At 40.9% G+C, this 142,864-nt stretch overlaps 9 protein-coding genes across 11 annotated transcripts; 5 read left to right on the forward strand and 4 right to left on the reverse strand.

Annotated features, from left to right (window-relative positions):
* The first annotated feature begins 8,585 nt into the window (after window positions 1-8,585).
* Window positions 8,586-11,229, forward strand: LOC118816004 (adhesion G-protein coupled receptor G5-like). Its single transcript, XM_036582481.1, has 2 exons — window positions 8,586-8,698; window positions 10,534-11,229. The coding sequence occupies exons 1-2, from the start codon at window positions 8,590-8,592 to the stop codon at window positions 10,665-10,667; spliced, it is 243 nt and encodes an 80-aa protein (XP_036438374.1). The 5' UTR covers window positions 8,586-8,589; the 3' UTR covers window positions 10,668-11,229.
* Window positions 11,230-15,344: 4,115 nt separating this feature from the next.
* On the forward strand, window positions 15,345-46,917 carry LOC118816333 (adhesion G-protein coupled receptor G2-like). Its single transcript, XM_036582855.1, has 24 exons — window positions 15,345-15,413; window positions 19,816-19,927; window positions 20,341-20,451; window positions 20,550-20,606; window positions 20,753-20,782; window positions 21,422-21,454; window positions 21,730-21,774; window positions 24,014-24,073; window positions 24,156-24,206; window positions 24,314-24,364; window positions 26,913-27,062; window positions 28,179-28,226; window positions 28,432-28,500; window positions 31,692-31,824; window positions 31,945-32,107; window positions 33,562-33,696; window positions 33,926-34,036; window positions 35,677-35,719; window positions 37,811-37,914; window positions 39,023-39,144; window positions 40,355-40,620; window positions 41,365-41,455; window positions 42,004-42,311; window positions 46,787-46,917. The coding sequence occupies exons 2-24, from the start codon at window positions 19,846-19,848 to the stop codon at window positions 46,915-46,917; spliced, it is 2,394 nt and encodes a 797-aa protein (XP_036438748.1). The 5' UTR covers window positions 15,345-15,413; window positions 19,816-19,845.
* Window positions 46,918-50,412: 3,495 nt separating this feature from the next.
* Window positions 50,413-59,651, forward strand: rad51 (RAD51 recombinase). Its single transcript, XM_036582482.1, has 9 exons — window positions 50,413-50,455; window positions 51,599-51,698; window positions 52,895-53,032; window positions 54,345-54,462; window positions 54,640-54,826; window positions 55,785-55,898; window positions 56,028-56,157; window positions 56,458-56,579; window positions 57,431-59,651. Exons 2-9 carry the CDS (start codon window positions 51,609-51,611, stop codon window positions 57,552-57,554), a joined length of 1,023 nt encoding a protein of 340 aa, XP_036438375.1. The 5' UTR covers window positions 50,413-50,455; window positions 51,599-51,608; the 3' UTR covers window positions 57,555-59,651.
* A 1,356-nt stretch (window positions 59,652-61,007) lies between these two features.
* Window positions 61,008-77,500, reverse strand: rmdn3 (regulator of microtubule dynamics 3). The gene is made up of 12 exons (XM_036582483.1): window positions 76,868-77,500; window positions 73,463-73,631; window positions 72,463-72,603; window positions 71,311-71,638; window positions 69,359-69,461; window positions 68,173-68,233; window positions 67,563-67,638; window positions 66,278-66,355; window positions 65,825-65,923; window positions 64,929-64,982; window positions 64,559-64,639; window positions 61,008-62,941 (listed from the first exon to the last, which is right to left on the reverse strand). Exons 1-12 carry the CDS (start codon window positions 77,052-77,054, stop codon window positions 62,876-62,878), a joined length of 1,443 nt encoding a protein of 480 aa, XP_036438376.1. The 5' UTR covers window positions 77,055-77,500; the 3' UTR covers window positions 61,008-62,875.
* A 1,828-nt stretch (window positions 77,501-79,328) lies between these two features.
* zc3h14 (zinc finger CCCH-type containing 14) lies at window positions 79,329-97,394 on the forward strand. 2 transcript variants are annotated; one of them, XM_036582484.1, is made up of 17 exons: window positions 79,329-79,500; window positions 82,875-82,917; window positions 83,641-83,755; window positions 84,622-84,662; window positions 85,675-85,834; window positions 86,982-87,306; window positions 87,408-87,571; window positions 87,846-87,946; window positions 89,578-89,715; window positions 91,312-91,389; window positions 92,643-92,802; window positions 93,174-93,376; window positions 93,651-93,798; window positions 94,481-94,617; window positions 95,303-95,379; window positions 95,540-95,646; window positions 97,162-97,394. In XM_036582484.1, exons 1-17 carry the CDS (start codon window positions 79,465-79,467, stop codon window positions 97,163-97,165), a joined length of 2,037 nt encoding a protein of 678 aa, XP_036438377.1. In that variant the 5' UTR covers window positions 79,329-79,464; the 3' UTR covers window positions 97,166-97,394. The 2 variants fall into 2 exon arrangements, with proteins under 2 accessions (XP_036438377.1, XP_036438378.1); XM_036582485.1 differs by having other exon boundaries at window positions 86,982-87,297.
* A 3,274-nt stretch (window positions 97,395-100,668) lies between these two features.
* On the reverse strand, window positions 100,669-110,622 carry eif2b2 (eukaryotic translation initiation factor 2B, subunit 2 beta). The gene is made up of 8 exons (XM_036582486.1): window positions 109,902-110,622; window positions 107,076-107,196; window positions 105,560-105,711; window positions 104,968-105,131; window positions 104,148-104,243; window positions 103,344-103,481; window positions 102,083-102,149; window positions 100,669-100,854 (listed from the first exon to the last, which is right to left on the reverse strand). Exons 1-8 carry the CDS (start codon window positions 110,053-110,055, stop codon window positions 100,697-100,699), a joined length of 1,050 nt encoding a protein of 349 aa, XP_036438379.1. The 5' UTR covers window positions 110,056-110,622; the 3' UTR covers window positions 100,669-100,696.
* A 1,583-nt stretch (window positions 110,623-112,205) lies between these two features.
* On the reverse strand, window positions 112,206-119,506 carry tmed10 (transmembrane p24 trafficking protein 10). Its single transcript, XM_036582487.1, has 5 exons — window positions 119,292-119,506; window positions 117,865-117,985; window positions 115,916-115,989; window positions 114,969-115,095; window positions 112,206-114,567 (listed from the first exon to the last, which is right to left on the reverse strand). The coding sequence occupies exons 1-5, from the start codon at window positions 119,466-119,468 to the stop codon at window positions 114,446-114,448; spliced, it is 621 nt and encodes a 206-aa protein (XP_036438380.1). The 5' UTR covers window positions 119,469-119,506; the 3' UTR covers window positions 112,206-114,445.
* A 9,915-nt stretch (window positions 119,507-129,421) lies between these two features.
* On the reverse strand, window positions 129,422-131,687 carry fosab (v-fos FBJ murine osteosarcoma viral oncogene homolog Ab). Its single transcript, XM_036582488.1, has 4 exons — window positions 131,452-131,687; window positions 131,024-131,248; window positions 130,809-130,916; window positions 129,422-130,702 (listed from the first exon to the last, which is right to left on the reverse strand). The coding sequence occupies exons 1-4, from the start codon at window positions 131,536-131,538 to the stop codon at window positions 130,064-130,066; spliced, it is 1,059 nt and encodes a 352-aa protein (XP_036438381.1). The 5' UTR covers window positions 131,539-131,687; the 3' UTR covers window positions 129,422-130,063.
* A 347-nt stretch (window positions 131,688-132,034) lies between these two features.
* si:ch211-153j24.3 (proto-oncogene c-Fos) lies at window positions 132,035-142,149 on the forward strand. Of its 2 annotated transcripts, none has more exons than XM_036582490.1 (4): window positions 132,035-132,172; window positions 137,433-137,669; window positions 138,412-138,519; window positions 138,874-142,149. In XM_036582490.1, the coding sequence occupies exons 2-4, from the start codon at window positions 137,517-137,519 to the stop codon at window positions 139,552-139,554; spliced, it is 942 nt and encodes a 313-aa protein (XP_036438383.1). In that variant the 5' UTR covers window positions 132,035-132,172; window positions 137,433-137,516; the 3' UTR covers window positions 139,555-142,149. The 2 variants fall into 2 exon arrangements, with proteins under 2 accessions (XP_036438383.1, XP_036438382.1); XM_036582489.1 differs by lacking the exon at window positions 132,035-132,172 and adding an exon at window positions 136,884-137,205.
* Window positions 142,150-142,864: the final 715 nt, after the last annotated feature.

Raw genomic sequence — 142,864 nt, forward strand, 5'->3', positions numbered from 1 at the left:
CTTATGAAAAGCCTTCCCAGAAGAGTGGAGGTGGTAACATTACACAGACTAACAGAAAACAGGCAAAACAAGACATCTGATTGGCCATTTTGTTTAGTAGCTGGCAGTGTTTGCGACTTTAAAATTGAAGAAAAAATATGGAACGATCGACCACGAAAAAATGAAGTATGGAAGAGCGAGTTTACACTCAAGTTCAAGCCTGGGATCGACCAACTTAAAAACAAAAACAAGATAACAAGACTTGCTCTCTCACACCTATTACTGTTCAGCCAAGTCACTATTTCAAGTTCAGTTAACTCAATATTTTAAGGCAGCCTGGTTACTTTTGTAGTAATACCAGAGTCTGTCAGTGTTAAAGTAGCCCATGTCCACTCAGTACATTTTCAAATCAGTTAACAGTCAGTAAACACGTCATTATGATACACGCTGTTTTTCTTTAACAAGAGACCATCTAAACCCTAATCTCTCATTATATCCTTTTCATACACGACCAACTAAAGTTCTACAGTAGTTTTTTAATTAGTTTACAAAAAATATCTTTTGAGACATACGCTTTTACATCAGTTGGCTCAAAGGAAACACTTTTACTATTGATGAATATGGACAGACACTATTACATGCTATAATCTAACATGATGTTTCTTTCAATCTTCTCTGCAGAAAGATGCCACTCTTCACTGTCACTCTTGGGATGGAAATGGTTATTACTTTTTCTAAACGTTGTATATTAATCATTTTTCTTACATAGCAGATTTTTTTTTCTTGTTTTCTAGATTGCATAAAAGTGGTTTATTAGAATTGTGCTACTATTAAGACCAGGGTCTGTATTCACAAACATCGTTTAAGAAAGTGTCCTCTTATCAGGAGATCACGAGTTCGATCCCTAGTGATGCTACAGCCATCTGTGGTTCAAAAGAGCACAATTGGTTGTGTTGCACCATGGGGCCTGAATAATGACATTTCGTTGATGTATATTTGAAGTTATATTTGAAAAACTACCATAAAGATCACCTGACTTGACTAATCGGCTGTAAGCCCAAAACATAATGGTTTTTACTGAAGGTTTTTACTGATGGTTTTGGCTGGTCAGAGCCCAGATTTAAACCCTACAGAGAAAATTTGGTCTAACATTAAACACAAACTTGCTCAGTAATGTTTTTCAGCTGTTTGAAGCAGTCAGTGTTGAGTGGATCAATACTGACTCTTCTTTCTTGTAATTTCTTCTTATTTGACCATTAAGACCATTAAATGCTTAATGTTTTGCCATTTTGGGCTAATTTGCTCATGTACTGTGGCTAAACCCAGATTATAAAATGCAGTTCAAGGAAAAGTTAAAATAAGTAAATTAATTTTCACTCACATCTTCTGCCATGTTGTCCAGAAAGCTGTTAAACTCTGACAAAGTGGGCCTCAGACCAAAAAAAGTTTGAGAACCGCATTAGACAAAAAAATGTGATTCTGGACATTAAGGCTACCAAACCTTTTAATGTTTTTCTTCTTCCAATTTATACTCCAAATAAACAGAGATGCTAAAAGACTAAACTATTTCAATCTCACTTTGTTAACACTTGATAATGAGTGACCTGCATTTGTCTCAGGTCAGTGTCTTCTACATTACATTACCTATGCATTGAACAAAACAGATTAAAATTATTTGCTATCATTTCACAATGATCAAACATGTTCTACATGGTGTGAAGACATATTTTCTGGTTGGCTACTGCTGTCATGCATCACTGAGTGCATTTTACATACAGTTAATAATCCAATAACTGCAAAAAATCTGATTTTGTCAATGCGTTTTCATGCTCTTGAGTAATCAGATAATGGGGAAACTCCAGGTCTACATGAGTCAGACAGTAATCAGATTTCTGCTTTATAACCAGCCAATAAACTCACAGAATAAGACATGACGTAAACGTAACGTAAAACTCAAACTTCATGCCATGGCTTTTTTTTTTTTTCTAACATCAAACCACTTTACCTGAAAATATGAACATACATCATCTAGAAAATGAAGAATATTTCAATTCTTCTTTTCAACGAGCATGTAGTCAGTTTCAGTGTCGCTCCAAATTGTTTCATTGCCATCTCGCAGGTGCTGTGTTAAATGCTGCTCGCTTATTTCCGGTACTGGTGTCTTTTTACGCACATGCATAGTCTAAGACGTCAGAAAGAAATCAGAGTAAGAGCTTACATACGCTGAGAAATCGCTGCACTGATTACTGAGCTATTATCAGATTTTTAGACCTTATTCTGATCTAAGTAATCGGAGTGTGCTGTTTACGTGACCATTTAAACAATCAGATAACTGCAGAAATCCGATTATGATCAGATTATTAAGTGCATGTAAACACACTCATGGTTCATTTGCTTGAACTTAAGTTGAGCTCAGATTCAATCTCTTACCGATATTGGGTTGCCAACCGTCACAGCGACTACTGGTGACGCAACGTGAGCAATACCCCTCATTGGAACTGAATAGCTTCTGGCTGCCTCAACACTATTGTCGTCAGTTGTGCTCACAGGGCAATATGACATCAATAAGCTATATGACAAGTAACTTACAGCTTACAGAAGAAAATACCTAAGACTTACATAAAATATCTGAGAATGTCTTACATTTTCTTTTGTTCTTTTATTTGTTCAATTTATTTTATTGAATCTGGCTCCAGGATACTCAAATCTGATCTGTTTCTGCAAAAAACTTTGTTCTCAAATGTAATGTAGGCTTACAGTAAAAACTGACCCCTTACTCTGCTGCCACCAGGGTCCCAGCCAAAATGGATCACTGATGGATGCAACACCACTGAAACTGGTGACACTGTAACCTGTGAATGTGTACACTTGACCTTCTTCGCTGTGCTGATGGCGGTGAGATTCTCTTTTGACCATCTACATCAGTAATCAATAGAGAGGGCACGATAACACATTTTATCTACCGATATTGACATTGAAACCCTGAGTATCGCCTGATACCACACCAATATTTTTTCTTTCAAATTTTTCTCTTTTTTACAGTTGTAAAATAAAATAAGCTATTTTTAATTGAAGCACTTGATTTCACAGCATTTAAATTGACTTTTGTACTTCTTTCCTGAACAGTTAAAGGCAGGGATCTCAAACTATAAACAGAGATCGTTTCATACAGCTTGTAATATTTTAAAAGTTATCCCTAAACCATCAGGATGATTATTTTGTGCATCGAACCCTAAAAATAAAAACATTTAATAGCTGCAACTCTACAGATTTTAGTGTGATAGTGTTTGTTATGGCTCCTTTAAAAGGGAATTCTAGCTATTTTCACAATTTGTACATAATTCAATCACTGAGAGGCAAGCAAATTCATTCAGAGTAGTTCAGTGTCTTATGGTTGATTGTAGAGACTCAGATTTCTTTACAGTGGTGGTGATAGGAACCAGGGGTCGCCATGACTACGACACAAATATAGACATAGAAATATAGAACCACCAGTGAACCTACACGAGTCTTTTGAGTTTATATGGAATGTTGATGATGGAAAAATGCTGGAAGATCTGAAATAATATGTTTTCTTTGAGGACTACTTTGCCTCACAATGCACAATGTCCTGCGTTTACCCTGCCACCATTAAAATACTATTGTAAAGCAATTTCTCATCATTCATAACCATTTTGTGTAACAACATTCTTGTGAAGTAGCTTTTAATGATGCTAAACTCTTCAGACGTCTGGTTCCTATCACCAAAACTGTGAACAATTCTGACTCAGTAACTTTCTCCAGAATGGATCGTTTCACACCAAACCACTCTGAATGGCTTTGTTCACATCATGATGTTTTAACTACACAGAAACTTGAAAAATCTGTGGAGTTCCACTTCAAGGCTTCAAACCCTTTTAGATAAATGTAAGGCTTTTAGGAGTGTTTTATGCTCCTGCAGATACCATCTACACCAATCAGGCATAACATTATGACCACCTCCTTGTTTCTACGCTCATTGTCCATTTTATCAGCTCCACTTACTATATAGGTGCACTTTGTAGTTTGTAGTGTCACTGCTGGACTGAGAATAGTCCACCAACCAAAAATATCCAGCCAACAGCATCCTGTGACCACTGATGAAGGACTAGATGATGACCAACACAAACTGTGCAGCAGCAGATGAGCTATCGTCTCTGACTTTACATCTACAAGGTGGACTGACAAGGTACGAGTGTCTAATAGAGTGGACAGTGAGTGGACACAGTGTTTAAAAACTCCAGCAGCACTGCTGTGTCTGATCCACTCAGACCAGCGCAACACACACTAACACACCACCACCACGTCAGTGTTACTGCAGTGCTGAGAGTGATCCCCCACCCAAATAGTACCTGCTCTGTGAGGGTCCATGGGGGTCCTGAACACTGAAGAACAGGGTAAAAGGGGGCTAACAAAGTATCAGAGAAACAGATGGACTACAGTCTGTAACTGTAGAACTACAAAGTGCACCTATATAGTAAGTGGAGCTGATAAAATGGACAATGAGTGTAGAAACAAGGAGGTGGTCAGAATGTTTTGCCTGATCGGTGTTTATGACACTTAGTGTGCTAAAACATATGTGGTGTTTTCACAGCCCAACCCAACTGACAACATATCCAGCACTGACCTAAGCAACCTCACCTACATCACCTCCATCGGCTGCGGACTCTCAATCTTCTTCCTGGGTGTGGCCCTCTTCATGCACTTCCTGTTAAGGTACAGTGTAAAAAAATGCCACGTCGTGCATTTTTACACATTATCATCGCAGGATCAAAAAGAAGGTCCGGCTCAATGTTTAGGTCTCAACTGATCTCAAAATCAACATTATACTGATGAAGATATGATGACAGTAGTAGATAATTCACTCACGTCCTCTGAAGAAGGCATGGCTCGATGTTTAGGTCTACTTTACCAAGTTTAGACTGGGTTCTCTTCGGATTCTCTTTCAATCATCAGATTCATCCTCTTGGGGAAGGGGGCAGGCACATTTCCACCAGAGAGGTTTCCAAATCCCCAAAACTTAGTGTATGTAACGCTGGGTTGATGAACCAGACCCTCGCGGATGTAAAATAAACCATAAGGTTTAAGAAGAACACGATACAAGGGAGAAGACAAAAAAACGAAGTAGGGAAACAAGCGAGGGTTGAAACCAAAGAGCCAGTTAACAGGTGGTCTTGGCCAAAGGGGTAAATTCAAGAATCAACAATGACAAAACAAACCAAGGTCATGAACAGTACATCCAGCAAGACAAAAGAACGGCTCGGTACACCCTCACAAAACAGGCAATACTTCACAAAGACAGAGTGAAACAGACAGGCAAACAGGTGATAATCAGTATCCAGGTGATTGAGATCTGCTGGTGGGCAGGTGATTGGTTGGTGGAATAATATGACAAACTGAGGGATGTTGGGAATTGGACTTTGTAGTGCAGTGTGAGTCGGACTGGGAACCAGGAAGTGTGACAGTGTAGCTTTAAGTTCAGGTAAAGCACCAAAATAAGCCGGGCAGGAACAGGCTTAAAAACTCTGGATTAGTCTGTGTGGAGGGTAGACGATGAGGCATGCAGCACAGCGACTGTCTAGAAAAACTGGAATCATGATTCACTTCTCCACCGTTTCTCCACAGGAGAGCGAGACAGAGCGATTCAGTGCACATCCTCATAAACCTGTTTGTGGCGCTGGTCCTGCTGAATCTGACCTTCCTGACCAACGAGTACGTGGCGAACACGGGGAACCTAATAGGCTGTAAGCTGATGGCGGGCTTCATGCACTACTGCCTGCTGACCAGCTTCACGTGGTTCGGTCTGGAGGCTCTCCACCTCTGTCTGCAGCTGGGCAGAAACTCCACACCTATCAAACACTACCTCACCAAGATCTGCATCGCCGGCTGGGGTGAGTTCACACAGAATTTTCTAGGGGTTTGTTTTTTTCTCTGAGCTCCACTTATGAATGTGTCTGTTGTTATACACCTTTTTATGTTGTGATTGGCTGTGCCCTCATTCTAAAGCAGTCGAGTCTGAAAACACTCTTTATAACTTCAGCATGAGTGGACTGGGCTAACCTGCTGTAGGCTAAATAGGTAGATACATGTCAATACACTGGGTTTGTGACTTCACAACAACACTGAATTCAAAACAGACTGTTTTTGCAGTTTAGTTTCCTCATATGGATTGGAGAGAAAGCATACTACAGAACGGGTTCTTTGCATACCCATAGAGAAAACATTTTTGGTTCCCTAAAGAACCTTTAAATGGATGGTTCTTTAGATTTAAATTTGTAAATGAGATGCGAGAGCGGGAAGCTAAAATAATCTCCACATAATGTAAAGATCCTAGGAAGAACCTTTAACTTGGTAAAGCACTTTTACATTATGTAAGGGTTCTCTGTACCTTTAAAAGGTTCTTCACTGTCCCTCATCTCATCCACAAACATGGTGTCATGCTATGGGCCTTTTAAAGTCAAATGTGAACTGGGTTTGATTTGATCTGATAATGTAAAAGATTATTTTCTCTTTTCAGCTCCTCCTGCAGTTGTTGTCACCGTCGTCTTCTGTTTGCAAAAATACAACCAACTAGTCATTCATGCTGACGACGGAAAGGATGTGAAAATGTGAGTCCTTCACTCCCTCATCCCTCACCTACAGCTCCTTTAGCTTAGCACTCAACCTTCCGTTACATACAAGTACACTACATAGACAAAAGTATTGGGACTCCCCTCCTAATTATCGAGTTCAGGTGTTTCAGCCACACTCATTGCTAACAGGTGGATAAAATTAAGCACTTAGCCTTGCAGTCTCAATAGACAAACACTGGCAGTAGAGGGTCGAACTGATGAGCTCAGTGATTTTAAACGTGGTCATAGGATGCCCCCTCTGACACAAGTCAGTTTGTGAGATTTTTGTCCTGCTAGATCTACCCCAGCCAACTGTAAGTCCTATTGTTGGATAGGACCTTGGAGCAACAACAGCTCAGCCACGAAGTGACAGACCACGCAAACTCACAGAGTGGGGCACCGAGTGCTGAAGAGCACAGTGTCTATCCTCTGTTGAATCACTCACTGAAGAGTTCCAAACTGCCTCTGGAAGCAACATCAGCAAAAGAACTGCACATTAGGAGCTTCACAAAATGGGTTTCCGTGGCTGAGCAGCTGCACACAGGCCTAAGATCAAAAAGCACAAAGCCAAGTGTCGTATGGACTGGTGTAAAGCGCCGCCACTGGACTCTGCAGCAGTGGAAACGTGTTCTGTGAAGTGATGAATCAGCTTCTCTATCGGTCAGTCTGATGCACGAGTCTGGGTTTGGTGAATGCCAGGAGAACGTTACCTGCCTGACTGCACTGTGCCAGCTGTAAAGTTTGGTGGAGGAGGGATGATGATATGGGGCTGTTTTTCAGGGGTTGGTCTAGAACCCTTAGTTCCAGGGAAGGGAAATCTTAATGCTTCAGCACCAAGACATTTTGGACAACTGTACACTTCCAACTTTGTGGGAACAGTTTGGGGAAGAACCTTTCCTGTTCCAGCATGACTGAGCCCCAGAGCACAAAACAGCTCCATAAAGTCAGACTGAGTGAGTCTGGTGTGGAAGAACTTGACTGACCCTCACAGAGCCCTGACCTCAACCCCATCACACACCTTTGGGATGAACTAGAACGGAGATTGTGAGCCAGGCCCTCTCGTCCAACATCAGTGTCTGACCTTACAAATGCTCTTCTGGATGAATGGACACAAATTCCCACAGACTCTCCAACATCTTGTAGAAGCTTCCCAGAAGAGTGGAAGCTGTTAGAGCTGCAAAGGGGACCAACTCCATATTAATGCCTATGGATATGAATTTAGAATGGGATTCATAAAAGCTCCTATAGGTGTAAGGCATAGGTGTCCCAATACTTTTGTCCATATAGGGTACACTTACTTAGTTCCATGTACATGTGTACAGTTTTAATGGATTTGTACTTCCATTATTTGATTTGAGTTTTTTCAAATAACATTTCTATATCTAGTCAAATTTATTAGTGAGTAAAGCTCCATTTTAAGTTGTTACAGTTTAGTTTCAGTTTTATTCTGTTGTGTTGGTTTAGATTCTGAGCCGCTTTACTGCTGATCTCACTTCTCTGTTTGGAGCTTTAGCATCTTATTTCAGACCAAAAGAATCCAAAAAGAGAAGAATAGAGCCTTTAGTTCCCTTATAACTCCTTATCCACCAGCTTTTCATTAAAATTTTCGATTCCACCCTAAGTGGTGCAGCTGTTACATTCTCTGTAAGTTTCACCAAACCACTCTGAATGACTCTGTTTACATCTTAACCATTTAATTATGCAGAAATGTTGAAAAATTTGCAGGTTGATACGCTGCTCCCCTGATCTTACACAGCATTCTCTACTGCTTGTGTTCTGAAGGTGCTGGATCACAGACTCTGCCGTCCATTACGTGGTGAACATCGGCTACTACTCCATAATCTTTGCCTTCACCTTCACTACCTTTGTCGTCATGCTGCGATGGATCTTCCTACTCAAAGGCACCGCCGCGAATCGCCATAAACCACTCGCCGGTTCTGCTAAGCGCAAAGGGACGGGCACCTCTGACGCCCTGACCGTAATGGGCCTGTGCTGCACTCTCGGACTCACCTGGGGCTTCACCTTCTTCGCCTACGGAGCCCTGCGCCTCCCGTCCTACTACATCTTCACCATCCTCAACTCCTTCCAAGGTGGGTCAGAGAAGAAAGAGGAAGGGTTAGTTCTTCCAGAATCAATGCTGTTCTTAGTTCTGAAATAAGACAGTATAAACATAAAGTAATACAACACAGCAGCGCCGGTTCTACATCATAAGCGACATGAGCAGCTGCTCAGGGTGCTACAGCCGCCAGTACTGTTCAAACACAGACGCAGTTAACTCGTTTTACAACGGCGGTTAACAACTTTCTCTGTTTATCCAGGTTTACATGCTCAGGCTGTGATTAATCCACATGCATGTGCACTTGAAAGTTTAAGTTCATTTATGACGAACAGCCAAGCTTGTGGTGGTTGTTGTCATTAGTTTGCCTTTAATTTTGCTCAGCTAGCAAGAATAGCCCCCCCAAAAACATCCTGTTTAGGGCCCCCAACAGGCTAGAACCAGCACTGCATCACAGCACTGCTGGAGCGACACTCGTCACCATGTACTGCGAGAAACATAACACATACTGTTCACCCTTTCAGTTCTCAAACGAAAACAGAACATTCTAGTACACTGTCCTCATTTCAACAGCTAACTAACGAACACTAGCTTGTTAACTAATTTAATTACTACTGTAATCATGCTACATTCTGCCAATATTTTAAGGTAATCAATACTGTAGCTGCATGCCTATTTTAGTAATGTCTCTAATGTCTCTAGTTCACATATAACACATTTACAAGAAGTCTCTTTCAATGACTGCAGTTTTCTGCTCTGAGCAGAACAAAAAACAGTAGCTGTAGTTCTGAAACCTGCCTGGTCAGCCACGTTGGACAGCCATGGTAAAATACGCAATGTGAGCGCTTCACAACCAACGGACTGTTATGCTGCTTGGCGATATGAGAAATATCCTGTTCTGTTTTAAACTGATGGGCTGACACCTTATTTTCTTAACTCGAGAAACAAGGCAGATCATCTAGCAAACATGCTTCATATATCATTTTACTGAAAAACTGCAACATAAAAAGTAAAGAATATGCCACTTGCACGTTTCAGATGTTTTATTCAGATCTGTCCTTACTAGCATTAAACAACTAAAGGCAGGCTGAATCTCAAAGTACTGGAGTATTTTAATTCCCACATAGTGCACTATGTAGGGAGCAGGGAGCCGTTTGTGATTCAACCCCAGTGTGGGAAAACGGATATACAACACCTTAAGCTTGGAGCTACATAAAACAGGAAATTGTATAGAAGCGTTAATGGAAACTAGCATTGGGGGCACTTAAGTTTGCGAGACGTGATTTACAAGTGAAAAAAGCTAAACTTGCAGTGAAAGTAAAAAGAGTATATACCTGAAGCACTTATATTAGATTAATGTGCTTTTCAACGCAAACAAGGAAAAAGTGGGACTGCAGTCTCTGGAATGCTGTGCTTTCTTTTTCCGCATGGTGGGTGTATCTATGAACGAGCACCCGAACAGAGTGAAGCCGTATTCACTAGTTCACTAGTATACACCCTTTTCTACAAGCAATAAGCCACTTAAGGCTGTGTGTTATAGTAATTAAGTCACAGTTAAAGTGGTTTTACTCTGCTACTATGTTAAGCATAGTAACACTCTTAAAAGTGATAAAATCACTGTAACGTACTCACACATAGCATTCATTTTTCTTTTTGATACATAAAATGTTCATAAGTGGTCATCAGGGGAGAATGTAAAATGCAAGAAAAATGTAGGATATGGACCCTTTAAGTCAATCCACATTAGTAAGGAGGGACATTAGTTCCCATAGTGGGAAATACTGAGTGGACATTACCTGCAGGTCACAACAAAGCCCAACAAAGCCCAATCGGCAGATTCAGTGTGGATCTGTTTGTGTCTCTCCTCAGGATTCTTCCTGTTCATTTACTATTACAAGACTAGCAAGTTTGTGGGGGACCAGTTGACCTCAGAGAAGACCACCAGCACCACCATGGAGGCCACCAGCGTGGAGAACCCGTACGAGAAGCCGAAAACATTTTAAAGTACAGATCACTGGATAAAAGAGGAGCAGCCATCGGGAAGTGATGCCACCTGGACTATATTCTCTGTTTGAGGACGACTGAAATATGGATAACTCTAGGAGGCCTGTGCGAGTGTGCAGATCTTCAGAAGCTTTATGGGCTGAGTGGGACTTTTAATTTATAATTCTACTGAAGGCGCCTATGAATAGCAGTGATAGAAGAATAGCAAATTCCTTTACATTTCCATGAAAGCAGTCTCAGTTCCAGACATCTACACACTCAAATAAGGCAGCTCCAACTGGGATGCGATCTGATTGGTTTAGACCACAGCTTTTATGTTTCCCGCCAACAGTGCTGTAAGTACAACCTGTGGAGTTCATAAACACACATTGATCTGTTTTAAATTTTTCTTTATAATTTAACATATATGACTGATTTCATTTAGATTTTTTAATTTATTCATCTTCTGTTAATGTGTTTATTATGTATTTATTTCTGCTAACTCAAATATAGTCACATGCGAATGTTTTGGCATGTGTTTTACTAATTTCTGAAAATAAGTTAACACACCCTCTATAGAGAGCACTCTTAAACGCACAATTTCTATTTATTTGCAGAGCATAATGTTGAAAAAGGAAAATAAATAAACAGGCCTCATTTTATGTTTTATCCCCCCCCCCATATGTTAAATGCAGTAAATTAACAGTGATTGTGTATTAAAATGTGCAGTAGTGTGTCTCTGTAGAGGATGTGTAACTTATTTACATTTCAAATCAACAACATGGAATTTGGCCAGGGGTGCACAAACTTTTGCTCACGACTGAATCCACAGATTCTGTCTGGCAGTAGACAAATATAAATTCTACACCGATAGCAAGTTTTGGATCTAATGGTTAATCACTTGTTTTTGCCTATTTTGCCAGTGAATTTATCATATGACTTTTCATATTTCAGCTGTTGGGTTCTGTGGTGTTAATGTTTAGTAGAAAAACATTAGGTAACACTTTACTGTAGGGTGCTGGTCATAAGGCTTTATGACACCTACATAAGCTTGTCATGACAACTGACATAACCATACATAAATGTTTATTAATGCTAATTCCAATAGGCGTTATTCGCTATAAAGGCTACATTTGGTAGTTTCAAAATCTGCTAAAGTAGTCTTTATGACAGATGACACCTATTGAAATAAGCATTTATAGGCATTTATGTAGGGTTATGTCAGTTGTCATGACTAGCTTATGTAGGTGTCATGTAGCCTTATAAACAGCACCCTACAGTAAAGTGTTACCAAACATTATTATGAAATTATATTGTTGTAATGAAGTATTGTAATATTTGTCTTAAATATACTGTTAAAAGGAAATTTCACTGCTTCAAAATGTATGCATAATTAAACAGTTATGGTTCAGAGTGGTTTGGTGTGAAATGTTCTGTTCTAGATACATTTACCGAGTCAGAACTGTTCACAGTGGTGGTGATAGGAACCAGACGTCCACCTCTAAAGGCTCCCTCACAGAAAGTTACTACATGAAATGGTTATGAATTCACTGCCTGATGACTGAGACACTGTTTTATGATCGTTTAGAGAACTTAAACTCCATTCATGGTGGAGGGATACATGCAGGGCGCTGTGAGACAAAATAGTCCCTGAAGAAAACTAATTATTTTGTCACACCTCCTACCGAGGACGCCTACCCTTCTCTCCTGCATACTCAATGCAAATAGCAGTTTCAGACACTATAGCCTCAGCAATTAGTAACCAAGGGTAGATGCTGGGGCAACACCACACTTTACCTGAAGAGCTGTCTCAGTCTATGGCTCTGCTAACAACAACAAAGCCAGCAGCAGATTCAAATTCAGATTCAAATTAAGAGCGGATCGCCTCAAGGACTTGACCACTCAGTTACAACCTGCTAATCGTCTTCCTGTTCCTGCACCCTACTACAGCGTTAGTACGCTGGATAAATATAACGGCTCCATGGATGCATGCAAGTGCTTTTTACTGCAGTGTTGTTAGTATTTCAGTAGTCTGCGCTCCTGTTCTGATCACACCCGGATCTCGTTTTTTGGTCTCTTGTTTAACAAGCAAAGCGTCAGAATGGGGCGCTGTTTGGCCCGACGTTAAGGGCTTATGATATGATCAGTTTGAGAAGGACTTTAAATCTGTCTTCAATCTCCCTCAAGAGGGAACTTGCTAAGATACGTTAAGGCAATAAGTCTGTAACGTGCTGGAATTCCACTCTTGCAGCTGGGAGTGGTTGGAATGAAACAGCCTTGTTAGTTACTTTCCGCAACAGACTTAATAAGGATATTCTGTAGAACTTGCATGTACAGATCCAGTGAGAGATCCGAACCACAAAGTCCTGCCGAGCCTAGCCTGAAAGAACCCAGCAGGACCTGAGATCCATGCAATGTGATTCTTCTCGTCTGATCCAAGAGGAGAAGCTTCGCTGACTTGACAGAGGTTTATGCTTGTACTGTGGCGCAGCTGGCCACGTTTTACGTGACTGTCGGGGTAGTAAGATTCTGGCGCCGACCCCTGGAAAGCTAATGTGGCGAGTATTCAGACGTTGGTATCGAAGTCCTTCCTCCTCCCAGTTACTTTACGCTACCCTCAGTCCACTTTTATTTCTGTGTTTTTAGCCCTGATTAATTCAAGAGGCCGAGGGGAACTTCATACATGCTAGAGTGGTGGAACTGCTGAAGATTCCTGTTGAACCCTTAACGATGCCCCTCATGTTCTCATCCCTAGATAGGGATCCAAAAGGCACTGGAGTGGTTTCTAAAGTAACCATCCCCATTACTCTCACCATCAGTGCCCTGCACACCAAGGAAACTGTGTTTGTGATAGATTCATCTGTCATATTAGGTTTGCCTTGGCTAAAGAAACATGACCTGCTAATTTCATGAGCAGAACAAGAGCTGCTCTCATTTTCACCTGTTTCGAGCAGTGTCTCACAAGACCCCAATTATCCCTCTAATCCACTTCCACTGAAAGTCCCAATAGTGAGACAAAGGTAGACATTTCCCCTGAATATGCAGACCTCAAGGAGGTCTTTAGTCAGACCAAAGACACCAAACTATCTCCACACTGCCCAGAGGACTGCACCATAGAACTCCTAGAAGCAGCAACAATAAGATATACATACTTGTGGAATTCAGGGATCATTTAATCACCTAGGCTCACTCGTCCCTCACATCTGGTCACTCAAGAGAGACATGCAGCCAACATTTATTAAGTCATTGGCACTGGAGGGACAATATGTTGCCAGATATTCTTCACTTTGTTGCATCTCTCAATATAAAACTCCTAAAACTTTACCCGCTGGTAAATTAGTCCCTTTGCCTGTGCATCCCTGGTCCCACATAGCAATGGCTTTTCTAACTGATTTACCTCTGTCCCAAAAATTCACTACTATTTTAAAAGTAGTAGATTTTCATGGGCAGTCAGATTAATCCTGTTCACGAAACTTCCCACGGCCTTTGAAACTGCTTAAGCCCTGTTTAACCACGTGTTTAGATTCTTTGGAACTCAAGGGGACATTTTATCTAACTGTGGTTCCCAGTTTACATCTCACATTTGGTCAGCATTCTTTAAGCATATTGGTGTCAATGTCAGCTTGACCTCTGGATATCACCCCAAGTCTAATGGTCAATGTGAAAGAGTACATCAAGAACTAGGCAGGAATCAGTCCAACCCGGCTGAATTAGGATATAAGCCCCCTCTCATGCCCTGGACCACCGCAACTACGAAAGTTCCAGCTGTGGATGACTAGATGAAGAGTACCACCCGGTATATCGTGTGTGGCTGTCGACTCAAGACTGCCTAAGTATACTGGTCTTTTTAAAGTCCTTGAAAAAGTTAAGGAAGCTACTTATAAGCTTGATTTACCCAGTCAATACTGCTCTTTTCATGTCTCCCTCCTTAAGCCTGAGGTTCCGGGTACGTTGAACGAGGTTATAACCAACGAGGTGCGACTACCGCTGTTCACAGTTCGCTGTACTCCGCTGGACCTCTGAGATGAGTCTAAATTTGTAACTGGGATTACTTGGATCATAAGAAGCAACAAGACTTCTTTGAGAACCTGAAAGTGAGTCTCCTGAAAAGAATGGAAGCTGGAATAAAGGGAAAGAGTGGATACACTAAACACTCAAACAGCTGAGAGTAGATTTAGTCATTGATATAAGGCATGAAATCCAGGTGTTCCTGAAACCACTGTTCATTTTAAAGGTGCATAATGTTTGTTTGGGGTTATTATGTCATCTTGGACAAAAGTGTCCTGTGAATGAAGTCTTAGGCTGTAGTTTTGTGCCGGGCGTCTTGTCCTAAGTGCTGGTGTGGTCAGCCTTTGCGTTTTGACCACTGTTCCTCTTTGTTTCCTTCCATTAATAATGAAATTATTTCACACTCACAGTTCTGACACTGACTGTTTGGCTTGTATCTCTGTGCTCTCACTGCTAACTGGCATTACAAATAAAGCCACGTAATAAAGCCAGCAGGTTTTCAGGAAAGGTAAACACTAATTTCCTGTTAAATCCTCTGAGCCAATGAAACAACAGTTCCTCTGCATGAAAATTTGCATCTGAGACATCATAGACAAATGATGCCTGAGAGAACGAGCTTGTTGGCTATGGATGAAATGCCACATCATGCAAATTATGTACTAAGTCACCTCAAACAGTATATCACAGACAGCATCTGTTACAGCAGATACAATCGAAAACTACTCACATCACTGAGAAGACCAACTTCATCTGATCAGGTAAGAGATGTATTTAAATATTTTTCAGCTCAGTTAACAGGAGTAACTCAAAAAAATTTATTACTTAAATCTTACAAACATGCACTATAAGTATCCAGACAGTCCTTCTAATGAGTGAATTCAGGTGCTTTAAGGTCCATAGAAAAGTACTGACTAATAGAATGGAACGCTCTGGAGCAGCCTCACATTAGCCTATGGTCACCATGTCCAATGCCAAGCGTGGGCTAGAGGGGTGTAAAGCCCCCCAGGATTGGGCTGTGGAGCAGTGGAACTGTGTTCTCTGGAGTGATGGAGCTCCATCCAATACCTTTGGGATGAGCTGGAGTGACCCAGAACTGACCGTCCAACATCAGTACCTGACCTCATTAATGCTCAATCAAATCCTCACAGCAATGTTCCAACATCTAGAAGCCTTTCCAGAAGAGTAGAGGCTGTTACTGCAGCACAAACTCACTATTAACACCTTCATTTCAGAAGAAACACTGAGTCTACAGACTGTCAGACATGGAGTGAAGATAATCAAGTGCAGTATTTTTTTAGGTGTGTTGTATTTGGGTTATAGGACTAATACCAGATATAAATACAGTTCATAGTCTAATCTAACACCTTAATTAACTGACAAATAAATAATAGTACAAATATTTATTAAGTATTTATTCATAAATTCTACATGTATTATTTTTTAAACATTTAATCGTGTAGGGTCATACGTAGGCATTACTTTGAAACAAAGAGTCTCTATGCTTTTATCAGTAAGGGACTTTCGGAATATAATTTACATAAACACAGCAGTCACCACCCAGAAAAACATTATAATAAACTGTGACTGAATGTACCTATGCAAATATTTCTGTTTCTTATAAATGGGTTCTGTGTGCTTTTTACTAATCATAAGGATGAAGATAATTGTGTTAAATAAACCTGTAGTTGTGCTACTGTTTGAATAAAGAGTATCCTCCAGAATTGTTGGCACCCTTAGTAACAATGAGCAAAAACCAAATAGCAAAATCTCAATAACCCAAGTGCCACAGTTACTGGCATCGCTGCATTTACTCCTTTGTGCACCCTACCTTGAGTGTGCAGTAAACGCAGGGTGCCTATAATTGTGGCACGTGGTTTTTTTTTGTTGGTTTTTTTTATACAGAGTTTTCTCTTAATACTTTGACCTCAGTGAAAGCTTCAGTTTATCTGGTTGTGAGATCTCAGTGTGATCACTGAGATCATAAGGCTTTTTATCCACAAACGATTTCGCTCATCTTCACTAAGAGTGCCAATAATTCTGCAGGGCTCTTTATTCATACAGTTTTCTGGTAAATAAAATTTGATGTAAAGAAATGAACATAAAAAGTCTAAAATAATGTATCACAAAACACAGACATGAATAACAAACAAAGAGAGTTTGTATGAATCACATTGTGGGTTATCAGTGTATGAACACTATTTTGTAGGGGTTTTAGGAGAGGGCGGGGGGGTGCGGGGGGGGTGCAGGGGGGCAGAATGAGGCATGAAAATTTCACTTTTTCAGAGCTGGAAAACTGTAATGTTACTGAAATACATACAAACAGTAATGAGGAGGGTCGTCTTAGAACTGGTTACCTGCCATGAAATGCAGGGCTGCGTAAGAACGGAAATGGATGTAGGGTAACCACGGAAATTGCAGGGTAATTTTGGAGGTGGGTGTAACGTCACCACAGAAATCGTTGTAGTGTAACCTTTAAAATTAGTGCATTATAACCTTGGAAACTGGTGTAGCGCAACCATGGAAACGGATTTAATGTAGCCATGAAACAAGTGTAGCATAACCACTGAAATGCATGTGGAGTAATCTTGGAGAGAGGTGTAATGTAACCATGGAAACCAGTGTAGTGTAACCTTTGAAATGAGTATAATGTGCAATGAAATGAGTGTGGCGTAACCATGGAAACGGCTATAGTTCTACCTCAGATGGATGTTTATGAATCAGGCCAGTCAGCCCTTCAGTATCTTTAGTCGTTCCTTGTAGATTCTCTTCTTCATCTCAATTCAAAGGTTTACATCAGTTCTTCTGACAAATATTCATTTTATACAGATTAAAAAAATACTTCACTGAAAGGTTCAGATTCTCTCCTATTTTCAGAGTAAAGTAAAGCTGATGTACGACAAATACATTTTAAATAGCTTTTTTCCCCTCATCCTCCCCAAGAGTGTCAATAATTCTGGACGGCACTGTATTTTTGCCAGAATGAACACATTTTTCCAAGTAAGCTGCTCAGCATCAAAGAGATTCTCCCTGTTGAAGTAAATATCCGCTAACTCTTATTTACATAGACACGTGTTTACTGTATATGAGAGTTTGCATAGAAGCTAGTTATAATAAATAACAGCAATATATAAACAGGTTTTTCTGTTTACTTGCGTGTTTTGTTAAACTGAATTCCTCCTGGTTATGTTCTGTGTGTCTCGGCGCAGCTAAGAACATCAGGTTCTTCATTTTTACATAAGGCCGCAGATGCTCCACAGCTGTCCAGGCAAATCCAATGCAAATGTCTGTGAAAATCAGCAGCTGTGAAACAAACAAACACGTTTGTCAGTATTATATTGCATATTATTAAAGAGAGACTTAATTTTAAGAAAGATTATTACAATATATTATTATTACAAATATTTGCACAAAATTTCTGTGATCATGTTAAAAACAAAAGCAGTTTTACAGTGACGTTCAGAGTGATGTGGGAGAATTAAGGCTGAGGGGTTCTAGATAGGGGTTCTTTTTTCACACGTTCACGAACTAGAGGTGACTCGATACCACATTTTTTTTTCTGATACCGATATTCAAACGTTAATTACTGGCAGTCACCAATACAGATCCAGTATTTTTCCCAATAAGCTTTAAAATGCGCTTGTATTTGAAACACTTCACTCAAGATGAGCATCTAAACCATGATGCAGAAACTACTCAACCACTCCAAACTCCACAGGGAGAACTACACAGCGAACAACATTAAGTTCTTCATTTTTCAGCATCTGGAAAAAACAGAAAACATATTTAACAGAAAATTATACAGAAGGCTCAGCTGTGTGAGTCAGTGAGTCACTCTTTACCTTTATCACAGCTTTCATTCTTTTCAGGAGACTCACTTTCAGTTCCTCAAAGAATCTGCAGACACACCCCCAAGTTCAGTCTTAGAAGTTGGTATAGTTTTTCTTGGTGTAGCTTTACAGGCAGTATGATGGTCTACCAGGTCTTCCCGGTGGTTGATAGGAGGCCCATTTTCTCTGTAGCTTTTAATACATTTTTGAACTCTAGTTTTGGAAGCTCGTGTTTTCCTTTCCTTTCTCCAACATAATGCAAGCAGATTACTTTATATCTAATCTCCTCATACGTATCTCTTGTAAAATAAAGAACTTGTACTTAATGAGTAATTAAACTGGAAAGTAAATAAATAATGGACGACTGCCACACCACCACAATGGACAGAAGTCAGGTGCAGGTTTAGTATTCCAAAATTAAGATCATAAAGACGAAGGGTCAAAACCGGAGAATCAGGTAGGCTAAACAAACAACTAGTCTAGAAACACAAAGCAATACTCAGACACCAGAAACACAGGCAGAAGGTCTTAACCAGAGGATCCAAACACAGAACAGAACGCTCAGAACTGCTGGACATCGCCGAAACAAGACTTCGCAATCAACGGACTAAACTCTGGGTCTTACATACACAAAATGGCAAAAAACAGGAAACAGGAAGTAAAACATGTCCAAAACTCTGGTGAGAGTGACTTCTGTGACAGTGTACCGCTATTTGTCACGTGCAGCTGAAGTTAAATAGAGATGCACCGATACCACTTTTTCCCTTCCGATACCTGATCCTTTAGTATCGGCCGATACTAAGGACCGATACTGATACTAACTCCATCTAACCTGACTCACATATGAGTCCTGATATTTATACAGTTCCATTTTTAAAATATTTTATTTTGGTAAACTCTACGTTTTACATCACAAATAAAACACACTCAGCTTGGCGAGATGGCATTTACTTGTTGGATTATGTTTATTAAAAAGCAGCACTGTTGTGTCTGATCCACTTGTACCAGCACAACACACACTAACACACCACCACCACGTCAGTGTTACTGCAGTGCTAAGAATGACCCACCACCTAAATAGTACCTGCTCTGTGAGGGTCCATGGGGGTCCTGACCACTGAAGAACAGGGTAAAAGGGGGCTAAGAAAGTATCAGAGAAACAGATGGACTACAGTCTGTAACTGTAGAACTACAAAGTGCACCTATATAGTAAGTGGAGCTGATAAAATGGACAATGAGTGTAGAAACAAGGAGGTGGTCAGAATGTTATGCCTGATCAGTGTATAACTTACAACATTAATTAAAATGATTGATCACTGCGCTGTTCTTTCAGCTGTATTAAGTGAAATTCAGTGAACTGAAGATGAAGTGGACGGCTGGTGTGAAGTTTGGGCCGTCCAGATCAGTCGTGGTTCTGGCTGTGATTTTGGGATTGCCTACACTGAGTGAGTCGTTTTGGTCACTATAAAGTAAAACACATCCCTGTACCCTGTAGCCTATTTTTACAGCCCTATACAGTTTATTATCCTCATAGTGGGGCATTCCTAGCTCCCCTAGCTCTGCTGGGAAACCTACTCATAACTCAAAAACTAAAATGCCATTTTTCTTAATGTACCAACATCAAACAATCCTGCCATTTTTCTGTTGCACTGTTATTTTACGCTGTTGCTAAATTATTTTGTTTCACTGTGTTACATTTTAGAGGCTAAATGACTGAATTTGTAGATATTAAAGTATAATCAAACTTTAACGTTCCAGAAATGATGGTAACATCTATAGCTACAGAAATGCCTGACGTATTATTTAGGTAATAGTCCTCACTAAAATACTTGTGGAGAAATGTATATTCTCTTCGTAGGTCTTTGTAAAAGCTGTGAACTTAGCAAAACATGCACAAGTATTGTCGTGATTGATGGTGACTACACCGGACCAATGGAGATGCCAAACAGCACTTGTCCAAATAACTCTGGTAAGTGGTGTTAGAGCTTACGTCGATTAAAGGTAACTTACAGCAATGTAGTGACCAGTAGGAGTGAAAAGACATTTCTGGTTTCTTTCTTTTAACAGGGTCATCATTCAGTGACACAGTCTGTTTTTTTTCATTTAACACATTAGGAGACCTACGTAAGTTTGGCCTAATGTCATCCAATCAGACAGTGAACTGCTGTTACCTCTGATCTTTTCTTTAGTTAAAGTTAAAGAGCAGTAAGAGGCCGTAAGAGGCATGTTTACACCACTTTCCTCTCTTGTGTTCTCTCTGTCTCCTTTAGGACAAGAGCTTGCTGAGGCACTGAAAAACAGTAAGTTGCTGTCTTTACTGGAGGCAGTATCCAATCCTCATTAAGTGAACATCTAGCATCCACAAACCCATTTAAGCCAAATGTTTTGACCTAAAATCCTTTTAAATGCTGTAAATACTTTTATTTAAAAAACCTCGAAGCCTGTAACAATGAGGAAGATGAAGTATCCTGTTTAGTGATTTGAACAGTAATGATTTATCCTGAACATTTATGTAAAATATTGATGAATAAAGAATATTCACTACAAACTACACACGGTAAAGTGCCACTGAGGCACACTCACGTTTTACTGCAAGCACCAATTCCCTGAGCTTGAATCTAAAGCTGCACATTAGGGACGTGCATATCCATCACCGAGTGTGTTTACATGCACTCAATAATCTGATAACTGCAGAAAATAGATTTTGTCAGTAATCCGATCAACATGTTTACATGCACTTGAGTAATCAGATAATGGGGGGAACTCTGGGTCTACATGAGTCAGAGAGTAATCAGATTTCTGCTTAAAGGTGCTCAGCGTTAATGAACAAAACAGCCAACGTGTTCTCCGTTGCTGTCGTGTTCTTCTGTTGAGGAATTATTTCTAGAGGATTCAGACTAAAAACCCAATGTCTCTCTTTCCTTCTAAACTTCTTCCAGGTTCCACATCCTACACAACACCTACACTAACAGGTATGTACATCATTTTAAGCCAGCATACAAAACGTTAAATTTACTTACAGTCTTCTTTGACCCCGGTGAGAAGGTAATGAATGAAACAGGCCAAATTTATTTAGGTCTAAAATTCTACATCTCAGCAAAATAAAGAAAGGGGTTTTATAGCTAATGACATGGAGAATGAATATCACTGGCTCACAACAGCATGTCAGTGCAATACACAATACAACATAAATTTTCAGTCCTATAATCCAACATTTCAGTAGCTTTAAACCTTTTTATATTCACAGTTTCCACGGCCAAGACAACAACAAAAAATGGAAACCAAGGAAAAGGTATGTACATGTATCTCAAACAACCAACCAATCCTACAATAAAAATGAAGCGCAGAAGTAACACCGACTCACATACAAACTGAGATGTCAGTAAATATTCCATCACATTCTGTGGAAAAGGAGTTTTTGTATTCTAATTTATTCTATGTGGCCCAAATTAAGCTGGTATGTATTGTCCTACCTCAACTCCTTACAATAAAACATGAAAAAGGGCAAAAAACTTTTATGATTTTATGCAGAGATGTTGACTGTTGGTTGTAAGTTCTAATGCTGATGACGCACTGCGCTCACTTCAGACAGCTAAGTAGATGGATGTAACATTTGGACTTGTTTTCTACTTGTCAGCAGCAGAATAGACTGCGTAAGGAACCTTTTGGAATGAAAGCAGCGCATAAATCGAGCAGCCACTCCCATCTCTGTAACTCATATCAAAATTTCTTATCCTGTCTGAATTGGTCATAAACATTGCAGAAGTCCTGTGATAAATTTAAATGACCCCACCTCCCCATTTAAAAAAAAAAAGTAGTCTTCTCTTAACTGTACCTAAGAATGGGCCACTCACTGGAAGATCTCATCTGGTGCATTAGTAACAGGAGTGGAAAGTAAGTAAAAGTACTGTTACTTTAGTAATGATTTACTGGAGTACAAATAAATCAACATGAATGAAGAAAACAGTGAACACAGCAGCTGTTTAGCTAGAATTAGATAGCTAGGCAAGTTGTGGAAAGCAGAGATCTCGTCAGATTTCATGTTTAGCAGCTGATAATAACGTTGTTTTAGTTCATTTGAAATTACCTGATCATTTAGATCAGGGGTTCTCAAGCTTTTCTACCCCAAGGCCCACCTGTTTATAACTATAAAGCATAGCAGTACAGTGCTGACATGCTGTTAGGCTCTACTGATTAATTCCCTCATTTCGTCATAAAATGCGTCCCACCAGCAGTGAACTGAACAGGGTTCGGTTGAAAGCAGACCCAGGTTTTTTTTTGGTGGATCAGTTCAGCTGTTTGACGCTGTTTGAATATGGGTGGACTGTTCACACACGCAAAAACGAGCGAACTAAAGAAAAGGTTTGACAGGTCTGCACCAAACAAGGTGGGAGAAACACCCTGAGAAACCTCTCCATAACTGGTTCGCTGTCTGCATTGTGTGATGGATGCTGCGTCGTCTCAAACTGATGAGGTTTAATTAGTTATGACGGATTCACTCTTATTGAAGTGGAGAACGCAGAACGCTTTCCGCTCAGGGGTCTCATCTCCTCTCAGACTGAAGGGAGCCATCTTCCACTGACAGTCAGAAACTCTATGACCCCCTCTTTCAATTGGTGTGTGATTGGTTCCTAGGAGCCTCATGGTTGGAACAATATGGTGCTTTGAAATCGGATTAATCTTTTTGAATCACACTGTATTTTGGAAATGTTTGATTCTTCGACGTTTAGTTATTAGACCTAAGCTAATGTTTTTTTCCACTAAAGTTTTTATGACTTAAAGAGCCGTTACCGGCCCATTACGAACTACTGCCTCCCCCTGAGTACAGGCCCACAGGCCACTAGGGAGTGCTTCACGGCCCATTGGTGATCTGTGGCCCACAGGTTGAGAAACCCTGGTTTAGATCAAGTGTGTTCCTTGTGTGTGCTGGTAATGTTCCCTTATTTCTTTCAGAGCTAAGTCTTTAAAGTCAATGTAAAGCAGTAACACATGTTTTCAGAGTCTGTCACACCTCAGAAAATGTGTAATTAACCACCCAGACAACTTCACATTCTCCAGAATGTAACTGCTGCACCATTTAAGGTAAAATGGGAAAATTCCAACAAGAGAGTAAATGTAATTCGTCACTTTCCATCTCTGATTAGTAAACAGTAAGCTATACTCTCAGTAGCCTTGATTTTCTTACACAGGAAAACTGACTTGACTGACACGGGGGAACGAACAGCATTTTTCAAATACAAATTATTTAGATAGTCATGGCCAGGCCTGCAACAAAACAGTCAGGGCGACTATACCAAATGTTGACTGCAGGTCTCATGATGTGAGACTAGTGGCCCTGAATTATCCTTTGATAATCAATAAAAATCAAGAACCTTCATAAAAAGTCTTACAGACAACTGGAGCAACACTAACTTTTATGAGCCCAGTGATATTTTCAAAGTAACATCAACAAGAACACATAAAATGAAAGGTTACATTTATTCAGTTAACTATTCAAAACTAAAACTTTGGGTTCACTCTTTCCTTCACAGGAGGGAATTGGTGGTCTCAGATTTGGTCTTGGTTGTGGAGATCAGGATCCCAGAATAATTGTGAGTATTTAGTGCTTCCCCTCCTAAATAGTATTTATTTCACCCGTCCTTCATACGTCCTGTTTCTCTCTCTCTCTTATAGCCCCTCAAACATTAGTCCTGGATGGGTCCAACACAACTGACGAGTACTCAGGTATCCACTGCTCTCCTTCCTCAGGCACATCTTCCCTGGAAGCGCCACGACGTATTTCTAAATCAAAACTGATTCAATGAAGTCATTTCTGTCTCCTTCTTTCACAGCTCGCATAATTAAGATCCTGGAAGAGATTAACAGTGCAGACAAAGTAAACAGTAAGCACTCAGTGTCCTTCCATCCTCATACACAGCTGCATTAGTGTGTCACTTTGGGGTCTTAGGGACCTGTGTCATGTGCGAGGGAACACTGGAATTGTTCAAAGGAAGGACTATTGAACCAAGAGCTCTCTTGTATTTGGTCAACATTTCGAGTACCCACATCAGGATCAAACCAGCTTCACTATGTTTCAGTTCCTCATGGGAAACCCACATATAAGGTAACCAAGTCCAGTTATAAGGTTGTGTCAACACCTTTAAGGACTTGCCCTGATTAACAGTACTACTCGGATTCCTTATGTCAGGGGTGTCAAACTCAACCAGTAAAAGGGCCACATTAACAAATCTCATCAAACCCATGGGCCAGAGAAAAAAATGTTTATTTAATTTTTAATTAATGTTGTGCTGTAACCCAAGCTGGCCATTGTTTATTCAAAATATGCAAAAACTTCAGCAGTAAAATACAGACATTTGTAGTAGAGCTTGGAATATTACATGGACACTTGAAATATTAAATATTTAAATGTCCCCAGGTGCTCGGTCTTTTAAACCTACCTACGTGCTACATCTAGACACTTGCCACCTTTTTTTTGCTACAAGTTCTTTATGAGTGCCTACACACCAGTCAACACAGAGTGGCAGACGCAGACGCATGCAGATCTTGTCCGTCTAGAAGGCTTGTACACAGCTGGAGCGGGGCGGAGTTTGCAGTTCGAAAACATTTGGACCAGAAACAAAGAAATACAGGCCATCAAAAGGAAATTTTGGCGATTATAAGGATAGATGACGGTTGGAACGCTGCCTACTTACACAGCTGCCTATGTAGACAGCGTCTACTAAGAGATCTCACTAGATCACAACCATTGTGTCAGGTCCCGTGGGAGTGCAGACCCCTAATACAGAGCCAATCATACAACAGCCACGAAGGCAAAGAGGTCATATAGAACAGTTAAAGAGTACATAGCATCGCTACCGTCCTCCATCTTGGATTGTCATCTGTCTTCTGCCTGCACGTTTCTATTGGTTGACGTGCCTCCACGTCAAGTTGAAATGGTTTGAACTACAGACTGACGCAGGGTCCTCACTGAAATACACTGGAGGGCTGCATTTCTGACGCTGCGTCAGCCTCTAGTGTGTAGGCATCCTAAGACTTGGGCTCAATTTTAGAGCTGAGCTGAAATTAAGTGTTTGGTTGACCTGCAGCTGAAATGCATTTTGGTGATGTGACTGGTGTGGAACTGCGCAGAATTGGGTAGAATTGAGGTTTAACTGCTGTTTCATAGATTGTTGTTGGGGTAGGAGAGTCAGAGCACATATCGTTGCAGTGCATGCTGGGAACTGCAGTGCAGCACACTGCAAAACGGGCTAATATTAATAGAAAACTAAAATACCTTTGCGTGGCGGGCCTGATCTGGTCCGCAGGCCTTGTGTTTGACACATGGGCCTTATGTAATGGATACGCCTCCAAATCTTCATATTAGTGGGTAGCACTGTCGCCTCACAGCAAGAAGGGCCTGGGTTCGATTCCCCGGCCGGGCGACCAGGGTCCTTTCTGGGTGGAGTTTGCATGATGTCTCCCTGTGTCTGCGTGAGTTTCCTCCCTCAGTCCAAAGACATGCAGTCAGGCTGACTGGACACGCTAAATTGCCCCTTGGTGTGAGTGTGAGTCAGTGTATACGTCTGTCTGTCTGCCCTGTGATGGACTAGCGACCTGTCCAGGGTGTTTCCTGCCTCCGGCCCAATGACCGCTGGGATAGGCTCCTGCTCTCCGCGCCACACAGAAGGATAAGTGGGCTTAGATTATGCTATATTATGACATCTTTATACATATATACATCTACAAACACATCCACACAAGTGTACAATATAACAGCGTAGCGTGAACTTGTTCAAATCTGTTACACAGGTTGTGCCCCGCCTTCTCCTAATCACACACACTTGTATTGTTAGATTGCAACCTTTCTTTGAAACTCTCTTTCACCCTTCACCCTGCCTCATATGCACAGAATACATCACAAAAAACTACTTACTTTTAAAACTACTTACATTTAAAACTACTTACATTTGCATTTATTGCTAAAAGAGACGACTGATCAAACTTTCCATATTTTTGCATGTCTTGTTGTCTTTATATTACGTTTTAGAATATCGCTGTTGTCAGCACAAAACCTTGTATCTCCAAAATGGTAACTTTACAGGAGAAGGGAAAAACATACTTTACATTTAATGTAAGTCAATGGAACCAGACTTTTTACTGCCACTTTTGGCCATTTTTTTTGGTTCATTCATCATGAAATTTACAAACAATGTAAGGAACAACAGGTATTTTCAAATTATGTCAAAAACTGTAAAATGGCAAAAATGGAGATACGAGGTTTTGATCCGACCGCAGTGATATACATGTTCTTCAAAACAGTGCCCTGTCAATCAAATACAATTTTATTTAATAATTAAATGTTACTTTTAATCATTGTTTATTCTATTGTGTCTTGTAATCTTGATAATCTTTAGCCAATAACTAACCAATTTGTCATTTCCTCCCCTTTAGACTGTACATATGAAGACATTGGTATGTGGTTATTAAAGATAAACAGCACATACCATCTTAGAATAACCAGAGATGAAGAAATCAGACCCAAGGCACAAATTTGCTTCGTGAAGGGGAAATGTAACAACACCTGGCAACAGAGGATAGGAAGTAAGAATAATTTGGCATTCCCAATAGTTTTAAGCAGACATACCCAATTATTACTGGCACTTTCACTCATTTATCCCCTTAAACTCTAACCTTATTATTTAGTTATTAATCCTTAAATTCAGTTTCCACTATCTGCTATGAATTATTAAGTAATTAATATGAATTATTTAGTCTCTACTATAAATTATTCAGTTTCTACTATGGATTATTCAGTATCTACTATGAACTATTCAATATCTACTATGAATTATTCAGTATCTACGAATTATTCAGTAACTACTATGAGTTATTCAGTATCTACTATGAATTATTCAGTGTCTACTATGAATTATTCAGTAACTACTATGCATTATTCAGTATCTACTATGAATTATTCAGTATCCACTATGAATTATTCAGTGTCTACTATGAATTATTCAGTAACTACTATGCATTATTCAGTATCTACTATGAATTATTCAGTATCCACTATGAATTATTCAGTATCCACTATGAATTATTCAGTGTCTACTATGAATTATTCAGTAACTACTATGAATTATTCAGTATCTACTATGAATTATTCAGTAATATTATGAATTATACAGTATCTACTATGAATTATTCATAGTTGAGCTTGGGCTTCCAGATATAGACAGCTGTGGGATCGCTGGGATTCAAACTCACAATCTCCTGATGCTGGGGTGAACTGTTAGACCACTGCACCACATGTTGCTGCAAATAAAGTGGAAACAACAAATAGATTTTTACAGTGTATTAAAACATTTAAGGACGCAGAAATCTGAGTAATTTCAGGAGCCTGCAAATGATGCAACAGACTTAGCATTCATTGTGTTGGGCGCCATTTACTCCCATTCATTGAGCCCTCTGCTGTTTTGCGGTCCTGTTTTTGATACAACAGGGGAAATAGGAAGTGGCCAGGCTCCTCATACACCAGCTCTGCTAATAGCATAAGTCAGCTATTCTGTATGTTGGTTCTTTTTTATTCTCCACAGTAAACCAAAAACTATTTTACTGCCTTTTTGATTTTGGTGAGGACAATACAAAGAAAGAAAAAGTCAAAGAAATATTATCATAACCACAGACTGATAAGAGGATGTTCTGCTTTTTTTGCAGAAAAGTTTATACAATGTGTGGGACCTAATAAAACCTGTCAAACGGGAGGTACGGAACACTCAACAAATACTGTAATATCAACATTTCAATAGTGAATATACTGATATATGAAGTGTGACAGTAACATTTGTTTCAGGACAAAAGGATCCCTATAAAAAGCATATTGTTATTATGTTGATTTGAATTTACTTGTAAACTGAGTTATGGGTGCACATCCACACATCCGCCCATAACTGTTTGGTATTTGTTTCAGGCTGTAATGTTACCTGCCTGGATCCCACCACATTTTGCAACAACGCTGAATACACTACCAACTGTGAAAGTAAGACGTTTTTACATATTTTATTTACTTTTATTTATGAACATTTAATGTATGTTTCTGCTTGACAGAGACAATTATTAGTTTTATAGACTGTCTGACAATTAGCTAGAATCCATCTGTCTTGGGAAACATATAAATACAGACTTTTTGGTTTGTTTTTATTTATTTCCTGTTATGCAGGTCACACTGAGTTTTGATCTGTGAGAAACAATTTAAAATCTCTTACTTTATAGATCCACAACACAGAACACACCACAGAAACTCTCGCATGTGCATCCGTCACTCGTCAGTTACCTTTCCTCTGCTATCTTGATTTAGGTCCTGCTAACCAGACCTAAACACAGCCTTTCTGATCTCCAAAATAATCCCATAGTTCCACACCAAACAGACCTAAACACAGCTTTATTAATCTGCAAAATAATCCCATAGCTCCACATCAACCAGACCTAAACACAGCCATATTAATCTCAAAAATAATCCCATAGTTCTACATCAACCAGACCTAAACACAGCCATATTAATCTCCAAAATAATCCCATAGTTCTACATCAACCAGACCTAAACACAGCTATATTAATCTGCAAAATAATCCCATAGCTCCACATCAACCAGACCTAAACACAGCCATATTAATCTCAAAAATAATCCCATAGCTCCACATCAACCAGACCTAAACACAGCCATATTAATCTCAAAAATAATCCCATAGCTCCACATCAACCAGACCTAAACACAGCCATATTAATCTCAAAAATAATCCCATAGCTCCACATCAACCAGACCTAAACACAGCCATATTAATCTCAAAAATAATCCCATAGCTCCACATCAACCAGACCTAAACACAGCCATATTAATCACCAAATTAATCCCATAGTTCCACACCAACCAGACCTAAACACAGCTTTATTAATTTCCAAAATAATCCCATAGTTCCGCACCAACCACATCTAAACACAGCCTTACTGATCTTCATAGCAGCCTTTCTTTCATTATCTTACTCTTGTACGACCACATGAATTAATACATACATAACAAATTTTTAAACACTTCTACTGTAAACCACCCCCACCTTTGGTTGACGTCATGCCTGCTTCCACTTCAGATCAGAGTGAGGATATTTTTGAGCAATCAACAGATACAGAAACAGAACAGGGCTGTTCCTTCACAGCCCTAAGGCTTTCTTCACATGATGAAACATCTATAGAATTTTAGTTGCTTGAAACCTACATGAAACTAAACTGCACTCAAGTAGCATAATAGCAAAGGATTGTGCAACTTGCTTGCAACAGTCTTAACTGCACAGAACAAGTTTCATGAAACAATCAAAACAGTAATAATGCAGCACATGGTTTTGTCAGCTTCTTGAGCCATTACAAAAAACAAGAGCTAACGTTTCTGTAACCAACTGTGTTAACCAGCTAACGGTAACAGCTGTTTGAAGAGGAATTCAATCACAGTGGTGATGGTACGAACCAGGAGTTGAGACGTCTGCATCACAAATATAGCTGTTTTATTTAACATCCAAAACAACCAGTGAGTTTTAAGAAAGTTCACACCAAACCTCACTGAATGGCTTTGTTTATATCTAGAAAATCAGTGAGATTCCCCTTTGAAATGCTGCTTGATCTACTCATTGTTGACCAGCTGTTACTGTGATCTACATGGCTAGGTTCACTGTCTCCTCTCTTTACACCCTGTAACTTGCAATCGTTCTAGGAAAGAAAGAGCAATACATCAAATAGGCTAAAATGGTTCCCACTTACTGCTACGTTGCTTAGTGGTTGCTATGGTATCCAAGGTGATTGCTGAGCCGTTGCTAGATGGCTGCTATGGTGTTGCTAGACACTTGGTATTGTATTCTAGGTGGTTGACAGGTGGTTGCTATGGTATCTGAGGTGGTTGCTACGGTGTTGCTAGGTGGTTGTTATGGTATGCCAGGCTGTTGCTAAGGTGTTGCTAGGCGGTTGCTATGGTATCCCATGCGGCTGCTAAATTGCTGCTAGGTAGTTGCCATGGTGCATGAGGTGTTTTTTTTAAGTTGTTCATAAGAGGTTGCTAAGTGGTGGCTATGTGTTGTTGAAAATGAATGGGAGTCTATGAGAGGAAGAAGGGATGACATAATGACACACGGAGGAGTGCGGGTCAGTATGGCTGTGGTTTAGAGCTCGGGGACCTGCCCTGAGTACATGTACTTTGGTGGCTGTCGGGAAAAAGACAGATTAGGCCTTTGTTGGGGCGAAAATGAATGGGACTCTAAGGGAGGAACAAGGGATAAAAAAAACGACACACAGCGGAGTGCGGGTCAGTACGGCTGTGGATTAGAGCTTGGGGATCTGCCCTGAGTGACTACATGTACCTTGGTGGCTTTTGGGCAAAGAAGTAATAAAATTTGTTCGGTGGCGAAAACGAATGGGAGTCTATGGGAGAAACAAGGGATGGAAAAAAAGGACAAACGGATGAGTGCGGATCAAAGCAACATTGAATTTGTGTTTGGGGGCCTGCCCTGAGATAGTATATGTGAAACACTGTCCTTCAGTCAAGCAGAAGTACAGCAGGTTGTCATGCAATTTTTCAACCCATTCATTCCTAAGAGGAAAAATCCATTAAAATTCCATGGCTACATGAAATCCGTGCATCCGATCAAAAAGCTGTATACAAGCCCGAATCACACAATCTGACTAGACAGTCTGGAGTTGGAATGATGTTGATCTCTCGAAAACTGCGGGATGAGTTACGCTGCAAAAATCCGGCAGAAAAATTAGAATAACAAAAAGAAGAAGAAGAATATAAATCAGATAACGATATTTACAATGCACGACTATAATACGCCTGGAATTTAAAGGGCTTAGCATTAATTTTCAAAGGCTTAATATATACACAACAGATAAAAACTGAAATATGTAGTAAAGAACTTAATAAACATAAACAGATAAAATATAAATATAGAGTAAAATCAAAAATATGAACTGTTAATTTTGTTAACTAATAAAGTAATAAAATGTGTTGTGTACAACTGTTTTTAGTCGCTTCATGTAACTGTGAAGTTGCTTCAGAATTGTTGCAGGCAACTCACATGAAACTTTCATTGTGTAAAGTCAACACAGTTTAAGCCATCTTAAAACAGACAGCTAGTTTATAGGCTAGTTAATTCCACTGTCATATATTTATGTTGTAAGTTCTCATTGCAGGTTGCACTGCAAATGATGACATCATTGATTTTAAAGATACAGCACCAGTTTGTTCAAAAATTGGGACACCTGTGCGACAACCAGATCTACAGTTAGAGATGAATAGTACAGCCATCCCCACAGGAACAGCGTCGTAAGAAAACGGAATATGAACCTCATCTTAAAATTAACTTATCTGTATTTACAACAGTGGCCTTTTCTCCATCACACTCTCCCACTTTCCTTCTCCCTCTACCTTCTCTCATTTATTCAGTGAAGCGATCAAGAGTATAACCTCCGGCGTTCTGAAAATGATGGGAGACAAGACCACCGCGTCTGTGACCGTGGGAGACGCGCAGGGTGTTTTTGTGAAGCCTAAAGATCGGACTAAGTTGGAAGCCGTCTCGTTCATCTACTCTGAAGAAACAAACCTCAGCGTAAGTAAATGTGGCTTTCACAAAGCTAAATGTCAACTCAGTGGATGAGTCTTTTTTCTCTGTGCAAAACAGGCGACCTAAATGATCTACAATGCGGAAAGATAGTTGATGCTAAGCATGCCAGTTCTAGAATTTCTGCTGCCCTAAGTCGGTTGCGTCAGCTGTTCAGACGTAGGCTAATTGTAACGTAAGTGTTCAGGTTTACACGCAACTAAATCAGATCAGGATGCACCACTTAAGCAGTAGAACACAGAGGGAGTGTGTTATCGCAAAATAAAATCACGGCTGTGATTTGGTCGCCGTAGATCATCACAGCCGTGATGTTACTGGTGATAACACACTCCTCGAGTGTTCTGTTGCTTTTATACAACAGTTAAATAAATAAAGTAATAAATTAATAAACTGGGCCGTGAACGCGGCGTTTAATATGTTTTAATGTTCGCAGTTCCTTCAGCCAAATTATAGTTCCTTAACGAGCAGCTTGTTGCTACGTCAGAGTAACGAGCTCCACCCACTCGCTGCAAGGCCGGCAGTTCGTTTTCCAGCTCCTCACACTAAATTCCCAAACTGTCATCACCACTGAGCAGCTTTTCAGTTGGCAGCTGTGACAGAAGAACAGCTAAACAACCTGGAATCAGCCAGAAATGAACCCAACACCATTCGCCAAACGTGTAGTCTGATCTTCAGAGTCTGACCAAATCAGACTGAGCCATAAAACTGCCGCAATATCAAGTTTAGCTCAGTTTTGTCATTTTTTGCCAGATCAATATTAATTTTGTTTTGTTTCAGCCAGTCTGTAAAGCATCTTACAGCCTGTTTTGTTTGGTGAATGGTATTTTAGGTGCTCATGCTATAACCCAGGTTTAGATGCTCATGCTATAACCCAGGTTTAGATGATCATGCTATAACCTAGGTTTAGAGTGATGGGGGGAGGGGGGTCCATCCTACCCACCCAGAGAGAGCAAGGCCAACTGTGCTCTCTTGGACTCCCGGCTGCAGATGGCTGTAGCAACACCAGTGACCGAACCCGCAATCTCATACTGGTTGGTGATTATAGGGCCAATGCTGATGATAACCATGAAACCATGATATATTTTGATTGGGTTTTCATACCAGGAAAATGTCAAACCACAAGCCTTCAAACCACAACCCTCCTCATACTAGCCATTTTTAGTTCCTTTAAAAAACAAACTTTTCCCAGGACAGCTTAAATAATCCGCTACCTGCTTAAATCAAGTAATGATGGTATTTTTTTGCATACACACATTACACTCAATTAGAATACACAGTTTTTATATGTAAAACGCATGTACTGATATTAGGGGGTGTTTTGAAAATGTAAAAAAATTGTCATGATGAAATGCTCGCTGACATACATTTCATTCACCACAATGTGATCAATTTTTTTTTACTCCAGTAAAGATTCAGCGGTTTAAGTTTGTCCACATTTGCAGATCATCGAAGATACGAGTCAAACTGAAAAGTATCCCACGGTGATCTCGATACCGAAGGAGGCTTTCGAAAAAGCAGCCAACATAGACAACATCACACTGTTCACATCTGTGTTCAGATTCCCCAACTTCACAAAGGTACAGAGGATCACCACCCAGTGTTTTACTAGGATTGTTAAATGATGAGGGATAGTAAGGTATGATAGATAGTGTAGTGTGAAGTTCAAGAGTTTCTTTTGTGGTCTAATTATGAAATACAACTCTCTCTCTCTCCCTCTCTCTCTCTCTCCCCTCTCTCTCTCTCTCTCTCTCTCTCTCTCCTCTCTGTCTCTCTCTCCCTCTCTCTCTCTCTGTTTTTGTCTGTAAGGATGTGAAAAACAGCACAGTTCTGAATAATGAAGTCTATTCTATTGATATGGGAACAGAAATCGTCAACCTGATTAACACAATTAACCTCATCTTCAGGAGTGTGAAAAAGGTAATTCAAACTCCACTCTAATAATAAACCCGAGGGAACAACACGGTGTAAAAAATGGTGTTTTAACTTGAGAGTAAGTAACTGCCTTAAAAAGCTGAGTTCACTGAACTTCAAAAATAACAAGTTAACAGATTATAGGTTGTCATTGTGTACCAAACATCTGGAAAACATCTACTATCATTCCTGTGCCCAAAAAAACACATGTCTCTGAACTAAATCGTTACTGGCCAATTGTACTAGCTTCAGTAATTATGACATGCCTGGAAAACTGGTGCTGAACCTTTATTCTTCCAGCTGTTAGCTCCCATCTAACACAATGGTGCACAGACAACCATCTGCAGTTGAACATCTCAAAGACAAAGATGATAATCGATCAACTCCCACTGCACTGTTCATAGCCCAATCACAATCAAGGGGGAAGACGTGGAGATGGTAGACTGTTTTAAGTACATTGGACTCAATCTGGACAATAAAATCAGCTTTTGACTTCATGTAGCACCTTCATTGCTCTTGTTCCTCTATAATAGCATAATTGAGGCTATTATGCTGTACTGTTCAACCTGTTTCTTCACAATGTTAAGTGTCAAATATTAACAAACTGTTCCGCATTACACATATCGCCTCAAAGTTCATAGGACTTTCCACACACAACCTGTCAAATCGGAACAATACGGATATTTGAAGAAGGGCCATCACAACAGTCATCACCTTCAGCCATATCAGCCCTTAACATGCTACCTGGCTGAAACAGATGTTCTAAAGCCTGCTAATTGATATATATATATATGTGTGTATGTGTGTGTGTGTGTGTGTGTGTGTGTATACATATGTGTAGGCCTCATGTGTTTAAATGTGTGTTATGGGCACTCTCCAGACACTCTCCAAAATCTTCCCAGAAGAGTGGAAGCTGTTACAGCTGCAAAGGGGGACCAACTCCATATTAAAGCCCATGGTTTTGGAATGGGACATCCAACAAGCTTATCTAGGTGTGATGGTCAGGGGTCCACATACTTTTGCCCATATATGTAGACAGGCTGTGTTTCATACCAGATTCAATTTCTGTGCTAACACAGTTTTCAGAAAATTGAGCATGCCAATACCACTGCAAGAATGTAAGAGCGGGTCTTCACTCAGTTTCGAGCCAGGGATCGATCAAAACAAAAACAAAAACAAATAATGAGACTCACTATCTCACACCTATTGTTGTAAAGTTAACTTACTGTTTGAAGTTCAGTTAACTGAGTATTTTAAGCCAGTCTGGGTACTTCTTTAATTAACAAATCTTTTTTACAGTATAGTAATTTGCAAGATTGCAAATCTCGCTCACAGTACATTCCCAAATCAAAACACAAGCCTTTACGATACATGGACTGTTTTAACGAGAGACTATTCATCCCCCAGTCTCTAATAATATCCTTAGGCTAGCATAAGGAAGGTTTGATATAACACAAAACATTTTTCATACATGACAGAAGAGGGCAGTGCAGTAATTATTTGGTTTATTTAAAAAAAACAACTTTTGAGACTTTTTTATACTTTTATATCACTTGCCTCAATTCAAACACTTTTACTGTAGATCACTATAAACAGACAACATTACACAACATTATCTAACCTGTTTTTTCTTTAATTTTTCTCAGCAGAAAGATGTCACTCCTCACTGTCACTCTTGGGATGGAAATGGTTGTTATATTTTAAATGTTGTATATTAATTATTGTTCTTTTTTTCTGTTTTCTAGAATCCATAAATATTTTAAGACATATCTTATTAAAAGTGCCTTAACACTTTTCTTAACTTATCTATTAAAAACAATTCTAAGAACAAATGGCATTCATGCAAAAAAAAAAAAACCTTAAATATTTTCTTAACCTTACGATAGCTTCACACTTACACCAATCAGGCATGAGCACCTCCTTGTTTCTACGCTCATTGTCCATTTTATCAGCTCCACTTACTATATAGGTGCACTTTGTAGTTCTACAGTTACAGTTCTTAGCCCCCTTTTACCCTGTTCTTCAGTTGTCAAGACCCCCATGGACCCTCACAGAGCAGGTACTATTTGGGTGGTGGATCATTCTCAGCACTGCTGTAACACTGACGTGGTGGTGGTGTGTTAGTGTGTGTTGTGCTGGTCTGAGGATCAGACACAGCAGTGCTGCTGGAGTTTTTAAACACTGTGTCCACTCACTGTCCACCCAATTAGACGCTCCTACCTTGTCGGTCCACCTTGTAGATGTAAAGTCAGAGACGATAGCTCATCTGCTGCTGCACAGTTTGTGTTGGTCATCCTCTAGTCCTTCATCAGTGGTCACAGGACGCTGCCCACAGGACGCTGTTGGCTGGATATTTTTGGTTGGTGGACTATTCTCAGTCCAGCAGTGACACTGAGGTGTTTAAAAACTCCAGCAGCACTGCTGTGTCTGATCCACTCAGACCAGCACAACACACTCTAACACACCACCACCACGTCAGTGTTACTGCAGTGCTGAGAATGATCCACCACCCAAATAGTACCTGCTCCGTGAGGGTCCATGGGGGTTCTGACCACTGAAGAACAGGGTAACAAAGTATGCAGAGAAACAGATGGACTACAGTCTGTAACTGTAGAACTACAAAGTGCACCTATATAGTAAGTGGAGCTGATAAAATGGACAATGAGCGCAGAAACAAGGAGGTGGTCATAATGTTATGCCTGATCGGTGTATATGCTGTATGCTGCATTCACATTTGTGTTGGAAAAAATGGTCGTTACGCACCTCAGTGCTAAGTGACCGACGGCGGCATGAAGCCATGAAAACATTAGTAAAGTCACTGCGGTGCCGGCAAAAATAGATGATTATCAGCGAGGAGCTCTGGCAGTATAGACGGTTGATTTCTGTATTCTTTCAGTTTGAGTTGTGTAATATTGGGTTCCTCTGGAACTCAACAACAAGACTTTTTACATCCATACATTCCAAAAAAATGACATCCAGTTTATTTCACTGCTGTAGTTGATGGTGAAAGATGACAACTGAACTCCTGAGGAATGTTTCGCTTAGTGCTGGCAGAGTTTCAGACAGAGTCCCATTAAAAAACAATGGAACATCTGGTTTGCTATCGTCCTGCTGCAAACATAATTAAAACAACTAGCCGGCCTTTACACCGTGTAACCACGTTACCATTTTGGACAGATTTAAAGTTTTTGTTCCAACAGCTATAATATTCTGCATTTCATTATCTATGCATTGAACAAACCAGTTAGCCCACAGCTTGGTTTACAATGCGTCTATGCTATCATTATACAAGGCTCAAACATATTCTACATGGTGTGAAAACACCATCACAGTTGGTCGTTGCAGCCCTGCGTCACTGTTCAGCAGCCTAAATTTGAGATCAGCTCAACTTCGCTATGTTACTCACATCGCTTAACAGTTACTATTCTACTCGCCACTGAGTGTCTCTGCCTCTGATACTGAATCACCTTTGGTTTGTTTTTTTGGGAATGTGATATCAATATGCTACAAGTCACTTACAGTCTACAGAAAGAAATTGTTAAGACTTCCATAATATTTCAGAACATCATTCCCTGACATATTTCTAAGAACTGAAGCCCATTCTTAAGAACTTCTCAGTTTTTGTATTAAGACTAGTCATTTTTGGGTTTGACTGAACCCTTTTTTATTAAATCCAGCCCCAAAATTCTCAATTCTGATTTGTTTCTGCAAAAAAAAACTTTGTTCTCAAATTGAATGTAGGCTTACAGTAAAAACTGACCCCTTACTCTGCTGCCCCAGGGTCCCTGCCAAACTGGATCACTGATGGATGCAGCACCACTGAAACTGGTGACACTGTAACCTGTGAATGTGTACACTTGACCTTCTTCGCCGTGCTGATGGCGGTGAGATTCTCTTTTGATAACCGCTATCAGTAATCAATACAGACGGCAAAGTACCTCCTCCGAGTATCAGCTGATACCGATACAATATTTTTATTTTCAAAAATATTAAGCATTAAATTGAGTATTTTTATTTTTTTAATATTTGCACTTAATTTAACATGAACATCTAACTGTGTTTTTGAGAATAAATTATTGTACAATTAAAAACAAGTAGGAAAATCTCCTGTCCTAAACAGCTAAAGGCAGAGATCTCAAACTACCAGAGACTGTTTGATATGGATCGTCACATATTTACAGTCTATCCTTAAATTATCAGGATGATTTTTAGTGCTCAGACCCCTAATAATCATAGTAATAACGCAACCAGCAATACAAACATAGATTGTTTTCTAATTGGTTATTAAAGTGAAACGTCTTTTCTTAATTTTCTTAAGTTTCAGCTCTACAGATTTTAGTGTGATAGTGTTCATTATAGCTCCTTTCAAGGGGAATTCCAGATTTTAACAATTTCTACATAATTCAGTCATTGAGAGGCAAACAAAGTCACTCTGAGGAGTTTAGTGTCTTATTGTTGGTAGAGACTCAGATTTCTTTACGGTGGTGGTGATGGGAACCAGGGGTCGCCATGACTACAACACAAATATAGACATTTTATTTACTATCCAGAACCACCAGTGAACCTACACGAGTCTTCTGAGTTTATATGGAATGTTGATGATGGAAAATAGTGAAAAATCTGAAATAATACATTTTCCTTGGGGACTCAGAGATCAGGAAGTGTATTCATTTTTTGTGTAATAACATTCTTGTGAAGTAGCTTTTAACAGCATTAATCTCTCGAGACGTCTGGTTCCTATCATCACCACTGTGAACAATTCTGACTCTGTAAGTTTCTCTAGAACAGAGCTTTTCACACCAAACCACTCTGAATGGCTTTGTTTACATCATGATGATTTAACTATGCAGAAACTTTGAAAAATGGGTGGAATTCCCCTTTAAGGCCTCAAACCCATTCAGTTCAATGTAAGGCTTATAAGAGTGTTGATGCTTCTGCAGATACCATCTATATGAAACTTAGTGTGCTAAAACGTATGTGGTGTTTCCACAGCCCGACCCAACTGAAACCATATCCAGCACAGACCTAAGCAACCTCACCTACATCACCTCCATCGGCTGCGGACTGTCCATCTTCTTCCTGGGCGTGGCCCTCTTCATGCACTTCCTGTTAAGGTACAGTGTAAAAAATGTCTGAGTTTTCTTTAGAGCGCTGTGTTCACCGCTTTAATACAACTGGCTCAAGTGATCAACAAAGTTTTAGGTCCTCCATGAGATAAAATCAGATCTGTCAGCTGTACAGACTGCAATTTTAATTTTTACTAGTAGACAAATTATTCAGAAATTACAGGAAAAAAAGTGTCCATCAATGAAAAGTTCAACCCCATTTCCAAAAAAGTTGGGACACTGAGCAAAATGTAAATAAAAATAGGATGCAATGATGTGCAAAACATGTAAACCATATTTTTAAAGGAAAATACTACAAAGACAACATATCAAATGTTGATAAAATGAAAAATTATCTTTATTTGAAAAATATATGTCCATTTTCAATTTGATGCCAACAACACGTTCCAAAAAAGTTGGGACGGTGGCATGTTTACCACTGTGTTTCATCACCTCTTCTTTTAACAACACTCTGTAAGCGTTTGGGAACTGAGGAGACACTGCTGTAGTTTTGAAAGTGAAATGTTTTCTCATTCTTGTTTGATGTAGGATTTCAGCTGCTCATCAGTTCAGGGTCTCCTTTGTCTTATTTTTCATTTCATAATGTGCCAAATGTTTTCAGTGGTGACAGGTCTGGACTGCAGCCAGGTCAGTTTAGCACCCGGACTCTTTTAATACAGAGCAATGCTGCTGTAATACATGCAGAATGTGGTTTGTTATTGTCTTGCTGAAATAAGCAAGGCCTTCCCTGAAAAAGACGTCATCTGGACGGCAGCATATGTTGCTAAAACATGTATATATCATTCAGCATTAATGGTGCCTTCACAGATGTGCCGGTCACCCATACCATGTGCACTAATGCCCCCTATACCATCATGAATTCTGGCTTTTGAACTGTGCACTGATAACAAGCTGAGTGGTCTTTAGCTTGGAGGACACAGTGTCCATGATTTCCAAAAGGAATTTCAAATGTTGATTCGTCGGACCACAGGACACTTTTCCACTTCCCTTCAGTCAATTTTAAATGAGCTCCAGCCCAGAGAAGGTGGCAGCGTTTCTGGATCCTGTTTATGTACAGTTTCTTCTTTGCGTTTTAGAGTTTTAACTTGCATTTGTGGATGCAGTGATGAACTGTTTTCATAGACAGTGGTTTTCAGAAGTGTTTCTGAGCCCATGCAGTACCATTTTTGTAGTGTATTTCTCCACCGTTTCTCCACAGGAGATCGAGACAGAGCGATTCAGTGCACATCCTCATAAACCTGTTTGTGGCGCTGGTCCTGCTGAATCTGACCTTCCTGACCAACGAGTACGTGGCGAACACGGGGAACCTAATAGGCTGTAAGCTGATGGCGGGCTTCATGCACTACTGCCTGCTGACCAGCTTCACGTGGTTCGGTCTGGAGGCTCTCCACCTCTGTCTGCAGCTGGGCAGAAACTCCACACCTATCAAACACTACCTCACCAAGATCTGCATCGCCGGCTGGGGTGAGTTCAGACAGAGTCGCTGAGAAACGGCCCGGGGCCGACATTCTTCTAGGGGTTTGTTTTTCCCCTGTGCTCCACGTATAACATATGTCTGATTTTATGCACCAAAATCCATTTTTAAAAAACATTTTCTGAGCTCTCTTTATCCCTTAAAATTAAACCGGCTGTTTTTGTTGCTGTGCCTTTAAGATTTATGTATGTAAATGAGCTCTGTTCTGATTGGCTGTGGCCTCATTCTAAAGCAGTCCAGGAAGACACACTCTTAATGACTTCAGCATGAGTGGGCTGGGTTAAACTGCTGTAGGCTAAATAGGTAGATGTCAATGTCATTACACTGGTGTTTGTGACATCACAAAAACATTGGATTCAAAACGGACTGTTTTTACAGTTTAGTTTCTACACTGGGGAGAAAGCATACTACACAACGGGTTTCTCGTATACCCATAGAGAAAACTTTATTTAAAGAACAGATAAACGGGTGGTTCTTTAAAGAACGATTTTTGTAAATGAGATGCGAGAGCGGGAAGCTAAAATAATCTCCACACAATGTAAAGATCCTAGGAAGAACCTTTAACTTGGTAAAGCACTTTTACATTATGTAAGGGTTCTCTGTACCTTTAAAAGGTTCTTCACTGTCCCACATCTCATTCACAAACATGGTGTCATGCTATGGGCCTTTTAAAGTCAAATGTGAACTGGGTTTGATTTGATCTGATAATGTAAAAGATTATTTTCTCTTTTCAGCTCCTCCTGCGGTTGTTGTCACCGTCGTCTTCTGTTTGCAAAAATACAACCAACTAGTCATTCATGCTGACGACGGAAAGGATGTGAAAATGTGAGTCCTTCGCTCCCTCATCCCTCACCTACAGCTCCTTTAGCTTAGCACTCAACCTTCCGTTACATACAAATACATTTACTTACTTTACACGAGCACAGTTTTTTGATGGGTTTGTTATTTTTTTAAATAACTTTTATTTACATCTAGTCAAGTTTATTAATGAGTAAAGCTCCATTTTAAGTCATAAACATTTAGTTCCAATTTCATTCTTTTGTGTTGGTTTGACTTCTGAGCTGCTTTAGCCTTTAATTTTAATTTTCACTCCTCACTTTAGAGCTTTAGCATCTCATTTCAGACCAAAACCATACAAAAAGCGAAAAACACTCTTATCTTCCACTCCACCTTAAGTGGTGCAGCTGTTACTCTCTCAGTAAGTTTCTCTAGAACAGAGCGTTTCACACCAAACCACTCTGAACCACTCTGTTTACATCTCAACCATTTAATTTTGCAAAATGTTGAAAAATCGGTGTAATTCCCCTTTAAGACAGGTTGATTCACTGCTCTCCTGAATTTACACAGCATTCTCTACTGCTTGTGTTCTGAAGGTGCTGGATCACAGACTCTGCTGTCCATTACGTGGTGAACATCGGCTACTACTCCATAATCTTCACCTTCACCTTCACTACCTTTGTCGTCATGCTGCGATGGATCTTCCTCCTCAAAGGCGCCACCTCGAATCGCCATGAACGACTCGCAGGCTCTGGTAAGCACAAAGGGACGGGCACCTCTGACGCCCTGACTGTAATGGGCCTGTGCTGCACTCTCGGACTCACCTGGGGCTTCGCCTTCTTCGCCTACGGAGCCCTGCGCCTCCCGTCCTACTACATCTTCACCATCCTCAACTCCTTCCAAGGTGGGTCAGAGAAGAAAGAGGAAGAGTTAGTTCTTCCAGAATCAATGCTGTTCTTAGTTCTGAAATAAGACAGTATAAACATAAAGTAATACAACACAGCAGCGCCGGTTCTACATCATAAGCGACATGAACAGCTGCTTAGCGTGCTACAGCCGCCAGTACTGTTCAAACACAGACGCAGTTAACTCGTTTTACAACGGCGGTTAACAACTTTCTCTGTTTATCTGTTTATAACTGTAAAAAAGCAGCGCTCTTGCCACTGCCACGAGGGTTCGATCAAACTAAGCTTAAAGTTGGCTGGGTAAGCGAGAAATACTGCGTCACGAGACAGATCCCTGGATCCCGAATGCTGAGAAGGTTATCTGTAAGTCAAACTGTAATTTGCTAGAACCCCAAACAAGCATCCAATCCGCAGCAGAAATTAGCCACAGTTAGCCACAATATACAATTTACCAGTTATAAATGTATTCAGTTTAGACAGTTTGTCGTTTACATCTCGTCTCGTTCTGTGAGTTTATTGGCCGGTTTAAAGCAGAAATCCGATTACTCATGTAGACTCTGAGTTTCCCCATTATCTTATTACCCAAGAGAATGAAAACACACTGAATTAGTTACTGACACAATCTGATTTCCTGCAGTTATCGGATTATTAGGTGTGAACATACTGAACCAGTTACTGACACAATCTGATTTCCTGCAGTTATCGGATTAGTGTCAACACACTGAATTAGTTACTGACACAATCTGATTTCCTGCAGTTATCGGATTAGTGTCAACACACTGAACCAGTTACTGACACAATCTGATTTTCTGCAGTTATCTGATTGTTAAGTGTAAACACACCGAACCAGTTACTGACACAATCTGATTTTCTTCAGTTATCGGATTATTAAGTGTGAACACACTGAACCAGTTACTGACACAATCTGATTTCCTGCAGTTATCGGATTATTTAGTGTAAACACACTGAACCAGTTACTGACATAATCTGATTTTCTGCAGTTATCAGATTATTAAGTGTAAACACACCGAACCAGTTACTGACACAATCTGATTTTCTGCAGTTATCAGATTATTAAGTGTGAACACACTGAACCAGTTACTGACACAATCTGATTTCCTGCAGTTATCGGATTATTAGGTGTGAACACACTGAACCAGTTACTGACACAATCTGATTTCCTGCAGTTATCAGATTATTAAGTGTGAACATACTGAACCAGTTACTGACACAATCTGATTTCCTGCAGTTATCAGATTATTGTCAACACACTGAACCAGTTACTGACACAATCTGATTTCCTGCAGTTATCAGATTGTTGTCAACACACTGAACCAGTTACTGACACAATCTGATTTTCTGCAGTTATCTGATTATTAAGTGTGAACACACTGAATTAGTTACTGACACAATCTGATTTTCTGCAGTTATCTGATTATTAAGTGTGAACACACTGAACCAGTTACTGACACAATCTGATTTTCTGCAGTTATCGGATTATTAAGTGTGAACACACTGAACCAGTTACTGACACAATCTGATTTTCTGCAGTTATCGGATTATTAAGTGTAAACACACCGAACCAGTTACTGACACAATCTGATTTTCTTCAGTTATCGGATTATTAAGTGCGAACACACTGAACCAGTTACTGACACAATCTGATTTTCTGCAGTTATCGGATTATTAAGTGCGAACACACTGAACCAGTTACTGACACAATCTGATTTTCTTCAGTTATCGGATTATTAAGTGTGAACACACTGAATTAGTTACTGACACAATCTGATTTTCTGCAGTTATCGGATTATTAAGTGCGAACACACTGAACCAGTTACTGACACAATCTGATTTCCTGCAGTTATCAGATTGTTGTCAACACACTGAACCAGTTACTGACACAATCTGATTTTCTGCAGTTATCAGATTACTAAATGCATGTAAACACACTCACTGTTATGAGGTAGCCATGAATTTCACAGTAGGAAGAAAGGGGGGCCCAAAAACCATCCTGCTTAGGGTCCCCAAAAAAGGCTGGAGCAGATCCTGCAACACAGCACTGTAGACACCCTCTCAGTCTGTGAAAGGAAACAGACCATGCTCCGTATATATTTCTTCAATTCACATATTGAGCTTATAGAGGCCATGTACCCTGTTAATTATGAATTATCTCCGTAATACGAAAAGATAAATAACACAAATACATTATATTAGTTATTTAGTACCTTAAGATACAATATATTCTAAGATATATGAATCAATATGACTCAATAGCCTAATCTTTATTTTCAGTGTCTTCATTCGTGAGTGCCTGTGACTGACGTTAGCCAACGTTTTCTATCTGCCTAGTTAACACTCATCTGAAGTCAATTCATGTCAAGATTATTGATAAAATATTAATATTTATGACAACTGCAGCACATTCTCACACAGATTAAGTTAGTTACCATCAAATTAACATCAAGACGTCACTATAAGAATGAAATACAAACTCAAAAGGTAACGTTAGCTTACTGGCTAATTTAATCGCTAGTGTAAATACACTACGCTGTGCTGATAATTTAAAGGTTAATCGATACTGTAGCTGCATATTTACATTAGTAATGCCTTTAATGTCTGTAGTTCACCTTTTTAACAACATATTTGCAGTAAAACTAGTTCAGTAATGTTACCGTCTGTGTCGTTGACGACGCCGTTCCTGCTGCCCTCAGCTCAGACTGCGAGGTGACGGTTAAACTGGAGATTTTAAATAACGCACGGTTCTGGTTCTGAAAGCTGATTGGCTGAGCCGCGTTCGAAGGCAAAATATGCGCAATGAATGCTTCACAACAAGTGGACCGTAAAGCTGTTTACTGGGACCAAAAACAGCCAATTCTGTTTTAAATTGATGGGTTGAAAACTTATTTTCTCAACCTGAACTGGGCTGATCAGCTGTCTAACATGCTTCATACATAATCTCACTGAAAAACTGCAATATAACGTTTCACGTGTCGTGTTTTAGTCGGATCTGCCGTTACTAGCGACTAAAGGCAGGCTGAGTCTCAAATAAAGTTCGCTCCCTCCTCCCTATGTAGGGCGCTGTGTTAGTTTATGAATTTCTGGCTTCTTCACTCAAACAGTGCACAGGTTGTCCAGGATGGACGCGGCTGATTCCCAAATGACTGTTTGTTAGATATATTATGCCCTGTTTGGGAGGAGGAGACAGTGCTTTAATTCCTGCGTAGTGCGCTAGCTACGTAGGGAGCACGAAGCCATTTGAGATTCAGCCCCAGCGTGGAGAAAAGGGACGTTAGCTTGATGCTAATAAAAGACTGGAAATCGTATGGAGGCGCTAATGGAAATTAGCATCGTCGTCGCGGTGGTAACTTGTTCAGCAAAAACTACATGTAAAGCCAAGGTTTTTACAATTAATACTTTTTTGATATGTTGATATTTTGATATGTTCATTATTGACTTGGGCTACTGAACGTTCTTGTCCTTCTGGGGCAGGACAAGGACAGGCGACCATAACTTATGCTAAAGTAGCCTCCACCTAAATAACTATAAAATTACACAACATAATGAAAAATGCAAAATAATATACAACCTAATAATGACATAAAACAAACCTCAAATAACTTAAATATTAACATCGACATAACACATTAAACAAAAACATTTGAATATGAATGTGTGTTGTGTATGTGCACGAGAGCGTCCATGCGTATATGAAATATAAATACATATGATAGATTTATACAACCATATTAACTCCTGAACAAGTAAAACAACAGAAAAACAACTTTCTTGGGGGAAGAATTATTATTAATTATAACTTACATTAATTATTGTGGATTTTATTATATCTTATGGTGTCCACCCTATTATGAAAGTAATGAGCCACCTAAGGCTGTGTGTTATGGTAATATTATGACCGGTAAGATGGTTTTACTCTGCTTCGTCCCTTTAATAATGACAAAATCACTGTAAACATCAACATACCGTTCACTCCACAGTCCGAACACAGTCCATAGAAGTTGAGCTGCAAAAACCTTTGTGAATTTGTTGTTTTAGTGATGTCACTATGTCTGTCTATTCAGCCTATGGCAGGTTAGCCCCGCCCATTCACGCTGAAGTTATAAGGAGTGTTTCAGCCCTGCCTACTTTCTGAATGAGCCTCAATACAGGGCAGCCAATCAGAAAGGGGCTTATTTACAGATCAGTCTTAAAGGCCCAGTAACAAAAACAGCCTGTTTAACTCTAAGGGATAAAGAGAGGTTGAAAATCACTATTTTAGAAAAATTATGATTATATTTGATACATAAATGTCATAAGTGGTCATCACGGGAAAAACTAAAATACAAGAAAAATGGTCATCATGGGCATCAGTTCCCATGGTGGGAAATACTAAGTGGACATTACTTGCAGGTCACAACAAAGCCCAACAAAACCCAATGGGCCGATTCAGTGTGGATCTGTTTGTGTCTCTCCTCAGGATTCTTCCTGTTCATTTATTATTACAAGACTAGCAAGTTTGTGGGGGACCAGATGACCTCAGAGAAGACCAGCACTGCCACGGAGGCCACCAGCGTGGAGAACCCGTACGAGAGGCCGAAACCGCTTTAAAGTACAGATGACTGGATAAAAGAGGAGCAGCCATTGTGAAGTGATGCCACCAGGACTATATTCTCTGTGTGAGGACAACTGAAATATGATGTAAGCTAGAAGGCCTGTGCGAGTGTGCAGGCCAGTAAGATCTTCAGAAGCTTTACGGGCTGAGTGAGACTTTTCATTTATAATTCTACTGAATGTGCCTATGAATAGCAGTAATATAAGATAGTTATGAACCCTGAATTTGCTGGTATAGAAACTGTAAACGAGTCGAAGACAATTAGGAAAAATATCTACACCAAATTCACAGATTTATTACTGTGCTTCCTTTACATTTCCATGAAATCAGTCTCGATTCCGGACATCAGCACACTCAAATAAGGCAGCTCCAATTGGGATACAGTCTGATTGCAGCAATTTTTTTCTCTGTTTAGGTCGTCCATTGGTTTAAGGCTATTGACATTATAACAGCACAAATCAAACACCCCCTTATCCTAATCCTCAACCTAAACCTGTACAAATACACAAATCCAACCTGTTCAATAAATGAAGAAGAAAAAAGAAAAAGTTCATTTTAGCATTTAGAGCCTCCTGCTCTCTGTTTACTGTGCAGCATTTTTCAGTTTTTCACTATAACATACTGTAATATATGTGACTGATTTCATTTAGATGTATTTATTTCTGCTGATGTGTTTTGACATTAATGCGTAACATGCGTAAAAGTGTGGGCACCCCTGGTCGAGTGGCTTGTTTTTGTGGACACATTCTCTGCAAACTTAATAAAAAATAAAACATAAATTATAAAGTGTGCCATCACTTTTGCACCGACCACATTTTATGTTTTATTTTTTCCCCCAATCTGTTAAATGCAGTAAATAAATAGTGATTGTGTATTAAAATGTGCAGAAGTGTGTCTCTGTAGAGGATGTGTAACTTATTAACAGAAAATCAATAACATCATGACATTGGATCAGGGGTGCACAAACTTTTGCATGTGACTGTGATAGGAGTTTCCTTGGCAGTAGACAAATTCAAATTCACATGTTCTGAGGAGAGAATGTTTTGGAGAGGTTGTGGGAAACTAAATTAGAAACCCCCAAAATAATCTAAGCTGTACAGACTGACTTTGGTTCTGTTTTATTATCGGTTACTGCAGAACTAGAACCGCATGACTGGATGGACAGTGTTTTAATCTTTTAACCAATTCTAGACTAAATCTGTGACAAAATTCTCAAGTTTTGGGTTTGACTACTGGGTAAGTGCTTATTTCTGTCTGTTTTGCTGGTGAATTTACTCATCCACTCTTAACAGTGTGGTTCTTCAAGGGTTCTTTAATAAAGAAAATGGTTCTATATAGACCCATAAACACTGGAAAAAAAATTTGCGTGCTTAAATGAGTCTTTGCATGGGGAAATGGTTCTTCAGATTGATGAAGAATGGGTTCTGTGTAGCACCAGAAAGGGTTCTGTTGTGGTTACGATGTCAAACATGTAACAATAGGTAATTCTACAAGCCTGACATCATAATAGCAGAACCCTTTTTTGTGCTATATAGAATCATTTTCAAAAAGGTTCTATATAGAACTGTATACTACACAATCTCCATCAATCTGAAGAACCATGTGATGATACAAAGAACCATTTAATCATGCAGATGATTCTATTTATAACTCGTGGTTCTAAACAGAACCATTGTCTTCACTAAAGAATCCTTGAAGAACCATCTTTTTTGAGAGTGTAATTCAGCTGTTGGGTACTGTGGTGTTAATGTTCAGCAGAAAAACATTATTATGAAATTATATTGTTATGCTGAAATGTATTTATGTCGATATTAAATAGTCTGTCAAAGGGAAATTTCACCGAGGCTTCAAAATTTCTGCATAATTAAGTGGTTCAGATGGAAACAGAGCCGTTCGGAGTGGTTTGGTGTGAAACGTTCTGTTCTAGAGAAACTTACCGAGTCAGAACTGCTCACAGTGGTGGTGATAGGAACCAGACGTCCACCTCTAAAAGCTCCCTCACAGAAAGTTACTACATGAAATGGTTATGAATTCACTGTCTGATGACTGAGACGCTGTTTTATGATAGTTTTGATCTTAAAAACTCAGAAGTTTTTTGTTTGGGTATATTTGCCAGTAATTTTCTGGACAGTGAACTTTGGGTGGGCGATGTAACAATATTGGTCTTTATTTGGCCCACCCAAAGTTCACTGTCCAGAATTTTTTTTTCTGGACAGAAAAGTTTTTAAGATCAAAACTATCATAAAACAGCGTCTCAGTCATCAGGCAGTGAATTCATAACCATTTCATGTAGGAACTTTCTGTGAGGGAGCTTTTAGAGATGGACGTCTGGTTCCTATCACCACCACTGTGAACAGTTCTGACTCGGTAAGTTTACACATTACACATTACACATTATGTTGCAATATGCTTTTCTGGGTATATCGTGGACACTGTCAGAAAACAGTTCCCAACTACCCATGTTTGACTACAGAGAGCATCATTAGTCCTGTTTAACTGGGTTTAGTGCAGCGCAGCGTGAATTAAAATCACTGTATTCATAGATTTTGATAGTATTTTTTAATTGAGGCACTACTTTGTGACGTATTGTTTATCGTGAAAGATTTTTGTAATATTTCATAACATTTTTGCCATGTCGTCCCCCTCTACAATGCACCATTTCACATCAAACCTCTGAATTATGCAGAAATTTAATGGACTGTGGCTATTAAAAAGCAGTGGAATTGCCCTTTTAAGTCAAATTAAAAGGGTTTTCAATAGTTTTTGGTGTGGTGTAACCATTTTTTTATCTCAAGTATAAATATTAAATAAAATAAAACCTTTATAGTGGTTCTGGTGTACAATCACATAATTGCATCACTTTCAACTCTGTCTCTGTCTCTCTCTGTCTCTCTCTCTCTCTCTCTCTCTATATATATATATATATACACACACACACACACACAAAAAGGCTTTTTGGAAATGGTTCTAAATAGCACCAAAAGGAGTTCTTCTATTGTTATGATGTTAAGTTTGTAACGATAGAAGAACCCTTTTTGGTGCTATATAGAACCATATACATCACATTCTTCCTCAATCTGGAGAACCATTTTACCATGCAGCAAACCATTTAAGCATGAAACGGTTCTACATAGAACCTATTTTAATATGGTTCAATATAGCACACCAAAAAGAGTTCTGCTATTGTCATGAAGTCAAGCTTGTATACAGTAAAAGAACCCTTTTTTGGTGCTACATAGAACCATTTTTAAAAGGGTTTTATATAGAACCACACACAACACATTCTCCATCAGTCTGAAGAACCATTTCACCATGAAAAGCACCAGTTAATGCAAAAGGGTTCTATACAGAACCCATGGTTTCCTTCACTAAAGAACCCTTGAAGAACCATTTTTAGGAGTGTACACAAAAATCGAGAGAGATGAAATCACTGATTGGTGGGGAAAGCATGACGTGGCGCCTCAGCTGACGTCGTCGCCGTTGTCATGTGGCCGATGACGCGGAGCGCGGGAAAGTTGGATCTGAGGCGAGTCGGTGAGTTTGCTCTGATCGTTTCTCCTTCGATTTAAATAATATATGTTGTTCTGCTGGTTGAACCGTCGGCGTAGTTTAAGAGTAACATATTAGAACACCAAACTGCGGCGGTTTTACGCGGATTCAAGTTTTTAATGTCCGATATTTGGGTTTGTTTTGCGCGTTGACCGCGGCCGCGGGTCTCTGAGTTAGCGGGGGAGGCTAACGAGCTAAAGCCGAATACGAGCCGTGTTACAGCGAATACACAGTTCTCTGGCGCTGTGAACTGTAGGCGAGTGGATCGGACAAACAGCGGTGGACAGACGGTCACTGCAGCTGGTGACCGCACGCTTGACTGGACTAATCGTGATCATTTGTGGAAGTAATCTAGTCGAGGCTCAAGTCGGCTTTCCGTTTGCCAGCTTCTCGCTCGAATTCTCCCGTTCCACCTTAAATGGTGGCAAGCCGTTACATTCTGGGGGCTCAGCTTCTCGTTCCAAATTTCCCGCTCCACCTTAAATGGTAAAACAATGCGCCGGAATGTGACTTCTGCACTATTTAAGGTGAAACGGGCAGATTCGAACAAGAGGCTGAGGCGCTGGAAAGTTACTAACTACTGTAGCTGCTATTTAAGGTGGAACGGGGAAATTCGAATCAACATAGTTTAACAATTAAGGCCTCTGTGCATCTCTGCATCATCTATAGGGTCCTATAAAAACTGATAAAGCTTTCAGTCGTAACCTTATAATTGTGATTAGTTGACTGTGTGTATGTATCTATATATGTGTTAAGTGTGTTTGTACATACATACAATATATATGTATGTATATATAAAATCTCAATCACTGTTGTTGGAAGAAAACCTTGTATCTCCATTTTTGATGTTTTTCATTTTTTGACATCATTTGAATATACCTGTTGCCCTTTACATTGTATGTACATTTTATGATAAATGAACTAAAACAAATCACCCAAAATGACTTGGAAAAAAGTCTGGTTCAGTTGACTTACATTAAGAGCAAGTATGTTTTTTCCTTCTCCTATAAAGTTACAGTTTTGGAGGTACCAGGTTTCTCCCGACAGCGGTGATATACACAAACACATTGCATGATGTTTTAGCTTTAGGTGGACTGCATGTCACATACGTATGTAAATATGATCCAGGTTATTAAAGATGGCTATGAGGAGTGAAAGCAGAGTGGAGCTGGAGGCAGAGGTTGAAGAGGAGGAGAGTTTTGGACCACAGCCGCTGAACCGTCTGGAGGTACGGCACCGATTTATACACAGATAGATATAATACGTCTTCTACTCCCTCTCAGGCTTCAGACAGCGAACAGACAAGAGCCCTCCGCCAACCTATTCATCGATGAAGGGGGCCACCGTAGGACCATCGACGAGTGCGTATCATAATCGGATTTCTGCAGTTATCCGATTTATTTAAATGGTCATGTAAACCCCATACTCCGATCTAGAAATCTGATTTAGAAAATTTAATAAAGAGGCTGGATTTTAGCTTGGTAATCAGATTTCTCAGTGCATGTAAACTCGTACTCCGATTTCTATCGGATTTCTCAGCCTGCGCATGCATGAGATCAGACGTTGGATGTCGCGTTACACAGCAGCACACTTGGAGCGGCACTGAAACCAAACAAGAAATAAAGGATTTAAATATTCTTCATCTTCTAGATGATGTGAGTTCATATTTTCAGGTAAAAAAAAAAAAAAGCAGCGGTATGAAGTTTAAGTTTTATGTTACGTTTACGTCACGTCGTCTTCTGTGAGTTTATTGGCTGGTTGTAAAGCACAAATGTCTGACTCATGTAGACCTGGAGTTTCCCCATTATCTGATTACCCAAGAGCATATAAACGTGTTGATTGGATTACTGACAAAATCTGATTTTCTGTAGTTATCGGATTATTGAGTGCATGTCAACACAATCACTGACTAGATATTATTTGGACGGTTGCACCACTCTGCATCCCCAAGTCATGAAAATTCTTGCATCCGTAAATCTTTTACCAATTAATGAGGGTCACTGCTGGGTTGAGTGGTCCACCACCCAAAAATATCCATCCAGAAGAAGCTCTGTGGTCAGAAACTCACTACTGATGAATGACTAGAAGATTACACACCCAAACTCTGCATGAACAGATCAGCTACAGGCTCAGACTGTACACCAGCAAGGTGGTCCAGTTCGTAAAGCTCCCTGATAAACATGCTTTTTTTTCCATAATGATTTATTATATTTTCTTTGTTTCAGAGCTTTACATGTTTCTCTTTATTATTATTACTGTTTTTATTAAATGAACTATGATTTCAGTTGTTTTTGCTTTTGCTGTTTCTTATACATGATTGTTTTATTTAAATTCATTGTGAATTGTGTAAAAAAGTTCTTATTCTGAGAAAACATTTCCGCCTTTGACTGTTGATGAACAACCTTTTGTGTTCACGCCCTGCAGCAGTGCGGTATCAGTGCCAGCGACCTGAAGAAGCTGGAGGATGCTGGCTTCCACACCATCGAGGCCGTGGCGTACGCCCCCAAGAAAGAGCTGCTCAACATCAAGGGCATCAGTGAGGCCAAAGCCGACAAGATCCTGGTGAGACTAGGCAGAACCGGCCGAGCGATTTAGGCTAGGCCTGTCACAAATACTACATAATCGCCTAATCGCAGTTATTTGAGTGATTGAGTGATTGTTTAAGTTGACTGCAAAAAAAATAAATAAATAAACAGATTTTATGATCGTGTGAATTCTGCATCAGTTTGAGGCACAGAAACACAAATAAAAGAAAGTGGTAAATGTGGTTATTGAGGAACTTCATGGATCTTACAGAAATAGCAGTTGGGCCCGAAACATATTTTCCGCAAGGACGCGAACGCGAATGACGGCGCTCAGCCAATACACTGCAAACACTCGGTCCTCCTGTACAAACTTACCGTGCGTTCTTACGTTGCTTTGGCGGTTAAAACACTCAGTACTGAAGGGGGCGCTAGAGGACAAATCAGAGAAGATCTACTGTTATTCCAACAGCCTTAACAGCTAAACATGGACATTAGAGGAGAGTGAGCTGCTTTACCTCTTCTGCTGGATTGGAAACGCGATTAATTCTATAATATAATTGATCATTTTTATGTCGTCTTCGCTTGAGACTCAGCTGCTCGTCTGCTAGGGCAGTTGAGAAGCACGCTGGCGGTACAAGACCGCTTGGTCAGGTTTGGCTGTTATAGCGCCCCCCTGCTGTAACGCTCAGAATGCAGCGTTTGCGTTGCGTTAAGAAACTGGTCACATTTTTGAACGCAACTTCGTGTGAAACCCCGTCTGCGCAGCTCGAAGCGTCTGCGTTCGCGTCCTTGCGTAGGTGTGTTTCGGCCCTTAGAGACAAAGTTCTTATTTGAGGCTGTAACTGAGAAATATTTGCTAACTAGATGAGAAATAAACAAACATTCACTGCTGCCCTTTAAATGAGTAACAGCATCAAGTTAGACCTTTTGTTGTTTTTGGTCTCTATAGACATTGACTGTGTGTGTGTGCGCGCCTACAACAGTGTGGTATATAATTTAATGTCAGGACAAGTTGGCATTGCCTACCAATAAGATGGCTCAGAACCAAGATAACTGATGAGCCTTTTTGGCCGCTTTAGGTTTGTACCTTTATTGTTGCATAAAATAAACAGAAAAACACCAATTATTAATAATAATTAATTCTGATACGATTAACCATTAGCTGAAATGTCATGATTGCGACAGGCCCAAGTGTTTAAATCCTTTGCCAGCTGAAGATTTACTGAGTAATAATTAATTAATGATAAATTCTAAAGTTGTTTATTGAATGACTTGAATGTTCTGTGTAAACTGTGTCTCTGATACTTGAGTATTGTGAGTTTCTGAGCTTGTATTTGTCTCCTCTGCAGACGGAGGCCGCTAAGCTGGTTCCTATGGGTTTCACCACGGCGACCGAGTTCCACCAGCGCAGAGCTGAGATCATCCAGATTTCCACAGGATCCAAAGAGCTGGATAAGCTTCTGCAGGGTGAGAGATCTGCTGAAATCAGTTGTATTGCAGCTGATGAACAAATGAGAAGTTAAAGCTGAGCACAAAAGGCAGCGTCTTGTATCAGAACTGAGCTTCCTGTGATTTGACAACATGGCTCAGCAAGCGATGTAGCAACCCGGAGGTTAACAGTCTTTCTCTCCTCTTTTTATTCAGGTGGAATCGAAACGGGTTCCATCACAGAGATGTTCGGGGAGTTCCGTACTGGAAAGACTCAGCTGTGCCACACGCTGGCGGTCACCTGCCAGCTGCCTATCGATCAGGGCGGAGGGGAAGGGAAAGCCATGTACATCGACACAGAGGGCACCTTCCGTCCAGAGAGGCTTCTGGCCGTCGCTGAGAGGTGAGAACTGCAACAGGAAAGGCCTCAGCGCACTTCTTGCGAAACAGAATTCTCGAGGGTTGTGCGAAGCTGAAATCGCCTTTGCGAACTTACAAGCTCAAATACTCTCTGCGATTTGGTGTTGCCTGTCGCGGATTCATAGCTCTAACTATGGCGACGTTTGAGTTCAGAATACTGCCATCATTTAAGGTGGAACGGGGAAATTCGAACAAGAAGCTGGTGAATAGAAAGCCAACTTCAGCCTCGTCCTCTCGTGAACCTAAATATAAGAACCTGTATGTTTTGGTGCTCAGTACTAGTTAGTAGCACCGAATAATAGACTTAATATCTTACATTTAGGAGATGTTCATTGTTTATTTAACAGATGTGCGTTTCACAGTGAAATATTAGTGTGTCTGCCAAAGCCAAAGCTCCTTAAAGTTGTCCGTCTTTGTTAAATGGCACGCCTCTTTTTTACCAACCAGTCAGAGGCTTTGTTGCGTCGCATCTTCGTCCATGGAGTTCGCCCAGCTGCCATGTTCGTGACATGGCGACCGAAGCCTCTGCGCGACGTCTGCGGTTGTTTATTTTCTCCGCAATTACGTCACATTGTTTGCTGAAGCCAGGCAAACGTCGTCTCCCCAAGAAGTCTGAACAGGCCTTAAGGGTGACATTTAGAAGTGGAAAGTTTTTATTAGGGATGGTATGAAAATTCCCTATTATGACGTCGGTGATTAAAATATATTGGAAATGTTTAAAAACCACTAAAATTACTAGAACGATTGAAATGTGTCGTAATCTTTTATACTGAGGTAAATATAATAATTTATATACTGTGGTACATCGTTACAGCTGATAACCCTGTCATGCCTACTCTTTATTGCTTTTAGTGCTGTGCGGCGGTCCGGATGCGTCCGGCTGTGGACGTGTCCCTCGTGTGCAGTTTGAAGTTTAAACACATCCCTCTGCTGCGTTTTAGGTACGGGCTGGTGGGCAGTGACGTCCTGGATAACGTAGCTTACGCTCGAGCCTTCAACACCGACCATCAGACGCAGCTGCTGTACCAGGCCTCGGCTATGATGGCAGAGTCCAGGTGCGTAACACACACACGTGCGCAGAGTTGATGGAAGGGCGATTATAACAAAAATACATGGTGATGCTTGAGCTGATTTCTGCTTTGGTGATGGTTTATTTCTCTCTGTTTTCTTCCCGTCTCTCTCAGATATGCGCTGCTGATAGTAGACAGTGCCACAGCGCTGTACAGGACGGATTATTCTGGAAGAGGGGAGCTGTCGGCTCGGCAGGGCCACCTGGGACGCTTCCTCCGCATGCTGCTGCGCCTCGCTGACGAGGTGAGACACCCGCACAGGCTAACGCACCTCACGGGTATAGAACGTAGACCGAGAGGTGCTCTAGGGTGTGACGGAGGGATACGACACACCAATTCGGCAGCATTTGAATTACGTCTGTGCACCTGGATGCTGTGAATTTAGCCTCTTAGTATTGTTCTCTAATGTGTGAAAACTCACCGTTACCATTCAGACGAAGAGTTCAGTTTTCTATTCCGAATACGAGCCGTAATACGTGGACAAAATTCGCTTGTTGCTGTTTGACAAGTAAACAAATTTGACTGTCTCCTCTTTCCTGTGTAGTTTGGTGTTGCGGTCGTCATCACTAATCAGGTTGTAGCTCAGGTGGACGGAGCAGCCATGTTCTCTGCAGATCCAAAAAAGCCCATCGGAGGAAACATCTTAGCACACGCCTCCACTACCAGGTAAGACTGCACAGTGCCGCTACCTCTCGTAATAGACGCTGTGCCACTGTCACCCACATGATTTCAACTTGCTTATGCAAATGTTGCAAACCAAATGGGTTGCAATGCATTTTTTTAAATCATTACCTATTGTGTTTCTTGGCTCACCAAAAAGCTGCTGAGTTAAAGACTTTAACTGAAAGCATCCAGAATTCCATTATAATAGGTAATCAGTGCTTGTATGGTGGTATCTGATTCATTTTCTTGATGATACCATAGCAACCACCTGGAATACCCTTGGCAGCCACCATGGTTACCATAGAAACCACCGAGCAACACCCTAACAACCACCTGTAACACTATAGCAACCACCTAAAATAACATAGTAACCTTTTGGCAGCACCAAATGGCTTCAGTGTCTCCTACAGCTGTCAGTCATTGATACAGTGTTCATGAAAAACCATGATGTTATGGCGAAGTGTGTGTGTGTGTGTGTGTGTGTGTGTGTGTGTGTGCGCGCGCGCACACATGTACACATATATACACACAAATAAATAAATAAAAAATGTGTAAACATAAACACATGTGCATGTAACAATAAAGGAAGCTTTGTGCAACCTTAATAACACAGTGATTGAAAACACGGTAGCTCACTGTAAGCTCTGGTCGTTCACGTGGATCTTTCCAGTACCAGCCAGGTCATTAAATAAGCCGATGTTGCCCAGAGAGTAACATCTGTAGCTAAACAGGGCCTCGTTCCAGGGTCAGGGGGACAAGCTCAGTGGAGAGGACCACCACACTCACTGTGTATTTACAGCTGATGCTCATTTGGTGATACAACTTCAACTCTTGCTTAATCTCTCGTCTTTCAGGCTGTATCTGAGGAAGGGAAGAGGCGAGACCAGAATCTGTAAGATCTACGACTCTCCCTGTTTGCCCGAGGCAGAGGCCATGTTCGCCATCAATGCGGACGGAGTCGGAGACGCCAAGGACTGAGAGAGAGCGAGCCGGACGGTTTGGATTCTCACTGAAACACATGGCGATGAGTTACACTCGCACTTCGCTCCGTCTCGGGAGGAAATGACTCGTTAATAAGCGAAGAGAAACTCGTATAACAGTGTGCTGCTTTAACCTGTGGTTGACCTGGCGCTGCCTCCACGGTCGTGAGTCACCCTCCACGGATCTGATACGACAGTATACGACGCACAGCCTGATGTAAACAGAAGCAGCTCCTCTGAACTGACCTTTTGTTTACATTCAAGTGAGATTTATGCAGATTGTTGTCCATAATAATGGAATAATGTCCATAATAATACCGAACGCCTTTAAAGGAATGGTTCACCCAAAAATCTCATTCACACAGTAAATCCACCAGCGGAGACGTGTTTAGTGTTAGCACTGGATGCTAATGCAGCTAACAAGTAGCTTAAGCTGGTACCCCACTGAATTGCATCACGGCAACATGCAAATGTTTCTGATACATATTTTAGGCCACGTTTATAGATGTAATAATAGTTTATAGAGCGTAATAATAAGTCATGAAGTGTCGTAAACAACGTAAGCGAGTCTGAGCTCAACGACTCCACATGGTTTAATGCGGAGTGATGCGGTTAGCTTTATGCTAATTGTGGGATATAAGCTTTTATTACTTGTTAGCCACATTAGCCTCGTAGCTCCAGTGCTAAAACTAAAAAATGGGAGAAATTTGATTCTCAAATCATTCTTTCACAGAAAAACAGCATTTATTTCTGCAGAGTCACAAACACACCTGCACATTTTGCTCTTCCGGAGTTTAATAAACACAGATCAGTCCGGAATATCGGTCAGATCCATTTACTGTCCAGTGGTTGTAGATATTTTTACCCATTTATCTGTTTTACTAATAATGAATGAAACTGGAAGTCTGGAGAGGCCATGAGCTGTTACTAGAATGTTCTGGATTGTTATCTTGAGGATTTTTTTAGGATTATTTTGGTATTTTGAAATAAGATAAATAACTTATCTCAAGATAACTCATCTTAAGATAACGTTTATCTCGATAAGTAACTTATTTCAAGATAATTTTGTCATCTTGAGATCACAAGATAGTTAATTATCTTAAGATAACTTTTATCTTGAGATAAGTAACTCATTATTTCAAAATAATTTTCTTTTGAAATAACAAGATAAATAACTTTTATAAATAACAATTTTGTCATCCTGAGATAACAAGATAATTAACTCGTTATCTCAAAGTAACAGTCCAGAAAGTGGTCACTCCCTCGTGGCCTCTCTGGACGTCACTGTATGAGTCAGCTGGCTATTCACTTCCATTCATTGTTAGCAGTGTTAGCTTTGCTGGCTGAGCTGTTCCTTTAGAGGTTCCCCCCTCGTGTGTGTTTGTGGATGAAGAGCAGTGGTGTGGCGCCCCCTGCAGGATGAGAGTGAACCGAGAGTTCCTGTGTTTAATGAAATTATTAACCCCTCCCTCCGCAGACAGACTTGCTTTCTCATTCCTTTTTGGGTGGTGTATTTATCGGGTAATTAGCAGTGATTTAATATTGGCATTATTATTTGTGTTCTTTCTTCTGTTTGTTCTCTTCTGCTACTTCTGTTTGAACTGTATTCTTTCTGTACATAAAATACTCTGAACTGAACCTGTTTTATTGTTTGTCATGATGTTTATTAGGGGACACAAAGAGGCCAGCGGGATGTTCTTTAAATAAAAGGAGGAAATTATTTTCAAAATTGGTCAAATTTTCCCTGCTATGTTAAAATAAGCTGGGAGCTGTATTTAAAGTCTGATGACTTGTTTGTCATATTAAGAATTTATTTTATTTACAATAATAACTTATACAGTGTGGATTTAAATATTACAAAGTAATCACAAAATGGTATGTTTATATATTTTATTCAGTATTTCTAAAATTCAGTGAATAAAGGAATGAAATTATGCGTTTAGCTTTTGTTTGCTTTGAGATTTGATTACTTTTGAAATATACTCAGTTTTGATAAGAACTTAATTATACAGCATTCTGAGTTATTGTAGGATCGTCTACAGCTCTGCTCTTCTATGGAGGACCCGATCTGCCAAAATGAAAAATTAATAAAATTTTTAAAAACTCAGTAAATTAATAAATAATAATCAAAATAATGTTTTATAAAATAAAGTATATATTGCTTATTTTGATTGTAATTATACATATTTGTTCTTTTTCTGCAGTTATATATTTTATTTATTTTTATATTTATCTTTATTTTATTTATTTTTGTATTTTTTTTTAATAATGCCTGTTCATTTTATTTTTTTCTGTATCCATATTTTTAACATTTGTTCGCTTTATTTATTGATTTATTTATTCATGTATCTTTTAATTAATTCATTTATTTTTTCATTACTTTATTTCTGTATTTCTTTGTTCATATGATAACGAGGGGGCGTGTTTTTCATGGTCAGGCTTAGAATTAGGTATATATTAATTTACCGAGTCAATTATATTTAATTTTATTTATTTTTCTTTTTGGCAGATCGGGTCCTCTGTATTCTTCATCCTGAACACATCTAACATGTATTTACAACTTTCATCTGCAGCTTCGTCCTGATGATCTGGAAGCTGTGAGGTTGATCAGGACGAGCAGATTACAAACGTTTATACGCTGATCTGAAACCAAACTGGCTTTATATTATTGAAAATGTTAGCATTAGTAAAGATTATGCCTTCAGAACAATCTGAGTCTCACTGAGGGTGATGCGCTGCAGTTAAGCCTCCGGTTCTGGAGCAAAGCGTCAATAATAAAGAATAAATAAATGAATAAATAAACCACTTGGCAACAGGAACTCTGGACTGGAGGATCTCTAAAACTTCAAATTATGGTATAGACAATGTATTACTCAGCACTGCCCAGCAGGGATCGGGGTAAATGTACAAATAATATGAAAAATCAGAGAGGTTTGGTGTGAAATGGTTCAGATGTCTTTACAGTGGTGGTGATGGGAACCAGGGGTCGCCATTACTACAACACAAATATAGACATTTTATTTACTATCCAGAACCACCAGTGAACCTACACGAGTCTTCTGAGTCTATATGGAATGTTGATGATGGAAAATAGTGGAAAATCTGAAATAATAAGTTTTCTTTGGGGACTATTTTGCCTCACAGCGCCCTGCATGTATCCCTCCACCATGAATGGAGTTTGAGTTCTCTAAACTATCCTAAAACAGTGTCTCAGTCATCAGGCAGTGAATTCATAACCATTTCATGTAGGAACTTTCTGTGAGGGAGCTTTTAGAGGTGGACGTCTGGTTCCTATCACCACCACTGTGAACAGTTCTGACTCGGTAAGTTTATCTAGAACAGAGCGTTTCACACCAAACCACTCTGAATGACTCTGTTTACATCTTAATCAGTGAATAACGCAAAAAAATCAGTCAAAGAGAGAGACAGTAAATCAGAGAAAGACAGTAAATCATGTTTTCATTATATTTCACTCTTTATTTGTGTTAAAATTGAAACACTTTTCACTTGGAATGTTTCTCTGCAAGACGTCACAATCTGTCAGGCGTTCAGGTAAATGTTTAAGGAGTCAGAGGATTATAGAGGTTATCATTATTCACCTCAATCAAAACAGTACTTAAATTACTCATTATTAAGGTCACGGCAACCATGACACATAAAAACAAGGCAAATTATAAGTAACAAATTAAAACGTAAGAAACTAAAATAAATACTCAAAATAGCTCAAACAGATTCATTTAGCTGATATTTAATATCTGGGCCACTGCTTTAAAATTAGTGCTGCCTTTAGACTGAACTCAGATCAGGTGTATAAGCACAGCCCCGACTATATCTCAGGAAAAATGTAAATTAGTTCAACTTTAATAAATATCGTGCACAAAGACGAACTTCAGTAAGTCATGCAGGTGGATCCTGCTGGAAGAAGCACTCAAACTCACCTGTAACTCAGCAAAAATGCTCAACTGTTAAAGGCAGAACACTGTACACTTTAGTGATGCTCCCAGGAAAAGGGAATTCCACCAATATTTCCAAATTTCTGCATAACTAAATGGTTGAGATGTAAACAGAGTCATTCAGAGTGGTTTAGTGTGAAACGCTCCAAAAGAATTGTTCACAGTGGTGGTGATAGGGACCAGACGTCCACCTCTAAAAGCTCCCTCACAGAAAGTTCCTACATGAAATGGTTATGAATTCACTGCCTGATGACTGAGACACTGTTTTAGGATAGTTTAGAGAACTCAAACTCCATTCATGGTGGAGGGATACATGCAGGGCGCTGTGAGGCAAAATAGTCCCCAAAGAAAACTTATTATTTCAGATTTTCCACTATTTTCCATCATCAACATTCCATATAAACTCAGAAGACTCGTGTAGGTTCACTGGTGGTTCTGGATAGTAAATAAAATGTCTATATTTGTGTTGTAGTCATGGTGACCCCTGGTTCCTATCACCACCACTGTAAAGACATCTGAACCATTTCACACCAAACCACTCTGAATCACTCTGTTTACATCTCACACACTGAACTACGCAGGAATGTTTGAAAATTTGGTCGAGTTCCCCTGTTAAGGTCAGTGAGTACTGTACCCTTTTTTCCCCATCACTGTTGTTGCAAAACCTCGTACCTCCTAAAATTTTGCCACTAGATTTTAATTGAAATGTTTTATTTTTAAATTTAGAATCATATTTTGGTCCGTTTATCACAAAATGACAGCGAGGTTACGAGGTTTTCACATCACAGCGATGTTTTACAACAGACCTCTTCAAATCCAGATTCCAGTCCTGGATTTTGTGCTCGCTTGTTCACTCTTGATGCAACTGAGTGGCCACCTAGTGTGAGGCCTACTGGTCAATACAAAATCCAGGACTGGAATCTAATTTCTGGATTTTAGATTTGAAAAAATGTGTTTTTAAAATTTGGAATGATTTATAATGTCAGTTTTCAAGACCAGGAGGGTTTTCACAAAGCAGGATTTCTCTGTTAGCCGGATCATTTAAGCCTGAAGTCAAGCCCGTCCAATAGGAGAAGAGGTGAGGGACATTCCCGCTGGACAGTCTTCAGTTCTGGCTAGAGTTCTCCAGCTAAACATGCTTTGTGAAATATCCTTCATATTAAAGTTGTGATGCACTCCTGTTTGCACACTGTGATCACACACGATTTTAAGACGACAGCATCACCAAAATAACTCCTTTAGTAGACCTGCTGATAGATTCGCTGGAGGATCCTCACAGAAACGCCGTGTAGAGCAGAGTGAGCGCAGACTCTGGGCTGCTGTAAACAGTCCTACACTGATGGGTTCTCATCCTCCAAGCCCCGCCTTAGCTGTCTGCTGTGCTGTCAATCAAAGCCTGGAGCTCCACCTCCAGCCCAGAAATGCCAGTTTCCTGCGGGTGGAGTCAAAGCCGGGTCACTCATAAGCCGGTCATCATAAACCTCTGAAGTCCTGATGCCCATATTAAGAATTCAGGGGTCGATTTATAGAAAGTCTGAAACCTAAACTGTTTAGTCTCCATGACGACTTCAGTACGGACTGAATTTGGTCCCTACCTTCATAATCTCATCATGAACTCCAGATAAGAAAACAGCATCACACAAACATCCTAACTAGACTAAACCTCCTAAATCCTGTCCTAACTTTAGGATGAACCCAACAGGGTCCTCACTTCTGTTTAAGGTCCGTTTCTATGGTTTTTAGGCAGCTGAGTCAGCAGCATAGTTCACTACCAGCATAATGAGCTCCATTTATTTCTACTGTAAAACGCTGCTTTCACTGTGAGATGATTTTCTTTTCTAACTCTGCGTTTTAAAGATCTCAGACGCTGCAGACTCGATCTCCACCGCCCCTCTGATCACCTTCGTGTGTTAATGTTGATGATGAAATATTACAGTGATGGTGGTGAATAATGAGGAGACGGAGCTGAACGTGTGTCTGTTTATTAGGAGGAGTAACGTTAGCGCGCTCGGCTAAAGCGTTTGGGAAATGGAGACTGAAACTGGGGAGCGGTGACGCTCTGATAAACAGCAGGGGGCGCTCTCACAGTATTCACTACTTACAGTTTATCACACTTTAGTTCTGTTTGACCTGTTTTACATCAGTAACAGCAGCTTAACTCACATTTTGATGACTTGTTTACGTTTTAGCTGTGTCTGTATGGTCGGTTGCTAGGAAACAGACATGACAGTTGATTGTGGACTGTGATCGAGTAGGTTAAGATTTCCTAACTGGATAAGATGCTGTGAGATCAGATAAGATTCCTAAATTAAGATCAGATTTGCTTCTGTAAGACAAACCTGTTTCTCTATGGTAAAAATGAACAGTGTTTTTGAGAATTTATTGCAGGCTGAGGTCGATACATTTTGTCCTGTGTACATTTCCTGCCTGAATATCTGAATTATGAGGTTGTTTAGCAGTCAGAAATATGAATAATGCTACATACATGCTATAAATAAGCCAACACTGCTGCACTGGGATGATGTCACATGAAAGTGAATCGACTATTAAACACTTATATTCCAACACCAGCTACTCAAACTGCAGCGTAAAACAGCCGAACGCCTCTGAACTGCCACGCTGCACTGAGCCTGCTGGGGTTTCAGCTCTTATGTAGCTCACGCTCACATAAACAAATTAGCATAGTGCTAACTACACACATCATCACACTGTTGCCTCAAAGCATCTGGAGGTGTTCAGAGTCTCTAATAGACCTGATTGTGTGGTTTCTGACTCTGTATGACTCACTGTTATCTATAAACATGGACTGAAGTACATTAGCATAGCTGAACACTAGAACTACGAAGCTAACGTAGCTAAAAACTAATGGATGCTAATAAACTGACTTTATGATGTGGTGACTCTGGCATTTGGGATATTATGTAAATTTGACTCAACCATCGCAAAAAAGCTGCCCTATGTAAGATTGTTTTTGTTATAAACTGTACATTTTATTTTATACACTTTGACACAACTAAAGAAAGCACTGAGAGAGGGTAAGCAGGTGTACCTGGCTGGTGGTGCTGGGCATGCTCAGTGCGAGCTGAGCCCAGTTTCGAGCCTCTGAGTGATTCCCCAGCTCCTTATGACACTGAAAACACACACACGACAACGTTAACCTCAACTGAGACTGGGCCTCGCAACGTCCACAGCTCTCCGACGGGCTGTTTCTGCAGCTTAGTTTCCATATATGGACTGTATGGACCGGAGAGTCATACTACATTCAGCTCTTTTATTAAAAAAAGGAAGGATTGTTTTTCTGGCCATGATACTGGGCCCTGAAGTGGTTAAATTGGTCAAAATAATTTAAAATCAAATTTTCATTTTCTTTCTGGAATGAAACTGGTTTCTGTAAGTGACACAAGAAGCAGCCGTGTTACCTTGGCGATGTACAGTCTCACAGTCCTGGAGAACCCGGGGTTCAGTTCCTCAGCCTTCACGCATACAGACAAAATAAGGCAAAACAAAAACAGAACAAAAAAACATTTTTAACATTCTGACATCTGAATGAAACATTTTTTTTTTTTAACCCGGTTTTCTCCCCAATTTAGTCGTCTCCAATTCCACCCGCTAGTTAGGACTCCCCCAGTCACACGATGCTATCAACGCTAGGAGGGTGAAGGCTAACACAGGCTTCCTCCGAGACCTGTGAAGCCAACCACCGCTTCTTTTCGAACTGCCGCTCACGCAACGTCACTGGACAGCCGAATGCGCTCGGAGGAAAGCGCCAACCGCCAGATCTGTTACGTCAGCTAACAGACGCCTGCGCTGACTAGCATCGCGCTGAGTGATGGGGGGAGAAGGAGGGGCCATCCCACCCACCCAGAGAGAGCGAGGCCAATTGTGCTCTCTCGGACTCCCGGCTACGGACGGCTGTAGCATCACCAGGGATCGAACTCGCGATCTCCTGATGACAGGGCCAACGCTTAGACGGTTGCGCCACTCGGGAGCAAACATTTCATATATGACAGTGAGACAGTGAGTGAGTGAGTGAGTGAGTGAGACAGGGAGTGAATGAGTGAAACAGTGAGTCAGTGAGTGAGAGAGACTGTGAGTGAATGAGGCAGTGAGTGAGTGAGTGAGACAGGGAGTGAGTGAGACAGGGAGTGAATGAGTGAAACAGTGAGTGAGTGAGTGAGAGAGACTGTGAGTGAATGAGGCAGTGAGTGAGTGATACAGTGAGTGAGACAGTGAGTGAGTGAATAAGACTGAGCGAGTAAGTGAGTGAGTGAGACAGTGAGTGAGTGATACAGTGAGTGAGACAGTGAGTGAGTACCCTGAGGAAGTTCTCCAGAGCGTCATTCAGACAGGAGTTGGGCAGAGTGTCGAACAGAGCAGCTGCCGCCTTCTTCTCCACCCAGCTCAGCCTGCTCACCTACAGAGAGAGAGGGAGAGAGAGAGGTAAAGAGAGGGGGGGGAGAGAGAGAGACAGGGAGAGAGAGAGGTGGGGGGGGGGAGAGGTAAAGGGGGGAGGGGGAGAGAGAGAGAGAGAGAGGGCGTTCAAACTTCACATATGACTAACTTTTGGTCAGTAAATCAGGTCTGCAGTGCTGGACGTCTCGGGGTTTAATGCTGTTTGATGAACCCGTTTAGTGCTTTAAACTATATGAGCAGTAAGATTTGGGCTCATTCAGTGTAAATCAGTGTCTGTTTAAGGCAGAACGATGCTGAAAGCAGCAGTGACTGACAGCTGGTGCTCTAATGACTGATGTGTGTGTGTCAATCTCACCTCGAAGCACCAGCGGCCCAGCAGGTAGAAGCAGAGCGGGTCATCGTCTCGGAGGGACAGAGCTCGGTCCAGATGCTCCTGCAGAGGAAACAGGTGAAGAGTCACACAACACACAGTCGGGCGCAAACGTCTCAGCTAATGACATGTTTTGTTGACGTTCTGAGTGAAAATAAGTTCACACACCCTCAGAGAACACACTGAGGTGTACATTCATATCTTTCTGTACATTTTGTGCACAGTTTCTATTTATTTGCTGAGTTTAACAATAAAACATAAATATAAAGTGTTCTTCTGTACAGTGACCACTTCACAACAACTGAATTGTGTATCACTGCGCCACAGCACTTCTGCTGTTAATGGAATAATCTTTGACTCTCATGCTGCTCACATGGAGCGTCTAGTACATGGACCGGGTTCTGTTTAAACTGAGGAGCTGACAGCTTATAATCTTAATTAGAACCAGGCTGGTCAGCTAGCTAACAGGCTAAACAGCTCTATCATTAATATCACAGGCTTGAATTAAAGCACTTACAGTATGATTCACTGTAAAACTGCAGTGTAAAAATCTAAAAATGTCACTTGAATGTTTTACACCCTTCAAATGTTCGTGTTTCAGTCAGAAGTCACGTCAAACCCAGACTGAATCCCAAACAGCTCTGTACTCCCTAAATAGTGTTCTAGCTATGAAAGTTTAGTAATTCCAGCCTCTACAGCCAAACAGTGCATCATGTACTGAGTGTGGATGAGTCTGAATCCCAAATGACTGTTTCTTAGCTGTATTTTGCTCTGTTGGGCTGCAGGATCCAGTATTTAAACTCCTCTGTAGTGCACTATGTAGGGAGCAGGGAGCTGATTGAGACTCAGCCCCAGCGTGAGAAGAGGGCGCCGCTGGATTGGTGCTAAATAAGACTCTCGGTGGTGATTTGGACCAAAAGTGCTTATAAAGTGAAGGTTTCTCCATTAAACAGTGCTGCATTATCATATGTTCATTATTATACGACAAAAAGTTAATAAGTTCATGAAATGACCGCAACATACAGCGATGGGTGACCAAACGTTCTCCTCATTCAGAAGTCCACAGTTGCTTGGCAACGATACCGCGCTCTAAAGGAGCTACTTTTCTTGGTAACTTCTTAGTTACATTAGCCTCGGAGCTCCAGTGCTAAAATTAAATACGCCAAACTTCAGACGCCAATCGTCTTCTGGCGCCAGCTAAGCTCAATCTTTCCTCTAAACTAATGTAATGTAATGTAATGTAGGTGGCGCTGTTGGAGCGCACTCTCACCTTCAGAATGTGGCTGTTCTTCAGTTTACCGTGCATGCTCTCGTACTGCGACGACTGACCGGTCAGAACAGCAAACCTGACCAGAGAGAGAGAGAGAGAGAGAGAGAGAGAGAGAGAGAGAGAATACATTAAAAACTATGTGTAAATGCTTAACATCAGTTTATATAACACTTAGCTCCACCCACATAATCATCTGATTGGTTGAAAATCGTTCTACCCATGTTGTTGAATCTGATAACAGCATGTTTTCTCACCAAACCTGACCACTGGTTGCTAAGCAGCAACAATGGCCATTTTACTCTAATCAACTGGAACTGCTTTTTTTGGCGGGAGAAATGAGCAATATTAAAAAAAACATATTTTATCTGAATCTTCTGTACTTTTTGTTTAACACTGTAATTCTGCTGTTCTCTGTTGTGTAAAGCACTCTGGAGTCGGTGTGTTATGGTGAATAAAATCCCGGCTGTGATGATCTACTGTGACCGAATCACACTGTGACCGAATCACGGCCGTCATGATGGTCACTGTAACTCACCACACCAGCGTCTCACTGTTCAGCTGTATTTCAGGGCAGTAGAGGAATCTGGATGTGTGTTTGTGTTTTGCTCACCACTTGTGGCATTCGGCGTTCAGTCCGTTCCGCTGGAGCGCCGCCTCTGCCTCATCCCGACCTGCAGGGTCAAAAGGTCGAAAGCTGGTGCATAATTGGAATCAGCCAAGATCAGAATGGGCAGAGCTGCAGCCTGGGAGGAACCCAGTTTGGCTACGTTCGCATTAGCAGGCTGAAGTGGCACAAATCCGAATTTTTGCCCTAAAGCCTTGGGTTCCCTACACGACTTTTAAAGTCTGAACAGGCGACTGAAATATTGGGGATCCACACTAAAGCGCTCTTGCTTTACTAGGAGACGCAAATAAACAAACGTGAGCTGCTGCTGCTGTTTTCTCTGCCCTTTGCACTGATACAGTTAAGAAGCAGCAGGTAAACATGCCTTAAACTCAGCTCATTAAAAAGCTTCGCTCCTCATGTGAGAGACTCTTCACCATTTTTCTTTGTTTACTTGCTGTATTTTCTTCTCTCTCTCAGTTTTCATTGGCTGTTGCAGGAATCTGTTCAGACTGAGTCGTTGACCAGTTTACACCAGATTACGCTTATGTTTTTATTATGTCTGATAAACTCTGACTGGTCTGAAACGCGACCGGGAGGCAGTAGATCTGAGTCTGCGGCGCTCACACCCGACTTAACGCTCTCTCCAACTGTCGACTCCGACTGACCCAAACATCTGCAGACTAGAGCCGACCAGCCCAGACTGAGAATCGGGGTATAACTCGTGAAGTGTAACCTGACTTAATGTGACTCAGATGTTTTCAGAGCTGTGTGGACACACAAATCTGAACTGAGCCACTTTTATATATGGTCCCAGATTGGATACGTATCCAATTCATGGCCGCGCGAGGTTAATGAGAACGCTGAGATGGGAATTCAGGTAATCATAATAAAACTGAGAGCTGATCAGAGTTAATCATCTCCGTAGCGAAGCTCGTTCTGCTCGTTAGTTTCTTTGCTGTTTATGACGCATGTTATCCACTCACGTGACGTTATTGATCAGGACGCCGGTTTGTTCATGTTAATGACAGGTTTGAGTCGCTTAATAAAACTAAAAAAAAACGAACCAACCATCAATGTGTCTCAAAAAATGTATGTAGTGCAGCTTTAATAAATGGTTTATTACAGAATTGTTATTAATGAACGTGTATGCACTGTGTGCACTTCTGTAAAGTGCTGTGTGTTTGTTTACCTTGCTCTGCGTAGCTCCGCCTCTCTTCCTGATCCTCTGTATGCTCACACATATCGTTGTAGGCTCGAGCCAGTCGCCATAGAAACTCTACACTGTCGGCATACTGAAAACACACACACACACACACACACACAGTGTGTAAGAGAATAGGGGTCACGACTGATGATAAACATTTATCTACAGTAGGTATTGTGTATGGTCCAGTATTGTGTATGGTCCAGTATTGTGTATGGTGTGTAAAACTATCCGTTATTTTCGCTCAGAAAAACACCAATATTATAATAAATACAAAGAAGCTGCTGGTGTTCTTTAACCCCAGAGTCCAGACCTCAACACCACTGAATGAGTTTGATTACTTCAGAAAATCATCAACCAGCTTCTAAGACTGAACTTTGGAGGTGTGTCTGCAGATTCTTTGAGGAACTGAAAGTGAGTCTCCTGAAAAGAGTGGAAGCTGGAATAAGGTGAAGAGTGACTCACTGACTGAACACAGCTGAGATTAGATTTAGCTGCTGAGGATTCTGGGTAATTTTCTGTAAATGTAATAGAAGGGTGGTGTTTGATTTTTGCAACAGTCCTGTATAATAAACTACATTAGAGTTTATAGTGTGGTGTTTACTAGGATAAACTATATTACTGTATTTTACACTCTATTAGTGGTGATCTACCCTCCTGCCCAGTGTTAGTCAGATCTAACACATCTAACCTAATCCAACACACCAGATCCAAAGCCTTCTGGGGTATCTGAACCTTAGAGACGGGTTTAAATTTGTCTGTTTGTAGATAACAGTGAGTCATACAGTGTCAGAAACCACATAATCAAGTCTATTAGAGACACTGAACAGCTCCACCCTGTTTAAGGCGAGAGGGTAATTAAGGCATGAAGTTAGCACCATGCTAATTAGTGTGTCCATTACAGCTGGGCGATATGGTAAAAATATAATACTGCAACACTTCAGAAAAATTGCACAATGCTCGGTGTGTCACAATATTTTTTTTTTCAGACATCTGATCTGCTGGACCAGAGAAAAAAGAGCCAGTAGAGCTACATTTAAAAAAAATACTATCAAAACTGTAAACACAGTGATTTTTATTCAATATTTGGCACTAAATCAGTTAAACAGACTTATTTTGCTCTCTTTATAATGAAACATGCAGTTGGTCACTTGTGGTGTCCACAAGCACTGACGATAAACACGATATGATCAGAAAAGCGTACTGTATTGAATTGTGACATCATTTATCACAATAACGATATATCGCCATACTGCCCGGCCCTAGTTTCTATTACTTGCTAGCTACATTGGAGGGGTATAAGCTTTCATTTGTTAGTCACATTAGCCTCAGTGTTCCAGGTCAGGGCTCGGCAACATGTGGCTCCAGAGTCGCTTGTGTCTCTGTTACTGTCCTGTTGTGGCTCCACAGCTGAATCAGATTTGTAGGTAAAAATAAAATAATCCTCCTTTACAGTAAAATAAAGCTCTGCTGATCGTTCAACACAGTTTAACAGTAAATGGTCTTAAACTCTGGAGTTAATGTAGAACTCAGCCTCGTAAAAATCAAACGCTGAGAGACATGAATAAGAAACTGTTCTATTTTTGCGGAAACGTTTCCTGACTGAGATAAAGACAGCTGAGCTAAAGCTTAAAGCAGAGCACAGTAAGTCTGTGTTTCCATTTATATTATATTTTTTAGTCTATACTTGTACATCAGCACACACTGAGACATATTTACAGCCAAGATGGTAAAATGGTAGTACGAAAGTACAAAATGGCTCTTCTTAACATTTGGGTTGCGACTCCTGTTCAGGTTTAATCTAAAGAAGCAAACGTGTCTTGGCTGATCGACTACATTTGGCATAAAGGGGAAAAACTGGAGATGTAATTTTTTTCCCAAACTCTCGCTTTAAGTCTGGCGCTGACAGGCTAACAGTGAGCAGTGCTGATACTCACCAGTGGTTTGTTTTCTCTCAGCAGATGGAACCCCTCCGCTTTTTTCCCAGAATCCCCTGCATGCAGCAGGTCGCTGTGTGTGATCAGAAGGGCCAGTTCGGGACTCGGCTCCTCCGTTACCGCCGCCGCCGCCATCGCTCCTTCATCATCCTCTCCATCCTCCTCCTCAGCCTGAGAGTCATCCTGCCTGAGCGTCAGCACCGTCGCGCAGCTCCTCTCCTCTTCATCCTCGGAGTCATTATCATCCTCCTCCTCCTCACCGTTTTCCTCCTTATCCGTCTCTCTGTCCGTGTAGTCGGATTCTACGTTGGAGTAGGCTGTGGTATATCTGCGGTCGAAAACAACAGCGTGAAACATACATTAACACATACGTCTGAAACGTGACCCCACCCCCACACAACGGGACACACAGATGTTCAAAACAGTGTCAATACACATTTGAAATAATGTGACGTATCACAGCCTGAGCGGCTTAATTAGACCAAATCAGTCTGACACCTGGACAGAACTGTGACTGTAAGTAAAAACAATGAAACTATTCGCATATTAATGTAATAAAACCTTTCTGACAGAGTTACAAACCCCCCTGTGCTGTTACCATAGAAACTAATAATGTTATATACCCTCCCTCGCTGTTACCATAGAGACTGACAGTGTTACATACCCTCCCTAGCTGTTACCATAGAGACTGACAGTGTTACGTACCCTCCCTCGCTGTCACCAGAGACTGACAGTGTTACGTACCCTCCCTCGCTGTCACCAGAGACTGACAGTGTTACGTACCCTCCCTCGCTGTCACCATAGAGACTGACAGTGTTACGTACCCTCCCTCGCTGTCGCCATAGAGACTGACAGTGTTACGTACCCTCCCTCGCTGTCACCATAGAGACTGACAGTGTTACGTACCCTCCCCCGCTGTCGCCATAGAGACTGACAGTGTTACGTACCCTCCCTCGCTGTCGCCATAGAGACTGACAGTGTCGCATACCCTCCCTCGCTGTCGCCATAGAGACTGACAGTGTCGCGTACCCTCCCTCGCTGTCGCCATAGACACTGACAGTGTTACGTACCCTCCCTCGCTGTCGCCATAGAGACTGACAGTGTTACGTACCCTCCCTCGCTGTCGCCATAGAGACTGACAGTGTTACGTACCCTCCCTCGCTGTCGCCATACAGACTGGATGGGCCAGTGCTGGCTGTGAAGTAGATGGAGCTGGAGCTCATGGAGTCTGAACGCTCCCGTGGCAAGTAGTGACGTCTCCGGCGTGACCTCTGACCCTCCTCCACTCCCTTTCTGCTCAGAGAGAGAGAGAGAGAGAGAGCGAGAGCGAGAGACAGAGCGAGAGAGAGAGAGAGCGAGAGACAGAGCGAGAGAGAGAGAGAGCGAGAGACAGAGCGAGAGAGAGAGACAGACAGAAAGAGAGATATCGACAGAGAGAGAGAGAGAGAGCGAGAGACAGAGAGAGAGAGAGACAGAGCGAGAGACAGAGCGAGAGAGAGAGAGAGCGAGAGACAGAGCGAGAGAGAGAGAGAGCGAGAGACAGAGCGAGAGAGAGAGACAGACAGAAAGAGAGATATCGACAGAGAGAGAGAGAGAGCGAGAGACAGAGAGAGAGAGACAGAGCGAGAGAGAGAGAGAGAGAGACAGAGAGAGAGAGAGAGAGCGAGAGACAGAGCGAGAGAGAGAGAGAGCGAGAGACAGAGCGAGAGAGAGAGCGAGAGACAGAGAGAGAGAGAGAGAGCGAGAGACAGAGAGAGAGAGAGAGACAGACAGAAAGAGAGAGACAGACAGAAAGAGAGAGAGAGAGAGAGCGAGAGACAGAGAGAGAGAGAGAGAGACAGAGAGCGAGAGACAGAGAGAGAGAGAGAGAGAGACAGAGAGCGAGAGACAGAGAGAGAGAGAGAGAGACAGAGAGCGAGAGACAGACAGAGAGAGAGAGAGACAGAGAGGAACAGAAAATCAAACATGCAGATTTTACCCCTTTTATTCCAAATACTCTGAAGTTGACTTATTTAGTTTTGCATGAGGAAAGGAACGAGGCTAATGCAGCTACAGCGCGGAGGTCACTGGTCCTAACTGCACGCCTGAATCATGCTTGCATCAAACCATGTGTTGTTCAGTAATCTCTAACAGGCCACTGCTGGTCACTCACCGGACATCCTCGATGATGGTGCTCGCGATCTCTCTTAGGCCGGACCGCAGCTCGGCCACTTCATTCCTCAGGCTGGACACACTCATCATCACCTCGTCCAGCGTGTTCCTCAGCTCAACGTGCTGCTCTGGGGTCAAACCACGCAGCGCAGACGCCAACAATGCCGGGTCTATAAGCACACACACGAACATAAACAACGAGTCAGTTCTACAGTTTCTCATTAGGCTGAATGAATAACCGACTCTAAATGTAGGTATTGTGATATAAACTGAGTCTGTTCTACAGTTTCTCATTAGGCTGAATGAATAACTGACTCTAAATGTAGGTATTGTGATATAAACTGAGTCTGTTCTACAGTTTCTCATTAGGCTGAATGAATAACCGACTCTAAATGTAGGTATTGTGATATAAACTGAGTCTGTTCTACAGTTTCTCATTAGGCTGAATGAATAACTGACTCTAAATGTAGGTATTGTGATATAAACTGAGTCTGTTCTACAGTTTCTCATTAGGCTGAATGAATAACCGACTCTAAATGTAGGTATTGTGATATAAACTGAGTCTGTTCTACAGTTTCTCATTAGGCTGAATGAATAACTGACTCTAAATGTAGGTATTGTGATATAAACTGAGTCTGTTCTACAGTTTCTCATTAGGCTGAATGAATAACCGACTCTAAATGTAGGTATTGTGATATAAACCGAGTCTGTTCTACAGTTTCTCATTAGGCTGAATGATATTGAGTATAAGAAGTATGAGACTCAGCTGAGGCAAAATTAACATAATTGGTTTGTGGTTTGGGAACAGTCACTTTATCGGTTTCGGTGTGCAGTAATGACGTTTTTATTGCTTTACCTCACGCAGCAGGAGAGCAGCACACATGCAAATATTACTGTGTACTGTACCGTACTGTACTGTGGTGCATCACACTGCAAATAGTCTGTCATTTATCAGAGTCCACAGTTAGCTCTGCCCACACGGTCTGACTGGCTGAAAAGGGTTCCACCCGTGTTACACCTGATAACAGACCTTTTTTTTTAATATACCTGTATCATTCCAGTGACGACTGGTTGCTAAGCAACAACAACTCTAAGCAACTGGACCTACTTTTTTGGTGGAGTCAAGTTCCAATATTAAAAATACATATTTGAAGCAATCTTTGCGGCTAGCAAACGTTCTAAAGCCGATATATTTTCCCTGTGAAGTAGTTCAAATCGGAATTTTGCTACATATATACGCTAAATACATACTAACATTCATTACCTCACATTAATCAGCATCACTAAACTGGCAAGCTGACCGAAACACCCTTTAATAAACATTTAACTCAGTTTAGTTTGTGTTTGTAATTCATACATATGCATATGTCATTTACTTATACGCTATAAAGATCTAAAATATATTATATATGAATAAATATAATATACTTATATACTCTGTATAGTTATTATGTACAATATACATTTTTATATATATTTATTTACATATCATTGGCCATCAGTCAATACACTTATATTTATGTCTTTTATCTCATTAAACATGACTGGGTCAAAGATCAAAGTGACTTTTCCCGTTAGAACTGAATGCTTGGCTTAATTAGACATATGTATTTGTTAATGTACACATATTAATATTTTATAACTACCTTCACATTTATTTGGGAGGCTGTTCCAGAAACAACTGGCATTTAATAAAACAACCTAAAAGGCCCCTTTAGAACATTAAAGGGGAATTCCACCATTTGCTTAAAAATTCCCCCATAATTCAGTGTGTGAGATGTAAACAGAGTGATTCAGAGTGGTTTGGTGTGAAATGGTTCAGATGTCCGGGGACTATTTTGCCTCACTGCACCCTGTATATTATTTATCCCTCCACCATAAATGGAGTTTAAGTTCTCTAAACTATCATAAAACAGTGTCTCAGTCATCAGGCAGTGAATTCATAACCATTTCATGTAGTAACTTTCTGTGAGGGAGCTTTTAGAGGTGGACGTCTGGTTCCTATCACCACCACTGTGAACGATTCTGACTCGGTAAGTTTATCTAGAACAGAGCGTTTCACACCAAACCACTCTGAACGGCTCTGAACCGCTCTGAATGACTCTGTTTAGGACTGTCCACCAGGTCGCTGGTATAATATAATCCACCACTGATGCTGTTATCTGTACAGGCTCCTATTACCTGCACTGTGCAGCACTTCTGTAACAGTTTACATATAATTTGCACAGTTAATCTCGGGTCTTCCCCTCAACTGTGGCCACTTTATCAGAAACCCCTATCTTTTAGCCCCACATTACCAGGTCAGGGCCACTGTGATGCTGAGGTGGTCCCTTTCCAGTGATGAAGGGGGGCTGATAAATTAAGCAGCAGCCCTGTCTCGTTCAAATGTTCCGTTCCACCTTAAATGGTGCAACAAACTGCTGCACCTTTTAAGGTGGAACAGAAAACTCCAATAAGACGCCAACTTTATCTTTAGTCAAGAAGATGTTTCTATATAGAAGCAGGAACACTCAAAGAACGCTTTGCATGATTAAAGGGTTCTTTGCATCATGAAAGGGTTCTTCAGACTAATAGAGCATGTGCTATGGGTTCTGCTATTGCTAAAAGTTATATAGGGTTATATAAGGTCATATAAGATTGATACAACTGAAGAACCTATATATGTATATGTATATATATATATATACATACATATATATATACATATGTACACATACATACATATACACACACACATATATATAGTAATATGATGCTGTATAGGACGTATAGAAATGTTTCAGAGAACCATATACAACACATTCTCCATCAATCTGAAGAACGCTTTCATCATGGAAAGGGTTCTTTGAGTGTTCATGGTTCTATATAGAACCACTTTCCTACAAAAGAACCCTTGAAGAACCATTTTTTAAGAGTGTATACAGAACCATTTCATGTTTAAATGATTTTTTACACATGAATTGGTTCTTCAGATTGATGGAGAACGTTGCATATCTATATAGAACCTTGCTGAAAAGAGTTCTCTATAGCACCAAAAAGGGTTTTTCTATTGTATATAAGCTTGATATTGTAACTACAGCAGAACCCTTTTTGGTGCTATATAGAACCATATTCAACCCATTCTCCATCGGCCTGAAGAACCACTTCACCACCCAAAGAACAATGTAAGCGTGCAAATGGTTCTATACAGAACCCATGGTTCTAAATATAATCTCTTTTAAGCTGAAGTTGGCTTCTGATCCGCCAGCTTCTCAGTGGTGTTGTCCGTTCCACCTTAAATGGTGCACCATTTAAGGTGGAACGGAAGACTCCACTAATAAGCTGGTGAATAAGGCTCTCAGTGTATTAATGTATTATTAACGTTAACAGAATAAAAGTCTTGTCGTCTCTGGAACAGGTCAGTCACCTCGGCCGCGCTGTGTGAGGGGAAGCCGCCCGTCCACCACCAGCTGTCCCGGGCCGCCGGTCTCCAGCAGGAGCCGCTGGTTCCTCCGCCGCAGCATCTCTCTGATGATGAGAAAGGCGATGACCCCGGTGCTCAGGGTGACTCCCACACCCAGCCCGATCAGCCCGCTCCTCCCGACCGAGCTCATCGCGCCCTGGCCCGGCCACAAGAGTCAGTCAACCCGCGGCCGCACAGCGCTTCTTCCAGTCCAGCCCGGCCCTCCTTCGCCCAGGCGGGGATTATCGTTATATATTCGGCTGGTTTCAGTCGCTCACCGAGCCGGACAGCCGCCCAGCGCACGAGCCCAGCGCACGAGCCCACCGTGTTACCAGCCCGACTGCGCCGTTCTTATCGCAGGTTGAGGTCAGCTCAGCTGAGCTCGCCTGATATGGCCGCTCTGTTGCTATAGCTACTGGCAGCCAGCCGTGTCCGCGCGCAGGTATGACAGCGAATAAGCTTTATTACCTAAAATAAACGTTTATTAATAACCCGAAACAGAAAACGGCCTCATTAATAACGTCTCCGCTCAAAACACGCTGGTTCACTTTCACTTTAACAGCACGCAGCGGACTGAACCACTCTGGACAGAGGGGGACACGGGGTGACCAGATACACAGGTAAACAAATGACTGCCAAACAGCGCCGTCTGCCGGACTGGAGGGGCTTTAAAAGGGGGATTTCACAATATTTCCAAAATTCGTGCGTTATTAAATGGTTGTAAACGAATCAACTCATAAAGGTTTTATGAAATGCTCCGTTCTGGAGACACTTAAAGAGTGTTCACAGTGGTGGTGATAGGAACCAGACGGATATATGTCCAGTGATGGATGACCAGAGTTATGAAGTGAATGAAAAGGATTTATTTATTTTTTTTTTTACAAAGCCAAGAATCAATCAATAACAGAAAAGGTTGTAAATCAATACGTGAGATAAAAGAGAATCTGGGACTGTTTTACTCGATTTTAGTTTACTTTTAATATGATTTTGTTATGTTTTAGCTATTTTTTCACTTTTTTGTTATTCTTTATTATTATTATTATTATTATTATTATTATTATTATTTTATTATTGTAAAATGTATTGGCCTAAATCTTTTATTTCTTTATTTGTTTCATTAATAATGTTTTTATTTATTTATCTGATCTGCTGTTTATTAAGTTACTATACTGTTGTAATCTTAATGGTTTATTGATTTTCTTTTTTTTTTTTTACTTTTTTACTATTAAATTTTACTACTTTGATTATTATTACCTTTTAGCATTTGATATGTTTTTTACTATCCAACTTCTCAATCCCTGATTTCTGTATTGGCTCGACTACATTGTAAATAAGGGTCTCCCTCAATGTACTCTGAGGTAAATAAAGGCTGATTGATTGATTGATTGATTGATTGATTGATTGATTGATTGATTGATTGATTTTAAAGGCTTAATGACACAATGCAGAAGGGATGGTGCAAAATGACTGATTAATATAATGTTTTTTTGCAATAATTTTCCATTAATAATAAAGACAAATCTAATAAAAATATAATAACGTGTGTATTTTGGACCATTTTCTATTATTTGTAGGGTAGATACTATGAAGGATCTTTAAATGCACTCATCCAGCTTCACAGGGGATTTATAGGGTGAAAGTTATGCTGTTCTCCAAATGATATCTGTGATTAATGCAGTCCAAGAGAATTTCCCTCTGCGGGTGATCTGGTTTAGCATAATGATTGACTAAAATGTGATTGGATACTGGGTTATTGATCTACAAGTAATGTAATTATCGGAACCGATGCCATAAATGGAATCGAATCTTCTAGAAAACTAAGTGCTGACAGACAGCAGAACTAAATACACCAGACAGACACAGTCAGGAGACTCAAAGCTGAATTAGGAGTTAACATGACTGTCCGAGACCTCCGAATGACCTTTAAGGTTCTCTAAGCACAGATATAATACACTTCAAACCAATCAATCAGATATAATCAGATATGCATATTACTGAAATATCACAGTAATTAACCTTAAATCAGAAGTGACTGGAAGTTAATTCATAAAACATAAATGATTCATATACCATACTCAAATGATCATTTTCAATCAGCTATCACAGAATAATTAATGATTACTTGATATGATTTCATAACAGTAAACATTAGCAATTAATCAAATTATTACTGAACCAATTAATCAATTTAAACCTTATCAAACATATATATGTACATATATATATATATATATATATATATATATATATATATATATATATATACACATTTACCTTAAACTCACCAGGATGAAAAAGCGTTAAGACACGCTTATTTTAAATTATGTATGAAATTTTTACTTCAAAAAAACTTTTAACGCTTAAAAATATATATTCGGGCGAGTTTCCCTCACAGACGCGTTTCGCTGGTTCTCGCACATGCGCAGTGTGGTGCAGTGGTTCGCGTTCATGGCCTAATAACCCAGAATCCGCTAAAGCGCAGAGTTTTTACGTTTATGAGGCCAAAAGGAGACTAAAGACAGCAGATTCACACTGGTTTAACATCACTGGGGCTGCGAAGGATGGAAATCGGGACGGAGATAAGCAAGAAAATACGGGTAACGTCTTTAAACGAGGCGGCACGGCCGCTCTGAGCTGAGCTGAGCTGAGCTAGGCTAGGCTAGGCTAGGCAAGGCTAGGCTAGGCTAACTGTGCAGCTCTCTGTTTACAGTTCAGAGGCGATTTATCACTTTCAGGGTTCCGCGTTTAATCTGAGCTGCACGCCCGAAAACAGGGTTCTCGGAGGGATCTGTAGTGCAGGCAACGGCTCTGTTTAGAACCACGAGTTCCATGTAGAACCATTTGCATGCTAAAATGGTTAAATGGTTCTTTGTATGGTGAAATGGTTCTTCAGTTTGGTGGAGTGTGCGCTGTGTTTGGTTCTGTATAGAACCTTTTTGAAGGTGGTTCTATGTAGCACCAAAAAGGTTCTGCTATTATAAGCTTGTAACTCCTTTTTGGTGCAAAGTAGGACCATATACAGTACATTTTCCGTCAATCTAAAGAGCCATTTACTTATGTGTAGAACCCTGAGTTCTAGATAGGACCATTTGCATGCTTAAATGGTTAAATGGCTCTTTGCATGGTGAATTGGTTCTTCAGTTTGATGGAGAATACGTTGTGTTTGGTTCTGTTGTTCTTTTGGTGGAGAATGTGTTGCATGTGGTTCTGTATAGAACCTTTTTGAAAGTGGTTCTGTATGGCACTAAAAAGGGTTCCGCAACTGTAAGCTTGTAATCCCCTTTTGTTGCTAAATAGAACCATATACAATACATACCTCATCAATCTGAAGAACCGTTCACACGTGTTTAGAACCATGAGTTCTGTAAAGAACCATTTGCATGCTTAAACGGTTCTCTGCTTGGTGAAACGTTCTACAGATTGATGAAGGATGTGTTGCTTATGTTTCTGTGTAGAACCTTTTTGAAAGTGGTTCTTTATAGCACCAAAAAGGGTTCTGCTATTATAAGCTTGTAATCCTTTTTGGTGCTATATAGAACCATACACAACACATTCTTCATTCTAAAGAACCATTTCACAATGCAAAGAACCATTTAGAACCATGAGTTCTATACAGAACCGTTTGCATGCTTAAATGGTTAAATGGTTCTTTGCATGGTGAATTGGCTCTTCAGCTTGATTGAGAATGCGTTGTGTTTGGTTCTGTAGGTTATAGAACCCTTTTGAAAGTGGTTCTATATGGCACCAAAAAGGGTTCTGCTATTATAAGCTTGTAACCCCCTTTTGGTGTTATATAAAACCATATACAATAAATTTTCCATCAACCTAAAGAACCACTTAAGCATGTTTAGAACCATGAGTTCTTTGTAAAAACATTTGCATGCTTAAATGGTTCTCTGCTTGGCGAAATGTTCTTCAGACTCATGGAGAATGTGTTGCATGTGGTTCTGTACAGAACCTTTTTGAAAACAGCTCTAACAAGATGTTACACTGTCAAACTTGTGTGGTGATAGCAGAACCCTTTTTGGTGCTATATATAGAAGCATTTTAAAAAAGGTTCTATATAGAGCCGCATGCAGCACGTTCTTCATCAACCTGAAGAACCATTTAACCAGGCAAAGAACTGTTTAAGCCTGCAGACGGCTCTGTACAGAACTGATTCTGAATAAAACCATTGTCTGTACTCAAGAACCGTCGGAGAACCCTCCGTTCTTAAGAGTCTGACGCGTGAACCTCTGCTCGTCAGTGAATGTCTGTCTTACAGCGGTGACGTAGAACCTGTTTTTCATTAATTCGTATTTGTTCTCCGTATTGACGCCGTACCGGCTCTGTCGTCTCTGCAGTGCAGCTGGGCGATATAACGATGTTTATCATCATCGTGATGAATCAGTTCACAGAGTTACAGTCAGATTTTCTGAGCTGTATTCTAGATATCATCAGTACCTAAAACACACGTAGCTAGTGCGTGTTTGATTACAGAGAGCATCGTTAGTCCTGCTGCAGTAGATTTAGTGCAGCACAGTGTTTAAAATGTTCCATACAATAATTGAATTTGTGGGTTTTGATAGTATTTTTTAAAGGTGGCCTTAATGTCTCGTAACATATTCACCAAATTTGGGTCCTCCAGGAACGTTTTGATAGGATGGCGACCCAATCAGATTTATAAACGTCGTCTGCTCCTTTATTTCAGAAGCTTCAGATATCAAGTTAAAGGAATTTTCCAGAGCAGTTTAATAATTATTTCATACAAAATTCAGAGGTTCATCCATATTCAGCTAAATTCTCCTAGATTTCTCATTTGTAGAGGTCAGTTTTTCATAAGGGGCACTAAAATATGGAATATGTTTTCCCATTTGGCAAAAAATTGTCGTTCTTTGAAATGTTACAAAAGATGTTTAAAAACCATTTAATATCTGTACTGTAGTTGTTTTGTCCTTTGTATTGTTGTTTACATCTCTCTGTTTCACTTATTGTGATTAGCACTGCTGTCGGAACAAAACCTCGTACCTCCGAAATGGTAACTTTACAGGAGAAGGAAAAAACACACTCTACTTTTAATGTAAGTCAATGGAACCAGACTTTTTTCCAAGTCATTTTAGGCTGTTTCTTTTGGTCCATTCATCATGAAATTCACACACAATGTAAAGAGCAACGGGTATTTTCAAATTATGTCAAAAACTGAAAAACGACAAAAATGGAGATACAAGATTTTCTTCGGAGAGCAGCGAAATATATTATTATTATTATTATTATTATTACTCAGGAGTTAATATGGGTGTATAAATCTGCATCATTTACCAAACATATCACTGCTGTCGGAACAAAACCTCGTATCTCCATGTTTGTCGTTTTTCAGTTTGACATAATCTGAAAATACCTGTTGCTCTTTACATTGTGTGTGAATTTCATGATGAATGGACCAGAAGAAACGGCCCAAAATGACTTGGCAAAAAGTCTGGTTCCATTGACTTACATTAAAAGTAGAGTGTGTTTTTTCCTTCTCCTGAAAAGTTACCATTTTGGAGTCATTGTTGTTTTGTATACTATTCTGTATTTTCCATAATGTTGTGAAATGTTACTATTATTTAGGTGGAGGTTTTATATAAGCCAATTAGGGGTTTTGTGCCCCTCCTTGCACTGTATATTATATTATCTCTGTTTATCTGTGTGTATTTTAAGTCGTGCAAAAAAAAAACCCTACAAAACTACGTATCGTGTAGCGTAAAAAACCTCCTAAATTATCGTGATATTATATTTTGCCATATCGCCCACCTCTGCTCTGTAGGCGTGTTCGCAGGTTTACAGGTGCATTGCGGAGGTTAGATATGAAGCAGGTGATGAACTGAAGGAGCCCAAAGTTGGACACATTTGTCTTTCTTGTTTTTAACTATTCTTCTGTTTCTATGGTCAGTTGTGTGGTCAGTTCTGTGGTCAGTCAGTGCCATTCACCACTCCTTCTGTTCTGTTTCAGGCTGCTATTAAAGGGAAGCTGCAGGAGCTGGGAGCGTATATAGGTGAGTTCATTAAGAATACGCCTATAGAAATCACACTGTACAGCTACACTCTCAGAAATGAAGGTAGTAGACTGTCACTGGGTCAGTTCCGACTCCACACACCCCGTCTCGTCTCCAGGACTTTTATTTTACTGTTCTGTTTAAAACATTCGGTTATGAAAAGGTACAAATACGAACTTTTCACCTGGAAAAACTTATTTAAGGTTCACAATCAGACCTTAAAACCACTGTTGGAGCTTTGAAGGAGGCTTTGTTTCTAACAGTGTGTAGTACAATAAATAAATAAATAAATAAAAGTAATAATAATTCCTGCTACATTTTCTCCATGCAGTCAACATGCTTCTATAAGCACTCTTAAAGGGAATTTCCAGCGTAATTAAATGGTAAAGACGTTAGCGAAGTCTTTCTAAGTCCAGCAGCACACATACAATACAGGACAATACACTTAAATAAAATGAAGAGGCTGCTGACGGTACTGTGGTGCCATCATCAGACCCTGAGTGTGATAAAACCCCTCTGAAGAGTGAGCGACTGCTGTGTTTCTGTCATCACAGTGACGTTATTTCACGCTTTGGTGGCAGCAGGTTGTACAGAGTGTGGAATATCCTCTGCAGTTTTGACCGGCAGCTGAAAATGTGTGAGAAGCCTCACGGTGATGATGATCTTCATGGTTCGGGTTGATCACTCTGCTGAAGTATTGCGTTTAAATGTATTTCCTGCCAGATGAGGAGCTTCCGGACTACATCATGGTGATGGTGGCCAATAAGAAGAACGCTCAGCAGATGGCCGACGACCTGTCGCTGTTTCTAGGCAACAACACCATCAAGTTCACAGTGTGGTACGACAGCGGCTCTGAATAAGAGCATAACGAATCTAATACAGCGTCATTAAAGCATAAAACTGAGCAGGAGTGAATGTAAAACGTCTCTTACTGTCTTATCCACACCAATCAGGCATAACATTATGACCACCTCCTTGTTTCTACGCTCATTGTCTATTTTATCAGCTCCACTTACTATATAGGTGCACTTTGTAGTTCTACAGTTACAGACTGTAATGATATGCCTGATCGGTGTCGGTTGGTGTGTATATATATATATATATATATATATATATATATTCTCGTTCTCATCCTTCCTCCTCTTCTTCTTCTTTTTCTCTTCCTTCTTTTTTCCTTCTTCTCTTCCTGCCTCCTCTTTATCTTTTCTTCTTTCTCCATCTTCCCATTCTTCTCCCTTCTTCTCCTCACTGTTCTCCTATTTTCTGTTCTTCTCAATATTTTTCTTCTCCTCGTCTCCTTTTCGTCTTCTTCCCCTTCTCCTCCTCCACCTCCTCCTCCTTCTTCTAAACTAAAGCCACCACACATGACACACTTCTTCCCCTCCTCCTCCTCCTCTTCCTCTTTCTAGCTCTTTTTCTCCTTATTATTTGTTTTGTCTCCTTTTACTTCTTCTCCTCTTTTTCTGCTCTTTCTTTTTCTTAATTGTTCTTGCTCTTTCCTTTTCCTACTTCCTCTTCTTTTTCTCTTTCTTTTCTTCCTCCTTCTTCTCCTCTTCCTCCTGCCTCCTCTCCGTCTTTTCTGCCCAAGGACTTTTATTTTGTAATATGTTTTGTATTAATCTGAGTCAGACCCGTCTGTGTAGTGTGTTCTCTGCTAGTTCTCCTGTTCTGCAGTGTGTTGAGCTCTGAGTGTTTGTGTTGCAGGTTACACGGCGTTCTGGAGAAGCTGAGATCAGCTGCGGTCGGTATGTTTCAAACCCAAACAGGGGATGTTTAGAGTCGCTCTGACCTCGCAGTGTTGTGGAAACTCTGAATTCCTCAGATAAATCCGGCTGTCGAGGCCACATCCTTCAGCATTCAGCAGATAACGATTCATTCAAGTGAATCTCCGACCCCACTTTGATTCAGACCGAGTGCAGTTCTTTAAGAAATGACTCGTCATTCGTTCTGTCTCATTTTTTATTTACCTATGTCACACCCCCCCCATACTTTATAGAGTATTACCACAATCAATTCATAAATCAGTGCAGATATGCACCAATTTTGCAGTCCACACCTGTACTGCGTTTAAAGGGGGAAAATTCCTGCATAATTCAGTGTGTGAGGTGTAAACAGAGTGATTCAGAGTGGTTTGGTGTGAAATGGTGTCTTTACAGTGGTGGTGATAGGAACCAGGGGTCGCCATGACTACAACACAGATATAGACATTTTATTTACTATCCAGAACCACCAGTGAACCTACACGAGTCTTCTGAGTGTATATGGAATGTTGATGATGGAAAATAGTGGAAAATCTGAAATAATTAGTTTTCTTTGGGGACTATTTTGCCTCACAGCGCCCTGCATGTATCCCTCCACCATGAATGGAGTTTAAGTTCTCTAAACGATCATAAAACAGTGTCTCAGTCATCAGGCAGTGAATTCATAACCATTTCATGTAGGAACTTTCTGTGAGGGAGCTTTTAGAGGTGGACGTCTGGTTCCTATCACCACCACTGTGAACAGTTCTGACTCGGTAAGTTTATCTAGAACAGAGCGTTTCACACCAGACCACTCTGAACGATTTGAAAATTGATGATGCAGTTCTGCTTTAAACAAATGGAGTCTTGTGGTCTTATAGACTGTAATGAAGAGGTCAGGCATGTACAGTAAACACTGATTTTATCATCATTAATAATGATAACGATGATAATAATAATAATAATAATAATAATAATAATGTGGTTCATGTTCTCTTTTCCCTCCTCTGTGGTTTAGAGCCCTCCTCTCTCCGCCCTCAGCTCTTCCACTCCGACACCAGCGCATCCTCTCGGGACGAGCTCAGAAGGGAGGAGTCTCGGGCTCTCGCCGTGTCCAGCTCGCGCTCCGATAGGCTGGAGGGACGGGTCTCTAGCTCCGCCCACGAGCACCATGGCAGGTCAGTTGTCACAGCAGCTCTACGCTTATAGAGAACAGAGACAGATGGACGTTCTGGTCCTGGACACAGCTGGAAAGGCGGCCACACTGTTTCTTCTCCTCCTCTTCCTTTTCATTCTCTTCCTGCTTGTTCTCCTCCTCCACCTCCCTGTTTTCATTCTCATCCATCTTCTTTTCCTCCGTCTCCTCCTCTTTCTAGCTCTTTTTCTCCTTATTATTTGTTTTGCCTCATCTGTATTATTTGTTTACTTGTTCTCCTCTTGTTTCTTCAGCTTTTCCTTCTTCTCCCTCTTCTCCTTTCTTCTCCTTACCGTTCTCCTTCTTTCTGTCCTTCTCAGTATTTTTCTTCTCTTCTTTTTCCTTCTTCTTTATTTTTTTCTGCTCTTTCTTTTTCTTAATTGTTCTCGCTCTTTCCTTTTCCTCCTTCCTCATCTTTTCTTTCTCTTCTCACTCATTTTTCATTAGTCTTCCTCTTCTTTTCCTCTTTCTTCTTCCTTCTTCTCCCTCCTCCTGCCTTCTCTATCTTTTCTTCTTCCTTTTCTTCTTTTCCTTCTCTTTACCCTTCTCCTTTCTTCTGTTCTTCTCAATATTTTTTTCTTCTCATCTTTGTTTTTATTCGTCTTAATTGTTCTCCTTCTGTCGCTCTTTTCCTTTTCCTTCTTACTCATTCTGTTCCTTCCTTCTTCCTTCTTCTCCTCCTGCCTCCTCTTCATCTTTTCTTCTTCCTTCCCTTCTTCTTCTCCTCCAACTTCTTCCTGTTCTCCTTCTTCCACACTTTTCCTTTTCCTCCTTCCTCTTATTTTCCTTTTCTTCTCACTCATTCTTACCCCCCTCCTCTTCTTATCCTTCTTCCTTCTTCTTCCCTTCTTCTCCTTCTGCCTCCTTTTGATCTTTTGTTCTTCCTTCTTGTCCTCCTCATCCTCCTTCTTTTTCTGGTTCTTCTGAACTAAAGCCACACAGAGCACTCACTCACTCCAAACGTGTTGTGTAAGATTGTGGATTTTATGGTCTAACAGACGTAAATGTCCTGTTCTGGTTTATAGTTTCATATTTTAAAGATCAGAAAAGATTGACTTTTGGCTTAGATCTCTCTTTTTCTCTCTTTCTCTTTCTCTTTCTCTCTCTCTCTCTCTCTCTCTCTCTCACAGGCGTGGTTCCTCTGATAAGTCCTCCTCCAGATTAACCTCTGCAGTGAAGCCTCTGGTCGAGCCCGTCTCCGCCGAGGCCGTCATCGACATCAAACCCGACCTGGACGACGACCTCATCGCCGAGGACCCCTTGACCTCTGGCCCGCTGCGCTCTTTAACGGCCCGCTCCACGTCTGACAGGTCGCGGCAGCCCGGCGGCTCGTCTAATCGCGGCTCAGAACGGAGCACAGACAGCTACAGGTCATCAGAGGTCACAAGAGGTCAGGAAAGGTCGAGCTCATCGTATGGGCGGAGCTACAGAGAGGGAAGCAGCAAGGTGAGAAATGTAGGTATTGTGATATAAACTGAGTCTGTTCTACAGTTTCTCATTAGGCTGAATGAATAACCGACTCTAAATGTAGGTATTGTGATATAAATTGGGTGCAGGAGGAGTTGTCGCGGAAACGGAAGGCTCCTGTCGCCAGCTCGGTGGTCCGGGTTCACCGGGGGCACGAGCGGGATCAGGAGAGCGACGAGCAGGAGGATGATGATGAAGAGGAGGATTACGGCCTGCCCAGCCGAGTTTCACTGCCATCCAAACCAGAGCGCAAGTGCGTTGTTTCTCCAGTGTTGACTGTTTTGTGAAACTGTCCTGTATTTAAAGAGCAGGTTTAATCAGTGCCGGGGTTCTTTATGAATAAAGTGTCTTCAGAGAGATCATTTGTGATCAGTTAGTCCATGTAGATGTTTGAATTCCTGTTTGTATTATGATGTGAAACCTGAGAACAATGTCAGTGTTTCTAATTTAATAAGTGAAGTGAAGCTAATAAATCCAGAATGTGTGTATTTGAAAGTCTGTTTGTTCTGTGTTGTCGCCCCCCGCAGGCCGACTCTACCTCCAGCCAAGCAGGCCAACAAGAACCTGATCCTGAAGGCCATCTCAGAGGCTCAGGAGTCCATCAACAAGACCACCCCCGTGTACACAAGTCAGTCTCACGCGCACCATAAACATACAGTGGCCCCAAAAGCATTCACACATTCTCAACTCTAGAATCTGCATGACGACTTCAGTACAGACTGAATTTCAGACATTCTGTTCCAGAATATCAGTTCCTACCTTCATAATCTCTTCATTAACTCCAGATAAGAAAACAGCATCACACAAACATCCTAACTAGACTGAACCTCCTAAATCCTGTCCTAACTTTAGGATGAACCCCAACAGGGTCCTCACTTCTGTTTAAGGTCCGTTTCTATGGTTTTTAGGCAGCTGAGTCAGCAGCATAGTTCACTACCAGCATAATGAGCTCCATTTATCTCTACTGTAAAACGCTGCTTTCACTGTGAGATGATTTTCTTTTCTAACTCTGCGTTTTAAAGATCTCAGACGCTGCAGACTCGATCTCCACCGCCCCTCTGATCACCTTCGTGTGTTAATGTTGATGATGAAATATTACAGTGATGGTGGTGAATAATGAGGAGACGGAGCTGAACGTGTGTCTGTTTATTAGGAGGAGTAACGTTAGCGCGCTCGGCTAAAGCGTTTGGGAAATGGAGACTGAAACTGGGGAGCGGCGACGCTCTGATAAACAGCAGGGGGCGCTCTCACAGTATTCACTACTTACAGTTTATCACTCTTTAGTTCTGTTTGACCTGTTTTACATCAGTAACAGCAGCTTAACTCATTTTTATATTATTCTGATGACATGTTTACGTTTCAGCTGTGTGTGTTTATGGTCTATTGCTAGGAAACAGACATGACAGCTGATTATTGACTCTGATCGATTAAGTTTAGGATAAGATGCTGTAAGATACCATAAAAGTCCTAAATTAAGATCAGATTTTCTTCTGTAATGTGAATTTGTGAAAAATCTGATCTTGACCTGTCAGATCTGAACTTTAACCAAAAAGAGAGGAAGTTTTTGTGATACGGCTCCGGCTCAGCAACGACATTGTGAGTAAAACTCCAGCCGTTCTCCACCGGTTAGTCTTTGAAGAGCTTAACATCAAAGAACATTAAATACTGAAGATTAAAGTGTCCAAATACTTCTGGGGCCAAAGGTACACACACCATGCATGTACACCATTAAATGTTTCTGATGCTGGTGAGTTCATTATAGCCAATTATAATAACATTCAGTAAAGTATTCCTTCAATTTTTGGGCAAAAACAGTATTATATATTTTTTAATTTTAATCAGAATTTCACTAAGTTTACAGACTGTAAACAAAAAGTAATAAAGAGCCAGTGTGGAGGGAGCTAAAGAGACGAATATGTGAATCTTACTGTAAAGATATGAACATTTAAAAAAATATATATAAATTAAAAATAAATAAATAATAATAATAATAAAACAATAAAAGTACATGTTTAAAGTTATGCAGGTTTTAATATACTGTACCAAAATATTCAAACTGAACTATGGTGAAATATTATAATGCACTCAGTTGTAATTGAATGGTTGTGAGGTCACAGATTTAACTGCGGATAAACCCTCCATTTCCCATCATCATCATCATCATCGTCTCTGTATCACTGACCCTGAGCTGGATTATAAACTGCTGTGTTTTTCTGTGTGTGTGTTCGTTTGCATGATGTTCCCGCGGCAACGGCACAGTTCCCCAGCGACAGACGGTTCCCGTGGCACCGCGGACTCGTTTGGCGAGCGATGAGATGAACAGAGCCGCGATCCGATTGGTCCAGGAGCACCTGCACGCCCTCCTTCCTCAAGAGACGCAGGACAGCAGACACAGCGGTCAGTCTCCGCCTCTTTAACGCGATAGTTTGACAAATAAATGGCATAAAATTTACCCCAGACTCCAAAATGAACACCGTTTCGGTATATATCATGGCTGGGGTGTGTATGTGCATGTTTGGCTATCCTTGTGAGGACTGCAGGTCCTCGCAATGATGGGACGACATGACATTTTGTTGTTTTTCATCACAAATTACATTTTTTTGGAAAAACTAAAAAGCTGAAAAATTTGTGAAACTGAGGTCGAGGTCCGGGTCAGGTGTAGGTGTGGTATAATTTGGCTGCAATAATACAAAAAAGAATGGAAATCAATGGACGTCCTCACTAGGAATGTAAGACGAGATTTTGGGTGTGTTTGTATAATTTTATTTATATACTTTTCTTTTTTTTTTTACTTTTAGATGCTTAAGTAAACCTATTTTTGTAGGTTAACTGGCTTATTATTCTGGGATGTGCCTTCACTTTTTAATAAGAACGATTTAAAACAACCGAAGTTGTGCAAAATATTAAAAAGGAAACTCAACCAGTGTATATAGATGAACCTCTGAGTGCACGGCCAAAAAACAGCACTGAATGTTGTAGTGAGCCACTTTGAATTAGAGGCTAATATTGGCTTTCACCACCATACAGTGCGTCTGAATCAGTTTTAGACTGTTGAAATTATAATAATATTCAGTAAAGTTTTCCATCAGTTTTGGTCAAAAAGTGAATATTAAAGATAGATATGAACAAATAGATATGAACAAAAGAAATAATAATAAAATTAAAAATACATTTTATTTGGCAGCTTTTTGTTTGCATTTTCTGTTCCGCCTTAAATGAAGCCGCAATCACATACTGGCACCTGCACAGGCACTTGAATGTATCTGTTGCGCCATTTAAGGTGGAACGGGAAATTTAGCTTTACCGAATTTCTTAAGTCTTTTGTCTGATACATGCGTCCTGGACGCTTGACCGTCCGGCGCTGCTGAAGTTTGGAAAATATAACAGTCCATCTGTTAAGTGGATCACACGCTAGGCTTCATCAGTAAAGAAAATGGTTCTATATAGAACCATGAACACTCGAACAACCCTTTGAATGATTAGACTTCTGTGCATCATGAAATTGTTCTTTAAATTGATGGAGGATGTGCTGTATATGGTTCTATATAGAACCTTTTTGAAAATGGTTCTGTATAGCACACAAAAGAGTTCCTCTATTGTTACGGTGTCAAGCTTGTAATAATAGAAGAACCCTTTCATGATGCAAAGAACCTTTTAATCACGCAGAGGGTTCTTTCAGTGTTCATACTTCTATCTAGAACCATTTTCTTCAGTAAAGAACCCTTGAAGAACCATCTTTTTTAAGAGTGTACTTCACATGAAACAGACTACACAGCATGTAGTCTCATAACTCACACCTGAGGACTAATCTCGACCAGAGTGGACTGATATAGCGCCCCCTGCTGTTCAGGACACTCAAGATAATCCACCAAAATGCTCGCTTTAAATGAGCAGGTCTGAACTGCTGCTTGTCTGTCTGACTGTCTCCCTCTCTTCGTTATTCATCCGTCTCTTTCTCTGTCCTTTGTTTGTTTCCCTCTCTTCCTCCTGCAGCTCAGTCGCGCTCTCTGGCGTCCCGGCTGCAACTGGAGCTTCCAGAGGAGGAGACCAGGGAGCAGACCAACGATTTTGGTGAGGGACCAAAACAGGGTTCACAGGGTTCTTTAGTAAAAGAAATGGTTCTGTATAGAGAACCCTGTGCATGATTAAAGGATTCCTTGCATGGTGAAAGCGTTCTTCAGATTGACGGAGAACGTGTAGTAGATAGAACCTTTTTGAAAAGGGTTCTATAAAGTACCAAAAAGCTTCTATTGTTACGATGTCAAAATTGTAGCAGTAGCAGAACCTTTTAATAATGCAAAGGTTTTCTGAGTGTCCATGGTTCTATATAGAACCATTTTCTTTTCTGAAGAACCCTTGAAGAGCCCTCTTTTTTAAGTGTGTAGATTTCTCGCGCAGCCAGATAACTTTAGTCGCAGGAAACGCGGAGTAAAATAATTCATGTTTTTATGATACTGAACTTGAGTGTTACATTAAACATCCAACAAAGCTGGGATGAACAATATAAGATGGAAATATGATAAAACACTATTTAAAAACCGCTGATCGGATCTGAGGACTGTGTGGGCGTGGCTAATGAGCAGCTTGATTGACAGCTGTCAGTCCAACACTCCTAGCTCTGCCCCGCTCCTCATACAGAGCTTACGTCATTATCCAGCTTTTATGTGATACTGACTGGACAAAAGGAGTCGAACAGATGTGCAGACGGACGGACGGACGAACCAAAGCGCGAATGAAGGAACAGACAGACGAACAATTTTTATGCATAAACGAGTGAACGGACGACAGGCAGCTACAGACAGGTGATCTAGCTTGCTAGCTTTTGGTTAGGCTGACTCTGAAACTGCTTTGTGTGGGCGGGGCCAGAGACGCAGCCCTGTGATTGGTCAGAGGGATGCTTAAGATTAGGACCGTCCAGTTTACACTGAGAGGAGAGAAATATGGTGTACTATATATGTAACATTATTTAGAGGGTAAACTTGGTACATGTTTACTGTTTGCTTGCAAGAACAAGATGAACCTACTTAGAAAGACACAGATTTGGGTCGTGAGTCTTTAAGCTCAAACTCAGTACTGTCCAGTCGGTGTAGAGCAAAGGGCCGTTCTTATTGGATAATCCTCATTTTGGCCTTAAAGGAGTATTTCCGCATTTTTCAGCCTAATCTCTGTCTGTAGCTGTGAGTACTTCACCACACCACTGAAACCCCAAGTTTCGACTGAAGATCTTTAAGAAGCGCCGTCCTGATGTAAACGTTCAGGTCTTGCTGGGTTTTAAGTGTGTTAAACTCCAGCTTGCTGTTCTGATGTCTGTCTGTTTTTTTTAGAGCTGCAGTTGTTCGAGGCGGCGCGGCTGAAGGCTCTGGACACTCGCTCCTTTATCATGAGGAAACCGGAGTTCGAGCAGCCTCAGCCAATCAGAAGCAGGCTGGACACTGTCATTCCGGAGGAAGCCCCGCCCTCTGCTCCACGCATGGTCCAGACCAGGTGGGCCTTGTGTGCATCATTAAAAAAATGAGCGTCACAGTCTGTTTGAATCTCTGTTTGAATCTCTGTTTGAATCTCTGTTTGAATCTCTGTTTGAATCTCTGTTTGAATCATGTCAATTCTCTCACTCAGTCACTGCTTTGAATCAGTACTTACTAAGAATGATTCAGTATCTGCCACAGTTCATTCTGTCTTTAAATGTTAGTTCCTCCCTCTCGTAACTACAGAACCCGCACTTATGTTTTTGAGGAGATACTGAATAATTCATAGTAGATGCTGAATAGTTCATAGTAGATACCAAATTATTTATAGTGGATACTGAATTTCATCTCCTCTCTCTCTCTCTCTCTCTCTCTCTCTCTCTCTCTCAGAGAGAAAGCTGAAGCAGTAGGGGGATCCAGTCCGAAGTTCATCGTAACGTTAGATGGAGTTCCGAGTCCACTGGCCAATCTGACAGAGCAGGAGATGGACGCTGATGACTCTGCCCTCAATAACACGACCTCTGACCTTTCAGCGATGCGCAGACCCAAACAAGCAGTGCAGCTCAGCCTGAACACTGACCTCCCGTCTGATGGTGAGAAAACAAAAACTACGGCTGAATAAGTTCATATGTTCATATGATCCACACAGTCATTCTGACAGACTGTAATATACTACAGGAAGCGTAGGGGGCGATATGGCTTCTACTGTTTCATTTAAAAAGCTCTATAATGTTCATATGATCCACACAGTCACTCTGACAGACTGTAATACACTACAGGAAGTGTAGGGGGCGATATGGCTTTTACTGTTTCGTTTAAAAAGCTCAGTTCAGCTTTTGTTATTACCTTCTCTCTTCTTCTGTACAGATGGAGGGATGGAGGGAATGGATGAGATGGAGATGGAGGTCGAACCTGTTCAGGCAAAACGACAGAAGGTTATGGAGCGCTGCAGGTTTTGGCCCGCATGCAAGAGTGGAGACGACTGCGTATACCATCACCCCACGACACAGTGCAAGTAATAACATACGCCTACTTAACATATGGTCAGATGTAAAGGGCAACCCCAGTGATTTTTCAACATTTCTGCATAATTAAATGATAAAGATGTAAACAGAGCGGTTCAGAGCGGTTTGGTGTGAAACGCTCCGTTCTAGATAAACTTACCGAGTCAGAACTGTTCACAGTGGTGGTGATAGGAACCAGACGTCCACCTCTAAAAGCTCCCTCACAGAAAGTTCCTACATGAAATGGTTATGAATTCACTGCCTGATGACTGAGACACTGTTTTATGATAGTTTAGAGAACTTAAACTCCATTCGTGGTGGAGGGATACATGCAGAGCGCTGTGAGGCAAAATAGTCCCCAAAGAAAACTTATTATTTCAGATTTTCCACTATTTTCCATCATCAGCATTCCATATAAACTCAGAAGACTCGTGTAGGTTCACTGGTGGTTCTGGATAGTAAATAAAATGTCTATATTTGTGTTGTAGTCATGGCGACCCCTGGTTCCTATCACCACCACTGTAAAGAGATCTGTTTTCTATAATGAACCATTTGTTCACATCTCAGCCACTGAAAAATCGTGGGCTTTGCCTTCCACTGATACAGTTACAGGTTAAGTTTATGAGTGAAGGTGTTCCTCTGTAAGGTGTGTGTGTAATTGTGTGTGTAATCAGTGGCTGATGTGTGTTTCAGGACTTTTCCCAGCTGTGTGTTTGGAGAGAAGTGCCTGTTCATCCATCCAAACTGCAAATACGACGCCAAGTGCTCCAAACCAGACTGTCCGTACACACACGTCAGCCGCAGAGCGCTCGTCCAGCCAGCCAGACCAGGTCTGTGTGTGCAGTGAGCTTATATGATAATGTAAATTCAGACAGTTAGTGACCATCTGCAGAATAGATTTTATATTTCCAATAATTATGATCCAGATTCAACAACTTTCTACACTCACTGTCTGCTTTATCAGCTCCACTGACCATATAGCTTCACTCTGTAGTTCTACAGTTACACACTGTAGTCCATCTGGTTCTCTGCATACTCATAATGGTCAGGACCCCCACTATTAGACACTCCTACCTTGTCAGTCCACCTTGTAGATGTAAAGTCAAAGACGATAGCTCATCTGCTGCTGCACAGTTTGTGTTGGTCATCCTCTAGTCCTTCATCAGTGGTCACAGGACGCTGCCCACAGGACGCTGTTGGCTGGTTCTCAGTCCAGCAGTGACACTGAGGTGTTTAAAAACTCCAGCAGCACTGCTGTGTCTGATCCACTCAGACCAGAGCAACACACACTAACACACCACCACCACATCCACTGTGGGGGTCCTGACCGTTGAAGAACAGGGTAACAAAGTATGCAGAGAAACAGTTGGACAACAGTCTGTAACTGCGGAACTACAGAGTGAAGCTATATGGTCAGTGGAGCTGATAAAATGGAAAGTGAGGGGTTCTTTACTGTATGTTAATGTAACAAGATAACAGTTTCATTCTAAATATTTTCTCTCGTTCTGCCTGCAGTACCGCCTCAGTCCAGTAGTGTGTGCCGTTTCTTTCCTGACTGTAAGAAGATGGACTGCACCTTCTACCACCCGAAAGTAAGTGTTATACCGCTCAGTCGGTCTGAGTGAGCCTTTCTGTAGTTTATACAGTCTTTAATAAGGCTGTTATAGGCATGTAGAGTGTATAAATATGGGAATTGTGGGCCGATGCCAACGCCGGCGCTTATTTCTCTGTTGTTTTGTTTCCTTTTTTTAGCCGTGTAGGTTTGCAGGGCACTGTAAACGTGCAGGATGCACCTTCTACCATCCAGCAACTTCTGTACCACCCAGACACGCGCTGAAGTGGACTAAAACACAAACAGGGTAACTCACAATCTCATCTGAGTGATATGGAGCTGTGAAATCTGGCCCACTAGCATCATTACACTGCAACAGGTCCTTACAGGGCAATTCCACCAATTTTTCACATTGTCTGCATAATTCAGTGTGTGAGATGTGAACAGAGAGATTCAGAGTGGTTTGGTGTGAAATGGTTCAGATGTCTTTACAGTGGTGGTGATAGGAACCAGGGGTCGCCATGACTACAACACAGATATAGACATTTTATTTACTATCCAGAACCACCAGTGAACCTACACGAGTCTTCTGAGTGTATATGGAATGTTGATGATGGAAAATAGTGTCTCAGTCATCAGGCAGTGAATTCATAACCATTTCATGTAGTAACTTTCTGTGAGGGAGCTTTTAGAGGTGGACGTCTGGTTCCTATCACCACCACTGTGAACAGTTCTGACTCTCAGAGAATGTCCTACCAAAATTGTGCTGATGAAGTTTTATTCAGATTTACAGTTCCGGGGCCGCATTACAGAAACGTCCTCTCTTTTAGTCACAATATTTGTTCCACTGCGCCATAATGTAGTGTAATATAATGTAGTGTAGTATAATGTAATGTTGTAATGTCAGTAATGTTGTGTACTGTAGCCCATTTACATATTTATTCATTTTTTAATTTTCCTTTTGAATATTTCAAGTATTAATTATGTGATATTTCAAGGTTCACGACAGCTGCCTTTATTATGATGTTTTGGCGTATTTTGAATAAACAATGGCTCCGTTCATATTACCAGCTTGAAGTGGCACAAATCTGATTTTTGGCCCTAATGTGACTCAGATCTGATGTTTTCAGAGCTGTGTGGACACAAATCTGATCTTTTCAAATCCGACCTGAGCCACTTTCATATGTGGTCCTAGATCAGATATGTATCTGATTCGTGGCCATGCGACCTTAATGTGACGCTCAGATCGGAATTCATGTGCTTTTTTCCACTGCACCATCATTCAGCGTTACCATGGCAACAGCGCCGGACAGAAGTTAAACCCTGTAAACAGTGGAAAAGCAGCTCATCTCACCTTTTTCTCCTTCGTCTCGCTCTAATAATGAAGCTGAGAGCTGATCAGAGTTAATTATCTTCTCAGCGAAGCTCGTTCTGCTCGTTAGTTTGTGCTGATGATGAACGTGATTCATTCACGTGACGTTACTGAGTAGGATGAGCTCATGAGGGTCATTTCAGGACGCCGGTTCGTCACATTAATGACAGATTTGAGTCGCTTATCTAAACGAGTGTGAACATCGAGTCAGAGAGATCGGATTTGAGCAACGAGGCCTGTAATGTGAACGTAGCTAATGACCATCTCAGGTTACAGCAAACTGCTGTTTAACGGTCTAATAAAATCACAGGCGCTCTCCGGCCCACAGACTTGTGGAGGTTTTTAATACGGACTTCCAGTGTTTGAGTTTGACTCCCCTGCTTTAAAGGCTGATCTGATTTAATCAGCTCTGTATTAACCTCAGATTATTTGTTCTTCCTCCTCCTGCAGGTAATCGGGAGCGCAGAGGAGCTCCATCGTTTTCCTTTTCCCGCGAGCCTGAACGTTCCTGCACCGTTTCGGCTGAGCCTCAGGACTTCCTCTTTCTTTTATCACACGGTCATCCTGGTTTTACTTTGTTTTTTGGTTGTATTTTGGATTTTTAAAGAGCTGGGACTGCCTTTTTGTAACTTCCTGAACTCTTTAGAGAACGTCGTTAGTGCATTAAATGACTGTCCCGCTGATCCCTGTGTGCTGTTATCTGTCTGTGTGTTTTCTGTCTGTTGGTCAGTGAGCTCTGTGTGAGCCCAATCAGGTATGATGGAGCAGCTGCTGTGGAGGACAGCATTGCAAAAAAAGGCAAAAATCATATTTATGGTCGTCCTATTCACTCCAAACGTTGCCGACCAGCCAACATGTCTGGTGTCTGAAGTTTTAGCTCTGGAGCTACGAGGATAACGTATCTGATACTTTCCATGAATAGAGTTCATTTTAGGCCTCAAAACTTTTTAAAAATGTACTTTTTTCTTTGGTGTTTTTTGACAAAAAAAAATCAAAGTTGGTTGTTAAACCTTCAGAAAGTGTTATTTACCAACTTCAGGCCATCAAATTAGAAAATATGAGCTGTTTTTTCTGAAACGTACAGAATTCTTTGCAACTCTGTTGCCAATTTTTAGGCAAACGTAGGCTGTAAATGGCATTTAAAAGCCTGTGTTAATTGGATTTATTACTTTCTAGCAAGATGTATTCATAAAATACTTTTAGAACTTTTCAAAGAAATGTTTTCTATATTTCTTTATATATATATATACACACACATATGTGTGTGTGTGTATATATATATATATATATATATATATATATATATATATATATATATATATATATATATAACTCGTTTCTCGTACTAGTAATTTGAATTGAGTCTCATTACCAAATTGACAATTTTCTTTTAACAAAACCCACTAAATTATATGTTTTGACTATTTTCACAAAAAAATGACTGAATAACGGGTTATTCAAGTTAATGTAGTAAAAAAACAAACCAAAAAAAAACTGGGACTGCCTTTTTGTAACTTACTGAACTTTGAGATGTGTGTGTGTGTGTATATATTTCATTCATATATATATATATATATATATATATATATATATATATATATATATATATATATATATATATATATATATATCTTTACAGGAGATGGGGAAAAAACTACTTTTAATGTAAGTCAGTGGAACCAGACTTTTTTTCCAAGTCATTCGCGACCACGAATATTTGTAAGCGACTTTACAGAAAAATAAGTGGACCAGGCAGCTGCGACTTAGGTTTGCACTGAAGCTACAAGGCTAATGTGGCTAACGAGCTAACAGGCGGCTACAACCACCAGGTTAATTAGCATAAAGCTCAGAGTTTAGCGCTCACAACAAAACACGGTGGCATTTTCTGTAAAAGTCAGAAGGGTTATGGCATCGTTTTCTGCTCTGATTTGGGTTTTTAATCTAAAATGTACAAAATAAAATTACAGAATAAAAAAATACATAAAATAGAAAACAAAATAACATCCAAAGAGAATGGTTAATATATTGTTGCTGTCCATTTCTCAGTTCTCTGCAGAATCTGAGCTCAGCAGTTGCCTTTGACCTTGTGTACATCAAAAGTTGACCGTTTCTGCCCTCTCCTGAAAAGTTACTATTTTGGAGATGTTTTTATTTGAACAGCGACGATTCACTTTTTCTCAAACTGTCTTATTGCGATTCCTTAAAAACTCCACACAGTTTGAAGCGAGTGATGAGGCAGTTAGCACCATGCTAACTGGTGGGGTATTAGCTTCCTTTACCTGTTAGCTACGTTAGCCTTGTAGCTCCAGCGCTAAAACTAAGGAAGCGAACCTGTTGGCTGGTCGACTGCAGCGTAGCCGAGATGTGTGTTTACTGAAATGCTGATCTGAGTCCCAGCAAACACACAACGTTGTCTACTTTCTTAGTGTTGCTACAACGTTGTCAAAAGGTGGCGCTGTTTACGCTGCCTAAAAAAGGTTCTCACAACTTTGTCACAACCTCGTTGTTCACCCTGATAGTAAGAGGACAGTGAGCCGCTGTCGGCCCACTGACGGCAGAGCTGGCGGTCCCCTGGCGTTTGGCTCTGTTTTCTGGGCGGCCCACCGGTGTTTAAACAGAGTACTAGACTAAATTCCACTTATCACTCATTTTCACTCACAGTCCAGTTCGCTGATTTCTCCTTCCTTCATTTCTTTAGTTCTACTTTGTAAATTAGTTCAGTAAATATTTTAAACCCAGCTCAGAGTCAGTTACACTTTCTATAAACTCATTTTGTATCAGGCCTTTTTTTCTCTCAGTTGTTTGTGATATTTGTCTTAGTTTACTTTCAAAAATAAAAGTCTCTGCATTTAAAATCTGTGGATGGGGTTCCATACATAACGTAATTGAACTTATGAGGATTCTAGGAGGTTGTAAGAACGTAGTGACAACGTTGCCTCTACGTTGTCACAGTGTTGCCAGATAACGTCGTCACAACCTACTGAGGAACTGCATTTCAACGTCGTCAGATCGTAACTGGGTCATTCTACAGGAACACCCATTTTTGTGTCCCTAGTGTTTCCAGATATATTACACTTGAAAAACATGTTAGGGTTAAAATTTATTTATATTTTAAAATTAAACAAGTTACTTTATCAGTTACACCACATTGAGCCTCAATTCAGCAATATTGGTTTTTAAATCAATTATCTAGAATTCCAGGCACCACTGAAGAGCTCGTCCTCAGTCATGTGTGAAGGCTGAGGCCATATTTTGAAGAAAGAAACACATTTTTCTGCAACTTTAACTACAATAATCTATACACGGCTGTGGAATATATAAATTAAATCACATAAAGAAAACAAATGCCAAATAAATATTATAAAATATATAATGAAAGTCGTTGTCCCCAGGAGTCATGTCACTGGTGTTACTGCATAACAGAAAATCTCTTATTTTGAAATAAAAGTCACACTGATGACATCACTCGACTTCCTTTTACCTGTTTTCTGAGGATCTATGAAGAAAAGCACATGGTGAATCCACTGTGTCTTTCAGTTATCAGAGATTTTCTCATTCAGCTCATGATTTCATATGAAGCTTTTAGCTGAAGTCACTGGTGTGACCGACTTTATTCTGAGGTCATTGTGAAAAAACAATACAAATGGATTAAATTCCATATTTTAGTGGATATTCCCTGATTGACCACATGTGGTTTGATGCTCTGTAGCAGCCATTCTGTAAAATGCATTGTTCATTAAAAATGTCTCTGGTGTTCCTTTATTATGTGGAACACCAATGAGGATCAGTAACACCAGTGACTCCTATGGACAGACAGAAAAGTGGACGTTTCTGTAGAACGACCCATCTGTGTTTGCAGGGGTGAGAGCTGAAAAGCAGGTCGTGTGGTAAAACCATAAAAACCTGCAGCTCCAGGTTTCCGTATCTCCGTGTTGGGGAAATAAAGCACACAGCGTGTTTGGTCAGGGCTTTATTTACGTCTTTATTACAGCTCGTGGTCCTCCGGGTGGTACAGCTCACTCATCAGCCGGTAGATGTAGGACGGAGCGTTTCCGCCGATATTGGAAATGAACAGCGTGATTAACTCTGGAGGAACGTAATCGAACACCGGACAGTGAGCGTTCACCTTCGACAGGACTTCACCTGAGGACACACAGAGGTCAAACTGTTCACAATCCTGACAATCTGGCATATATTTACACTTTTTCTGGTACAGTTTACATTAGAAAACTTATTAATTATAATAACATGTTACATATTATACAACTATATATACACTTAATACGGTTAAGTACTACATTACTGATATTAGTACAGCTGCATCAAGTCTGACAAATTCATAAGCTGCTCCACTGTAAATATTACTTATGTTCCATATTATATAAATACATACGCAACACAGTTAGATGACTATTACATTACTATATGTTATTAATTACTAATATAGTAATATATATCGTTCATTAGTTACTCCAGTGTTGGTGGGATGGGCGTGGTTATCCAAAAACTAGGACACCAAAACTTATTATTCGTCGAATTGATTATGTATTCAAATTAGGCCTGAGTAGTTTGGAGTGTACAATGCATAAATAACTAAAAACTCTGTTACATTATTTTATCATTCAATAAATCAATAAACTCGACCACTGAGAACAGATTAGCTGTAATAAATCAAAACCTTCAATAAAATGTAATATTAAACTTAAACTGTAGTAAATATTTAAATTAAGAGTTTAATATTTATATCTACACTGTACGAGTTATTTCTTATTGCTGATGTCTAAAATGTTTTTTTTTTTTTACATAATTTACATAAATTACTTGAAATAAAACTTTTTTTCCATTAAAACTTCTAAAACTGCTAAATGTTCCCTTTTTTCATAATTATTACTCTTTTAAAAATATGGTTCTTCAAGGGTTCTTTAGTAAAGACAGTGGTTCACTATAGAACCATGAACACCCTTTGCATGCTTAAATGGTTCTCTGCATGGTGAAAGGTTCTTCAGATTGATGGAGAATGTGCTATATAGGGTTCTATATAGCACTGAATAGGGTTCTGCTATTCTTACAAACTTGACATTGTAACAATAGCAGAACCCTTTTTGGTGCTACATAGTACCATTTTCAAAAACGTTCTATATAGAACCAAACACAACACATTCTCCATCAACCTGAAGAACCATATGACCATACAGAGAACCATTTAATCATGCATAATAGTCCTTTGAGTGTTCAATGTTCTATACTGAACCACTGTCTTTACTGAAGAACCCTTGAAGAACCATCTTTTTTAAGATGGTACCAGTATTAAAATATTGTTATCCCAGTAAACAGTGAACAGAACTGGATCAAAGGCTGGTCGCGGTGTTACCTTCAGTGAAGGGCAGCACTTCATGTGGTGAAACAAACTTGTGGAACGTGTCCTCTTCATTAGGAAACTAGAGAGAACAGAGTACAGTCTGAGGTTCTGCAGGACTCACTCAGTCACTCACTGTCAGTCACTAAGTCAGTCACTCAGTCAGTCACTCAGTCAGTCACTCAGTCAATCACTCAGTCAGTCACTCAGTCAGTCACTCAGTCAGTCACTCAGTCACTCACTCAGTCACTCACTCAGTCAGTCAGTGAGGCTGGAGTGTCATGATGCTGAATGTTAATGTACAGACAGATGAATAAACTGGCTTTACAGTCAGCTTTTGTGTTGCTATTGTGGATCAAAGGGGAGCTCCACCACTTTTTAAAAATTCCCCCATAATTCAGTGTGTGAGGTGTAAACAGAGAGATTCAGAGTGGTTTGGTGTGAAGTGGTTCAGATGTCTTTACAGTGGTGGTGATGGGAACCAGGGGTCACCATGACTACAACACAAATATAGACATTTTATTTACTATCCAGAACCACCAGTGAACCTACACGAGTCTTCTGAGTTTATATGGAATGTTGATGATGGGAAATAGTGGAAAATCTGAAATAATAAGTTTTTTTTGGGGACTATTTTGCCTCACAGCGCCCTGCATGTATCCCTCCACCATGAATGGAGTTTAAGTTCTCTAAACTCTCATAAAACAGTGTCTCAGTCATCAGGCAGTGAATTCATAACCATTTCATGTAGTAACTTTCTGTGAGGGAGCTTTTAGAGGTGGACGTCTGGTTCCTATCACCACCACTGTGAACAGTTCTGACTCGTCTGTATGTTTACATCATAACCAGTTAATAATGTAGAACTTTCCCCCCTTTTAAAGCGACAGTTTGGCCAAAAATCTAATTTACATTCTTTTATCAAAATGTAATTAGCAAAAAATTGTTTATATGTAAATATTTAAGTTTGTAGATATCAAACTTGTAGAGTCAAACAGAGTCAGAAACCACATAATGAAGACTATCAGAGATACTGAACAGCTCCACAAGGTTTGAAGTGAGTGTGTGATGTTTTAGGCCTGCAGTTAGCACCATGCTAATTGGTGGACTATAAGCTTCCACTACTTCGGAAGCTTATAGTCCACCAATTAGCTCTGTTAGCCTCGTAGCTCCAGCGCTGATGCTAATATCTTGGCTGATCAACTAAATTTGGGGCTGAAAATGAGTTTTTCTGGTCCAACTGTCGCTTTTAAGTGTCTGATAGTGGCTGTTTGGGTACCTGAGGTGAGAGCTTGAACATCGGAGCGCAGACGATGAGCGGAGTGGAGTGGTGTTTGGCGGCGAGCGCGAGTGTGTGGGTTCCGTTCACTGCTCTCAGTCCTCCGTTAGCTAGAACCGTCTGAGTACCAATAATCACCTGAAAAGGAAAATAAACTCAGTGAGATGAGCAGATAAGTATCACTGATGTACAGAGAACACCAGCACCGCCGCTCTGAAGTTCACAGTCACTTCTTTTATCTTTTCTGTCCAAAAAAAAAAAAGTTTAAGTTTAAAGGAGAAAAGAAAACATTCTTTACATTCGATGTTAATATAGATTTGTTCTCATTTTGGAGTTTTTCTACTGCTGTGTTTAAACGAAGTGTCTCGTCAGATCAACCTAAAAAATGACTTCATGGTCACAAGCAAATTAACTAGTTTACGCAACCTAAATAAAGACTGAATAAACGATTCTTTGAGTCAGTGTAATTTTTGAGTTGAAAACAAGTTCAATTGCTTTGTTACAAAGTGCACCTATATAGTAAGTGGAGCTGATAAAATGGACAATGAGTGTAGAAACAAGGAGGTGGTCATGATGTTACGCCTGATTGGTGTGTGTACACAGTATATAGCTTATTGAATAATTTGGTGTTCACAAAATACTACAAACATCTAAAATGATCTTGTAGTGTCTATAATATTTAAATCTACAGTTTAAGTTATTACTGTACGTAAAAACACATTAGGATGAGAAGTGCCTCCAAACGTTTGACCAGCAGTGTGCCGAGTGACTCGTTCTCTCTGAGAAGAGCTCAGTGTTTCCCACCTTATTGACTCTGGACATCACGGCGAATATGGCGGCGTCAGGAATCACCGTGGTCTCGATCCCATCTTTAGAGAGACTGGTGGCCATCTCGTGACCCTGCGGAGGAGAAACGGAGGAAAAGAGCCAGTCATTCTGACTCAGACACCGGTCACCTGCGGCACAGGGCTCGACCGATATGGAAATTACCACCAATACTTAGATTAAGGAGCTAAAGGTTCTCATAATCGATGATTTCAGCCTAAAAACAGCACTGAGGAAAAATCAGACACCATCATTCAATCTTTTACAGTCAAAACCACCTTTAAGTACAAGTTATTCATTTTTCAGCATCAGTAATCAAACACATTCAGTGGTGTTGGGGTCTGGACTCTGGGGTGGTCAGTCCATCGTTCAGCTTCTTTGTTTGATGTGTCCGTCTCCTTTTCTCAGTGAGGTTCTTCTTGATCAGCTACACATCCTTTCAGACCCACAGCGCTGAGTCGTCTTCTCACAGTCGTCATCTCTCTCAGAGATGAAAGCTTTAAGTGCTGTTTATCTGATGGGGCAGTTTTGGTGGCTACCAGGTCTCCCAGGTGGTTGTTAGGAGACACATTTTCTGTGGAGCTGTTAATCATCTCCGGTTTTGGAAACTGGATCATCTTATATCTAATCTCTTCTGAAAAAGTGAATAACCTGTAGTCAAACTGACTGGATATCAAGTAAACAAAGGGTGCTCTATGATTTTTGCACAGTAGAAGCTGAATTACATAAAAATAAGAAAACTGATTAGCAGTTAATATCAGTTTCTACTGTTGATCACACCTGTACAGTGTTTTGTTACCTGACAGAAGGGGGCGCACTCTGCAACGATGACGTGGAATTTGCGTTTGCGCGCTGCGTCCTTCAGGAAGGCCTCCACTGTGCGCGAGCGGCCGATGGTCATGATGACCTCATTAGAGTGGATGTGTTCCAGAGCCTGCATGGCAATGTTGTCTGTGGTGCCCTCTAGTGACCAAAAGACGAATTAATCCTTTCATTTAAATCTCTGTTTACAGAACTCAAATCAGATACGGCTTAGAATCACAGCTCATACTGGGGGCTCCGCCCACTTTTTTTGCTGAGGAGCGTATAAATTTTTTTTCTTTGTTTTCACATAATGTGACCATGTCAGTTGTCCTTTTCTCATGATCAATGGACCAATAGGAATGCTCCGAAATCACTTGGAATAAAAGAATTTTATTAGAGACTTTTATTAAAATTTAAAAAATATTTCTTAGAAGTTTCTATTTTGGAGATATGAGTTTTTTTCCATCAGCGATGTGATTCCAAACTTTGTAACTATACTGTGCGTGAAGACTATCCTATTTCTTTACCCACCCCTGAGTATTAGCGTCTGCAGTTCTGGTGGTCTGTCTGCGTTAAGGTGGTCTTACCCAGCTCAGTCAGCAGCTCGTTGATGGCCTCGATGACGTTGGCTTTGAGGGGAGCGAAGTGCTGCCTGAAGTTCTCCTCACTGGAGCCGCCGGACGTCAGCAGTTTGTGCAGAGACTCCTGCTGATCCGCCTCCTCACTGCTGCCCCGGGACCTGAAGGAGAACAGCAGCACCGCGGGGGGTAAATGAGCTTTATAGAGCTTTTTAAATGAAACAGTAGAAGCCATATCGCCCCCTACACTTCCTGTAGTGTATTACAGTCTGTCAGAGTGACTGTGTGGATCATATGAACATTATAGAGGCTTTTTAAATGAAACAGTAGAAGCCATATCGCCCCCTACGCTTCCTGTAGTGTATTACAGTCTGTCAGAGTGACTGTGGATCATATGAACATTGTAGAGCTTTTTAAATGAAACAGTAGAAGCCATATCGCCCCCTACACTTCCTGTGGTGTATCACTGTAGAAATGGGTGAAAGGTGACTATCTAGAACCTTCCAGGCTTTCAGTCTGACTGAGTGACTCGTTCTGGCGTCATTGAGAGGGACGCTGTCTGTGACTGAATCTCTCCTGTGACACTGTGTTCAGATTCAGTTCTGAACTAATCCAGGTTTGCATTCAGTAGTTTTTATTAGTGATGATGAATCAGCTGTTTTGTACGTAGTTTGTCAAATTTGCATACAATTTGCATAAAGATATGACTGGTTTGACCAAGACTGTCACCTGCAGGTTTTCTCACCTCACCACACCGACTCACACACTCTCCCTTTTTCTTTCTGCCTTTCTCTTCTTCTTCTCTCTCTCTCTTTCTTTCTCTCTTTTTCTTTCTTTCTGTATTTTTTTTCTCTCTTTCTTTCTTTTTCCCTTTCTCTTTTTCCTCCCTTTTCTGTCTCTCTATTTCTTTCTCCTTTCCTTTCTGTTTCTCTTTCTTTCTCTCTCCTTCTTTCTTTTTCCTCTCTTTTTTTCTTTTTCTCCCTCTTTCTCTCTCTCTCCTCTCTTCTTTTTTCCTCTCTCCCTTTGGGTGTGAGGTTTTGTGTTTGTGTGAACGTATTGAGATTACTTTTCATCATTTTATCCATTTTTTTTAAATTATGTTCCTGAAATCTTGAAAAACACTTAAATTTTAGTTTATTCTTCTTTGTAATTCAATTTGTGCTCTTTTTATTTTTTCAGTCATCAGAGAAATTATAAATGTTTTTCATACACTTCTAATTTTTTTATTTTTGTCTTGCTGTTGTAAAGTAACACCATCGCCTTCTTTATATGCAGCACCTCCGTATGAACTTTACTAAAACTTTTTTTCCCCATCCCTTCATTTTCTACCTGTATCCTCCTTTTATTTACTCCCCTAAGCCACGCCCATACAGTTCAGGGCGTGTTCTGTGTAGCTTCATGTATGTGATGATAAACTGGGGCCCATCATTTGCAAATGGTATGTAAATGAGGGGCTCGTGTGCAGCTGCTTGTTTGCACGCAACTGAATCTGATTCGCTATCAGACCAATCAGAGCCTGCGGTACCTCGCGTATTCCTCTCGGATGATCTTGAGTACTCGGCGGACCATGTTGCCCACGGTGGTCTCTGAGGGCTGAGCGGCGGTCATCCTCCTGCCTTCTTTACGGATTATCTCCATCAGGTCACCTGCACAAACACAGAACACCACACAGCGGCGTTTCTCAATAAACTGCATCATTTAGGCCAAAGGTGAGGTCAGCTGGAACGTTCCTGACCTTCCCTTTCCTCCTGACTGAGAAGTCCTGCCCCATCCATCAGAGGGAGGGGTCAGACTGTCAGGCTTAACAACGGAGAAATCCTGCTTTGTGAAACAGCACCAAGCCTTTCTCAACAGATTGAAACATTTAGGCCACAAGTGAGGTCAACTGGAATGTCCCTGACCTTCCCTCCTACTGGACAGGGGTTAACTTTGGGTTATATAAAGATCTGGCTGACTGAGAAACCCTGCTTTGTTTAACATCCCACAGAATTCTCAGTAAATTGCATCATTTAGGCCAGGAGTGAGGTCAACTGGAACATCTCTGACCTTTCCTTTCCTCCTATTGGACACACATGACTTTGGGCTTGATTTATCTGGCTAACTGAGAAATCCTGTGTTCGTCCAATAGGAGGAGAGAACAAGAACAGCCCTCACTTTTAGGTTTAACAGCAGAGAAATGTGAAATATGTGGTGATATTGTGAAAAACCACCAAGGAATTGCATCATTGAGGCCAAATATGAGGTCAACTGAAATGTTCCTGACCTTGTCTTTTCTAATTTATCTGGCTAAATAAAGAAGTTCTGCCTCGTCCAATAGAAAGAGGAGACAGAAACAGTGCTTGTCTTAAGGCTTAACAATGTGCTGTGTGAAATGACCCCCAGGATTTCTCAATAAATGTAATAATTTGGGTCATTAGTTAGTTGGAAGGTCCTTTTGTTCCTATTGGACAGACTTGAATGTGAAATATGCGGTGATATTCTGAAATACTACCAAGGAATTGCATCATTGAGGCCAAAAGTGAGGTCAACTGGACTGTCCCTGACCTTTTCTCTGCTCTGACTGGACAGACTTGATTTCAAGCTTGATTTATCCGGCTAACTGAGAACTCCTGCCTCATCCAATAGAAAGAGGGGTCAGAAACAGTGCTGGTCTTTATGTTTACCAAACCAAGAAATTCTGCTTTGTGAAATAACAAACAGAATTGTCAATAAATTACAACATTTAGGCCAAATGTGAGGTCAACTGAAATGTTCCTGACCTTTTCTCCTAATGGACATACATGACTTTGGGCTTGATTTATATGGCTAAATAAAGAAATTCTGCCTTGTCCAATAGAAAGATTGGTCAGAAACACTCCTCACCTTCATTTAACAATGTGCTGTGTGAAATGACCCCCAGGATTTCTCAATAAATGTGATAATTTGGGCCATTAGTGAGGACTGTCCAGTTGGAAAGTCCCTGACTTGTTTCCTATTGGACATTCTTGACTTTGGGCTTAAGTTATCTGGTTAACTTTGAAATCCTGCTTTGTGAAATGCATCGTTCAGGCCAAAAGTGAGGTCAACTGGAACATCTATGACCTTTTCTTTCCAGCTATTAAGCAGATTTGACTTTGGGCTTGATTTATCTGGCTAACTGAGAAATCCTGTGTTTGTCCAATAAGAGAACAAGAACAGCCCTCACTTTTAGGCTTAACAGCAGAGAAATGTGAAATATGTGGTGATATTGTGAAATACTACCGAGGAATTGCATCATTGAGGCTAAAAGTGAAGTAAACTGGACTGTCTCTGACCTTTTCTCTTCTCTGACTGGACAGACTTGACTTTAAGCTTGATTTGATCTGACTGAGAACTCCTGCCTCATCCAACAGAAAGAGGGGTCAGAAGCAGTGCTGGTCTTCAGGTGTACCAAACGGAGAAATCCTGCTTTGTGGAATTACAAACAGGATTTTTCATAATAAACATAATAATTTAGGATAATAGTCAGGACTGTCCAGTTGGAATGTTGCTGACCTATTCTCCTGCTGGCCAAGGCTTGACTTCTAAGGTTGAAAGGGGAACACCACGAATAATTTCTACACAATTAAATGGCTAAGATGTAAACAGGGTCGTTCAGAGTGGTTTGGTGTGAAACTTACCGAGTCAGAACTGTTCACAGTGATGACTGAGACACTGTTTTATGATAGTCTGGGGAACTTAAACTCCATCCATGGTGGAGGGATACATGCAGGGTGCTGTGAGGCAAAATAGTCCCCAAAGAAAACTTATTATTTCAGATTTTCCACTATTTTCCATCATCAACATTCCATATAGACTCAGAAGACTCGTGTAGGTTCACTGGTGGTTCTGGATAGTAAATAAAATGTCTATGTTTGTGTTGTTGTCATGGTGACCCCTGGTTCCTATCACCATCACTCTGAATCACTCTGTTCACACACATTCAATTATGCAGAAAATTTGATAACTGGGTGGAATTCCCCTTTAAGTTATCTGTCTGCCTAGTAAATCCTGTTTAGTGCAGTAACAGTGTGTGTCTGCTGTAGTTTTGGTGTTATTGCTGTAGTTTAGTGCGGCTCTGCTGTAGTTTGGGTGTCTTTGCTGTAGTTTAGTGCGGCTCTGCTGTAGTTTGGGTGTCTTTGCTGTAGTTTAGTGCGGCTCTGCTGTAGTTTGGGTGTTATTGCTGTAGTTTAGTGCGGCTCTGCTGTAGTTTAGTGCGGCTCTGCTGTAGTTTAGTGCGGCTCTGCTGTAGTTTAGTGCGGCTCTGCTGTATTTTGGTGTCTTTGCTGTAGTTTAGTGCGGCTCTGGTGTAGTTTGGGTGTTATTGCGGTGTGCCGTGCTGCTGGTTACGGACCTGCGCTGCTCCAGCGCGCCTGTGCGGTGATCCGGCGCAGCAGCGCCGCTGTGCTGCGGGCGGTCTCTCCGGAGCCCCGGCCTCCGCGTTTCAGCTCCGCCAGGAACGCCTCGATCCGCTCGCACAGGTCCGTCTCCTTATCCGCGCCGGGCATCGTCCCTCCCTGATCGCCTTATCGATGATTATCGGTAGCGATATCAATCCGTGATCGGAGCGCAGCCTGTCAGCAGCACGCCAGTTCACTTTCCGGATGTTGTCATCGACAGTTTCCTCGAATCGGACAGCGCGGTTCATCATGGGTAATGTAGTCCGATAGCGTGTTGCGTGTGTTAGCATCGCTGCTAATCTGCGGATTTCCTCCTGAAATCTTCTCAAACCGCATCTGGGCGCGTTTATATTCGATGATGCAGAACATTAGCAGTCAAATTTAGTCACAGATCGGGTGGTTTTACCTAAAATCTGCACTAGAAGAGCTAATTTCACCCGGCTACTATTCGAATTTTCCGTTCCACCTTAAACCACGTAGCAGTTATGAGGCGCCAGAATGCAACGGTTACATCATTTAGGTTAAGGTGGAACGGAAAATCCCCACTTTTCAGTGTTTAGGCTCAAAAAAGGTCTTCTTGGTCATATTAAAGCTCTGTAAATATGATCTGAATGTACATTAGGACTGAGATCACAGTGTTTATCTCCACACTTTCCTCTTTCCATCTCTGTTTCAGGTTAATCTTCAACTCATTTGTCCACAGAACTGTCCCTGAATCCTGCAGGTGCTGTGTACCTTTCAGAAAAGGGTAACCAGGACTTGCTGTTCTTGATACTGGCTGCATTTGTTTATGAGGCCATGCTGATATATTATCTTCATGAATGTTCCTGACTCACATTCTGAAGGTTATTCCTGATCTGTTGGTTCCTAATGACAAGTTTTAGTTTTATTTCATTTATCCACTGCAGTCCCTTCATACAAGCCTGAACTGGCCCTGTAGGGGACGACTTAATGCTGGATTAACGGCCTGCAGGGCCCAGCAGATTTTGCTCACTGATAAACACTGTAATAGCAGGTATTTGATAAGGGTAGAATAAAAATAACTCGACAGCAGACGGAGCTCAGCTCGGCTCCAGCTTTCATTAGAAACAGCTGAACAGTTCTTAAGAGTTCCACTTCTAAACTCTCATTCATGAACTGAAAAGACTAAAACAAAACCCTTTTTTAAGTAATTCAATTTATTCTTGTTTTGATTTATTACAGTTAACAATCACATTTGTCACTGTTAGTTTAGTTTTAGTGAACTATAATAACCCTGGTAGAGTCCAGGGTGGGCTGACCCATGCAAGGCCCATTTAGGTTTGCCCAGGTCTGCACTGCCCACAGTCATATTTGGGGGCACGTTTGCTGGGGTGGTCTTCTGTGGGCAGCAGGTTGTTTGATATTGCTCCACTCAGCTGTGTTCTAGCTTCTTAACAATGTACCAGCCAGCTGACTTCGACACATCTAATGATTTTTGTTTCACAATAACCTGCTTTACTGGCAGCGGCGCTTCTGTGACCTTCAGATGGAGAGAAACAGCAACAAACTGCACAACCAACTTCTACAGTCGGCTCTCCAGCTTTTGCTAGATCAGGACTTGATGATGTAACAACACGGTTGGCCATGAAATGATCACAATCAACCAAATTGGCTATTTGTAGCTGGCTACACTTAAAAAAAGGTTCTTTAGTAAAGAAAATGGTTCTATAAAGAATCATGAAAACTCAAAAGATCCACTGCATGATTAAATGGTTCTTTCCATGGTGAAAAGGCTCGTCAGGTTGATGGAGAATGTGTTGTATATGGTTCTATATAGTGCCTAATACAGTTCTGCTATTGTAACAAGATCCCTTTTCAAAAAGGTTCTCAACAGAACCATATAACAACACATTCTCCATCTGTCTTTAAAAAACATTTTTGAGTGTACATGGTCCACGTCTGTTATAACATGCCTGCCTCTGTGTGTGTGTGTGTGTGTGTCCTAGCTGTTGGATGTTTTTTTTTGTTTGTTTGTTTGTTTTGGCATTGCATGCTGGGTACTGTAGTGAGAGAGCACTGATGCACAGAAACAAGTGATACATGATGGATTCTTTCAAACTGATGAGGGTGAAGGAAAAAATGCTGCCCTACAAAATCCAGCACACGGCAAATCACACATCATATGTTAGATAACTGTTTGTAAATGTGTCTATTGCACACTGACATTTGTTTCTGGTAAATACAGATGTTTGATAGGACTATTGAAAAATATAATTAAAAAAAAAAAATCACTCAAAACCTTTTTTACTAACAATTTATTGACAATTCGACTGTTAAAATGAATTGCCGCAAAATTGAAACCAACATGGTAACGTCCACAAAACAGATCAAAAATTAGTGACCAAATGACGGCCCGGCAGCAAAAAACAAAACAAAACAAAAACCATCACCACCTAATGAGCCTAGTCCCCGCAAACCAGCCGAATCTTCATGTTAATACATCCACCATCTCATAATTACATTAAAATAAAAAATTAAACACATCCAAAGTTGAATATTTCCGCTTTGTTGCCTCATTGTTAGTAGGATCCACCGCCAGTTAAAGAACCAGCGCTGAAGACACTCCTTTACGGAAAAACTGATCAGACTGAGAAATCCGAAAGAAATCAGAGTAAGAGTTCACATGCGCTGAGAAGTCTGACTACTGAGCTCAAATCCAGCCTCTTTATTGTTGCAGTGTGGTGTTTACATGACCATTTGAATGATGGATAACTGCAGAAATCTGATTATTATGATCAGATTATTGAGTGCATGTTAACGCACTCGGTGTCAGGAAGCTACGACAACAACGTGCGCTAAGTGTAAAAGTCCCACCAAAACAGCTAAAGAAAAAAAGCTAAAGGAAGAGGCGGCGTAGTTAAGCTAAGCTGGATCTAATCAGCACCATGAAATGTGCTTTTTTGACAGCAAAAAAACAAAAATAATTATAAAATTAAAAAGTAAAAATGAGCTTTCTTCCATGTTGAGCTTCAGCAGAGCGCAAATGAACTTCATGTATGGCGCTGAGAGCGGGACTTTCTGGACAACAACAGCTTTGCAGCTCAGGGTAATCAGTCATCCCATCATTACTTACAGTTAACAGCATTTAGAATAAGAGGAAATACATACAGGCGCTTCAGTGATTAACAGCAGAGATGCACCAACACCAATTTCCCAATTACTTACCTTCAATTACCAGTCCTGCAGATGGACGCACCACTCTGGTCCATTTATAAACATTTTATTTGAAGACCACCTGCCTAGAGACTTCACAACACTCGAAAGCACTGGATGATATTTCAATATGAGTATTTTAGACTTAATAGAAACTGCACTTTTGTATTTTGACTCCAATAGAAACCCAGAACTGCTTAATTAACTGACTGAGACGTAAACAGAGCCGTTCAGAGTGGTTTGGTGTGAAACTTACCGAGTCAGAACTGTTCACAGTGGTGGTGACAGGAACCAGACATCCACCTCTGAAAGCTCCCTCACGGAAATGGTTATGAATTCACTGCCTGATGACTGAGACACTGTTTCATGACAGTTCTGAGAACTTTAAATCCATTCATGGTGGAGGGATACAAAATAGTCCCCAAAGAAAACTTATTATTTCAGATCTTCCACTATTTTCCATCATCAACATTCCATATAAACTCAGAGGACTCGTGTAGGTTCACTGGTGGTTCTGGATAGTAAATAAAATGTCTATATTTGTATTGTAGTCATGGCGACCCCTGGTTCCTGTCACCACCACTGTGAAGACATCTGAATCATTTCACACCAAACCACTCTGAATCTCTCTGTTTACATCTCACACTCTGAATTATACAGGAAATCTGAAAAATTGGTGGAATTCCCCTTTAATAACGAGTGCAAACCATATGAGATTAAATATAGTATATTATTCTCTTTTTTACTGTTTTTGACTCATATGTACCCACATTATTATATTGTAACAATTATTATAACAATATTGCTTTTTAGGTATGTTACTCAACATCTCTGCGAGTCTCTATGTAGGCGTCCTTCAAATGAAGTGTTATTAAGTGTTTATACTGGGCAGAATCGCTATAACAATGGAAACTAATATAGTTTTATTCAGAGTTATTGAGATCACTGAGACACTGTGGTATGGATGCACCTCTAATCACTCATCACAAAGCGGCTCGTCGGGTCTGGAAGTTCAAATGTACGTTTCTAAACATATTAAGGATCCGTTTAGGTTGCATGTAGTAATAAACAAAAAAAACAAAAAACAAACCAAAAAAAAAAAAACGGTGTGAAGCGATAAACGTGTGGTTCGTCCAAAAACACAGACGCTGAGTAAGTGGAAATGGCCGCCGACTGCCCAGACAATGACCTGATGGACGTCCTCTCCTGGTTTCCCTCCTCCCAAAGAACCTTCACGAACCTGCGGACGCCGGGCAGCAAAACAAGGGGCGGGAGAGTGAGGTGTCAGAGAGGGATTCTGGGTCTCTGATTGGTGGAGCGGGTTCTACTCGATGAGCTTCTTGGCCTTGAAGAACCGGCGCAGGTAGAACACCTGCCACGTGGCCAGACCGATCAGGCAGCACATGGAGAAGATGCTGAAGTAGAGCACGCGCGTGTTGGTGGATTCTGCGGAGAGAAAAGAGCCATCAGAGAACGTGGGTTCTCTACATGCTTAAAAATGATGGTTCCTCGATGGTTCTATATAGAGCCACAAAACACTCATCAAACCCTGCTTAAACGGCTTGACATTGTAACGACAGCAGAATCGTTTCTGGTGCTATACAGAACCATTTTCTTTACGAAAGAACCCTTGAAGAACCATCCAAGTGTAGGGGTATAAGGTAAAAAACAGAATCCCAAAATTAAAGTGACAAATTTTAAACTGTATGAATTTAGTTTTATATTATTTATTATATATACACACACACACACATATACATACATACATATATATATATATATATATATATATATATATATATATATATATAGTTTGTACAATGCTGTGTTCTCATTTCCCTGCTTACCGTTGGTGTCCCTCATCTCCTCCTCTCTCTTCTTCATGTAGGCGAAGTCGTTGACGATGGACTCTGAAAGATCCTCCAGGCGCCGCAGCTCCACCTCCAGAGGCTTCAGCTTCTCCACCTTCGCAATCTGAGAGAGGAAAATACACACAGAGCGGTCAGATACACACGGACCTGCATCAGCGTCTCTGACCTGACCAAGAAATTCACCCAGAAAACGCACAACTAAATCAAAACTCACAAAAACTCTGCCTGTTTTATTAGGCGCTACATTCACAGCAAAAATGCCCTTTATTTCTAAGAATGCTTATTTTTCATAACTACTTAAATGATACCACTTCAAAATAACACTACTCTTATACTCAGCTTTCATAAATGGTTATTAATTAGGTCATAAAGACCTCAAAATCATGAATGATCAGTTACAACACATAAATAAAAAGGGTGACAGTGGTCAGCCGTTTGCCTAACAGTGCATTTAAACTTCTAAACCTCAGATTTATGTTTACTGATCTTGCTTTGTCTCCATCAGTCAGCTTCATCACATATTCATCAGATGTAACAGTTCACTTTTGCCTGTTATATTAATGTGTTATAACTGCTTAATAATGATTTATAAAGTGTTTGTGACCTTACTAAGCCATTAACAAACAAAATTTAAATCATTTAGAATCGTTTTATAAGAGTAGTCTTATTCTAAAGTGGTACCTATTTATTTTTGCATTACATTTTTATATTGCAATTCTTCATACAGTTATTTTATTAATAATAAAAATTGTAAGTGTATTTTTTATAACAACATATCTGCACTGTTAAACAGGCCGAGCCACCCATTTCAACAGGGTGAAGAGTCTGAATTCTCTTTTAACATAATTAATTAATAAATAAATAAGTAAGTAAATGAATGAATGAATGAATAAATAAATAAATAACTAAATGAATGTATGAACCTCCTCGTAGTTCTTGGCCTCCACGCCGTGCTTCATGTCCAGGTTGATCAGCTGATCAGGAACCCTCCCGGTTCCTACAGAGAACAATGAAATCACTCACTGTTATAACTATTAAACACAGCATAGGAATTCAGGATTTAAGCTGTTTTTTTGTTTCTATTGGAAAAATAAACAGCATTTTTGGAAAGTGCTGCGGTCGAGCCCTGGGGTGAGCTACCCCAGATACCTCCTGCCTCCGAATGTCACTGGATCCTCTGAATTACGAGTGCGTTAAGGAGCTGAAACAGGAATATTGCTATATTTCAGCCAACACTGCTGTGACTGAACTGACACCATAAGACTGACCTCACGAGAATAACCCACACAGACCAGCAAGCTCTGTCCAGTGTGGTAGTTTAGAAGCTTTGGTAGTTTGAAGGCCGTCGCACACCACACGTGTCACGCAGCATGTAGTGGAGCGCTGCTACAGAACGGCGGCAGGGAGAGCCGATAACACCAGGTTTTTAGCTCAGCTTAACTCTGCTCATATAAACTGAATGAAATAAAGCGTTCAGCTCCTCATCACATTTGGCCTCAGCTCAATAACTACACAGCCTGGCTGTTTTCACTGAAAGATACGAGCTGAAAAAGGCTCGGCTAGTGACGTTAGTTAAGGTAACCGTTACCATCAGGACACGTCTGTTTATCTGGCTGCCTTCCTCTGGGTAAATGTCAAGCCACCTGTGATCTACTGTGGCTTTCTGTGGCCTAGATATGGCTTTAATTTAATGTAGTAATGGCAAAATGCTGCTCCAGGTGTTCCAATGTCCTCACAGTCCAAAGACAGGCTAAACTGCCCCTAGGTGTGTGTCTGCCCTGTGATGGACTGGCGACCTGTCCAGGGTGTTTTCCACCTTCCACCCAGTAATAAATAAACGGAATAAATGAACGAATGGCAAAATGCGGTGTGGTACTGAGGAACCGAACAGTGCCCAGTGTCATGAACTGCTGCCGCACGTCAATGCGCCGTGCTGGCGCTGGTGCGTGTACCTCCATTAAAAAACAACGGCTTCCAATGTTTGGTCACTGCTCGACGCAATGCGGCGAGATTACAGGAAGTTGGGGCAGGATATCATCACCCGTTAAGCAACAGAAGAAGAAAAAGAACTGGAAGAGGAGTAAAAATGAGCCGCGGTAGCTCACAGGGAGGAGACCAGATATTTAAAAGTGATTTCGTCCAAAAAGAAAGTCAAAAGTCAGCTTGAACAGACTTTAAAACGCTGAAGCGTCTCCCTGATTCTCTGAGAGGATGAGAAAGAGAGGATATTCATTTTTCTCCATTCGAACGGAAAAGGCTGCCCACTGAACTGACCACGACATCAGACGCTGCCCTACAAACCGATCAGTGTCCAGTACAGGGAGACAGAGACAGAGAGTTCTTTAATGCGCTCAATAAACTGCAACATGAAACCAAAACTAACCAGATCAAACGTACACAACGTAATAAACAACATGAACCCCGGTTTGGACCTTCAGGTGTGAAAACGCCCTTAAATCACCAAACACTCACATACTGGCTCCTATACACAATTCTTTTTTAAATTTGTGTCTCATTTAATTCACTGTTTTTTTGTTTGTTTTCCCTGTAGTTCCATATAGTAATTATTTAATTATTTGATTTCTGTATAAATAGTTAAAATAAATTTTACACATGCTGTGAGTGACCTGAAGTGTTGTTCAGTGTTTAATTCACTATTAGTCAGAATTATTAAACTGTTCAATCAAATCCCACAGCAGAGTGAGCAGATACTGTGGCCTCCAGATCATGATATATGTACCAAATATTTAACTGTATGTTTTACAGTAATTTTCACATTTAATCCTGAACAATACCAAAAATCTTGCACAAAGCACCTTCATGCATTCAGATCACTGGCTGTAACGTTTTATCCGGGACTACAGTGACTCACCCATCTGGGATTTGCTCTCAAAGCAGACTTCAAACATGTCGTAGTCCTCTGTTGTGAAGGCAAATTTGCCCTTAGTGGCATCCTCCTTGGAGTACAGGATGTGGCCGGAGGAGTCCGTGATCTATAACAGTTCACAGCAAATTAATTACAGGTATAGCCTTGGCACATTCAGAATATCTTAAATATACTACAAATTAAGAATTAGCACCGAAAATACTACATATGCCACTAAAACATACTATCCTGCTGGATGAACAGGTACACTTCAGTGTAATCACAACAAATCTTGCATATGTTGTCTATATAATGCAATAACTTTAGTTTAAGCATAGCTGGGTGGACATATTAACAGCTTTGTGCAGCCATAAATGATGCAAATTATCAGAGGGTTGCCATATGGTAAAAGTATATCATGACACTTATTTGTTCAGACAACTGATTAGCTGGAACAGAGGAAAAAGAAACAGTGGTGCTACAATCAAAAAATTATAAAAAAATGTGAACATAAATTTTATTTAAAATTTGGCAGTAATTACAGTTAAACGGATTATTCTGCTCTATTTATGATGAAACATACGGTTGAGCTGGTCAGTGTTCTGGACGTATAGATGGCGATGTATATTGTCATATGGCCCAACCCTACATGTTATATTTATACAGAGCAAAACTAAGCAGTTAATTCACAAACATAGCAAATCATACATGTTTTGCAGCATTAAAGAACATTTACAGCTAATAACAAAGCAAGCAACACATCACCGTTAGGAACACATCTCTATTTATTCTTCAGATTACATTATTAGAGTGTTAATCGGGGACTTTTATTTTGCTTCTTGAGTCAGTTCCAGCTACACAGGGCACTTTTGCAGTGACGTGTAACACCCGGACCAGGCCACTTTAGAGCAAAACAGCATCCTGCTACGATTCACAAACAGTTTAGAGCAACAGTAAATTAATATACAGATAAAATCAGCCACCTAGTGTGTTTTTATGCCCTCTTTTTGCGTCCACGTCCTTGTATTTCAGTACTCTGTGCCGCCAGCTGGCTCTCCAAGTTGGTTTCCCATTTGAATGTTCCGTTCCACCTTAAATGGTGCAGCAGTTCCATTCTGGCGCCGCAGTCTGTAATGTAACTGAACGGAACTGCTGCACCATTTAAGGTGGAACGGAAAATTCCCAGTCAGGAAGCGCAGAACCAGGCCTACACACAATTTTAAGCCACTTAGCTCACAGTTTATACGCGTTCCGTTGACTGAAGAGGCTAAACATTAGCTATGGACTCAGCTGTGTTTGGTTTTATACAGTATTTAAGCCGTAGTTTCATTTATAGTCGTAAACTAACCGACGGCTGGCTTCGTTACAGCTGACGTTGCCTTAGCTTTAGCCTTAGCGTTAGCATTAGCATCAGCGATAATCCACACTCTCACCTTCAGGTTAGTTTTGGTGTTTGGCTGCTCGCTTATTTCGTACTCTCCCGTCACCAGGACGTCTTTGTGGATCTCCTCCTTCAGACATTTCCTCGTTCGGACCGGTAGAAAGAACGAGATGGAAAACACGGAGTCGAAAATCAGCGGTAGCAGGATCAACGCGCCTAGCCGCGCCATGGCCGAGCCGGGACTGACTGCAGTACCGGAATACGGGTGGTGCTTTCCCTCCACCTGTATTCCGACAGGTCCCGCCTCCTGCGCTACTATTGGCTGGAAGCAGCCGTGTCCAACGCTGATTGGCCAGTAGTTTGTCTTCACAAGTACGCAGTCGATTGGACAGTTAAGAAGTCATTTATATCACCATGGCAACCGTAAAACCAGTGGAACTCGAGTGAAAACAAAACAAGCCGGTTAATAATATACTGATCAGGTAAATTACAGACATCATATATATATATCATATAACTGTCATTATTTTTGGATAATATGTATTACACAATATATACAGAGGAGAGAAGTAACTTGATAGTACTTTTCTGAGTGTTTTCAAATGATAATACTTTTACTTCTACTTAAGTACCATTAATAAAGAAAGACATCTACTTTTTATTTAATGTATTTAATTTCACTCCATTAGGTTGGTAACAGTTCTGTTTATTTGGTTCACACTGATAGATACTGAATGAAATTTGCCAAGACATTCCACTGCAGTTCTGTAGGTTAATCAATACTTAAACGGGAACCCCACTGATTAAATGGTTGAGATGGTGGTGATAGGAACCAGACGTCCACCTCTAAAAGCTCCCTCACAAAAAAATTACATGAAATGGTTATAAATAGGCAGCCTGATTTTGGCTTAAAATATATTTTAAACCATTTATTTATATCCATTCATGGTGGAGGGATACATGCAGGGTGCTGTGAGGCAAAATAGTCCCCAAAGAAAACTTATTATTTCATATTTTTCACTATTTTCCATTATCAACATTCCATATAAACTCAGAAGACTCGTGTAGGTTCACTGGTGGTTCTGGGTAGTAAATAAAATGTCTATATTTGTGTTGTAGTCATGGCGACCCCTGGTTCCTATCACCACCACTGTAAAGACGTCTGAACCATTTCACACCAAACCACTCTGAATCTCTCTGTTTACATCTCAAGGACTGAATTATTCAGAAAATTTGAAAAAGTGGTGGAATTCCCCTTTTAGTAGTTTGTTTACCTAATATTTTGTATTTCTTTCTACTGCAGCGTTTTTAAAGGTAAGTTTACTGCAGACATTGTTTAACAGCTTTTACAATACTGGAGTATAGCTTTAGGACACTGTGTCCACCTCTGCATATAAACAGGAACTAGATTTTTACAATATATAACATATATTATTAATAAATTTGTATTATCAGCCTCGATTCCTTTTCTACAGCCGAACTGCTGAATAAGAAATGGCTGTCGCTGGAAACCACAATGTCTGTCCTCGTAAGCCTCTGTCAGGAGGAAGCTGCTCTCTGGAGGTATCAGCAAACAGATACGGCTGTGTTGGTAAGCTGTGTTGCCCCCTACAGCACAGGAGGAGTCAAAGATGTTTCTAGACCGGACAGCTATTGTTAGATATACAAACACCACAAGATTAATATCTTTATATAGTGTTTTTACAAAACATTTTTTTGAAAAAAATTCAACATATTCTGCATATTTAAGTGGTTAAGATGTGAACAGAGTGGTTCAGAGTGGTTTGGTGTGAAACGCTCCATTCTAGATAAACTTACCGAGTCAGAACTGTTCACAGTGGTGGTGATAGGAACCAGACGTCCACCTCTAAAAGCTCCCTCACAGAAAGTTACTACATGAAATGGTTATGAATTCACTGCCTGATGACTGAGACACTGTTTTATGATAGTTTAGAGAACTTAAACTCTATTCATGGTGGAGGGATACATGCAGGGCGCTGTGAGGCAAAATAGTCCCTAAAGAAAACTTATTATTTCAGATTTTCCACTATTTTCCATCATCAACATTCCATATAAACTCAGAAGACTCGTGTAGGTTCACTGGTGGTTCTGGATAGTAAATAAAATGTCTATATTTGTGTTGTAGTCATGGTGACCCCTGGTTCCTATCACCACCACTGTAAAGACATCTTTAAACCTGGTAAAATGTCCTGGAAACATGAGTACAGTCCTGGAAAAGTGTATTTATAATTTTAAATCTACTTAACTCCTTAAAATCTCAGGCTTTTTACATACTAAGGCTCGTTATTTGGTAACTACGGGGCCTGCCGGTGGATCCGGGCCATTTAAGGGGTCAACATTTGAACATATATAACATTTGCTTTGCTACATTTGCTTGAAATAATGTTTATTTAGCCATCTACTCCAACTATTCATGACAGCTGATCTGACTTTGTGGTTTTCTTCAGTTAGCTAAGCTTGTGATGTAGCTATTGTTAGTTACATCATCATCATGTTAGTTTAGTCTGACTTCCATGAAGTTTCAAGGAATCTTGAGAGCGCGAATCGCCAAGGAAACAAGTCAGAAGGCAAGCTGATTCCTGTTGAAGTTCTTCTTCCTCCCCTGCAATCCTGCAAGTGGCCGCTGGCGTGACGTAGGGGTTACGCACTGCTGAGTGTTAAGGGGAAGTGAACGAGGGCGTGTTGAACACTCGCTTCGCCCTTTGGTTCCTTATGTAATATGTATGCAGACTAGGGAAGGGTAAACATGTTTCCGTGGAAGTGTTTGCTGCCTCCTCCCCGTCCTGCAGCTGACCTCTCATGAGTGGGAGTGACCGAGGGTGTGGTCAACAGCGGTGAGACAAAGCCTAAGTGTTCAACAGACACCTGACCACAAATGACCCCTCCCGAGCTGTACATACGCTTAAAAACTGAGAATGTGTTTTGTGCTGAAGTGTGAAGATGACTAATAATAAGGGCCTAATTTTCCATCAGCGTGGGCTAACGGTGTATTAGACTAATTATCGACTTCTCTAATTATCTAAGCAAGGCCCAATCTGGCTAAAATTAACCAGAGCTGGACAGAGCCCAAGAAGCGGCTGGTTTTAAGGAGGCAATCTGGCGCTAAATTATGCACTATTCCATATTTCTGAGTCTCAACAGTCGGACAGAATTCACGATTTTATGTTGTTTTCATGTTTTGGATCAATGTTCTGTCACTAGGACCCAGGATGCTTTATGCAAATACATCACACAGCCATTGGGAATCCCTGCGGTGTCACTCAATCCTGACTGCTAGCCTAGCCACCTGTAGGCTAACAGATACAACAAACAAAGGGTAGGGTTAGTGTAACTCTAACCTCGGTTGTTGACCAAAATCATTAAGAAAACAGTGATTCTGTCTTTATTCAGCTCAGAATTGACACCAAAGACTAGATTTTGTCCTCTCAGTCAGAGAGAAGGAGCCAAAACCTTGCTAACTTTAGCTTTTAGCCAGATGAGTAATGTCTGCCAACTGCCTAATCCGTTCTCTCCGCTTTAATGATGGCCTGAACCCAGCTAATACAGTCATACAGCTGCAATAAGATATTTCACAGCAGTAATGTGAAGGTCAACTGTTTCAAAAGTTCCTATCACTTTCAAGACACATCATCAGAGAGTTCCTATGAACCGGAAAACCTCGTTCTACCCCGATAACACCAGCTTGGACCAGCATAATGTTGTGTTTTGGTTTTCAGCCAGCACAGACCAGCATAATCTAGCACAGACCAGCATAATCCAGCACAGACCAGCCTAATCCAGCACAGGCCATCTGAGGCAAACCAGACTAGGATAACGTTGTGTTTTGGTATGCAGCTAAACCTGATCAGACCAGCATAAACCTGTTTAGACCAGCCAGTGCTGATGTAGTAGATTCATACCAGTTGACAGCTTTATAAGCTAATCAGCTAATTCACACATCGTAGATTGTGTTTTGTGCAGATGGGCTTCTTTTTCAATGAGGGTAGGCTAATAATTAGCGTTTGGAACGGTTTATTAGCCTAATTATTGACTCATCTAATTATATATGTGCTGAAAATAAACCAGAACTGAGCAGGGCACCAGCACCGGCCGGTTTTAAAGGGGAGCTCCACCAAATCTTTCAAATTTTCTGAATGATTCAGTGTGTGAGATGTAAACAGAGAGATTCAGAGTGGTCATGACTACAACACAAATATAGACATTTTATTTACTATCCAAAACCACCAGTGAACCTACACGAGTCTTCTGAGTTTATATGGGATGTTGATGATGGAAAACAGTGATAAAAAATGATTTGAGGAATGTTTTTGCATCAGTGCTGTTGTAAAACAGTGTCTCAGTCATCAGGCAGTGAATTCGTTCTCCACCATGAATTGATATAAATAAATGGTTTAAAATAAGTTTTAAGCCAAAACCTTCTCACAAAACTATCATAAAACAGTGTCTCAGTCATCAGGCAGTGAAGTGGACGTCTGGTTCCTATCACCACCACTGTGAACAGTTCTGACTCAGTAAGTTTCTCTAGAACGGAGTGTTTCGCACCAAACCACTCTTAACCACTCTGTTTGCATCTCATCACATTAATTATGTAACTTCTTAGGAAAAATAAGTAGAATTCCCCTTTAAGATTATTTTGGTTCAGTAAACATGAACTGCCTGTGAACGCACACTAAAACACTGCTCAGCTAATCCTTACAAATATCACTGACAGACATTTTTAATCCTTAAAAGTCATATCTAGACCTTATTTTTGCCCAGAAGGAGGTAAACTTCGTGTTTTGGTCGCAGCTGATCCACCATTAACTGAACTCTTCTTGGATCGCCGCCATTTTTGACGCTGCTTCGTCTAAACAGCTGTCTGCCTCTGCCTCTCTCTCTCTCTCTCTCTCTCTCTCTCTCTCTCTCTCTCTCTCTCTCTCTCTCTGTTTCTCTTCAGATCTGCGCTCCAGTCTATCTTTAGCCTGGGCTCTCTCTGCCTCCTTTTCTCCTTTTTCCTCCCCCTTTCCCTCTTTCAGTTCCCTCCCCTGGGCTGCTGCGTAGACGCAGGTTGGCGTCACACGCCGGGTCTAATTTTACTGCTGTTGATGCTGATGTTAAAAGGAGCACCTGCTATTTTCTGCACCCCCTCTCTCTCCTTATCTCTCTCTCCCTTCCTCTCTCTCTCTCTCTCCCTCTGGATCTGCCAGCGGTATTAATAGAGGGAGAATCATTTCACGTCTACGTGATTATTTTACGTCACTAGCGGCGTTTCTGCAGGGCTGATAGTGACTCTTTCCTCTCTCTCTCTCTCTCTCTCTCTCTCTCTATATATATATATACATATCCCATTTTTGAATGAAGACTTATAGTCTCACTCTGTAGTTCTACAGTTACAGACTGTAGTCCATCTGTTTCTCTGTTACCCTGTTCTTCAGTGGTCAGGACCCCCATGGACCCTCACAGAGCAGGTACTATTTGGGTGGTGGATCATTCTCAGCACTGCAGTAACACTGACGTGGTGGTGGTGGTGTGTTAGTGTGTGTTGCGCTGGTCTGAGTGGATCAGACACAGCAGTGCTGCTGGAGTTTTTAAACACTGTGTCCACTCACTGTCCACTCTATTAGACACTCCTACCTTGTCGGTCCACCTTGTAGATGTAAAGTCAGAGACGATAGCTCATCTGCTGCTGCACAGTTTGTGTTGGTCATCCTCTAGTCCTTCATCAGTGGTCACAGGACGCTGCCCACAGGACGCTGTTGGCTGGATGTTTTGGTTCTCCGTCCAGCAGCAACACTGAGGTGCGAAAAGTATTTTAGTGTTTTAGTTGGGCATTTCGGACAATTCTCTAGGTTGGACTCGAGTGTTTTGAAGACTTTCAGAGCTTTAGTGTAATCACCTATGAGTCAAAATGAGCTTTTTATCAAACTATGAATAATATTTTTGTTGTTTTCTTCAGCCTCAGCAGGATTTCAGTTCCAGGCTGAAACAGCCATTCAGGAGTTTGAAGGACACAGATGTTTTGAATGTGTTCAGAGCTCTATAGGAGTTTGGGTTTTATTAACCTATGAATAATATGGCTGGTTTAATTTTTTGGCTGATTTTATTTATTGGCTAATCAGACAGTGTGTATTTTAGCATAAGTCATAACTTATAAAACTGTCTGTCTTAAAATCTCCAGTTCGCAGAACATCTAACAGTAAGTTAACAGAACAAGAATCATGTTGTTATAATAATCTTATAGAATAGAATAGAATAGAATAGAATAAAAAGCTTTATTGTTATTGTATAAAATATAAATTAATTAAGTACTACTTAACTACTTAAGCCAAGTTAGGAAACGTAAAAAACATTCTATTGCACTGAAATGTAATAATAATATATAATTATTAAAAGAATAAAAAGTGTTTTTTACTAATAAGCTAAGCTCAGCAGGTGGCAGTAGTCCTCATATCATATGTGCCTATTCCAGTGTTTACCGCTGTCACCGATGTTACCGATAATATTATTTGAAGTTAGTTAAAGTTAAAATTGAAAGCCAGTTTCTTACTTTTTAAGTTAAACTCCAGATCCGTTTTTGTTTGGCTGGTTAAAAGCTGTTTTGTTCTCAGTGTTGGTGAGTAGAGGTGTTTTGGTCAGATGTTTGGTTTCAGCCACTGTGGCGAATCCTTCAGGTGAGAGTTTGTACACATGCATGTGGTGAAGCTGTCCGAATTGCCTTTGATCAGAATGGGAATAAAATGCCTGGTTAAACATTCATTTTCGTTTTTTTCTCAGTGTTAGTAAACAAAATGTATGCCGTTGAAGATTTTAAGCTCTCCGGGCAAGATTAGCCATTTTGGGCAGTTCTTCAGGAGTATGAAGATCATGCTTGTTCAGAGCTGTAATGGAATTACTTAAAGGGGAATTCCACCAATTTTTCAAAATTCCTCCATAACTGAGTGTGTGAGGTGTAAACAGAGAGATTCAGAGTGGTTTGGTGTGAAATGGTTCAGATGTCTTTACAGTGGTGGTGATGGGAACCAGGGGTCACCATGACTACAACACAGATATAGACATTTTATTTACTATCCAGAACCACCAGTGAACCTACACGAGTCTTCTGAGTTTATATGGGATGTTGATGATGGAAAATAGTGGAAAATCTGAAATAATAAGTTTTCGAATGACTCGGTTTACACCTTAACCGTTTAATTATGTGGAATTTTTGAAAAAATTGGTGGAAAAAAATTGGTGGTTTCCCTTTATGGGTCAACTTTGGCTTACCCTTAATATGACTTGTTTTCTTTTTGCTGTATTTATTCTCAGCCTAAGTGAGTGAAATGCACTTTTTTGGGCTTGTTTTTAGAGAATCCTGCAGACACAGATGTGGCCTTTTTTGAACATATGAATATGTGAGGATATTCGGGGTCTGATGGGCTGTAGATGAAAGTCTGTTCAGTCACAGGTGGTTTATGTAACTGTCCTCCTGGGAGCTGCTCTGTTTTGAGGCCTGCGTTTCTCCCAAAGATAAATGAGGGGATTTTGAAGTTTCTGTCTGACTGTGTTTAATCTCTCCTGCAAACCTGCGGCGGCTCTTTTGCTTTCTCTTCTCCAGCTTCTGCTTTCTGTTCTTGCGGTCACCCAGTAAAGCACCTGTGTTCCCACAGAGGGGTGGAGAGGGCGGCGGGGGGTCACCACATGGCTGACTGCGCTGCAGAACCAGGTCAGGGTGCTGCTCTGGATTTACTGGTGTTGGGTAACAGCTGCTGAGCCGCTCCCTGTGTCCGCGCCTCTGCGTCTCTATCTCGGCGCGCTCTGCTGCGAGGGCGTGTCTTCGCTGCAAGATTGCGGAAACAAAGGAAGGAAGTGACTGCAGCTTAAGGGCCGCTCAGCATTTCATGACGTGGTTGCGTCACCGCCTGCCTCTTACGCACATGAGCACACACACGTTTCCTCTCTGATATCATTGGGCAATCGGCTCAGATCAGAGGAAACCCAGCCGGAGGAAGTGGCCAAGTTAGGCCCGGTCTGAGGCCCGAGCTGTGAGAGCGAGAATCCTCAACCTGAGCGAAAGTAGACAAACTCTCAAAGTGAAAATATCACTGTAAGCCTTAAAAGGCCAGGGCCCGAAGTCTTATTACACGCTTCTATAACCTAATAACAGCCTTTTTCATCTCAGGTTATAGATCTTATTCCAGATTTTTGTATATTACTATTTGTATATCTGCCTGCAGATAGGATTTTTTATATTTATCCTTCCTTTTATGTTGTTTCACCTTTATTATTATTACTGTCCTGTGTTGCGTGACTGATACTGGCTGCTAAATTTCCTTCAGGATCAATAAAGTATCTATCTGTCTGTCTGTCTGTCTCAGCCAGTGCACTGAAGCCCCTGTACTTACTGAATAATAAGCCTTAGTGTAAAATACGCCTGGATTTTAAGGGGTTAAATAAAGTCGAGGCTCTTCCACTGAACCGTCTGCTTGGGTTAACCTCTTCATTTCATTAAGTTTGGACTTGCAGAACTGCAAAAGTCAAGTAGAAATCTAGTCAGTACATTTAATACTTCTCACCATGACGCTGTTGAAAGAGCATTATAAGGTTACAGCCTATCTCAGCTTGTGTTAAGTCATTTTGCCCAGTGACGTCGTCAAGTTCCATCGGCAAATAACGTGTTGAGGAATATGGCTTTTTTTTTTCCAAGACAGCTTGAAGGAATTAGACAATTTTCATAGATAAAATCACCTCAAATTCTCAGAAAAGTCTTCTAAATTAAGTCACAGTACAATACAATAAGCTTTTCTGATCATATCGTGTTTATCATCAGTGCTTGTGGACACTGACCAACTGCATGTTTCATTATAAAGAGAGCAGAATTTGTCTATTTAACTGGATTTAGTGGCAGATACTGAATCAAAATCACGATGTTTACAGTTTTTGATAGTATTTTTTAAAGTAGGTTCTTTTTTCTCTGTTCCAGAAAAAAAATATTATGACACATCCTGTATTGTGAAAAGTTCTTGAAGTATTACAATACTCTAGTATCGTCCAGCTCTACTCACAATGAAACCATTTTTTAGTTAGTAACCAGCAGTAACTGGGTTAGGATATTTTAATTGCATTAGGATATTTATTATTGTGAAAATGTCTAAATATCAAAATATTATATTTATTCTGTATCGCCCATCTGTAGTAAATTGCCCCCTGGTTTATTGAAGGTTCAGTAATATTAGAGTATAAATGTGAATTGTTTTGAATGCAGAAAATTCCTACTATACATCCATATTCATGGAAAATGAACATAATTCTAATTCTGAAAGGTTCGCTGGTCATTTATGAGAACTCAGCCGTGTGCCGTCATTTCTGATAAGCATTGCCTATGTGTCTTTGTTCATTGTTCTGATGCCACAGAAGAAGCGCTTTTGCTTCCCTGGAGGAACTTTAAATGGATGGTTTCTGAAAGTGACGTTTGCAAACAAGCATGATGAATAACTTTAGACTCCGTAATGTGCCAAGTAAAGGTGTTTCTCAGAACTAGGCGTCTGCGGCGAGAAGTGTTTTGGAACTGTTGAGTGTTAAGCAGTTCATGGATTGTCTTTATTGCTCTGTTTTTTTGTTAAGCACACCGCCGTGTTTCCAGAGGAGCTGTATTTCATTCCTCACTCGACACCTGATAAGAAACGGCAAAGCTTCAGCTCGACGGCTGGATAAAGAATCAGAATTTATGCATTTATGCTGAGAGCAGCTCTAATCTGAGTGGTTTGTTTTTTCCTTTGAAAGGTTTCTCCGTCTGTTCTGCTCGATAAGACACGGTTGTGTTTTCTCATGGTGTCGGTTTTCTTTCCACCAAAGTGAGGAACTGGTTGAAAAGTAGGCTGACTGGAAAAGGAAAGAAAAAGTCCATGAACCAAAAGCTTTTAGCAACAGGGCTAAGTTTCCCAGTGCCTGCTCGGGTAGGAAAGTTCCAGAAAGTTCTGTTTTTTTTATCAGATTCTCTCTACGTGCAGATTATCATCTGTGACGTAGCAGCGCTCCAGGACTGAACGGGCTGAGATCAGCACAAATATTATTACACTGCTCCCGCTAAAGCAGGTTTCTCATCTGCTGAGGCCTTCAGAAAGCTAGTAAGGTCAGACCTAAAGGGTCTCAGTAAATATTAAAGCAAACAACTTTATAAAGAAGTCAAGACAGCATAGAAACACATACATTCAATATGTTTATTTCTAGCTTTGCAAACGTTGCTCAGTTTGCCTTCACATTTCAGTACAAAAATAAAAATCCATAAATTAAAGAACGTTTTCACAGAAAACTTCATACTCGGACGTCAGACCATTCCGTCATAATGTTTAAGCACAACTGTTTAATAAAGAAGATGCACAGTTCACACATGTGGAAAACAAATAGGTCAGTTCTATTGCTCAGACCACATTACAGGTATCTAGCACCAGTAAACTCAAATCTATACATTATAATCTGCATAATAATGATATCTATTTATTTATCTATCTATCTAGAAACAAACGTTACTCAACCATGCTTAAACTTGCTACATATGCAAAAAGATAAATATGCAGTACATATAAAGCAACCATTGCTTAGTGGATCAGTTCCGTAGCCCTGCACTGTTAAAGTCTTTAAGGTCAGTGTTAATAAGGATCGAGTCTATAGTGGACGGGGGTGCTGCAGACTGGCATTTCGACTGCGTCCATCTTCTACTTGGAATCTTGAAGTGTTGACTACAATACAGACCATTTTCAATTAGCGGCGAGGTCATGACGTGCCGAATCGTTCAATCGTTGAGGTCAGAGATCTGCACCCCGCCGTTTTTAATCGCATCCGTCAAGTTCATAAGGTCAGCAGCGTGGGGGAGTTGAGGGAATCGGACGACTGCTCGTTGCTGCTGCTACCGCGGCGGTGGATCTGGCCGCAGTTGGGGAAGATGTCGCCGTCCGGGTACGAGAAGACGAAGGAAGACGTGTAGGTGGTGCCGGCGGGCGTGCAGGTGACCACGGGCGTGCAGAGGGGCTCCAGGTCCAGGTTGGCCGGTGTGTACAGGGGCTCCCAGTCCTGAGTGTACAGCGAGCTGGACAGGTCCACGTCCGGCACGGAGCGCGCCGTGTCCAGCTCAGCCTTTGTCAGGAGCTCCAGGGAAGCCTCCAGGGATGGGTCGAGGTCAGAGATCTTTACAGTGGAGGTCAGGAGGTCAACGGATGGGGTGGAGAACACGGAGGAAGAGGTGGTGGTCACCGAAGTCGTGCTGGTCAGTCTGGAAGCTGTGGAGGTCACCATGTTCTGGATCTCGGATATGGGCTCGGGCGAGGAAGTGTTGGTGAAGGTGGCGGCGGTGGTGGCGTCCATCTCGGACGGGATCTTGCAGATGGGGCGGTGGGCGGCCAGGATGAACTCCAGCCTCTCTTTCTCTTTGAGCAGGTTGGCGATGTCGTTCTGCAGGGCCGACTTCTCATCCTCAAGCTTGTCAGTTTCCTAGGGGGAAAAGAAAGAAGAGCTCATTAGTTCGTTGTCATGTGATTTCACGCAGATAACCTGGTCAACGGAAAGTTCGGCTAGCTACGAAAACGAAGATACTTACAGCTTGAAGGGTGTCCGTGAGTTCCCGTCTCCTGTTGCGGCACTTGGCCGCGGCCATCTTGTTTCGCTCGCGGCGGAGCCTCCTCTTCTCCTCCTCCTCTGGAGCAAGCTGTAAGAGACAGCGAGAAAAATTTAGCTTACCCACATTCGAATACGGTATTGAGCATTAGCAGGGAGGCTATATCCAATAATAAACAACAACAAAAAGACATCTACCTGCTCCATTCTGCCCCTCCTGCTGGAGCTCTGGGCCTTGTTTCCTTGGGTTCTAGCCCTGGAGAAAGATGTGCTTGTGTTGGGGCTGTAAGGATGAGCTCTGCCGGTGGATGGAGCCACTGAAGACACCACCGACTGGACCATCCACTGCAGGTCAGGGCAGGAGGAGATGGCCGTGACCGTAGGCACGAAAGGAGCAGGGGAATCGGCCATGTCAGCAAAGTCCTAAAAGGAGAAAGAGAACAGAATTTTAGTTCATATATTTCTAGAAAACAATCGCCAGATTCTCGTTCGAATTCGTGCTCACATGAGAATAAGTTAGAAAACCGAGCTTATTCATTTAAGTACGTAACTTATCGGGTCTATAACCATAAAATATCCATGCTAGACGAAAATAACACGGCTTTAAGAGCTAAAATGTTAGCTACCTGAGAGTGGCTGAGGCTGTAAACTCCAGCCGGAGAAGCGCTGCTGCAGCGGGAAGACGAGTCACAATCAAGACTGGTAAACATCATCCTTTCTTCACCTTTCCCCACTCGGAAAGCGTCCAAAACGTCCAACAACTGCGAGTTAAAGCGCTCCTGCGGCGAAAAGATCGCGTCTAGGTTGGTTAAGTCTCTCTGTTTCTCCCTCAGAGTCCAAAGTTTGAGTGCCGAGACCAGCGAGCCAGCGCCGTATTTATACTCTGCCCGAGAATGACGCAGGCAAGGGGCGGGAACTACGTCGGAACGTTCGAGCTCCCAAACAAATAAAAACAAACATTCAGAAGCGGGAAAATAACGCTGTTTATTGCGTTTTGAAGCTGAAATTCCTTCTTAAAAATCACGCCACGCATTTTAAGCGAAGAACAATCATTTTATGTATGATTTTATATTCCGTTTGTATGTTTTTAGTCTCTATGGGTGACGTTCCATAGCAGGGTATCCCAAGACGTCATTGCCCTTATATGGAAAGCATCCTGTGAGGGCGGAGCGCTGCTGGGAAACACTCTGTACGGAGTGTGTGTGTGTGTGTGTGTGAGAGAGAGAGTGAAAGAGAGAGAGACGTTACGTAAAAAAACTGCCTGTGAAGTTTTTGCCGTGTGTGTTTGGATTGTTTGAAAGAACAAAACAAGACGTTTGTTTGGTTCGAGAGCTCACTGTGGTAACGGTAGGCACATTCTTGGAAAAGATGGTTCTCCAGAGGTTCTCTAGTAAAGGGAATGGTTATATTTAGAACCAGGGACACTCAAAGAAGCATTTACCATGCTTTGTTTTCTGCATTGTGAAATGGTTCTTTAGATTATGCTGCGTATGTTTCTATATAGCACCGTTTTGAAAATGGTTCTTTGTAACAAGAGAACCCCTTTTAGTGCCACATTGTAACAGCAGAACCCTCTTTGGTGTCACATAGAACCATATACAACACAGTCTTCAGATTCTGTTGTGTATGGTTCTATATAGCACCTTTGTGAAAATGGCTCTAGATAGCACCAAAAGGGTTCCAGCTTGTCAAGCTTTTAACAGCAGAACCCTGTTTGGTGCCACACAGAACCAAACACAACCCAGTCTGAAGGACAGTCTCACCATGCAGAGAACTCTTTAAGTGTAGAGCCACTGTCTTTACTAAAGAACCCTTGAAGAACCTTTTTTAAGAGTGTAGTTTGTGTTTATATATATATATATATATATATATATATATATATATATATATGTATATATATATATATATATATATAATTATTCATCTGTTCTGTGATTGTGATTATATTTTTAAAGTTTGGTGTATTTTTTATTTTATTGATTGATTGATTGATTTAGTGTATGTATGAACATTCCTGTCGTGTTTCTGTGAGAACTAGGTGATTGGTCAGGGCGGGGTTTGTACCTGTGAGGAACGTGCAGGTGTGTCCCGGTTTACCTGCGTGCTCACCACATGTTCTACGTGCTCAACTGACTGACTTTGGAAATGAGAGGAAAAAAAAAACACAGGCTAAAAGCAAAAGCTGATAAATAAACAAACTATAAGCAAAGCAAAATAGTTAAATAATAAATAAACAATAAATAAATAAATAAACATACTGAAAAAATATGCAACTTTTTAATTTCCCAGAGTTCACCGAACCTCTATTATTAGGTTAAGAGAAAATATTGGTTAATATCACTTTAAGTTTTGAGGTACCCAGGAAACTCAGAAGGTTGCAGCGGTTTTATGTACAGTGAAAGTAAACAAGCTCATCCCGTACATTATTTATAATCAGATCAAGCCTTTTCTTTTATTTTCCTTCTATTTTCAGCCTTTCCTCGCTGCGTCGGAGTGAAATAAACACTTGTTTTTGTGAAATCTGCACCCACATTTCCATGTTCTGTCGCTAAACGGTGAGAAATTAGCGGAATAGACAGGTTTTGTTATTGATTAACTGCGCTGCTCTGGCCGTGTTTTGTTTACCGTTCCGCGTCGTCCGGGCAACGGCCCTCCCATTCTACGTCGTCCGGGCAACGCCCCTCCTATTCCGCGTTGTCCGGGCAACGCCCCTCCCATTGGCGTCAGTGACGCGGTGCAGCTGAAACTGGAGCGAACTGGCAGCAGCAAAACTTTACACTCCATTTGTTCTCCTTTATTTCGCTCTATTTTCGGCTCTCTCCGTTCAGGAATGACCCCGCGACCCATTCTGGCGCTCAGAACTTTAATAACTTTTACTTTTGGGGCACTTTTTGCTCAAAAATAGCGTCAAATGTGCACAACATTGTTCTTTGCAGCAGTGAAATCGAGCATGCATTGCTTAATATGTCTTTGTATATCATATATTTTGTGGAAAAATCCGTTTTTTATTACTTTTTAATTATTTCTGAATGCCATTTTTTCTTTCAACACTCTTTAAAGCACTTTGAGCTGCTCTCTTCTGTGAAAGGTGCTAAACAAATAAAGGTTGTTATTATTAATAATCACAAAATTAGATTGTATTTTTGTTCATATGCAAACTAGTTATGACTTAAAGACTATATGTTGCTTTTTCAGACCAGGTCTGTGCTCTTTTCAGACCTAAAGTGCGTTCAAAGCGGTTTGCTTTGCATTTGAAAGGTTATCATGAGGGGCCCAGCACCAAGTGGACCCACTTCCCGGTAGCGCTGGACATGCTGACCGACACAGGCTGTCCTGCACTGGGGCTGAAAGGCTGACAGGCTGCCGGAAAACTGGACTGTAGGGGCGTGGGCCTGCCGGGAATCACACACACACACACACACACACACACACACACACACACACACACACAGATTCCAGAGGGAGGCCGGGGTTACCTCATCTCATTTTTGGCTAAATATAGAGTCATCCTCACCAGACGACCCCCCAACGTGGGACAAAGGGGTCTTCAGGGGAGAAATAAATAGCTTAGCAGGGTTATATTCCATCACTGATTCGTTATAAGTATTAAAAGTGGGGTGGGGGTGGATGGGGGGGGCGATCGTGGAGAAATCACGCTTTAAAATAAATCTGGATGTTTGGTGACGTTTTCGTCACTTCAATGTCATTTAATTAAGTCCCATATGAGACAGAAATAGGCGCCGCTGCCGCCGCTGCTGCTGCAATAGCGCTCCGGAAACTCCATATATGGAGAGGCCAGCTCCGATTGGCTCCCCTCGCTCAGGGACGAGGAGAATGCCGCGTCGTGATTGGTTGCTACACGTGCAGGCGAGAGCTCTCCGTCCGCTGAATGGCTGCCGCCGGCGCTGGCGACACAGCGCGTCTTGTTGCTGCAGCAGATCGTTCGTCACTCCAGTGGGTTCAAGTGTGAGACAGAGACTGAGATTCGCTCGAGGATCACGCCGCGCGCGATTATTCACCAATACCTCTTTTATCGACGTCCACGAGCGTTTTTAGTCACGTCCTCGCGCAACTGCGAGCGGGCGAAGCAGGCAAATACTGAAACGTACCGTGCACGGTGCTTCAAGGGTTTTGATCAAAGGGAATGGTTCTATCTAGAACCACGAGTGCTGAATGTGCTTAAGTGGTTCTCTGTATGGTGAAATGGTTCTTCATATTGATGGAGAATGTGTTGTACTGGGTCCTATGGTTCTATGTATAGACAGGGCTCTTTTATTGTTACAAGCTTGGCTCAGTAACCACAGCAGAACCCTTTTTAGTGCTGTAGAACCAAGAACAAATTCTCCTTCTATCTGCAGAATTATTTCTCCATGCAGAGAACCAGTTAAGCACGTTTAGAACAGCCGTTTACATGCATAAGGAGATCTCTGCATCGTGAAATGGTTCTACAGATAGATGGAGGATGTGTTCTATATGGAACCTTTTTGAAAATGGTTCTGTATAACACAATGTTACAATGTCAACAAGAGCAGAACCCTTTTTGGTGCTATACAGAACCATATGCAACACATCCTTCTTCAATCTGAAGAACGTTTCCCCATGCAGAGAACCATTCAAGCAGATTTAAAACCATGCAATCTATACAGAACCCATGGCTCTAAATATACTTAAAGAAGGCTCATGCAAATAGCCTTTCAGAGATATTTAGAACCACGAGTTCCCTATAGAATCATTCGCATGCTTAAATGGTTCTCTGCATGGTAAAATCGTTCTTCAGAATAATGGAGGATGTGTTGCATAAGGTTCTATACAGAACATTTTTGAAAATGGTTCAATATAGCACTGTTACGATGTCAACAATAGCAGAACCCTTTTTGGTGCTATATAGAACCAGCAACACATTCTCCATCAATCTGAAGAACTCTTTCCCCATGCAGAGAACCTTTCAAGCATATTTAAAGCCATGCAATCTTTATAAAACCCATAGATGTAAATATGCCTAAAGAAGGTTTAGGCACAGAACCATTTAAGCACATTTAGAACCATGAGATCTATATAGCACTTCTGGATCTAAATATGCTTAAAGAGGGCTCATACAAAGAACCATATAAGCAGGGAAATGGTTCTATATAGGACTTACGGTCCTAATTAGAACCGTTCCCCTTGCTAAAGAACCCTTGAGCAGTGAACTCTGAGCCACTGCATAAGCCTGAAGTGGCTCTGGGAGCCTATACTAGAACCTTTTCCCCAAGCAGAGAGCCATTCAAGCATATCTAGATCCATGGGATCTATATAAAACTCGTAGATTTAAATAAGCACAAAGAAGGTTTATGCAAAGAGCCATTTGAGCATATCTAGAACCATGGGTTCTATATAGAACCATTTGCATGCTTAAATCTGAAGAAATTTGCCCAACTGAAGAACAATTTCACCATGCAAAGAACCATTTAAGCAGGGAAATGGTTCTATACAGGACTCATGGTCATAAAGAGAACCGTTCTCCTTTCTGTAGAACCCTTGGGGAGTCATTTTTGAGCCAGGAGTCATTTCTGAGCTAGTGTATGCATATTAGAACCTTCTGCCCATGTAGAGAACCATTTAGGCATATTTAGAGCCGTGGGTTCTATATAGGACCATTTGCATGCTTAAATCTGAACAGTATTTCCCCATGCAAAGAATCATTTAAGCAGGGAAATGTCCTCTTGCTAAAGAACCCTTGAGAACCCACTGTATAAGCCTGCGGTGGCTCTGGGACACATTCTACTCGCACTGTCAGCCTAGAGCCTGTTCTGCTGTGTGCGCCGGACCCTCTTACACAATATTTACACTGAGCAACACAAAGAGGCCGCAGGTCCGATCAGCAGCGCTGACCGACGCAGACGCTCTGATTTACTGTTGCGAAAGCGCCTGGGTTTCACTTCATTGCGCAAAATAAGCAGAACACTGAGTGAAATCTGGCAGCTCCCATCTTCACCAGCGCCTCAGCACCTCTGCAGCGCACAGGCTGAATGAAACAGTCCGGTTCACTGCCCCCCTCCCCCTCCCTCCTCATCCCAACCACCCCCACCCCCCCTCCAGCTCTGAACATGGTACGGTCTCGTCTCATAGATTTCATTCATAAAAATTCTCCCTCACTATCAGAGAGGAGAGAGAGGGAGCGAGGGAGCGGGCTCGCGCATCCAGGTGTAGCCTAGTAAACACAAAGCCCTTCAGAAAAAAGAGGAAGACTGCAGAAGCAGCTCTCAGGGAAAGGCTGGTGCTCCTGCGATTCACTGCACAGACGCTGCTGTTTGTTGTTTTGGTGCTCGCAGTTTGAGGAGATGCCTAAATCTTCGTCTCGCGCTGCCCTCTGCCCGGAGAGCAAGATGAAGAGTGCGCAGGTACAGATGATGATGGTGATGGTGAAGATTATGTATGCATGTATATAATGATTGCATAGTGAGGCTGATGTCGTTGATATGCGGAGACAAAGGGGTGCATGCTAGAAAGCAGAGCAGTGCTGGGTGAGCTGTCAGGAGGCTTCATTGCTGACGGTGCTGTGAAAAAGCTTATTGGAGCCTCTGATGTCTGGTGTGTGTGGTGTGTGATGTGTGTGTGACGTGCTCAGGGCCGAGGCTCTGACAGCGGCGCGGCCGACGGCCCCTTTGTCCCCACGGTCACTGCCATAGCCACGGCTCCGGATCTGAAGTGGATGGTCCTGTCCACTGACATTTCATCAGTCAGTCCCTGCAGCGGCGCCGCAAAGCAGAAGAGAGCTCAGGCTGGACAGAGGAAAGCTCAGCCGTCCACCCGCAAAGCAGGCCACGGGGCCCCTGCAGGCCGCAGGAAGGGACAGAAAGAGCAGGTACTAGGAATTTATAGTAGATACTGAATAATTAATCGTAAAAATTGAATAATTTATACTAAATGCTGAATAATTCATAGTAGATACTGAATAATTCATAGTAGATACTCAATCATTTGTAGTAGATACTGAATAATTCATAGTAGATACTCAATCATTTGTAGTAGATACTGAATAATTCATGCTAGATGCAGAATAATTCATAGTAGACGTTGAATAATTCACAGTGGATATTGAAAAATTCATTGTAGTTACTGAATAAAGTGTCAAATGTACTGAATAATTCACAATAGATATTGAATAATTTGTAGTAGTTACTGAATAATTCATAGTAGTTACTGAATAATTCTTATTAGATACTGAATAATTCACAGTATGTGGCAAATAATTAATATTTGATACAGAATAATTTGTAGTAGATACTAAATAATTCATATTAGATAGTGAATAATAAGCCTAACCATTGCTCAATAGCAACAGTTGTGCATATATAAAGCTTATTTTACTCTGTTTATTATGATTCTTTATTACGCAACTGGTAGCAAAATCCCACACTTTGAGGTTAATAACAGTATTTCATATTAAACACTGTTTGCTGCGTGATGTGAAATATTCAGATACTTCTTACTTTGCTTATTCTGGAATCTCCTAATAGACAGACGTTTTCTTTCAGGTGTAAAACAGCATGATTTATTGTATCAGTTAATATCTGAATATTGTTTTTTTTCTCGTTATTGAACAGTTGTCCCCGGAGGAGGAAGAAAGGAGGAGAATTCGGAGGGAAAGAAACAAACTGGCGGCGGCGAAGTGTCGAAACCGCCGCCGTGAGCTCACCGACAGTTTGCAGGCTGTGAGTGTTCAGTGTTTATGTGACGTTTGTCTTGATAATCTGCATTTATTTGGTGGATTATTGATTGTAGGAGTGAGGTTTGATGGTGGTCCAGTCCGTAAAACATCTTTAAAGGTCTAATCAGAGTGTTTGAGACGAGTTTGTGATGATTTAGGCCTGAGTTAGCACCATGATAATGGGTTCCATTAGCTTGTTAGCAACATTAGCCTCCTAGCTCCAGTGCTAAAACTAAGGAATCAAACTTCAGACACCAAACACGTCTCGGCTGAACAGTGGGAGTAACTGGACGAATGAGATTTGTGAGACTGTATGAAGCAGAATGTATTCATATGACCTTATTTTGTTGTTCCTCAGGAAACTGACCAGCTAGAGGAGGAGAAAGCAGCTCTCCAGGCTGAGATCAGCACCCTGATGAAGGAAAAAGAGCAGCTGGAGCTCCTGCTATCCACCCACAATCCCCACTGCAAAATCCCAGCGGAGATGCAGGAGGAGGAGGAGCCCACTGAAGAGCCTCCGAAATCTGCCCTCGTGCTCCAGGATGATCCGAATCCCGTCCAGTCACCTTCCTCCACCATCAGCCTGGACAAAATGCCCTCCTCTCCTCTGGGCCTCCGCCAGGTACCCACCTGCCCCCAGGAACTGGAGCCCACTGGCCCCATCATCTCGGAAGACTCCGATGTTCTCCTGTGCTCCAGCGCTGCACTGGAACCCTACATAGACGTGAAAGACGTCCCGATGGACGACCTGGGCTCCAAGGTCGGCGAAGATGACGACGACGATATGGACCTGCTGGTGCCCGACATTGACCTCAGCGCATCTCTCGGCCTGACTGAGTGGGAGACCCTCTACATGACAATGGGGGGCAGTCTGGACCCCCTCAGCACTCCGACACTAAGTCCAGCCTGCGGAACTAGCGTTAGCAGCGCCGTGCCCGTGTTCGACTTTCCAAACTTAGACTCGGAAGGTTCTGAGGGGAAAGCCGGGGCGGCTAAGGCCAAAGCAGGCGCAGATAACTCCACCCTGCTGGCCTTATGAAGGTCAAACCTGAGAGAAGGACAGAAAAAGAAAAATTTTACACCTGCATGACCGTCTTGATGTTTTGATGCACTTTTAGAACCTGAAAGCGGGTCTTTGAAACGCCGTTTTGTCCCTGTGAGGCGAACGAAGGCTTATCTTCTGAAGAATTTTTGGCCCGTGGATAAAAGGCCCTCAGAAGTGACTCTTTATAGAGCTGGTTTGGATTTTCAAGAAAAAAATAAAGGTTCCTAAAAGGGTTCTTTGCTTCTAGGAAACCATTTATTGGCGCAGAATATTCTAAAAGGGTCCAAACAGGCAGGTCTTCACGTTTACAGATCACATTGATAACACTGGTCCTTTAAAGCAGTCCAGTCCTCGCCCTTTTAGAAAGTGATCTATTAGATCTATTAATGTGGAGCTACTCGTAAAAACAAGCTAAGCCACAAAAAGCTACTTTTTATTTATGTCACGCTAATTTAGATTCAAGAAATCGTTCAGGTCAGGGAACTGAGGGTCTGCAGCCACGAAGGTCCGAAGTAAAATGTAGCCTTTTTAGGGTGGAAACAAACCGAGAGTGAAATATATAGACCAGTCTGACAGCTTGTGAACACTGAGCTCACAGTAGGGGGCGCTGGTGCGCTCACTGACAGCGTCCGACAAACAACAAGCCCGTCGTTAGCACATCAATGTAACATAAGTTAGTGTGGCTTAAAAAGCCCCTGAAAAATGCAAATTAGATGTGATTTGGTTGTAAAAATAAACGTCACAATCTTCCAAACAGCTCATTAGCTAACGATAGTGCTTCGCTAGCTAGTTTGTTTTGCTATCGTTTCTACTCCAGGTCTGAGTCTCCAGGCTGAGATCTTCGAATCTGGACCTCGAATCGTTTCCAGTCCTCGATTTTGTCATTTCTGCTACACTGCAAAAATAGTAAATTAAATTATTATAAAAATAGTCAATAAACCTAATATTTCTCATGTTGAGATTGTTGTAAGCTTAATTTCAAGATTATTTACCTCATTTCTAGACATTTTCACTCATTTTCAGTGATTTTATGAAGTAAAATTATCTCACTGTGTTGGTTTTAAGAAACGAGTTTGAAACCAGCATAATTATCTGCCAGTATAGTGAGATAATCTTACTTAATAAAATGACCTAAAACAAGTAAATCGTGTCCAGAAATCAGCAGATAATCTCATCTTAAGTGCAGATTTAAGATCATTTCACTTGACAAGACTAGTTTTTGCAGTGTAGGTGGCTAATCAGTGACATCACTGGTTCAGTTAACTAGCTGAAACTGGAATCTGGGTCCGGACCCCTAGACTAGAGGAATTTGGGGGGCGGGGTTTAGAGGGATCCTCGTTTACTGCAGCAAAAGTTTAACAAGTCGTCCCCAGACGTGTTTACTCTCATTACGGGATCACCGAACCTACGGGAACCAGAAGTGGTTCTACTACAGCATCACTGCAAAGAAACTTTTTGGCACCTTTATTTGTAGATATACAGTCGTATGCAAAAATTACAGCACCCTGATCAACTTGCCTGCTGTTGCAGGTTTTCTAAGTGTAAATAAGCGCACAGTTTCCTGCCGAATTGATTCTATCGGAACAAAATTAACGTTAAATATAAAATGTGCCTCCTGCACAGGCCACATGTTGTTTATGTTTGTTTACAATATGTTAAATTTTACGTTGTTTGTGTGTTAAATTGTGCAGAATACTGATTTAAAGGACTTATTATGCTTAGAAAACCAACAAAAACATGAAATTTGAAAACTTTTGCACACGACTTTAAGCCTTTTTTGAAAAGAGTCGCCAACAGGGACGAAAACTGGTTCGTTGAGGTCCATTTGCTGAGGTCATGACTTTGTCGTTTGCACCGCATGTGCTGTACAGTCACAACACGCGCAGCATTACTGTGACCCGATCATCTCTTCCAGGTGGTGATGTGTGGAACGTGGTGATATTCATCCTCCTCGATGGACGTCGTTTATTGGTGGGCTCGTTTATGCACTTTTTTGTACTGTGTTGACTGAACTGGTCACTTTCCATCTCGTCGTTGACTTTGTGCTTCACCCTACAGTCTGTTTACGAAGGCCGGCCCACATTACGGTGTATATATAGATACATAGATAGATAGATATTGATATATATTGATATTGCGATATGAAAACAGGTATCGTCAGGAATATTCCGGTGTTGTCCCGATATAATGTTTACTCCTGGTCTTTGACACATTCGCTGCATCACTGTCCATCTCTGTTTCGGCCAGGTTTTAGCTTTATTGCTCATTTTCTGGAGAATGAAGAGCACAAATATTAATTATGAACTATCTGTGGAGAGAATATGAAGTTCCAGTGTTTATTTTCCAGTGTTCTGTGTACGGTGATGAGTGTGGTGACTGTCCATCTCTGATATAGAGGCTGTAACGTGTTTCCTGTCAGTGTCTCAGTGTAAATATCTGCTGTAAATGGAGAAAATAACGATGTGACGTCGGTTTCCTGTGAGACGAATCGTGCCATATTTCAATATTGTTGTTGTTTTATATTTTTTTATTACCTCCAGTTTATGCCATGTTTACAAATGTGCAAAAAATAAACCAGTGAAGTATGAATATGAGTGGCTGTGGTGGGGGAAAGATGATAATAACAGCAGTAATAACGAGGGTTGAATAGTAATAATCAGAATCATATCAGTATCAACAGATAATTGATGAAGAAAATAAATCAGTGCTGGTGTTTATTGAGTGTTTGGGTGACGCTGAGTTTCTGCACTAAAACACCTGCACTGTTCATTTTACTGTGTTTGTAACCCAGATATATAATAATACACCATAAATTCATACCATAGCATGTCTTGAAACTGTGAGCTATGGTGCAATCATATTATTATGGCTACAATAATAATAATAATAATAATAATAATAATAATAATAATGATAATGATAATAATGATGCTATAGGCCTCTCTAAAGCCGTATTCAATGTAAACTGTATCATCATATGCTATAATGTCTCAGTTATAGTGCTGTGCTATTATTATTATTATTATTATTATTATTATTATTGTTATATTAGTTCATTCTTTACAACCAGACAAATGGAAAATGTTCTCTATATGTTCTATATAGGACCATGAACACTCTTAGAACCATCTGCATGCCTAAAGGGTTCTTTGCATGGTGAAATGGTTCTTCATTGATGGAGAATGGGTTGTATATGGTTCTACACCAAAAAGGGTTCTGCTGTAGTTATGATGTCAAGCTTGTATACAATAGAAGAACCACTAATGTGAACCCTTTTTTGCAGAGAACCATTTAAGCATGCAAA

The sequence above is a fragment of the Colossoma macropomum genome, unplaced genomic scaffold (genome assembly GCF_904425465.1).
Source record: "Colossoma macropomum unplaced genomic scaffold, Colossoma_macropomum, whole genome shotgun sequence".
Lineage (NCBI taxonomy): Eukaryota > Metazoa > Chordata > Actinopteri > Characiformes > Serrasalmidae > Colossoma > Colossoma macropomum.

Excerpts from the sequence above, each read along its gene's own strand:
- rmdn3 (XM_036582483.1), bottom strand. The coding sequence starts at position 77,054 with ATGAGCTCGGTCGGGAGGAGCGGGCTGATCGGGCTGGGTGTGGGAGTC. Across the intron at positions 71,639-72,462 it reads TATGGCGACAGCGAGGGAGG|ATATACCACAGCCTACTCCA; the intron begins GTACGTAACACT and ends TTTCGACCGCAG. Across the intron at positions 64,983-65,824 it reads CTCTGGAGAACTTCCTCAGG|GCTGAGGAACTGAACCCCGG; the intron begins GTACTCACTCAC and ends GTATGCGTGAAG.
- zc3h14 (XM_036582484.1), top strand. The coding sequence starts at position 79,465 with ATGGAAATCGGGACGGAGATAAGCAAGAAAATACGG. Across the intron at positions 84,663-85,674 it reads GCTGAGATCAGCTGCGGTCG|AGCCCTCCTCTCTCCGCCCT; the intron begins GTATGTTTCAAA and ends TCTGTGGTTTAG. Across the intron at positions 94,618-95,302 it reads CGTCCAGCCAGCCAGACCAG|TACCGCCTCAGTCCAGTAGT; the intron begins GTCTGTGTGTGC and ends TTCTGCCTGCAG.
- LOC118816004 (XM_036582481.1), top strand. The coding sequence starts at position 8,590 with ATGGGCCTGTGCTGCACTCTCGGACTCACCTGGGGCTTCACCTTCTTC. Across the intron at positions 8,699-10,533 it reads CATCCTCAACTCCTTCCAAG|GATTCTTCCTGTTCATTTAC; the intron begins GTGGGTCAGAGA and ends GTCTCTCCTCAG.
- LOC118816333 (XM_036582855.1), top strand. The coding sequence starts at position 19,846 with ATGAAGTGGACGGCTGGTGTGAAGTTTGGGCCGTCCAGATCAGTCGTG. Across the intron at positions 32,108-33,561 it reads CTGAAGAAACAAACCTCAGC|ATCATCGAAGATACGAGTCA; the intron begins GTAAGTAAATGT and ends CCACATTTGCAG. Across the intron at positions 34,037-35,676 it reads TCTTCAGGAGTGTGAAAAAG|CAGAAAGATGTCACTCCTCA; the intron begins GTAATTCAAACT and ends AATTTTTCTCAG.
- eif2b2 (XM_036582486.1), bottom strand. The coding sequence starts at position 110,055 with ATGCCCGGCGCGGATAAGGAGACGGACCTGTGCGAGCGGATCGAGGCG. Across the intron at positions 105,712-107,075 it reads ATCCGAGAGGAATACGCGAG|GTCCCGGGGCAGCAGTGAGG; the intron begins GTACCGCAGGCT and ends GTTCTCCTTCAG. Across the intron at positions 104,244-104,967 it reads AGTGCGCCCCCTTCTGTCAG|GGTCACGAGATGGCCACCAG; the intron begins GTAACAAAACAC and ends TCTCCTCCGCAG.
- fosab (XM_036582488.1), bottom strand. The coding sequence starts at position 131,538 with ATGATGTTTACCAGTCTTGATTGTGACTCGTCTTCCCGCTGCAGCAGC. Across the intron at positions 131,249-131,451 it reads ACAGCCTCAGCCACTCTCAG|GACTTTGCTGACATGGCCGA; the intron begins GTAGCTAACATT and ends TTCTCCTTTTAG. Across the intron at positions 130,917-131,023 it reads GGAGGGGCAGAATGGAGCAG|CTTGCTCCAGAGGAGGAGGA; the intron begins GTAGATGTCTTT and ends TGTCTCTTACAG.
- rad51 (XM_036582482.1), top strand. The coding sequence starts at position 51,609 with ATGGCTATGAGGAGTGAAAGCAGAGTGGAGCTGGAGGCAGAGGTTGAA. Across the intron at positions 54,827-55,784 it reads CTTCTGGCCGTCGCTGAGAG|GTACGGGCTGGTGGGCAGTG; the intron begins GTGAGAACTGCA and ends GCTGCGTTTTAG. Across the intron at positions 55,899-56,027 it reads GCTATGATGGCAGAGTCCAG|ATATGCGCTGCTGATAGTAG; the intron begins GTGCGTAACACA and ends CGTCTCTCTCAG.
- si:ch211-153j24.3 (XM_036582489.1), top strand. The coding sequence starts at position 137,146 with ATGCCTAAATCTTCGTCTCGCGCTGCCCTCTGCCCGGAGAGCAAGATG. Across the intron at positions 137,206-137,432 it reads GCAAGATGAAGAGTGCGCAG|GGCCGAGGCTCTGACAGCGG; the intron begins GTACAGATGATG and ends TGACGTGCTCAG. Across the intron at positions 138,520-138,873 it reads TCACCGACAGTTTGCAGGCT|GAAACTGACCAGCTAGAGGA; the intron begins GTGAGTGTTCAG and ends GTTGTTCCTCAG.
- tmed10 (XM_036582487.1), bottom strand. The coding sequence starts at position 119,468 with ATGGCGCGGCTAGGCGCGTTGATCCTGCTACCGCTGATTTTCGACTCC. Across the intron at positions 115,096-115,915 it reads AGGCCAAGAACTACGAGGAG|ATTGCGAAGGTGGAGAAGCT; the intron begins GTTCATACATTC and ends TTCCTCTCTCAG. Across the intron at positions 114,568-114,968 it reads GGAGATGAGGGACACCAACG|AATCCACCAACACGCGCGTG; the intron begins GTAAGCAGGGAA and ends TTCTCTCCGCAG.